The sequence below is a fragment of the Schistocerca serialis genome, chromosome 2, assembly GCF_023864345.2.
Source record: "Schistocerca serialis cubense isolate TAMUIC-IGC-003099 chromosome 2, iqSchSeri2.2, whole genome shotgun sequence".
NCBI lineage: Eukaryota > Metazoa > Arthropoda > Insecta > Orthoptera > Acrididae > Schistocerca > Schistocerca serialis.
In genome coordinates this window covers 489671916-489813055 of record NC_064639.1, presented here as the reverse complement: position 1 = coordinate 489813055, position 141140 = coordinate 489671916, and the positions used below count along the sequence as shown (strand labels likewise).

The following is a 141140-nucleotide window of genomic DNA, read 5'->3' as shown; positions in this document are numbered from 1 at the left end:
ATCCTTCATGATCAAAACTGGAATGCACCAAAGTGATGTATTATTCCCACTATTATTCAACCTAGTCCTGGACAAAGTAATGAGAGAATGGGAAAAAGAACTGGAAACTCAAGGACACTGGAAACTAACATGACGAGGAAGATGCTGGGACAACCTGGCCATACTATCAGGCAACGAAGCAACGGCAACGAAACAGAGGAGCTAAAGGAATATGTGGGAAAAGTTCGTCTGCAAATCTCTTTCGATAAGTCCAAATGTTTCTGTTCAAAATTAAACGTAAGAAAATTAGACAAAAAATATGGCAAAATAAACAGAGTTTCACACTTCAAGTATCTAGGTGAAATCCTTGAACCAACGAGCGCAAAAAAGATCACACAGAAGACTCAACTACAAAAAATGTAGAGAGCATTTGGCAAGGATCAGCGCATATGTAATAAAAAATGGATGTCCATTCACACAAAAGTAAGACACTACAACACATTAATCAAGCCTGAAACACAGTATGCAAGTGAGATGCTAACACTCCATAGAAAAAGTGAAATGGAAGGCATACTTAAGGAAGACAGGAAAATCATGGAAAAATTATTGGCCCAAAGCTGACAGAAGAGGGATACAGATTACAATCTAGGTAAACTACAGAGAAGATGTCAAACATAGCAACAGATGTCAGAAAAAAGGCTGAAGTTATATGAGCACATCATCAGACTATCACCATAATGACTCAAGAAGGGAATTCTAAGATACACACAAGGGGTCATAACAACAATATCATGCATCACACAAGTCAAACTGGACCTAGAAGCAGCAAAAATTGATCCAATAGAAATTGAACACAGAAACGTACACAGGGACAAGATTCACAAATGGAATGTAAGGTCAGAGAATGAAGTCCCAAAGAAATCTGGGACAAAGTGGACTGAAGACAGAAAGAGACTCCATGGAGAAAAGATAGGGTTTCAGATTCTCTGAAATAACTCCTGTATTTTTAGAGGAAACTGAATTTTAATGATTAAGACAACGATAGCAAACAACTTAATCAGTAACTTTAAGTTTAAACTAATAATATCGGCTAAGAAACAGGCAAAATATGTTTGAAAACATCATATTAATCTTCACTATGCTGGCAATGGATAATAAACAGAATTTCAAAAATTTCCTGTCTGCCACCGCTGTGTGAGCAAAAGAGCTACTGTGCCAGAAAGATGGCATTTGATAACGAGAGGTGGCTGCTTGTGGCCATATATCTTACACTCACTTCCTATAACAACCTTTCGAGTTAATGGTCTTGAGGAGGCACAAACTATGTTTGACTTGTGCTGCTGGGTGCTCTTCACATTACAATTTAAACAGAATCATCACTGTCAGAGAAATATTAATTAATCTTAAAAATTCAAAATGTTAACATAATCTGCATGAAAATGGCTATTCAGAAAAAATAATGAATAAAACTGGATATCATTAATTACTCAATTTTTTAGTTTAAAAATTCTGAGTTAATTTTCTGTGTTGTGCATCAAATGTGAGATCGTTTTTTCCATAAATAATTATGGAGGAGATTGTGTCCTTTAGTGTATTATTGTTGAAGTAGTCGTCCTCTGAGTGGTAATAATATTCTTTCTGCTAGTCATGTTAACAACATAGATAGGATAACTTGTTACGAAATTAAATAGAATTATATCTACATCAGCCTTCAACTGTGTAATTCCGTTAAAAACAAGAAATGCATCATATGCCTTCAAGTAATTATTTGGTGAATCCAAATTCCACATTTCTTGAGGAAATATTTCTATCCTTACATTTTTATTGTAAATATTCTGAAGTTTAATGTGGTCATACAATGAAGAGTCAAGCAACTGATTGACAGTACAGATAACATACAAAAGATTTCCTTATTAAATGAATTCTATAAAACATGATACTGCTTATCTATTAGACCTTGATGATTGTATTTTACATGAACATATAAATGAATTTAAAAAATATCTTGATTATTTTTAAAAAATATGAAATAGTTCAATCTAAGTATGGTCAACATTATAAAAATTATTCATCGTCTAGTAATGAAGTCACCTGTGGACCAGATACTTGTGGTTGCTATTTTTTGATAAGCATAAAAGCACAATGCATTATCTTATTAATATTATAAATCCACATATTAAAAAAAATTTCATTAATGATAAAAATAAATTTCATTAATGATTCTTTAACCTTAGTAAATGTTTTCGAAATATGATAGTCCTCAATGTGATTATACGCTATGTAAACAAAAAATACAAGATTTATTAACAAAATATTATGAAGAGGTTAAAGATACAGAAAAGATAGGAGTGCTGTTAAATAAATAAACGAGGGTGATTTAGAAAAATAAATATATGTGAAAGAATGTTAAACTATATCAACCATAATGAAGAGACAGCTTTTGGATTACGATTTGTTGGAACATTTAAAGATATTGGTTCTTAAAAACCACACTACTATACATTATATTGGTCAAACATTTGATGGTGTTGATTTATCAAATTATGCAGATATTTTGTACCATTCAGGAGCATTATATCCTGAAGAGAGTCCAAATACAATGAAATCAAGTAAAAGTATTAAATACAATGAACAAACAAAACAAGTTGTTGATGACCACTTCCAAAAATTAAGACGATTATAAACAAATACGCATTTTTCAGAAGACAGTGAGGAAGTAGATGAAGGTTGATTAAAAAGTATACAGAAAAACCAACTGAATACATTAGTCTGAGTTATGTTAGAGATTTAATCAATAGATTAGCATTTACTCATAGAGAAGAGTTAAATGGAAATAAAAATTATCATAATGAAAAAGTTGAAATGACACAAATGTTAACAATTAGATTTAGTGTTTTTAGTGTCAACAATCCAAAAGGAATTCCATATTTCACTAGATTTTTGAATAACTTGATACACATATTTTGGGAAAATCGAAAATACAGGACAGTCTTAGTTAATATTTTAATTAATGAATTACCATTTAAAATACATCTCACTGGGTATAATTATTGTGGACCAGGAACAAAATTAGAAGGAAGATCTCTAGAGGCGATCAAGGAATAAATCCATTGAACAAAGCTTGTAAACAACATGATATAGGCTACAAGGGTCATAAAGATTTAGAATCTAGACATCAGGCCAACAAACAAGTACAGTTCGCTCAAAAGAGAGAATGTATGCTTCTGTTGCATTAATTGCAGAAAAATTAGCAGCAACTGCAGTTAGAGAAATAATGCATAAAAAGAGAAAATTAGGTATGGGTTTGTTGATGATAATGGTTGGGGTTTATTAAAAAAATTAATCCTTATAAAAAATTTTGTTTATATAAATGAATAACTTCAGCATTGATTATACTCTGCTACCTAGTAGCAAAACTAAACCAAAATCAATTACAATTAAACACAATATGGTCAGTTACATAGTACTGATAATTTTTTAACTGATGCATGGCAAAGGGAGATAGAAACGAAGTTCCAAGAGCACATCAGGGTGATATGAAATCTGATGGTAATTTACTCATAACATTGGAAATATCTGTTGTGAGAAAAGGTATTAGAGTACCTTACAAAACACAAAGAAGGTTCTAGTTTATCTAAACACGAAGGAGTATTTCTTCCATTCCTTTTGGCGACATTACCATATTTAGTGCTGCCAGCGAAATAGACAGAAAACCAGAAATTTTTGAAACTGAAGATCTTATTCATTCTGATCGAATCATATATAAACTAAAGACACTAGACGATGAAAAAAAGAAATTTTTATGAGTATGAACTACAAAAGATTCATTAACCAGATGTATATGTAGCTGAGAAAGTTTTCAGAAATGAAGGTAGTCAAATATATATCAAATGTTGAGTAAGGACAATGTTATTTCATAAATGGTTTATATATATCGTACAATACACGTGATAAAATTAACATTTTCATATTTTCTATCTGTATGTTATCCTGATGATGTATCTGCATTCATAGATCAATTAACCAATAGGAATGTGAATTATTTGAGAAATCAAAATGGAGAAAAAATATGTAGTGTTTATGAATCGTTGAAGAAACATAATTAAAACTTGTATTCACTCTATTCCCAAACAATCTTCTACTAATATTAGACGTCTGTTGATCACTAGTAATCAATTAATTTTTCCCAAAAATAAGTACATAGTTTTACATTTTTTCTAATAAAAATATTTCTTGTAAATCAGCAGCATAAATGTAGCGAATTAAAAGCTAAAGCAAAACAATTAGGAATAAGAGGTTCTTTCTAATCTTAGAAAACAATCTTATTAGCAATGACACTGCTTGTAGTGTGAAGACTGCTTCTAATATGGAGGAACTAAAAGCTAAAGTGAAAGAAGTAGGCATTAAACGATATTCTAAACTAGAAAAGCAAAAACTCATTCCAGTGACGAATTACAGTTTGCATAATTTCTGTTTTGAGGATCTGCATAAATTATATTTTTCAACTGAAGCATACAGAAAAATCTGCTGATAACATTCTAAGGAATAATCTATATAATAATGCAGAATGGAAGAATATATATATATATATATATATATATATGATATTTTGTACTAAATGAAGATTTTATAAGAGAATTTCGCAAATTATATAAGGGATGTTAAAGATATAATTAATAGGCATATTATATCATGGACACAGAATTGATCTCAACATTTTATGAGCGAATTCCAGAACAAATTAGAGTGAAATGCAATATCATATTGAAACTTCACTAAAGCTTTCACAAGACAGTTTCCAGATAAATTAGATTGGAGTATTATATTAAATAAAAGAAAATTATCTTGATATTGTAAGAGAATTTCAAGATAAAATTAAACTGGATATTATATCAAATGCAGGAAAATTATCTGTAGATTTTATTAGAGAACTTCAAGATAGAATAAACTCGAATAAAATGTCAGAATGCAAGCAGACTAAAAATTTTATAAGATAGTTTCAAGATACATTAGAATGGTTTTATGTATAGAAGAAACAAATATTATCTGAAAAATTTGCAAGAGAATATCAGAATCCAGTAGACTGGAATAATATATCAACACATCAAGAATTTCAAGATAAATTAAATTGGAAACAGTTGATCAAGAAATAGCTTAAGACTTAATTGAAAATTTCAAGATAAATTAAATTGGAATAATATAGCGTACCATCAAAAAAATATGTGAAGACTTTATGAGAGAATTTCAGCAAAATTGAGCCGGAATGATATGTCACATATATAAAAATTATCTGATGATTTTATAATAGAATTTAAAGGTAAATTTAACTGGAAAAATATTTTAAGCTGTCAAAAATTATCTGAATCATTCATTAAAAATACGTTATGAAATAGTATCTACTACAGAAGAAGATATGTTTAACTGATCATGATCATCAGTTTGTAAAAACTAAATGTAATCATATTTCTCATAAAGAATTTATTAATAAATGGTTAGCTGGTCCAGGTCATTCTACTTGTCTAATCTGTACATTTGATCTTAAAAATTATACCTGATATAGACTAATTATGTCAGTGAGCAGTAGTTCTTGTGTATAGTTATCCAAAGTATTGAAATAATTGTGCCAACAAACATTTCTTAAGTTTCCTTTCATTCTTTGGTGTAAATTTACTGAATTCGAATTATAATTTAGTCTTAAAATTTCTTCACAATTTGAGTGTCTGTCTTAGATTCTATACAATTGCCTCTGTAAATTTCTTCATTGAGCTCTAATTACTTTATAATTATATTCAAGGTATTCATCAAATCGTTTTAAAACAACAAAAGTTGGTCTCAAATTATGATTGAAATTCTGAGGAACAACACAAGATAACACATTTATTTCTCTGTTTCATTCTTGTAGCATTTTTAAACATTATCAATGATTCATTTGAATTTCTATATGTTCATCTTAATTTTGTTTATATTTTCTAAGTGAGTTATTTGAGCTCAATACATCTCTTTAATTTTATATCCTACATATTGAAGAATTGATGGTGAAGGTTCTTTGTAACCCAATCTTGAAATTTTCTGGAAAAAGTACCTTTGATCTCGCAACCAAAGAATACAGATTAGGCTCATTAACAAATTTAGTTGATTTTTGTATTTATTTAGATAGCATCGTTTCATTGCTGCTGAAATTTTCATATCTTTTACAATACTTTTCCTTAACATGAAATTTTACTGCTTCTCAAGAATGAGCATATCCTAAAATATCAGCAAATCGATTTGCATAAAATCTTGGTTTATTCTTTTTATCAATAATCATTAACGCTTGCTTGTCATTATAACTTGTTGTTGACAAGGCCAATGACTGATTCCATTTAATAAAAATATTTTATTAGACTTTTTCTCTGTAAAGGAAAGCCAGCCAATCTAAACTGTGTAAATATTGTAAAACTGAGAACTCAACTTATAATTTTACTTCACAGAAACAAACAAAATGTGATCATAGGACAATATGAAGACAATGTAAAAATGAATATCATATAAGAGTATACAATAGTAAACGAATACCTTGTGGGTGTGTGTAACAGATGTTTGTATACATTATTATAAAAATCACAACGAATTCCAAGTGAAGAACATTCAAAGATATTGTTTACAATGAAAAATCATGAACAACAGACTGAGACATATAACACAAAAAATGTGTTAATTGTCCAAGTGATTACATAAATGGAAGGTTTTTACTCAAATCCATATTAAAAATTGAAGGAGATGTAAGACACATGTTGGAGAATGAGAAACCTGGATGAGTTTTTTTAAATATCCTGATAGAATTCTTAATATTAAATAAGAGGTTAAAATAGAGCAATTCACAATTGCCCAACTTCGTGAATACTGTAGAAGATATAATGTTACTTATTGCAACAGATTAAGAAAAGATGAATTAATTAATTTAATTACATCCACCGATTTTCCTATTCCTATGAGGACTCTGAGATGCTGAACTCAAAACTAGAGCTAAAAATTAGGTATTAGAGGCTACAGTAAATTAAGGAAATTGTAATTAATGAAATTAATTACAACATTTTCCATTTCATCAAGAATTATTTCAAAAGACTAGAACAAGATAAAAACATGTACCTAATATAAATTATTTTTACACATTTGCCAATCATGCTTTTGAAATTTGATGAAATAAATTAATGAATACTGTAATTCTGATGATGATATACTGAGAAGAGGTTAACTGGAACTAAGGAAACAGTTCCTAGAAAGACCTAATGTAGCTCCATTCTGTTATTTAACAATTGCTGGAGTTTGTATGGCTACATACAGATATAAACATGTGCCGGAAGGAAGAACTGCTGTATTGAATAAAGAACAAAAGGAAAATTATAGTAAAGAATCTATGGCTTGGTTAAATAGTTTAAACAATAATAATATTCAACATGCTCTTAATGGTGGTGAATTACTTATAGCTCGAGCTAAAGTAGATTGCTTTGATAATGAAATCAATATTGGTTTTCAACCATACAGCTCTTTTTGGTATAGTTTTAAAAATGTTTTAAAACTAAAATGATTAACAGCAAAAATCTAGAATCAATGGATGATTTATATCAAAAGACATTAACAACAAGTACAGAAATATGAAATTCTGGATATAATTTAACAGAGATGTGGGAATGTAATTAGATTAACTCTGCAGTGTATAAAAAATTTAAGAAATTAAAACAGTTACCTGAAGTTGTCAAACCACTGAATCCAAGAGAAACTTTTTATGGAGGCTGTACAAATCAAATAAAATAAATAGCTGAAGTAGATAGTGTTAACACACACAAAATCGAGATATATTGATGTGTGGTCTCTATCCAACTGTACAATATTATTATTCTTATTATGTGGATCATCCAACAAAAATATATAAACCAAGATGTTATTCTAAAAAATTGTATAGGCTTACAAAATTTAAAGTAGTGGCACATAGAGGACTGTGTGATACACCCTGTTTTATGCGCACAAATGAAGATTGATATAACTGAAAAACTGTTGTTTCCTTTATGTGTTTAATGTGCAGAAGAAAGGATATGATGGCGAAAGAAATTCTATTGGAACTTGGATAACTGATGAATTAAATAATGCTATAGGATAGGGTATAAAAGTTATCTATGATGTGTGAGATTTTAGAAATAAAAGTAATGCACTGTTTAAAAATTATGTGAAAGATTTAATGAAAATAACATTAGGAATCAAACCATATTAATTTGAAACTAATCAGATGTACATAAAGTATATCAGAGAAAAAAGGTATTGACTGAGATCCTGTTAAGATAAAAGAAAATCCAGGAAAACTAGATGTTGCCAGGATATGTCTAAATTCATGATAGGGAAAATTTGGACAATGACAAAATGGCGAAGTTTTACTAAACTAAGTATGTTACAGATTTACAACAACTTTATGAGATACTATAGGACAGGCTCATCCACGAATTGCGCCCGGCGGGCGCGCCCGCACCCCGCGGGCACAAGACAGTGTACTTCAGCGCCCTGTCTGCGACCGTGTGTCGCTAGTGTCGCCAAAGGAGAGAGAGAGAGAGAGAGAGAGAGAGAGAGAGAGAGAGAGCTGCAGAGTGAGTGAGACTGCACAGCACTGCTCTGCACTGGACTGTCCCGTGGTCAGAACAAATGTAAACAAAATATTTTATTTTAGAATTAATTTTATGTAAGGAATATAGTCTCATTCTTACTGTTAGTAGTTACAAGTAAGTATTTTTTGTTGTACTTCATGCTACAATTTTTTGTAACCCTTTTCAGAGTTTAGAAATCGGTCCTTAGTTTGCTGTTTTGTACATAATATTTTTAACTGACCAAGTTTGAAAACTTATTAAAATAGAATTAAGGTTACAAAGCTCCTTGGTTCTTACAGTCAACATTGTTAAAGTAGACAATTAACATTTTACACATTTTTCTTTTTCGAGGAAACGATTTTGTCTAGGTTTGGCACAATATTCAGTGAGACTGCTAACCTCAAAGAATTGGTCAAATTTTTATTGCCAAGCAATGAATGGTTCTTAGTTTTAGCAAGCTTTAAAAGAGAGAAAAAACGCTCACAAATATATGTGGAACCAAACATTGAGAGAACTTTGGCCACGTGCTTGTGCAAAAGAGGATATTTCTCTCGTGGGAAACGGCTGTAAAAGTCATCCAAAGTTTTACACATAAGAAAAAGGTCCTTCAGGCGGATATGGCACTGTAGGTCAATCAGCTCTAGTTGAAGCACTTGTGAGACATCCTCTGCCCGAAGGGAAAACGGGCGAACAAATATATCTATCGGCTGGCGTTTGGGCGGTCCGCATGGTCGGCTAAGCCGCATGGCTTGGCCGGTCCGCATGGTCGGCTAAGCCGCATGGCTTGGCCACTGCAGCAACATACGAATTCGCCCGGGGCGCTGGCCGCGGGCGATCGCGAGCGCTAGCACCCCAGAGGCACAGTTTGGACGAGCCTGCTATAGGATGACTGATTAGATAATATAGATATAAATTTTATTAATGATAATATGGTTGAGATGAAGTACAGTTTCAAGGATTATTAAATCAAAAATAATACAACTAAAAATATTTTTATAGGAGCATTCACTACATCACATGCAAGACTCACATTATGTGATATGTTAGATGAGCTACGAAACACTTATATGTTTTGATACAGACAGTATGTTTTATACTTATAATGATGAAAATACTCTGGGAACACAGTATGTGCTACGTGATTCAACTGATGAGTCAGAAAGGAATTGGATTACAAATTGGGCTTCAACTGGACCTGAAAGTTAATATTTAGAGAAAATGATAAAAATACAGGGATGAAAATAAAGGGAGTCACTTTAAACTACAAGAATACTCAAAAGCTGGAGGTTACATCTATGGTAAGACAAACTTCAGATGAAGTGAAAAAAATGATACAAGTGAGTACAACCAAATAACTAGACACGTAAATACTAAAACTTCAGTAAGCAAAACAGTTAAGAAAAAATTCTCATTTCAGCACAGTAAAAGAATAGTTCTAGATAATTATAATAGAGTACCATATGGATTTTAAATGTTATTGATTAATTTCAGTCAGCTAGAAGCAATTTTTTTGTATAACATTACCAGTTGTGAATATCTGAGTACTAGACAGGGAGATGAAATATGCTTGGAACTGAATGATAAATTTAAAATTATTTTGCCATACCAATATTTGAAACCAATTAGTAGTTGGACTTATCAATTTTTTGAAGGACAGGATATTAACCTAAGATATAAAGCAATTAAGAGCCTTAAAAATAATAGTAATAAATTTCATGATCTGGAATTTTTGCTCTGATTTCCTCATGGTAATCTGATGTTGGATGGCTATCCAACACTGAATAAAATGTAAAATATTAAATACATTTAATTTTATAACCTCTTGGGGGATGGCCATCCTTACTGAAATTGGTGCAGCAAAAGGAATTCTTTTAAATTAATTCTAGTGTACTCAAAATTCCCATTATTTTCAAGTAAAATTTTATTTAATTCTAGTGTGCTCAAAATTGGCTTGAATTTTTATATGTAGTAGTAAGTGGGTACATTGAGCACACATGGTATGTTTTTTCAACTTTATATAATATTAATTGTATTACACTACATAATATTTATAAGGACAAAAAGTCGAAGACTTTCGGCAAAACGTTTTTCATAAGATAAAAATCTCTTATAATCTCATGAGTTAAAAATCTTCGATTTTTTATAAGATAAAAAATCTTCAGACCAAAAATCTTTATAAAAATAATATAACTTAATATAATTAAATTAATTTATATAAAGGTTGTGCATTAAAAACATGCCAAGCGCCCTCAATATACCCATTTACTACTTTTTCTCTAAGAAGAGTTGTCATCTATCCACGGTTCATGTTTATTATAAAAGGCTCAGAACGTACCTAAGTGAAAACACTCAAACCCCGAGAGTGGGAGATGTAACTGTCTTGAACTTGTGTCGGTTGCTTTTTCTCACATTGATTGGAATCACTGGAACTGGGAGAATGAGTGAAAAACATTCATACAGCTGACACAACTTAGTTCCACCCGGCTGTTTCAGTTGTCTGAAGAAACAGACTGAACGAAAAAACGATCAACTTGCTAATCACTTGTTAGTACAAGTTTGTATGCCTAATAACTCCGCAGATGATGAAGAGAGTGAAGGACTTCATGATGAGAAAGAGAAATTATTCATATAGTTAAGGGAGATGAAAATTTATTTTGATTGGGAATTTGATATTTTGCATGTCGCTCGTTGCTTGCGACACCATTGTAAATTCAAGGCTAAGTATAGTCTATCGTCTTTATTGTAATAAAAGCTATTAATGTGATTTGCTTGAAATGTTGTACAGCATTCCAAGAACGCAGCATCCTTTAGGCACCCTAAACGAGACGAGTGGGTAGGACCCCACATTTGGCGACGAGGTCTTACAACCGAACTCCTCGCCTGACGGGCAGAGAATTTTCTGTTTTTTGCTGCCGCCTTAATTCTCTGTTGTCTTTTCTTTGCAGGGGCGATTCATTGATTTAACCATTTCTTGTCTTTTTGCTAATCAGTGTTTTCAGGTGTTTGTTGCAGAAATTTTCTTCGCTATTTTGCTTGCTTGCTTTGTCTGTTTGTTGCATTTCTTTCTTCCAAAATGGCTACCCCGACTCTCCCGCCCTCTGTTCTGACCCCACAGCCGTAAGCGTTAGATGCCACACAGCTAATGCAGATGTTTCAGTCCCAGAAGCAACAGATCTGCACGTTACTCAACATGGTGTAGAAGCTACTCGCCAACGCTGTGCGCCCGGTGGAACAAGCACCGCCTACTACAGCTGCTATACCCCCTTTTCGACAGTTTAGTGAACAAGAAGAAGAATGACTCGGCCGGTTACACTAATTTGAGGCACACCTACTAGCTCACAATGTACTGTGAAACTTTCCTGTCTAATGAAATGGCTCTGAGCATCAGTCCCCTAGAACTTAGAACTACTTAAACCTAACTAACCTAAGGACATCACACACATCCATGCCCGAGGCAGGATTCGAACCTGCGACCGTAGCGGTCGCACGGTTCCAGACTGAAGCGCCTAGAACCGCTCGGCCACACCGGCTGGCTTCTCTGTCTATTATAAATGGTAGGAAGTGCAGCTTTCCGACTTATCCAGAAGTTATATCTTAACGCCACTCCGAGTGAACTGTCTGATGAAACAGTTATCTCCCCGCTGACTAACTACTACAACTAACAAATAAATGAGGTAGCAGCTAGGTATCAATTCTTCAATTGCAAAAAACAGTCAGAACAAATTTATCGCGAGTGGGTAACAGGAAATGCAAATTCAAATGTGCTTGTGGTCCTTTACATGCAGATGTTATGTTGCGTGGTGCGATCGTGTACAATTTCCCCGATGTCAAACTCAGAGAACAGATATTGAAACAGTCCAATCCATCATTTCAGCAGGTAGTGCATATACTATATCAGTATGATTCCAGTGCCTAGTCGGCTCATACATTTGAGCAGCCAGCTATTTGTCGGGTTGAGTCCTTTGTTTCCGATCAGCCCATTTGGCGGCAGCAGCAGCTCACCACGCCCAGTAAACTACCTTAGGCACTGCATAAGCAGTTCGCTAAACAGGCGGCTACACGGGCAAACAAAATTAAGTCTTGCCCTCGGTATTATTCACGGCACAAACGCCAAGACTGCCCCTCCCGACAAGCTGAGTGTTACGCTTGTGGTAGGAAAGGACACATACAATCCGTATGTTTGCAACGGAACTAACATAAGAATTCGGGCCACACACAAAACTACTCACAAGGCCCATGTCATTAATGCAGTATATTCCAAGTCAGCATCACGTAAGCGTGCAGTTTCTTCAATGATACACCAGTCAAACAAACTTTTAGTTCATTTACTTATTTGTGGGAAATTTCAATTGGACACGGGTGCCTCTGTCACATTGCTCAGTCGTCACACATATGAACTGTTAGGCTCCCCATGCCTATCTAAAACTAGCACGAACCTGATGGCTTATAATGGTTCAAATGGCTCTAAGCACTATGGGACTTAACATCTGAGGTCATCAGTCCCCTAGACTTAGAACTACTTACTAAGGACATCACACACATCCATGCCCGAGGCAGGATTCGAACCTGCGACCGTAGCAGCAGCACGGTTCCGGACTCAAGCGCCTAGAACCGCTCGGCCACAGAGGCCGGCGGCTTATAATGGACAGGACATTACCGTTCTCGTAACATGTACTTTGCCTGCTACGTATCGCTCGCATACGTGAACAGTGACTTATACAGTGCTACAGTGCTACAGTGAGAACATATTTGGTCTTGATTCTTTTGATTCGTTTGGCTTTAACATTCAGGACCACGTGTTGTCAGTGCCTGCATTCAGTACAAAAGACATTGTAGCTAGTTTGCTAAAAGTATTCCCGAAACTCTTTTCTGAAGGTTTAGGCAAAGCTAACAATTTTATTGTACATATTACTATGAAAGACAATGCTCAGCCGAAATTTTGCAGGGCCAGAACTATTCCCATTGCATCACGGAACAATGTCGCTGCTCAACTTAAAGAATTGTAAGATAACGGAGTTATTGCGCCCATATCAACTAGTCAATGGTCAAGTCCACTGCTTTTGCTCCCCAGACCTTCCGGTCACATTCGCCTCTGTGTTGACTTTAAGTCTATAGTCAACCCACAAACTGTGATTGATACTTATACATTGCCACGCCCAGAGGATCTCATGGACAAATTAGGTGGTGGACGCTACTTTTCAAAAATTGATTTGCGCGACGCATATCTTCAAATACCGGTCGATGAAAAATCTCGAAAAGTGTGTGTAGTAAATATTCATTTGGGCTTGTTTAAATATTTGCGTTTGCCCCTTGGCAGTGCTTCCGCACCCGCCATTTTCCAATGGTATTTGGAACAGCTGACTGCACAAGTGCCAAACTGTTCAAACTATTTGGATGCTTTAGTAGTAGCAGGTCATACACCTGAGGAACATATTGAAAATTTACATGTTTTTTTTGTGTGCTATCTGAAGCAGAACTAAAGTGTAGGCTGGACAAGGGTGATTTTTTAAACTCTATGTTGCAGCGTCTTGGTCATGACATAAACAGTCAAGGTTTACATCCTCTTCAGTCGCATTTGATAGCCATACGCAATTTGCCAGTTCCTCGCAGTATCACAGAAATGCAGTCAGTTATAGGGAGAACTAACTATTATATTTGGTCCATACCAAATGCTCCACAAATCGCATCTCCGTTGCATTGCTTGCATCGCAAGAATGTCTCCTTCATTTGTACAGATGAGTGCCAAGTAGCTTTTTAAACACTTAAAGATGCATTGCTCAGTGATCGATGCATAGTTCACTCTGATCCTGACAAACCAGTTGTATTGCAAGTTCACGCTTCCTCTTACGGAATCGGTGCAGTGCTTTCGCACAGAACTGGTGGTAAAGACAGGCCTATTGCTTTCGCATCAAAAGTGTTGTCCAAAGCTCTGGCTGGCTCTGAGCACTATGGGACTTAACATCTATGGTCATCAGTCCCCTAGAACTTAGAACTACTTAAAACCTAACTAACCTAAGGACATCACACAACACCCAGTCATCACGAGGCAGAGAAAATCCCTGACCCCAGTGGGAATCAAACCCGGGCGCGGGAAGCGAGAACGCTACCGCACGACCACGAGTTGCGGACTCCTGTACGAACTTGCCAAAAATTGCAACGAAGGGCTTTGTTGCTGTCTCAATACCAGTACGATATTGTGTATCGTCCAACAGCTCAACATGGTAATACGGACGCACTTTCACGTCTTTCGATTGGCCCTGATACAGACTTTGACGTTTCCGCTGCATCTTGTTGTCACATCGATGCTCAAGATTCTGAATAGCTTCAGTCTTTTCCGCTGAGCTATAGGCCATGGAAGCTGATCCAGATCTGAACGTTTTGCACATCTTGGCCACATTCATTGAATAGCATAAAGAACTCTGTAGTGCGCCGATACTTTGCTCGGCGGCGTAGCCTTACTGTACAGAGAGGTGCGATTCTTGTTCAAAATGAGAGTGGACAGTCACGTGTGTTGATCCCTAAAGCTTTGGAAAAGGAAGTGTTACAGTTACTTCACCAAGGAAACTGGGGGATTGTTCGTACGAAGTTAGCGCTTCGACACTGTACTTAGCAGGGTTGTTGCTGTGGTCTTCAGTCCTGAGACTGGTTTGATGCAGCTCTCCATGCTACTCTATCCTGTGCAAGCCTCTTTATCTCCCAGTACCTACTGCAGCCTACATCTTTTTCAATCTGCTTAGTGTATTTATCTCTTGGTGTCCCTCTACGATTTTTATCCTCCAAGCTGCCCTCCAATACTAAACTGGCGATCCCTTGATGCCTCAGAACATGTCCTACCAACCAGTCCCTTCTTCGAGTCAAGTTGTGCTACAAACTTCTCTTCTCCCCAATCCTATTCAATACCTCCTCATTAGTTATGTGATCTACCCATCTAGTCTTCAGCATTCTTTTGTAGCACCACATTTCGAAAGCTTCTAACCTCTTCTTGTCTGAACTATTTATCGTCCATGTTTCACTTCCATACATGGCTACGCTCCATACAAATACTTTCAGAAATGACTTCCTGACACTTAAATCTATATTCGATGTTAACAAATTTCTCTTCTTCAGAAACGCTTTCCTTGCCATTGCCAGTCTACATTTTATATCCTCTCTACTTCGACCATCATCAGTTATTTTGCTCCCCAAATAGCAAAACTCCTTTACTACTTTAAGTGTCTCATTTCCTAATCTAATTCCCTCAGCATCACCCGACTTAATTCGACTGCATTCCATTATCCTCGTTTTGCTTCTGTTGATGTTCATCTTATATCCTCCTTTCAAGACACTATCCATTCCGTTCAACTGCTCTACCAAGTCCTTTGCTGTCCCTGACAAGAGTTACAATGTCATCGGCAAACCTCAAAGTTTTTATTACTTCTCCATGGATTTTAATACCTACTCCGAATTTTTCTTTTGTTTCCTTCGCTGCTTGCTCAATATAAAGATTGAATAACATCGGGGAAAGGCTACAACCCTGTCTCACTCCCTTCCCAACCACTGCTTCCCTTTCATGTCCCTCAACTCTTATAACTGCCATCTGGTTTCTATACAAATTGTAAATAGCCTTTCGCTCCCTGTATTTTACCCCTACCACCTTCAGAATTTGAAAGAGAGTAGTCCATCAACACTGTCAAACACTTTCTCTAAGTCTACAGATGCTAGAAACGTAGGTGTCCTTTCCATGATCTAGCTTCTAAGGTATGTCGTAAGGTCTGTATTGCCTCCCGTGTTCCAATATTTCTACGGAATCCAAACTGATCTTCCCCGAGATCGGCTTCTACTAGTTTTTCCATTCGTGTGTAAAGAATTCGCGTTAGTATTTTGCAGCTGTGGCTTATTAAAATGGTTGTTCGGTAATTTTCACATCTGTCAACACCTGCTTTCTTTGGGATTGGAATTATTATATTCTTCATGGAGTCTGAAGGTATTTCACCTGTCTCATACATCTTGCTCACCAGATGATAGAGTTTTGTCAGGAGTGGCTCTCCCAAGGCCATCAGTAGTTCTAATAGAATGTTGTCTATTCCCAGGGCCTTGTTTCAACTCAGATCTATCAGTGCACTGTCAAACTCTTCACGCAGTATCATATCTCCCATTTCATCTTCATCTACATCCTCTTCCATTTCCATAATATTGTCCTCAAGTACCTCACCCTTGTACGGACTCTCTATATACTCCTTCCACCTTTCTGCTTTCCCTTCTTTGCTTAGAACTGGTTTTCCATCTGAGATCTTGATATTCATGCAAGGGGTTCTCTTTTCTTCAAAGGTCTCTTTAATTTTCATGTAGGCAGTATCTATATTACCTCTAGTGAGATAAGCCTCTACATCCTTACATTTGTCCTCTAGCCATCCCTGCTTAGCCAACTTGGCAGGGTATGGACGCCACAGTGTCACACATGTGCGGAAAATCATTCCGCTCCGCCACAAAAATTCTCTGCTTGCCAAGTTTCCTTTTGTTGTGCCAATGAACTCGAGAACTTCACGTAGCACAATTCAGGTGTTGACATCGATTTTTTGCTCGAAGGTTTACCTGAAGTAATAGTGTCAGACGATGGTCTTCAGTTCATGTCAAATGAATTTCAAACATTCTGTGAATGCAGTGGCATACAGAATCTAGCTAGTGCACTATTCCATCCACAGCAGAATGTTTTGTCAGAATCTTCGCGCAGCAGATTGCCAAACTTCGCTCCGTACACACCAGGGATCGAGCCTGCACTTGTTTCTCGCCTCATATTGTTCGTACCCATGAGATGGCCCCATCCGGCGCCCAAGGCCGCAAGTATCGCTTCGTGCCGCATTATATTGTCTTTTACAGGGCGCCGCCATCGAAATCAACTTCACCTTTGTCATGTACACGATGATCTTTCAGTCTCTGTTCCCCAGATTCACAGAGCGGCCACAGTAGCTGCCAGAGGGTGTCCTCACGGCACCGCGGGACGACCCCATGGAGACAGAGCCTTCGCCTCCTCTCCCACCTCTCATCCTGGAGCTGGACCCGCCCACACCGCAGCAGTTGAGGCATTTTTCACCTGTTTCCTGCCATCAGGAGGTGAATGCGTACCCTTCTGGTCGTTTTCTGGTGGACGGTTCCACTAGAGCGCAGTCTGAGTGGCGGGGTACGGCCCGAAGCTTGACGTACCCTGCAGCCACAGCTTTCGGCCCGGCATTGCGCCCACACTCCTGCCTCCCCCGCCGCGGTCGCACTCCCTACACGATGACGATCCATTGCTTTGGGCGGGGGGAAATGTTCCGGCATATCAACAAGCGTACGAAGACGAAGAATGCAAGAGCAGAGAAGGCAGTGAGATGGCACCCGCCAATAGCTTGCTGACCAGGATGTCACCACGATAGGAGCGGCATCTAGACGAAGTGAATGAGTGCCGCTCCAGCCAGCCTCGGCCGGAAAGTATTCGGACTGTACCAGACCAGCACAGTACTAGGACAGCATTATGATAGCAGTGACATGTGATCCATACCAGTTGCTTACATGGACCTTGTATACAGCAAAGGATTTTGATTGTTTGCATGTTGCCCATCTCTTGCGAGATCATTGTTAATTCAAAGCCAAGTATTGTCTATCTTCTTTATTATAATAAAAACTACTAATGTGATTTGCTTGAATTGTTGTATAGCATTCCGAGAATGCAGCCTCCTTTAGGCACCCTATAGAAGACGAGTGGGCAGGATCCCACAATGAAAAGCATGAAAGAGTTGGTATATGTGGAAGATGCCTGGAATATGGACTAAAGAAATTTATAGTACAACTTGACCAAAAGAAGGGATCTGTTGTGGGACACATTCTGTGGAATCACAGAATCGTCAGTTGTTAATAAAAGGATGTGTAGGGGTAAAATACGGTAAGCAGGTTGAAGTGGATATAGGTTGCGGGAGATAATACAGAGAGAAAGACGCTTGCACACTGTAAACTAGCGTGGATAGTTGCATGAAAGCAGACTTCGGACTGAAGACCACAACAACGTAATGAAGCACAATGAAAAAATGAAATGGTCGTACGGCATTATTGAGGGGGAGACATTGTCTGGGATTGTTTGACTGCCAGGTGCTAGTCTTTCGATTGAACCCCACTTGCATGACTAATGACAATGAGATGATTAGGACAATCCAAACACCCAGCCCCTTGGGAAGTAAATGTCAGAACGGCCAGGAATCGAACCCAGTGCTCCACAATCTAGACACAACGACGCTAACACTTTGATATGAGCGGCTGATTGAAGTATATGATGCGAAGTATATGTAATTCCTGTCATCCCCTCAGTCCACTAACCTGCCTCGAGATGACTGGGTGTTTGTGCTGTCCTCATAATTTCATCATCATTCGTGAAAGTGTCGAGTTTGGACTGAGCAAAGGTTGGGAATTTATATGGGCACTGATAACCGCGCTGTTTAGTGCCCCACAAGCCAAACATCATCTTCATCATCATCATCAGTCCACTGGCCTGTTTGTACATGAACCCTAGTGGGGTATTCTGGAAGACAATCTGCGCAATTGACTTCCTCCTCCAAGGACATTTTCTGTATGAGCGATCTTCTTGGAGCACTCACTTTTGCGTATGTTCTGCAATTCTCTATATGACATCGAATACAAGGTGGACCAGTCTCTTTATGCGGATGTTCATTTTATGTCGTCCAAGATCTGGACGATTAACACAAACATGAGAACAATGTCTTAGGCACAGGGCAACATGCGTTACAGCAGAGTTGGTTCGAGAATAATTTTCCACATGAGCGACTTATCGTTTGGCGCTTCTCCCCCCCCCCCCCCTCCACCTCCCATTTTCCCTCGTACACTTTCATCTGTCTCAGTTTTTGCTACGAAGTGTGATAAGCAATAAGCACTGTCTGCAAATCTCGCACTTGGACGTGCCCTAACCAGCTGCTACGAATTGTGGTATGAACTGTACAGAAACCTTACATTTGTTGTGCCTCTGGGGCCCCCCTCAACTTGGCACTGTAAGTGGCGGCTTGTGCAGCTTGGGCCTTAAAATGGTCCTGATTACACGTGTCAAATCCGCAAAAGTGAATAGTCTTCTCTTGTATGATTAAGCTGCCTTTCTGAAATTTCATTCTGTCGTCAGGAGAAAACAGAACTAGTGTATTTGCTTTCATTAATCATTTCCCGTACGAGAACTACAGTGGCGTTTTCTGGGCTTATGACTATTAATCCTTTGATTTGTGGCGAAAAATCATTGAGGTTCTCATACAGAACAGACTCTAGCTCAGATAGAAACACTAGTTTATTTGTGACACATGCGGTCGGCAATATTAACCCTTCATTGAACATGTTTGGAGAAAGACAAGGCGGCTATGGTTACATGGATAGCAAAGAAATAAAAAGTACAGTGGATATTTTTTATCTTATTTAATTGGCGTGGAATGACCATTTTACAACAGGGTCATATGAACATCTGATATATTCCAATAGATGGTTTGGAACAGTGTATGGCTTGGAAAGATTCAAACACCAGTATGTCTATGCTCAAATTACATTTACATAAAACGGAATGTTGAAAAAAACTGAGAAATTGTTTCTGCATTGTCTGCAAGATTCGTGAGATGAAACCAAATCGGGCTCACTGTCCGATGAAGCGATGTGGCCCACAAACTAATCTGTCACCCTCCTTACAACAGTCAGCGTACCACCAGGCGCCCCTTATGGTGGGGTTGTAGTAAGAGGAATGGTCTAGTCGGAAATTTAATAGAGTGAACAACTGCCTCGAAAAAAGTGTCACTGAAGGTTTCAAATCGCCGAATCATTCAAAAGGAGGGCTACACGTGTTATGCTTAGCAATACTGCAGTAAGGGAAGACCGAGGTCCCGGTCCTCAAAGGGCCCCCCAATTGGTCTTTGAGGCTCCATTTCATGTATGTGCAATACATGACCTGGAACCTCAAAGACCCATGGGGATATACATGGGCCCTTTGACTTGGCGACATGATGATGGTCCTGTACTGGTAGGATGCCTGTATCTTGGTCACATGTAGAGGTGGAAGTTTCAGTGTTCAAGTATCCTGCCGTTACAGTGCAGATGAGAAGTAGTTTTGTTGTCTTGCTTTTATTTGGGGTGATGATGGATCTGAGTGACAAGGTCTTTTAGGTTGCGGGCCCGCTCACCGACCGTCCCGGTTCGCAATCATCCAAGGAGTCTTTCCAGAGCTTTCTTGCATTGAGTGCGTCTTCGGCATGGAGGAAGGCTTATATGGTCTGGTGGAGCTCCAAGAGCCAAACTTTTCTTCATCTCATAGCAGAGTTGGCTTGATGAAACTGTATCTTGTAAGAGTCTTGAAGTTGCTGCTTGGAATTGGTTTTTGACAGTTTCTTGAAGAATGAGAAGCAGTCTCGTTCTCATCTGGCTGCTGTAATGGAGAAAAAAGTGTGAAGTAGATACTTTCTACATATATTTCGATACTATGAGTTGAAAAAAGCTATTTGTATTGTCACACTGTTCACAGTATCTTATAACACACATTTCTAGAGGAAAACATAAAAACTTGCTATTATCTTTGATTAATGATTAAGGACACGGCATTCACACTAAAAATGATACGCGCTTAAAATCTTCAATGTAATTTCTCAATTCAAAGATACCAAGTAAGCAACAATCTGTAAGGTATATTATCCAGTACAGTGGCTGATAGTTTTATTTGCCAAAGAGTCGGATTAATTTGGCAGTTAAAGCTTAATAACATCAGGGGGGCAAAGGAATTTATGTGTTGCTCAAATGTTTCAGTGACTAATACTTCTCATATCCACAAAATTTTCCCTTGGTGTAAATGGTGTATGCTTTTCTGCCTTAAGTTTGGATATCTCTCAATGAGTAGTCTCCTTTGGCAACTAAATGTATGTGTTTCTTCCACCTGAACATATTTCACCTGGAATATCAGGCATCACTAGTATGTTTCACAATGAAGGTGAAAGCTTTCGTTCAAGCTGGGTCTATAAATGTTAAGAATTTTTTGAGTGGTTTCATGCCAGCTGCAAATGTCATTTAGTGTTCATTCTGCTGCATTGTACATTTTCAGTCCTGAGTATTCTTAAAGAATATGTTTCTTAAAGAATATGTTACAAGTTTTTTTTTTAAAAATAACAATATTATTTCTTTGGAGTATCACTTACTGTTTGAAGTTAAAAGCAATGACTAAAAAGAACGCAAATTACCCCAGATCCGATAACTTCGTTCGTAGCTATTAAATCACAAAAAAATCTGCAATGCTTTGCCATCGGAAGTATTCAGACATCCAACAACTAACAAATGTATCAAGTACATATCGCACCTATCATCATTTACTTTTGTTGTTACCTTTAACTTGAATTAATAAGTGATGTATTGCAGAACTAATATTGTCTAGCTTCTTTTTAGTCTTTAACAGGTAAGTTACCTGAAAATATCACATGGCCGAAATTGCTCAATAACACAGAAAATTACATAAATCGTGAAAACTGTATGAAGCATGGAATTTTTAAAAATAGATGAGGAAAGTGTACTCCACATTTTGAACAGTTATCGTTATCTTAATAAGCATCATAATCATCGCAGTCCATCTGACATCTTCTATAAACTTTTCAGTACTTTGCAGTCTTCAGCATTACAGTAACATATTGCTCTCTGAGATCCCATCTAACTTACTTTCATACATATCCCGCTAATTTAATTTCCATCACAGTCACAATTACCTCTTCGATGCCATTATGTGTGTGTGTGTTTTTGTTATTACACTTCGCAACACAAAATACATTATTAAAATTAACTAAGATAAAATTTGTTAATTTGGTGTCACTGAATTAGAAGCTTCTGTTAAAATTCACACATTAGCTCTAATTATCGAACTGCCGCCAGTACCTGCAATTATGCCTTCTTCATTAAATATCTAGCCCCTTCCGATGCAATTTGCTGCATTGTCTAAACAGCCTGAGATCCTCATAGCATGATATCTTTAAGTAATCAAGTACGTGTTACACCCAGAGTCATCACATGATCAGTAGCTATCTGCTCCAGTATGTTTTTTTTTTCAGTTTTTAAACATTATATGTGTTTATGTATAATGTTTTGAGCAAATATTTAAGTGAATCTTCTGATCAAAATTGTCTGTAAAAAAGTATTGTCCTTCCAGCGATTTTTATTTATGCCGTCTGTAGTTTCTTTAATTTTCAAGTATCGAATACACAGAAATGACGAGTTTTATTGGTAAACGATTGTAATATATATTTGAACAGAAACATTCTGCTATTTTAAAATTGTATTTGTTCAGTTTCAGGCGATCAAGCTTAAGTGTTTCACTTGTTAGTAAATCATACAACTAAGATGGACGTGTAACTCCTGAATTCTTGAAAATTAACTCCTAAGCGTTTGTCGTGGAATGCTACGCATTCCCGTAAGTAATTACTGAACAGGAAGACAGCATCCAGTTCTGTGTAATGAAACTGAGCACAAACACTCTGAATGTTGAAGACAGTGCCTAGGCAGAAACGTGGAAGTGGTGAAATTTATCCGAATGTCCTTATAACCAAGCCTGAGACGCAATGACAGGGTGGATTTTTGTGCAGGACATTGGCGCCCTCAAAGGTAAAGTTCTTGTCAGTTGAGTGAACGACAACCCTACCACAGGTGGCATTTATAAAGACTAAGTTTTCACGTCATTATGATTACACTCAACAGTCATCATGTATGAAGGAGGCCAGCGACAGCCCCAAAGCAAACGGGTAGGAGAAAATGATATAGACGCACTGGTGTAAGCAACTCACTCGCAAAGCTCTTTCCCTGACTCATCTGTAACGGAGAAATGTGCTATAAAACTTGTGGATGCCTTCTGGCCATTGTTGCGCCCCTGAAGCACCACCGTCGTTATATAATGGCTCATACACCAGCAGCTGGGACAGCAGCCCAGCTACAAAACGAGGCTGCAGTCCATCGGCCAATGCCCTGCCAGCTCAGCAACGTCAGCAGAGACATGGCTTCTGCAGTCGGCACTTCCGTGTGTTAACAAGAGGGACATTACACAGGCTCCCGCCACGTGACTGACTGACCTGCAGGTTACGGCATGCCAAGCCTGCTCCAGACGTTTTGACACGGACTTGGTACAGAGCCTTCTGCGATAGTCAGCTTATGGAAGCAGAATTTAAAGCACCACGACCAGCCCTGCACAGAATCCTCTCAGCTGGGCTGTACAATGACACACAGCCTGTGCCAGTCGTTGCTGCATCTACGACACTGTCTCCGCCAGCCCGAGAACCGACGACCACTGCCTGAGTGTTCAATGCAGGAATGTGGGTGTCGCCTTGCTGCCGCACCGCGACCCAGCAGTCATCGGCTGTCATCCGCCACCATTCTGTAGTAGCCAGGCTGCCACTACCATCCACAAGGAACCACTGCATCGGAATGTCTGCACTGGCGTCCTGGGATCTGAGCACTGCCGCCAATCATCTGCAGTCTTTCTGTTTCGGACGTGTTGAACCGTGACTGCGTACATCAATAAAGTGTTCTATCATCTGTTAGTCTGGCGCGTTCACTCAATACATTGCCAATATCCAGCACAGAACCACTCACCCAATCTTATTCCGCAGAATGCCCATTATAATATTGATGTCAGAATACTGCTGGAACCTTGAAGAGGAGGTGCAGCAGCATTGGCGTTCAGCGCTAGTTTTCAAGTTACTGCCGGCAGCAAGTGTCTTATTTTGGGCCTGTCTCGTTGTGCTTGTCCTTTCCCTGCTATATGGGTATCCTATATGCTTGTGGTGGTGGTTCTGAGCGAAACGGCTGTCTCTGAGAAAGCAATAAACCAGGAAACAATTCAACATCCCCTAAATGAAACTATATGGTTCCAAAGGCATTTCCAAGTCTACAATGTATGTATACAGACATACTGCATGAACTACCCTAGAACGCCTCCCTCCTAATCCAAATTCCCATCTCTGTTGAGCACATTAATTGTCCTGTTGATGCTGCAATTATGCAGTTTGCCAGGAAGAATTGAACTGGTGCATAAATTTCATCATTCAAGGAAGAGAAACACAATTGTAACTTTTTTTATTATAACCGGGCATTGTCTTGTATATGTGTATAATCAGTTTAAATAAAACTTTCTTAAACTTTGCATGTGACTTGATTATTTTTTATACGGTAAAAGTAAAGGTAGCTCAAGATATCTTTAGCGCCCCCTCCTTGAGGTTTTTCTGTATCTTCCAGTGGCTCATGCTTTCATTAATCATTGACTATTGAAATTCGGCACACCAGAGACAATAACAACAAACCAAGACACGAATTTTTGTTTGAATTGTTTAAGTAACTATGTTGACTACTCGCGTTAGGAAGTTATGCCTTCATCCACAAGCGAATTGTAGTACAGAGAGAGTTCATATGACACTGACGAGAAGCACACAGCAGGTGCAGTGACCCAGTTTCCCAGAAACTTGCCTCACTGGAAGACGAGATCCACAGATACTCGACTGTTTTTGAACATTTACTATATATGTGTGTTTCGTATTTTGAGGGGTTACAATCTTTTTAAATTCTCATGTTCTTATATTTCATTCTTATATCAATTCTTTATTTTATTCTTATATTTATTCTTTATGAAGATTTGGTTGATGCTTTCCTGTGAATGATACCGAACGTAGAAACATTCCGCACACAGAAATTCCGAACATGTTGAGCATTGCATGAAGGCAAGTTCGCAACAGTGACATTTCTTCGTAAGAACCTCACTTTGGGAAAGATACGTCGCTAACTTTACTGAAAATTTCATGCGTTGCGATAATTTCCATTTACTGAAAACTGGCGCTTGCAGTTGATTAAGAATCAAGATACACTACAGGAACTGCACCGAAAACAACTTCAAATAATTTTCACATTCATTTACTTTAATTTTTTTTATGTATTCATTCACTAGACATACGGTTAGAAGACAATAAAGATAACGTTATTTCAGTGTATAACGGAAAACAGTCATGTAGGAATCTTCTGCAGACATTGGAAGATAAATGAAAAACAAAAATTATAATGATAATCAGGTTTCGAGAATGGGGTGTGAAAATGTGAAACCGCAACGCTAACCACTGCGCCGCCGTATCGGTTGGACTGTTTGCTCGCTAAAAGACACACAAATTACCTCAAAAACTTTGACTATCGTTTTCTCAGAAACAGTCTACAGACAACAGAGACATACGTTCGCTTATTTTGACTACTCTTCCACTGAGCGAAGTTTCTGGGAAATCGGGCTATGGCACTTGCCGTGTTCTCCTCCTGAGTGAAATGCTAAGCTGTTATCTGAACAGTAGCCATGATAATTGGGACACATTATTATAGTACAGCGTAAAATCGTACAATTCAAACATCCACGAAAACACGGGTTTTCGTGCTACAAGGTAAGTTTTTGGTCAGAAAATGCCCTCAGCTTTCGACTTAGGTCATCCTACTCCAGGATTGGAATCGTCCTCTGTTCAAGACTTTACTAAAAGATTAAAAGGTATCTGGCATCGGGTGAAAAACATGAACACAAAGACTTTAGAAATACGTGAAAACACATTAAAAAAGCAAAATTACTTAAGTATCACGTCGGCCAGTGGATAAAAGTATCTAACCCTCACATTCCAAAGAGGGAACAAAAGTTCATCCCCCGTACCAAGGACTCTATCAAATAGACGGAAAAACATCCCAGCTTAATGTTAAAACACAAATTCTGACCCGAACCACAATTATTCGTATAAGTAGAATGCGCCCATTTTTAGGTGAAGCAGAAGCTTGGCTCAATTGCCAGTATCTCCTTGCGAAGGGGGAAGGGAACCAGTTAGGGAAAACAGAAATAAGCCACTGACGCAGAGTGAACATAAGATTGTCCCAACACACCCATTCACATTAAGACCACGAGGTGAGCATCTGAGCTGAATGTCTGTATTTACTTATTAGTTATTAGGTGTTATGGTTATGTTTATGTTTGTGTTATTTCTATGAGAAAGGTTCTTGAGGAACATTTGCGCAACAGAAAGTGAGTTGGTAGTAAGTGAGAATGAGTGACTATGTGTGTGATGCACCCTAAAGTTCGTCTTAACGTTTTTAGATAATTTATAACGGATGTTTCATACGGCAATTTAGTCCTTAAAAAAAAGGTGAACTTGAGGACGCTTTTCGAATGTGAGAGGGACATTAAACTGACAGGGAATTTCCCTAAAGTTCCTCTTAACGTTTTTAGGTAATTTATAACGGATGTTTCATACGGCAATTTAGTCCATAAAAAAGTGAATTTGAGGACGCTTTTCGAATGTGAGAGGGACATTAAACTGACAGGGAATTTCCTTTTCCTATAGGATGCGGAAGAGGCATAACTCGGTACCAACATCGATAATAGTTACTGTCATCCGCTACGACCAAGGGCATTTTGGCAGTGCCCAGCACATAGAGCTACAAGGTCAGGGACTGCTAATGAATGGTACCGCACTCCATGTGACATTTCAGGTCCCATAGTCCGTTTCCTGCAATACCGGAACCAAAACTCTAAATGCCAAATACTCGTTAATTTACCCACTGGGCCCCACTTTTAGAAATCCTGCCCAAGGAAAACCTGACTCCTAAACGCCACACTAGACCCAACTCTTCTGGCTACCCTGTGCCAGTTGTTAGCAGCACAAAATGGACGCGTGACGATGGAACATCTACGACCATATTAAGTAAACATCGGATCGAACAACACCTCCAACTCATAACCATACGAACTAGCGCATCAGCCGTTTATGCACTTTTTATCATAATAAGTGTTGTGTAGTGTCATCTCAGACCTAGAGTTGCCTAAATCACGCTCTTACCTCCCTTCAACCTGTGGCCCCACAATTGTCATGATGGCAGCAGTGAAGAAATGAGTGAACCACAGTGAGCAACAATAAGTTGTGTAAAAGACAGCGAAAAAGCAAACAGAGGCACAGAAACTCAGTGCTTCTGCACTGCAGGAGTGAGATACTGTAGGCCTATCTACAGTAAAAAAAAAGATTCCAAGATTGATTCAGTGATATTATAGTTATAGGATACTACGTTTTTCTGTTTTGTGAAACGCAAAATTTTATATTTCTGAACACTGAAAGCAAGTTGTCGATCTCTGTACCGCTCTGAAATATTATCAGTATCTGACTGCATATTTATGCAGCTTCTTCCAGGTAGTACTCCATTATAGATAACTGCATCATCTGCAAAAAGCCTGATTTTACTACGAATATTGTCTGCAAGGTCATTAATATAGGCCTATAACATGAACAGCAAGGGTACTAACACACTTCCCTGGGTCACATCTGAAGTTACTTCTACATCTCCATGCAAGATAACATGCTGCATCCTCCCTACCAAAATGTCCTGAATTCAGTCACAAATTTCATTTCATACCCCACATGATCATACTTTTGACAATGAGCACAGATGTGGTACTGAGTGAAATGCTTTTCAGAAATCAAGAAATGCAGCATCTACCTGATTGTCTAGAGCTGATAGATGTGTGTCTCTGGTACAGTCAAACCAACAAAACTGGAATCCAGATGACCGAATTAATCTAAGGAGGGTGAAAACATAATGCTCCGGACACCAGCAGCCGTGACAGCAGCCCAGCAACGAAATCAGTCCAAAGTCCTTTGATCAGTGCCCTGCCATTTCAGCAGCATCAACAGCAACACTGCTTCCACTGTCGGCAGTTCCATGGGTCGATAAGAGGAACATTACAGCACTCCTGCCGCATGACTGGCGAACCTACCAGTTACATCATGACAGGCTATCAAGGCTATCAATCCCACACCAAATGTTTCGACACAGCCTCAATACAGAGGCCTCCCACAACTGTCAGCACATGGAAACGTAATTTAGACCACTAGGAGCAGCCCGTCACAGTATCATAAACCTGGGCCATCTGATTACACACCCTAGTCATCACCACATCTACGACACAGCCTCCGAGTGTCCCACCTGGGCACATGGACATTGCCTTGTTGGTACGCCACCACCCAGCAACCACTGACCACCATCTGCCAGCATGCAGTGGCATAACTTGGAGTTTCTCGTAAGAGTTTAAGATAATTTACAAAAATAGCCACTACCTTCCACAGGGAATGCCTGCATTGACACATCAGCACTGGCATGCTGGAGTCCACAGATTGCCTCCCTTGGTCTGCAGTGTCTCTGTTTTGGATCTGCTCAGCCATACCTGTTTGTGGCTGTCAAGAAAGTGTTCAATCAATCAATTCACTGCCTTCTTTACCAGCTCCATCACCAAACTGCAGCAGAGACCCACTTCCCCACACCAACCCTACAGCACACTCTCACTGTTCTATGCCATCATGCCAAACTCTCACCCTTCGAATGAGTGCCATTTTCCAATGGCCGTTGAATTGGTGTGTCTGTGAAATCAGTCACAAACTTGTTCACAGTTGAAACTCATTTGAAGGATGCCTTTTAAATTTTTACAGGGACAATGAAAGAAAACATTTTTTTGGAAAAATCATTTAATTTTTTTCCAAAATATTCACCATACAATTCATACACACTTTCACATGCGTTCAAATCTATTTGGTAACAGATTTTCCACTCTGTCTTAGCTCCTCAAAAATCATCTTCTTAAGGAGATAAAAATCAAGGTCCAAGTGTGTTTTGATTGACGTGAGGGAACAAAAGGCAGTTGTCATTTGACAAGACTGGTCAGTATGGACAGTGAAAGATTAATTCAGTGTTTTCCCCCTCAGATAACCACCTCAGTCCCTGTGCATTATATAAACTTGTTGCGACTGATTGTAGCATATACGGGGTTGTCAAAAAGTCTCTCCGCAGTGCTGAACGATTGCTAGCCGCGCGTGCCGTATGGCTGTTCGCCCGCCTGGGTTACTTCCCTTCAAGTGGACTCTCCCAACATTCCACTGTTTCGTTTAGCTCAGTAAAAATGAATATTCAATAAGTTAGTAACTTGTATTTCACTGAGTTTCATTTCGGTATATTCAATGTGGCATACGGCACGCACGGCTAACAATCATATGGCACTGTGGAGAGATTTTTTGAACACCCCCTTGTCTATATCATGTGATTTCAGTGAATTTAAAAGTGCTTCAGTCTTGTGTCTAACTGAACACTGGCTGCAGGAAGACATAATGAAAGTGGTATATCTTCCAAACTTCATACTAAGCAGTCACTTCTGCAGGAAAGAACAAAGTCGTGGTGGCTGCTGTATCTACATTGACAGTGATGTCACTTACACCCATTCAGTTCCCAGAAAATATTCCCAAATAAAGAGATCTGGAAATATCAAGATTTTAAGAATTAAATCAGTATAGAAAGGAGAAAATACAAAAATGCAGTAAGTGAAGCAGGCAAAAAGAAATACAAACGTATCAAAAATGAGATCGACAGGAAGTGCAAAATAGCTAAGCAGGGATGGCTAGAGGACAAATGTAAGGATGTAGAGACGTATATTACTTGGGGTAGGATGGATATTGCTTACAGGAAAATTAAAGAGACCTTTGGAGAAAAGAGAACCACTTGCATGAATATCAAGAGCTCAGATGGAAACCCAGTTCTAAGCAAAGAAGGGAAAGCAGAAAGGTGGAAGGAGTATATAGAGGGTCTATACAGGGGCGATGTTCTTGAGGACAATATTATGGAAATGGAAGAGGTGGTAGATGAAGATGAAATGGGAGATATGATACTACGTGAGGAGTTTGACAGAGCACTGAAAGACCGAAGTCAAAACCAGGCCATGGGAGTAGACAACATTCCATTAGAACTACTGACACCCTTGGGAGAGCCAGTCCTGACAAAACTCTACCATCTGGTGAGCCAGATGTATGAGATAGGCGAAATTCCCTCAGACTTCAAGAAGAATATAATAATTCCAATCCCACAGAAAGCAAGTGTTGACAGATGTGAAAATTACCGAACTATCAGTTTAATAAGTCACAGCTGCAAAATACTAACACGAATTCTTTACAGATGAATGGAAAGACTGGTAGAAGCCGACCTCGGGGAGGATCAGTTTGGATTCCGTAGAAATGTTGGAACACGTGAAGCAATACTGACCCTATGACTTATCTTAGAAGAAAGATTAAGGAAAGGCAAACCTACATTTCTAGCATTTGTAGACTTAGAGAAAGCTTTTGACAATGTTGACTGGAATACTCTCTTTCAAATTCTGAAGGTGGCAGGGGTAAAATACAGGGAGCGAAAGGCTATTTACAATTTGTACAGAAACTAGATGGCAGTTATAAGAGTCGAGGGACATGAAAGGGAAGCAGTGGTTGGGAAGGGAGTGAGACAGGGTTGTAGCCTCTCCCCAATGCTATTCAATCTGTATATTGACCAAGCAGTAAAGGGAACAAAAAAAAGTTCGGAATAGGTATTAAAATCCATGGAGAAGAAATAAAAACTTTTAGGTCCGCCGATGACATTGTAATTCTGTCAGAGACAGCAAAGGACTTCGAAGAGCAGTTGAATGGAATGGACAGTGTCTTGAAAGGAGGATATAAGATGAACATCAACAAAAGCAAAACGAGGATAATGGAATGTAGTCGAATTAAGTCGGGTGATGCTGAGGGAATTAGATTAGGAAATGAGACACTTAAAGTAGTAAAGGAGTTTTGCTATTTGGGGAGCAAAATAACTGATGATGGTCGAAGTAGAGAGGATGTAACATGTAGACTGGTAATGGCAAGGAAAGCGTTTCTGAAGAAGAGAAATTTGTTAACATCGAGTATAGATTTAAGTGTCAGGAACTCGTTTCTGAAAGTATTTGTATGGAGTGTAGCCATGTATGGAAGTGAAACATGGATGATAAATAGTTCAGACAAGAAGAGAATAGAAGCTTTTGAAACGTGGTGCTACAGAAGAATGCTGAAGATTAGATGGGTAGATCACATAACTAATGAGGAGGTATTGAATAGAATTGGGGAGAAGAGGAGTCTCTGGCACAACTTGACTAGAAGAAGGGATCGGTTGGTAGGACATGTTCTGAGGCATCAAGGGATCACCAATATAGTACTGGAGGGCAGCGTGGAGGGTAAAAATCGTAGAGGGAGACCAAGAGATGAATACACTAAGCAGATTGAAAAGGATGTAGGCTGCAGTAGGTACTGGGAGATGAAGAGGCTTGCACAGGATATCGTAGCATGGAGAGCTGCATCAAACCACTCAGGACTGAAGACCACAACAACAACAGAGCTATAATTTGTTTCTATCGGACCCCTGATAGTGACATGAACACTTTACTAAAAAATTTAGATTATCTCTTTTATAAGTTATTTAAACAGATGTATGATTATTTGTAGTGACTTCAATAGTGACTTTTCTGTGTACTCTGAACAAAAAAAAGAAGACTACTGAGGGTCCTCAACACACTTAACCTGACAGCTACAACAGAAACAGCAAAACATAAAACAAACATTTCAGCCACTACAACATGGCAAATATTTACTAGTAACACTTCAGCCACAGCAATAGACCAAATATTTACTTGGGTACCTACAAAATATAACCCAAAAGGTTTTACCACAGGTTTTGAAGATCACATTGCACAAATAATATTAGATAATATAAGTAAAAATAGGACACCCTATACATTCTAATAAATCATTAATAACTGCTAGCAACCTCAGAGTACAAAAAGTAAATACACTTCAATAAAATTCTCCAATGTTTCAGTCACTGCTGCAAATGACCTTCATGAGGATGCCATTACTAACTTAAGCAAATTAGCATCAACACTCTGAGGACGGCCACTTCCAACAGTGGCCACAATTTTGAAGAAGTTTTACATGTTGAAAATACAGTCACATACCCAGGAGAGTTTTATTGATGTCACAATGGCTATGAAAGCCTCCACTTACATTTAAATTCATTTATTTACTTCTTAACCCAAGAAACATGGGAGGAAGTATACAATTGTAGGAACAGAAATGAAAAGTTTGATAAATTTTTAAGACTTTTCAGTATTATTTTGAGCTGTTCTTCCCACTCAGAAAAAGGAAAATCGTGACAAATAACACAAAAAGTAATTGAATCACTCCAGATGTACAAGCTTCACTGAAGGAAAAGAGATTTCTCTATCGGGTAGCCAAGCAAATCACAACAACTCGAGTATTTGATGTTCATTTAAAAAAATAAAAACCGATCATAAATGAAATCATCAGAAGGTCAAAGAAAAATAACAAATGACAACCACACGGAGAAAGCCACAAATGAAATGAAAGCAATGTGGGGCATTGTCAGAAGAGAAACTGGCGAAACACATAAAAATCAACATAATATTTAATCTGCTTGAAAATAGAGACAAAATTACTGATCCATGCATCATAGCTGATGTATTTAAGGTAAATTTCACAGAAACAGCAATCAATCTGATAGAAAAAAACAGCAGAAAACAGCTTCTGAAAGCACAGACCAAAAATCTATTTAAATCAAAAAACAATCTTTTTATATGCAGCAGGCGAAAAGGAAATACTGAGTATTATAAGGGATTAAAATATAAATTTTCTTTAGCCATGGGCAATGTTCATAATTACATATTTAAAAATTGTGCAATAGCATTGACTCAACCTCTAACTCATCTTTGCAATTCCTCATTATGTTGTGATGTTTTCCGAGAAAAACTAAAAATGGTGATAGTAAGGCTTTTTTCAACATGAATAAGACAATTAAAAAGAACTACAGACCAATATCTCTGCTGTCTGATTTCCAAAAATACTAGAAAGTAGGTTTTACAGAAGATTTATTACATTCACAGAGAAAAATAATTTTGTACCAAGTAACAAATGTGGATTAGGAAAAAACTAGTTGGCAAGATCTGCCATTTTTGATTTTGTTAATGAAGACTTCATTACAATAGAGCAGAATGACCATGTATTGGAAATATTTCTGAACCCCCATAAAATTCTTTGATGAGGTAGACCATAAACTACTGCTTGAAAAAGTGGAATATTTACGAATCATGGGGCTGGCACAAGAATGGATGACGCTGGAAAAGCAGAGAGCAGATAGTAGTAACCACGCAACAGGAAGAAAAAATTATGCATACCGACCAATAATAAATAAGTAAGGTGTGCCTCACTGTTCTATTTTGGGCCCAATGTTTTTCCTGATATTTATCAATGGCCTAGAGCCATTCAACAACTCACAGAAATATAAAAAAATTGCAGCTTACACAAATATACCGAGGGCAAAACTGCTGCAGAACTACATTATGAAATATAAAATTGCAGCTCAACATTGCTTAATGGTTCACCACAAACAGTCTTGTTGTTAACACAGAGAAGAAAACTGTCACAATGCACCTTTACAATACACAAAACAAACATCCATTAACCCTCACTATGAATTTATTTAATAAACAATTAGAAATTGTAAACTGAACAAAGTCTCAAGGAATATGGGCTCAGGGGGAAAAAAAAGAATTGGGACAAGCACACAAATTGAACAATACATTCTGGCATAAAAATATTTGCTAAATGTACAATAAACGAAAAATTTAAAAAATGTGTATTCTTCCCAAACAGATTCACTTCTGTGATATGGGATAATTTCACATGGCAGGGCAACTGAAAATATAGCACCCACATTCTCTTGCAAATCCCTTTTTAAAACATTCCAGAAACTACCTGTTATAACCTTTAATCAACAATTATCGCGTGGATATTCAAACACACTCACTTAGAAACAACAGCTGGTTACATGATAACAACTCAGTATCTCTTATTCGACTGCCGTGCCGTGACGTGCAGACGGCGCCGTTCATAGCTAGGTGGCGCTCCCGCGCTCAGCCGAGTTGCGGAGCGCCTCTATCGCCGTTTGCGCGTACTGTCGTGGCAGCACTGTAAATGTCGTGGCACTGTCACAACACTTTTCCCCCCTTGAAAAAAAACACTCACTTCCTTGGAGACATGGACAGTGCGGAGACATCCATGGCCTCTTGTGAGGCCCCGAGAACATCCCGCGGAGAGACACGAGAGTATGGTCGAAAATGTCCAGGACGGAAGCTCATGCGTGTAACATGCCGCCCAAGCCTGGTAAGATTGATGGGGCTGTTTACGACACTGGTAGAACGCCACGTGTGCGGCAACGATGTGGGTGTTTTTTTGGTAATAGTTAGACAATAAGTCACACATTTCTTGGAAAGGGAGAGAGGCAGGTTCCCACAGAGGGGCTAACTGAGATAGTAGCTGATAGATCTGTGGGGAAATCCATGATAGAAATAACGACTTACACATAGGAGTGTCGACAACGCCGAAAGCCAAGAAGTGTTGCCGCAAACGCTTCTCATAATCCTCCCAGTCTTCAGCGACCTCGTCGTAAGGAGGGAATGGAGGCGGAGAAGAGGAAGACAGACGATGAGTAAGCGTCGTTGAGAACGCCTGAATAGCAGCTGTCAGCTGTGTTTGTTGTTCAATGAGAGCTTGCATAAGCTGTTCCATGTCTGCCCCGTCATGAACACACAAATCCACAACGCAGTGAAAATATCCGACCTCATCGCCAAAAAGTGTTATAATCTTTAATCACCAATAATCGCATGGATATTCAAACACACTCACTTAGAAACAATAGCTGGTTACATGATAACAACTCAGTATCTCTCATTCGACTGCCGTGCCGTGACATGCGGCCGGCGTCGTTCGTAGCTAGGTGGCGCTCCCGCGCTCAGCCGAGTTGCGGGGCGCCTCTATTGCCGTTTGCGCGTACTGTCGTGGTGGCACTGTAAATGTTGTGGCACTGTCACAACACTACCATTGGCATGTGTGTACATTCTTGAGGTAGTTAATTACATAAAGAAAATTTCCAAGGCTAAAAATAACTTCAGATGAACAAATCAAACAGTCCACACATATTGGACCGTAAATGTAACTCTCAAACAAAACGGACCAGTGTTAACTGGGAAGAAACTTTACAATAAATTTCCTCGCCACATGAAGACAATGAAGAGACACAAAATTTCCAAGTGGCTCTAAAAACACATTTGCAGTAAAGATGCTATTACACTATAAGAGAGTATCTATTAACATAAATTTAAATTATTTCCCTCTTTCTGTTATGTATGTAACATTGCTTTTCCTATCTATCACACTGTATATTAGCCTGCACTATTATTTTAATGTATTATACTGCAATGACTTAATGTAAAGTATTATGTACTTGGAATTATTTAAAGTATTTAGTCATTTTACTGTAAATTATCATGTAGTAGAAACTGTATATTAATGTACAAAATAGGGGTGTACGCCATATCATATATCAATGATTTATTAAACGGATATTTCATAATAATAATAATAATAATCACTCATTTTCAATTCTGTGTGTTACCAGTAGGTGGCAGCATCTTCTTAAAGAAAAATATTTACTGCAGTGTCAGTACATCTTCGAGAAATAAAGGTACTTGGTCTGTTAATGCTAATTTGTGACTAGTGAGTGTTTATAAATGCTATAATACGCCTATTACACCCTATACTATTAAATAAGCTATTGTTTACTTCTACACAGCAGTACAGTTACTTTTTTTCTGATGTAGCGCTGGAACTACATTCAGCAATGACCTGTCATTTCACATTCCATTGGAATTGTTTTCGTAATTTTTAGGTGTTTAATATTGACTTTTCTAAGCACTGCTCATATTTCACTTATTTTTTAATATAAATAGTATTCACTTTGAATATGTTCTAAATGTTTGGTAAATCACAGTAATTTCTTAAGTTTGGTATCCTAATCATATTTTATACTAGAACAATGCATTGAACACCACTATAAACTTTTCATTCACCAAATCTAAGCTCAGAACTGAGAAGGGTAATCATTTATAAGATGTGCTCTGTTACAGCTAGCATCATCATGATGAGACTTCATGAGAGTTCCAATAGTGTCACCCAATTTCATCGATGACTTAAGGCAAACAAATTGTTGTATAAGCAAAAAAAAAACTGTGCATAAAAATATTTGAGGATAAAACAAATGTAGTTTTTGACTGAAATAAAAGTTTCCCAAATATCCCATGGAAAATTATGTGTGCAACTCATCATACACCAAGAACAGTGCCAACTGACAACAAACACATCCCAGAGAATGCTATTGTAGTAAGGTATTACCTGCCTATCCCAAGAAAGAGAAACATTCCTAGCCCATCTCTACCTCCTAGTAGAACTCACTAGGTATTCTTGTAAAGGGGAAAAATTATTCTTATGCGAACAGTAAAGATTAAGTATTAGAAGTTCAATTTTTTTTTAAAAGTGACTGTTTTCTGAATACTGTGATTAAAGGTATAACAGAGTTGGCATTATGGTCACTCGGGTAATAATAGAGCTGATAGGGTGCCTCACCCTCTTAAGCCTTGTGTTCATTACATGCATAACAGAAACACAACCCCATCAGATTATTCATCAAGAGCTGGCAAACAGAATGATTCCTAGTTAATGCCCAAGCCAATAACACACACGTTCAATTAGAGAAGAAATACAAGAGTAAACAAGCCACCAAAAAGCTTTAAAATCTTGCAGTGGTCCATAGATAACTTTTCTCTCTCTGGACAGATGGTGTCCAGTTGGATGACTACATCAATGTCGTAACTGGTAAGTGAAGGACAAGTGGATACAGAAAGTCGCCATCTATTTTCTGTTCTGGTGTATCCTCTAGGGTGATTACCAATAGTGCAACACAGCCCTTGGAGAGGAAGAGTATGGGTTTGCATCTCAACAGCATTGAAAAATTCTGCCTATCCCTCAGCAGAGCTATTCATCTGTGTATCTGATAGTTGTTCACACTTATATATTATTCATTTCAGTACCTGTTATCAAAATATTTGATATGTTCTTTAACTCAACAAAAGATTTTGATACAATTCCTCAATGTTGCTTAGTGAACAAAATACACAAGGTTATGGAAGACTGCAATGTTTGTGGATGATGCTATTGAGCAACTGAAATCACTCAACAGAGGAAAGTCCACAGGACCTGATGGGATACCAATTCGATTCTACACAGAGTACGCGAAAGAACTTGCCCCCCTTCGAACAGCCATGTACCTCAAGTCTCTAGTGGAACGGAAGGTTCCAAATGATTGGAAAAGAACACAGGTAGTCCCAGTCTTCAGGAAGGGTCATTGAGCAGATGCGCAAAACTATAGACCTATATCTCTGACATCGATCTGTTAAAGAATTTTAGAACATGTTTTTTGCTTGCGTATCATGTTATTTCTGGAAACCCAGAATCTACTCTGTAGGAATCAACATGGATCCCGGAAACAGCGATCGTGTGAGACCCAACTCGCTTTATTTGTTCATGAGACCCAGAAAATATTAGATACAGGCTCCCAGGTAGATGCCATTTTCCTTGACTTCCGGAAGGCGTTCGGTACAGTTCCGCACTGTCGCCTGATAAACTAAGTAAGAGCCTACGGAATATCAGACCAGCTGTGTGGCTGGATTGAAGAGTTTTTAGCAATCAGAACACAGCATGTTGTTCTCAATGGAGAGACGTCTACAGGACGTTAAAGTAACCTCTGGCATGCCACAGGGGAGTGTTATGGGTCCATTGCTTTTCACAATATATATAAATGACATAGTAGATAGTGTCGAAAGTTCCATGCGGCTTTTTGCGGATGATGCTGTAGTATATAGAGAAGTTGCAGAATTAGAAAATTGCAGCGAAATGCAGGAAGATCTGCAGCGGATAGGCACTTGGTGCAGGGAGTGGCAACTAACCCTTAACATAGACAAATGTAATGTATTGCGAATACACAGAAAGAAGGGTCCTTTAGTGTATGATTATATGATAGCGGAACAAACACTGGTAGCAGTTACTTCTGTAAAATATCTGGGAGTATGCTTACGGAATGATTTGAAGTGGAATCATCATATAAAATTAATTGTTGGTAAGGCGGGTGCCAGGTTCAGATTCATTGGGAGAGTGCTTAGAAAATGTAGTCCATCAACAAAGGAGGTGGCTTACAAAACACTTGCCCGACCTATACTTGAGTATTGCTCATCAGTGTGGGATCCGTACCAGGTTGGGTTGACAGAGGAGATAGAGAAGATCCAAAGAAGAACAGCGCATTTTGTCACAGGGTTATTTGGTAAATGTGATAGCGTTATGGAGAAGTTTAGTAAACTCAAGTGGCAGACTCTGCAAGAGAGGTGCTCTGCATCACAGTGTAGCTTGCTGTCCAGGTTTTGAGAGGGTTTGTTTCTGGATGAGGTATCGAATATATTGCTTTTCCCTACTTATACCTCCCGAGGAGATCACGAATGTAAAATTAGAGAGATTTGAGCACGCATGGAAGCTTTCTGGCAGTCGTTCTTCCCGCGAACCATACGCGACTGGAACCGAAAAGGGAGGTAATGACAGTGGCCCATAAAGTGCTTTCCGCCACACACCATTGGGTGACTTGCGGAGTATAAATGTAGATGTAGATGTAATGTATATTGAAATATGGCAATGAAAGGAAACTGGTGAAATGCAAGAAGACTTCCAGAGGATCTACATTTACCATAGAGGCTGTAGTTGATCCTCAGTGTAAATTAATGTTCCAGTAATGCATTAAGCAAACACTGTTGGAATTACCCACTACTCTTCGATTACTCTATTGGCGATAAGCCACTGAAAACAGTACCAACCGTAAAATAAACAGGAGCTTTCATCCAGAGTGACCTAATATGGGACAACAATGGAACTTTTTACAGAAAAAGCAGAAGACAGGCTGAGATTCATTGACAGAATCCCAAGAAAATGCAATCCAATCATGAAAGAAATGGTTTACTGTTTTGTATTTTGATTAGTTCTTAAGGATTGTTTGTCAGTCTGTGACCACAATGGTTAAGAGTAATAGGGACTGGAAAGATACAAAGAGATGCATATTTGGTTACATATTTATTTAGTGAGAGCATCAGGGAATTTTCCAACAACCTCCAAGCTCCAGTAATACATGCAATAAGGAAGCCTCTCTCGTCACAGAGAGGTTTACTGTTAAAATTTCCACAGTGTATACTCAAAAAAGAGTCAGATAACATTTACTGCCTCCCATACAGGAGTCACATGGAAGGGAAAGTGAAGAAATTAGAGCCTATAAAGACATTTACAGACAGTCGTCATTCCCACCCACAACTCATAAATGAAACTAGAAATAGTAGAAATGATAGTGGCAGCAAAACTACTGTATGCAACACGCCATAAGGTGGGTTGACATAGATGTAGACGGTAGATTTAAATGTAGATTTTATGTATATAAAATACTGCTCCAAATCTTAGACCAAGCATTATTACTTGTCCACAAACAAATGTGTCATCATTGCTCCTATCTGTAAAGAGTATGGTGAATGTAATAGCAGACAGCATACAGCTTGTGCAGATATCAGCAGGCTTATCATGTCTACCACACAGTTTAACAACAATTCCTTGGATGAAATGGTCCTTCATAATCCATGTATGATCCCTCATACATCCAGCGATACAAGCTGAAGTGTAACATATTGCTTCGGCGATATGTTAGTTTTTATTAGCAGTTCTGAATGTGCATATTGTGTGGGGAATTTGTGTTCTTTGTGCATGCTGTTGAGTGCAATGGAAACAGCATTTCTGCGAGAAGTGGGCAGCTCTACAGTTTGGTCAAGCTTTCCAGCACCTGCCAATTTGGCAGTTATTCCATGCAGCTGTGCCCGTACCTCTGAAAACGCCCCGTACCATAGAATAGTGTTATAACGTCAAGTTTAACAAATATATTTCAGAATGACACAACACATATAAGTCACAGAGTAAGTTGACAAGCAAGACATGTGTACACGTTAGCATTCGGATGAGCACTGAGTTCCAGTCTAGCAGCTGCTGCTCGGCTGGCCGCTTAGGTGGCACAGCTGCTGCATGGCTGGCAGACAGCGCCGCACGTAGAGGACGCGCGTAATTGCGCGGTGTCGCTTTGAATGATCGGCGAGTCACAACACTTTTCCCCCCTTTGAAATTGTTGCTCTGGTCTTGATGGAGGTGTCCTGGAGATGGCTAACGTCCATAGGCGTTGTTTGACTCACTGTAAAGTCTCGAGGAGGAGGCTTCCCGTACGGACGTAAGTGTCCCCGATGATAACGGGTCGAGATGACAGGAGACGTAGGGGTCGAATCTGCTGGGGCACTCTGCACCAATATGCCCGTTGCGGCAAGTCCAGTTGATATGACAGGAGACATGGGCGATGTGTCAGCGTCCGTTGGAGGAGGAGGCGAGTAGATTTGCTCTGACAGAGGATGGTCATTCGGTTCCTACATGGGCACATCTCCTGGTGGCGTCCGTTCTTGTGCTGGCATCGCGATGACGGTGAGAGGGCTGCGTTGTGAGTATTGAGAGATTCCAAGATCCCGAGCATCAGGTAGGGCCAAAAGTGGTGTAGCGGCATTCGGAACAGGTGTTGCTGGCACACGAGGCCGAAGCTGGTCCGAATGATGCACTGCAACACCCGTGTCTGTCTGTATTTCATACAGGCATCTGCCACGGTGTCTTAAGATGCGGCCCGGGCTCCATTTTGGCTGCCTGCCATCTCCCCGTACCCAGACGAGATCGTCGGCGGTGAACCGGCCAAGGGAAGGCACCCGCAGCCGTGAGGTGGGAGGCCACAGAAGATGAAGTAGCGTGCGGGGCTGTCAGACATGTAAGAGCTCAGCCGGGCTGTGGTCGCCCATGGGGGTGAAACGGTAAGAAGCGAGAAACTGAGAAGCGCATCATCAGCAGCAGAAGAAGTCAGAAGTTTCCGCATCTGAGCCTTAAATGTGCGGACCAGTCGTTCAGCCTCACCGTTGGATTGTGGATGGAATGGCGGGGCCGTGACATGCATAACGCCATGATGAGCACAAAAATCTGCAAATTCGGAAGAGGCAAATTGCGGACCATTATCAGTAACAAGAGTTGAGGGGAGGCCTTCCAAAGAAAAAATGCAAGCGAGAGCACTGGTGGTTGCTGCGGTGGTAGGCGAAGTGCAACGGACAATGAAAGGAAAGTTAGAGTAGGCGTCAATTACGAGGAGCCAATAAGTACCTAAAAAGGGTCCCGAAAAGTCAGCATGAATGCGCTCCCAGGGCTTCTCAGGCGAAGGCCACGGTGACAAAGATGACTTCGGGGCAGCGGCCTGTGACGCACAAGGGCCGCAGGCAGCGACCATGTGTGTTATTTCAGAGTCGATGCCAGGCCAGTACACATGATGGCGCGCCAGAGATTTTGTGGGAGACACACCCCAGTGCCCTTGGTTAAGGAGGCGCAAGACTGAAGCACGCAAAGACGCAGGTACCACGACACGCGGCGAAGCATTGTCAGTGGAGAGGAGGATAACACCTTCCCTAGCCGTGAGGCGGTAGCGCAAAGCATAGTAGTTCCGCAACGGATCAGAAGTCTTAGCGGACAGGCGATCTGGCCAACCCTTCTGAATACAGCGTAAAACCCAGGAGAGGGTAGGGTCAGAACTCATAGCAACCGCCAGCCTGTCCCCAGTGATGGGGAACCCGTCCACAACCCGCTGCTCAGCAACATCCAGGTGGAAACACAAAAGTTTGTCCCTATCGAATGCGTGATCAGGACCCATGGGAAGGCGAGACAGAGCATCAGCATTTGCATGTTGAACCGTTGGCCGGAAATGAATCTCATAATTGAAACGAGACAAGTAAAGAGCCCAACGCTGGAGGCGGTGTGCAGCCTTGCCGGGAAGTGACGTTGATGGATGAAACAAAGAGACAAGTGGTTTGTGATCCGTAACAAGATGAAATTTTGAGCCATAGAGAAAAACACCAAACTTATTAAGAGCGTAAATAATGGTCAAAGCTTCTTTTTCAATTTGAGAATACTTTTGTTGGGCATCCGTGAGCGTGTTGGAGGCATAAGCAATGGGTTGTTCCGAACCGTCAGAAAAACGGTGCGCAAGGACTGCCCCGACCCCATATTGAGAGGGGTCTGTGGCAAGAACAAGATGTTGGCCAGGTCGATAAGTAGCCAGGCATGGGGCCTGTTTCAGCATAGTCTTCAATTTCTGGAAAGCTGCATCGCATGACGTGGACCTGTGAAAAGGCACGTTTTTATGCACCAGCCGATGCAACGGCTGAGCCACCGAAGCCGCAGACGGTAAAAACTTGTGATAGTATGCTATATTCCCCAAGAAGGCCTGCAGTTCCTTAACAGATGTAGGGTGAGGAAGGGCATCGATCGCAGCGACAGTTTGCTGAAGCGGACGAATACCATCCCGAGAGAGTTGAAACGCCAAGTATGTGATAGATGCCTGAAACAATTGTGATTTCTGAAGATTACACTTAAGACCGGCAGTCTGTAAGACATGAAAAAGAGTGCAGAGATTTTGAAGATGTTCTTCAGTGGCGGAGCCAGTGACAACAATGTCGTCCATGTAATTGATACACCCAAGGACAGGGAGCAATAATTGTTCCAAGAAACGCTGAAAGAGAGCAGGGGCACTAGCAACCCTGAATGACAAGCGTTGGTATTGATAGAGGCCGAAAGGCGTGTTAAGGACCAGAAACTGCCAGGAAGCAGTGTCGAGAGGAAGTTGATGATAAGCTTCTGACAGGTCAATTTTAGAAAAATACTGGCCTCCAGCAAGTTTAGTGAACAGTTCTTCAGGACGGGGCATAGGGTAAGTGTCGATGAGGCATTGAGCATTTACAGTGGCTTTGAAATCGCCATTTGGCTTAGCAACGACAATGACAGGAGAAGACCACTCACTGGAAGTGACAGGAAGCAAGACCCCTGAAGTAGTGAGACGATCCAACTCCCGTTTTACCTGATCACGAAGGGCCACAGGAATGGGCCGAGCCCGAAAAAACTTAGGCCGAGCAGTGGGTTTGAGTGTGATATGAGCTTCAAAGTCGTTTGCACGGCCTAAGCCAGGAGAAAAAAGGGACGAAAATGTCGTCGACAAGGAATCCAGCTGAGCATAAGGAATAGCATCAGAGACAATATTGAGAGAGTCATCTATGGAGAACCCAAAAACGCGAAAGGCATCGAAACCAAAAAGATTTTCTGCGTTGCTCTGGTTGACCACAAATATGGGGACAGTGCAAACAACGGATTTGTAAGATACCTCAGCATTAAACTGACCCAAGAGAGAAATCTTTTGTTTATTGTACGTCCGTAATTGCCGAGTGGCAGGTGACAGGAGTGGAGAACCCAACTGAAGATACGTCTGAGAATTAATTATAGTGGCAGCAGATCCGGTATCCACTTGCATGCGAACATCTCGACCAAGGATTTGGACAGTGAGGAATAACTTCCCTGAAAGGGAAGAAGTGCAATTGACAGACAACACAGAATCAGAATCAGCGTCATGTTCATGAACATCATGTATGTGGTTGGATTTGCAAACGGAAGACACAAGACCTTTCTTTTAGCAATTGTGACACACAGCCCAACGTTGGGGACAATCCTCGCCTGAATGTTTAGTAAAACACTGCGGACATGATGGAAGTTGCCGGGGGTTTTGCTGCAGTTTCTTAGTGGGTTGTTTACGGCTAGGCCGAGACTGCGCGTGGGAGCGCACTGCGGTCACGTCGGCCAGCGGGCACGCGCCGCATGCGTCATCAACAGTGCACAGAGGTTGTGTTTCCCCGACATCACCCCACGCCTCTATTTGCGCCCCAGCAGCGCGAGAAATTTCAAAAGACTGCCCAATGGAGAGAACTTCATCTAGAGTCAGATTCGCCAACTGAAGGGCACATTGCCGAACTTCTTTGTCGGGCACCGACCGGATAATAGCATCCCGTACCATGGAATCAGCATAGGATTCTTTGTGAACGTCAGTAACAAATTGACACTTTCAACTGAGGCCATGAAGTTCAGCAGCCCAAGAACGATAGGATTGATGTGGCTGTTTTTGACAACGATAAAAGGTAACACGAGAGGCTACCACATGCGTTTGCTTTTGAAAATAGACAGACAGAAGTGAGCACATTTCAGCAAAGGACAAAGATGCAGGATCCTTCAAAGGAGCCAATTGCGACAACAACCGATCCAGGAAAGCAACAGAGACTTACATGGTTGTTCGTCCGTGACATGAAATGCCAAGAGGTGCTATCGAAGACGTTTTTCATAATCAGACCAGTCTTCCGCCATCTCATCATAAGGAGGAAAAGGAGGTACAGCCAATGACGAGAAACGCCCCGCATTTGATGCCACGACGAAATCACGAATTGCCGCTGTTAGAAGCGTTTGCTGTTCAAGGAGATTTTGCAATAGTTGCTCGACAGTAGCCATGGAACCCTGTGGGTCAACGGGAAAAGGAAAAATCCACTATCTCATCGCCAATTGTTATAACGTCAAGTTTAACAAATATATTTCAGATCGACACAACACATATAAGTCACAGAGTAAGTTGACAAGCAAGACATGTGTACACGTTAGCATTCGAATGAGCACTGAGTCCCAGTCTAGCGGCCGCTGCTCGGCTGGCCGCTTAGGTGGCGCAGCTGCTGCATGGCTGGCAGACAGCGCCGCACATAGAGGACGCGCGTAATTGTGCAGCAGCACTTTGAATGATCGGCGAGTCACAACAAATAGCATGTACCTTGACAATGGTCTATGTCAAGAAAAAAAGGAGACAGTTCCACTGGAGCTTCTGCACTAAACCCTGTCAGAGAGCAGATGCTGACCTGTTGATAACTTTGTTGACACTTGATGTAATTATCAAAGCAAAATTGCCGACTTAACACTTGATGTAATTGCGAAAGCTTAATTTCAGACATTTGGGTTTTCAGAGCTGTGTAAGTTTAATGAATATACGCAGTTATCTGGTATGTTGTTGAACCTAGATAAGCATGAATTTTATCTCCAGCGAAGGTCAGGCTGCACAGGAGACTCAGTTCAAGGGAAGAAAAAGAAGATTCATAGAGGGGAGAATTGTGGTCCAGATTAACAAATCAGTAACTCAAATCTGTACACCACTGCTTCATAATTATTACATAAAGATCCTCCCTTCTCTGAAAATTCACCAGATACAGAGGGAAAATCCCAAAGCACATGGTCACAGAGGCATCAGAAGGTTCAACATGACAAGCAATTGTGGAATAGTACCATGTGTTCATATCGTATGGAAAATTCTTGGAATAATTTCACTTACATTACGTCAGATGCTTTTAATGCTTTACAGTGCACCTTACAAAGTACTCTCCGTCTATGAAAATCTTCATGCATACAAATCCCCTAACAGTTTTAAAATTTACCAAATTACAGCCATATGAACTCAGTGAATGAGTCAGTCTATGCAGTACACGGTATTACATTTCTACCCATCAAATTAAAGGAATGCAGAAGTTGAGACGGGCGTGGGAAAGGGTTGTAGCCTGTCAAAAATGTTATTCATGCTGTACATTAACCAAGTTCTAAAGGAAAGAAAAGAGAAATTTGGAAATGGAATAAAAGTTAAATGATGAAAAATGAAAAGTTCAATGTTTGTCATGACAATGTAATTATGCCAGAGACATCTATGGACCTGCAAGAGCAGTTGAGCAGAATAATTTATATCTTTAAAAAAGATTAAAGATCAATTTGAACAAAAGTAAAATACAGATAATGGAGTGTAATAAAATTAAGCCAGATGGTACTGAGGGAATAAGATCAGTATATGAGTCACTAAAAGTAGTAGTTTTGGCAGTAAGATAACTGATGTTGACTCAAGTACAGAGAAGATAAGATGCTGACTAGCAACAGCAAGTGAAGTGTTTCTGAAGAAGAGAAATGTTTTAACATTTAACATAAATTAATGAGTTAGGAAATCTTTCCTGAAACTATTTGTCTGGACTGGAAGTGAAGCATGGATGATGAGTGGTACAGATAAGAAGAGGATAGAAGCTTTTGAAATGTGGTGCTACAGAAGAATGCTGAAGATAAGATTTGGAGTAACTGCGGAGGAGGTTATGAATTGGATTAGGGAGAAAATAGCATTGTGACGTAATGTGACTAAAATAAGAGATCAACTGATAGAACATACCCTGAGGCATCAAAGAATAGTCAGTTTGGGCATTGAGAGAAGTGTAAGGCAAAAAATTACAATGGGAGCTCAAGGTTTGATCACAAATATGAGGCTGAAGTGAATATATGCTGCGGTACTTCTGCAGAAATGAAAAGCCTAGCAGAAGATAATAATTGAGAGCTGCATGAAGCTGGTGCCACAACAACAACAACAATGTGCATTGTCTCTCTCTCTCTCTCTCACACACACACACATTTTATTCCTTTATTCCTCCTTCCAGTCCAAAATTAACTGTCCTTGGACACCTTAGATCAGTCCAAAGGTAACTGTTCTTGGACTCCTTAAGAGATTTGTCCCTTTTTGTGAAAGTTTTTATCTTCATTTATACATAGTAGTAACTGCTCATGCTTTATTTCCACTGCCTACAGACTTTGACACATTACAAATGCTTTCAGTTTCTTCTTCTCTGGGGGCCCCAAAGATCTGTTTTCATTTTATAAAATACTGAGTTTCAGGCAACTTCACAAATACCTTACTCAGTTTCTTCTCAGTATTTGATAAAAGCATTTTGATGTGGACTGCAATCTTGTGATACATCGCTCACTTTGCATTCTTCAGTTCACTTAATAATGCCTTCTACATAGGTGAAGTCTATCACTTCACCTGCTGTATTTTCCCCAGCTACATTTACTTCTCGGTTCATCACAACAAATCTTCAAATGTACTTCTGTTGACACTGTCATGTAACCCTTGTGGTATGACCTCCAGTGGCACATTAATGCAGAAGCCTCAGGAAGAGGCAAGCATAGGTTAGAAATGGACAGTCATGACCCACCCTATCCCCCTCCCACCCAAAATATGTTTTTAGCAATAGAATTTATATTTTTACATAAATAAATTTCCAAATTTTTCAGCTGCATGAAGCTGGTGCCACAACAACAACAACAATGTGCATTGTCTCTCTCTCTCTCTCACACACACACACACACACACATTTTATTCCTTTATTCCTCCTTCCAGTCCAAAATTAACTGTCCTTGGACACCTTAGATCAGTCCAAAGGTAACTGTTCTTGGACTCCTTAAGAGATTTGTCCCTTTTTGTGAAAGTTTTTATCTTCATTTATACATAGTAGTAACTGCTCATGCTTTATTTCCACTGCCTACAGACTTTGACACATTACAAATGCTTTCAGTTTCTTCTTCTCTGGGGGCCCCAAAGTTCTGTTTTCATTTTATAAAATACTGAGTTTCAGGCAACTTCACAAATACCTTACTCAGTTTCTTCTCAGTATTTGATAAAAGCATTTTGATGTGGACTGCAATCTTGTGATACATCCCTCACTTTGCATTCTTCAGTTCACTTAATAATGCCTTCTACATAGGTGAAGTCTATCACTTCACCTGCTGTATTTTCCCCAGCTACATTTACTTCTCGGTTCATCACAACAAATCTTCAAATGTACTTCTGTTGACACTGTCATGTAACCCATGTGGTATGACCTCCAGTGGCACATTAATGCAGAAGCCTCAGGAAGAGGCAAGCATAGGTTAGAAATGGACAGTCATGACCCACCCTATCCCCCTCCCACCCAAAATATGTTTTTAGCAATAGAATTTATATTTTTACATAAATAAATTTCCAAATTTTTCAGTTAACTTTTGAAGAATAATGTAGCATAAAAATTAAGTGTCCGGAAAATGTCAAGGAATTCTAGAAAATGACAAGTTACTTCTCAGTTTCTTTCCTCCATGTGTGTTCTTGTGTGCTGACCACCTGTACATAACATTCCAACTAGCTAAAAGCATCCATTCACAGACTAATTGTACCAAATGACGACGACAAATCCAACATGGTTCAAGGGTCTGCTGGTAGAATGTATAAACTGCAGAAAGCTGAGTAAGCCCAGACAAAAAGGCAAAGAAACCCCATCCCACTAAGAAAAAAAATTACAGAAACTCTGTATCCCACAATGTGGAAATGATTTATGATTGTATAGTCATATTCTACAGGTCTGTGTTCATAAATGCAATCCTAAGTGAAGCATTAATCATGGTGAATGAACACAGTGATTTTATAGTGTGTAATGTTTGATGTTGTCAGAATTGTGAAAGTCCATACATCATTTGTGTGACAAATGTGCTTCTCAAATGTTTGGACAAATGTTTTCATATACTGTACTTCTCTGAAATGAAATTTCTTGCATGCCATGCTAAAGTTATAAACTCACGGATGTAAACACAATACTTTGTTTTTTAGCTTTTCCTCATTTCAGAGGCTTATCTCCAACATAATAATTTACTCGGAAATTACAATACAAAGAATAAACGTTCTTAAACTATATTTTCAAAATATTCCTCCAAGTGTTTCTGTCTTGTGTGTCCTCTTCCTCTGTGCCCATCCTCCTCATTGTGTGCTGTAGATTTTGAAGTCAGGTGGTCAAAGATCATCCTCTTCTTCTTCTTCTTCTCCCCTCTGGTTCCCACTCCAGTATCAGTTTTGGTATTCTGGCTTTCTCCATTCGTCGTACATGCCTGTACCCCTGTAATTTGTAATTTCTTCCTATCCATTACATCACATATTCTTTCTTTTATTTACATTCTCCTTATTATTTTGGTGTTCCTTATCTTTTCTTTCCTGGAGATTCTTGCCGATCTCCTCCACAAGTTGATCTCTAGAGCTTGTAATTTTTTAATGTTAATTGTCCAGATCCCCGTTCCATACAGAACCACACTCTCTAATATGGGTCTGTATATTAATTTTTTAGTTATGCTCATTACATTCCTGCTCCATAAGACTGAGTTAAGCTTCCCAATGACCTTCCATCCGCTATTAATTCTTTTATTGATTTCTGACTCTGATTTTTCCCTCAGTTTCTAAAATGGATCCCAAATAACAGAAAGTGTTTATCTTTTTGACTTTCTTTCCTAGAATGTATAGCTCATCTGAGTCATTAGTCAAGTATTCTGGTTTTTTGTAATTAATCTTCAAACCCCAAGTTTTGTATGCTACTGCTAGTTGATTGCACATATTATATTAAAATATTTATAGGTATTATTTTTATTATAGGCATATGTGGCATGTCAAAAGTTGTTGGAGGGGGGGCGTGAGAGACTGTATCAAACTGTGACCCCACCCACCAGACCCACATTCTAGATCCATGCCTAAAAAGAGAATTCCTGGAGCTGACAGAGAACAGGGCCGCCACTTGAGATATCTATCCAGGGCCACTAATGAATGATGACAAATTGCATTGCTTATCCTGGTAAGTTGTGTGAAGTAAACCATTGCTTGCACCCATCACCATGTCCCACTGAATCAGCCAAACACTAAAAACAACAACATATTAATGATTATTAACTAGAGTTTTCTTGTCCTCACATTGCTAATTGTCCTGAGTAGGTTCCTGTGGACTCAGTCTGTTCATAAACTTCATAAATATTCCATTTTAATGATTCAATATTGTATATCATTTATGATGAGGTGTATACCTCTGGTGTCAACAGTTTACATAACTACTGCAACCTGCATCCATTTGAACCTTCTCACAAGCATTTATCTGCAACTGCAATTTTACCCCCTCTCCCCTGCCCTCTCCCTCAACACAAACATATACTTCTCCCCTTAACCAAATAAAATATTCCTTGATGCCAATGGATGTGTACTGTTATCTTACCCCTTAAAGTAGCCTAGTTGTGCTATAAAACTGTTTTTCCCTGCTCTGTTCAGAACTTCTTCAATTATTCAATCTGCCTACAATAAAACTGTAATTTTTCATAAATAAATTATGAAATATGTTACCATAATTTTTGGTTGTAGTTAATTTGTTCTACTAGTATTTTCAATTTCCTTTTTTTTCAGTTAAACTGGTTTTGGCAGACAAACAAGCAAGAAATACAGCTTCAGGTTCTTGCATCCTGTAACATTATACTCAGTTTCCGCGTAAATTGCTTAATGTTTTCCTGAACTAATGACCTTCCAGTGTGAAAGACCCTGAAGAAACCTGCACAGTGGATTAACAACCATGGAAAGGTACACCAGCCAACCTGAGTGTGGATTGCGGTTTCTCATGCTCAGTTAGATGAACATTGTGCTTTTTCCCAAATTTCCCTGAGAGGGAATGATTTACAACAGTTAAAATACGTTAACACACAAGAAAGATGATTCACAGACAGGCTACCCTGATGACTGTGGCATCAGAAAGGAAATCCACTGGCATGGTTAAATAAAACAAAACTTGCCAAACCTGAGTAAATGGCCTAGACTGAATAAATACCATGGAAAAGAAATTTGATAAAACACTGAAAAATATGCACAGTATTTTTGGTTCCCTTCTTTATTAAGCGTAGCAAGAGAAATGCACACAGAGTCACACACATATTAGCTGATAACAGTGGAAAAACAAAAATGTAAGTTAATTTGTTGAATTCTGCACTAGACAATGGCAGTTGCACCTGCTATTTGTAAGAAGAAGAAGAAGAAAAACTGTAGATGATTCATCAGATGAAGACAGAGCGGGCACAAAGTCAGGTGGTGCATAAGAGCTCGCAAACCGGGAGATTTCTCACCCACCGGAGCACAGTCGGCGTTACACAGGGAGCCCCTTCATTGTAGTTCAAGGATAGAAAGAAATATGAAAAACTATGGCGCTGAAAGGCAAATATTTTCATTGGAATTGTGAAGAAGTGGGGAAGGGGGGGCCATATATATCGCACCAAACTGTACTCAGGGAAGATCGGGGACTATTCGGTCCCCTGGCCTCAAAGGGTCCAGTGTGCCTTTGAGGCTCCACTGCATAACTGTGTTTGCACTGTAGTCTCAAAGGCCCACAGGAGGAAAAAAAATGGACCCTTAAAAAGGCTTGACGACATGATGATGGATCTGTAGATACAGAGAAATATGTGGTCTGGATTTTCTTGTTTGTTTTTTTGTGATGATGTGCTGGGGAGGTCTTCCAGTTTGGTGGCTCTGCCCACCAGGTGTCCCGCCTCGTAATCATCTAAGGAGCTCTCCAAGGAAGACCCTATACAGTGGACATGTTTATGAACTGAAGTGAAACAAGGTACTTTAATATCTATTGGCAGTGGCCTTGTCTATGCAGAACAAATATTGTGGTGGACTTCTTTGCTGTGTGTGTTTTACAGATGGTATGATTTCAATAACTTTTCAAGTGTATCTTCTTATGTGGATAACTGTCCATTCTGCATCCACGCCTGTAGCTGACAGTTCTATCTCCACACTGGTCTGCCTCTGCTAGCAACTGTAACAGAGGAGAAAACAATGGGCATTGCATTTTATTCACAAGCCAGAACTTTTATGACAATGTCATTCCTCAGACCAACTAAGTGCCACACATTGCTGTTAATAAGCAGCAGTTTTATATGCTTACAACTCAAGCAGTGTGTCTGAGGGGGAAAAACATTTGCATCAAAATGTATTTACCCATCAGTATTGTGAGAAAGTTGATATGTAGCAAAAGATTTAAACATTTCCCAGGTAATCTCTGTAGTAGTCCTTGTATTATAAATTCCAATAAGATAAAAAGCATAACTAACTACCATAGGCACCTGCAAGATGGCAGGGGGGGAGGGGCTACATGGGGCACCAACTTTTAATTCATTTCAGAATGCTCATATGTTTCTAGAAATAATTCTCTTCTGTTCTACTGAACTGCAGATTTACCACTGGTGAGCATGAAATGAAATAACTGTGGCTTCAGCAGTCACTGCATAACTTCGGTTTGCTTATCTGTCAGATAGTTCACAACAAACTGAGCCATTTCTTTGGCATGAAGGCTCTTTTGGCACTGTCCTACAATCAAGACTGATACAAACCCTTACAAAAACAGTGCCAAGATAGTATCCCTGATCTTTTCCTTCCTGATACAGATAGGTGCAGATTCAAGACTCGGTTCTCGGTCGTCACGATTTTTCACTCCCTTCCCCCCTCTCAACCCCAGAAAATACAATTTGCAATCACCTACTTTAACAATAAAACAATAAAATTATTAAAATGTCTTAATATAACCATCATAATTTGTTTGCATTAGTGGTTAATACAGTGGCTTCCCCTGCAGGAGGGAGGGACGTGTCAGGACCATAGTGTCACCCTCCCTGTCCCCTTGGATCTCTGCCTGCATACCATCTTACCGAGATGCAGAAAAGTTCCAGTTCAATGTCCTGGCATGCAGTGCCTGTCACAGAATGCCAGAACCCTTCTCTTGTCCCTCATCAATTGAACAGAAACATGGTTCCAGTATACCTGGCTGACATCTGTCCCCATTTCCTACATGAACAACCTCTCTCCATGCCACTCAACTTAATAACAATGGTAGTTATTCTTTTCTCCAAGTACAAACAAGACATGTTGTGGCTCAGTGAGACTACATACAGTTTTAAATGGCAGAGTGATTTCTGTAGACCTTAAAGAAAACTGCGGGAGTGCTCATTTGTGGACTCAAATAACACCAGTCAGGAAGTGAAAAGTAATTTTCTACTTTAGAAAAGAGAAAAAGACTGTGAAATTTCAAAGTTAAAAAAAGATGTGCACCACAGAGTTACCATCCTCTCGAATTCTATGGAATGGAACATGATGAAACCTGAAGTTACAGATTTTGCAACCCAACTGACACAGCTGCACATCACCATGTCTAATTTGGGAAACAAAGAATGCCTTGGTTCAGTTCAATAAGTCTGCTCTTGTAGAAACAACCCAGAAATGTAGTTTGCATAACATATTTTGTTCAGTTTACATCATGATAGTCAACATTAAAAAAATAGTAAGTAGGAACTATGAAAGTGACCCATTAAATCCTATAACATGATCCTATGAAAAATTGTGTAAGTAAACAAAGTATTCTACATGACATCAAAGTTATAGGGGTGATTTTTTAAAGTTTATTTACTGTTTCTGCACTTTTAAGAGAACATTTCTTGTTAGTTATTTTTACTGACATCTACCAAAATTTTCTGACATTCTGAATCATTTTATAATTCCATCTAACATTTTTGTTGCTAATAAATGAACAGAAATTTATTTTAGTGAATACTTTCTAACTTCATTTCCTAAGTTAATAAACACACTTGATTTAATTATATAAGAATATAATTTTACATCATAGACTCAAGAAATGTGGTATCCACAAAAATATGAAAAATATGGAAAATGCATTTCACATGTAGTAATATTATATGGTTAGCTTTTATGTTTCAAAGCATTTACCTTAAAAATATTCTGAGGGGACAACTATCAGTCATTAAAAATGCAATACTTTTAATGTACTTATTGTCTAATTTAGTATTTGGTGCACAATATGTCTTCAAATTAATTGGTTACGATGTACGAAAATTAACAGTTAGAGCATTCTGCCCCTCTCGTCGAAATTTGCACTCAACCCCTTGTTCACTTACTAGCTCATACGCAATTAAATGGTGACATTATGGAATATCATGTTCATTAACAGACAGTTTTTTATGTTGTATTAACGGTGTTTGCTTAGTAGCTTAATTGGTGGCATTATTCTTTTCTGTAAAAGGAGAAATTTACTGTCAGAAAGAGCCCTTGAGTGCTTCAGTCATAAAAATAAAGACCTCAGTGTCAATAGTACCTTTGTAGTGACAGCTTAGTTACCAACATAGACACAGTGCAGTGTAAGATACTTGCAGAACATTACTGACACCAGATAATTTCACCAGACGCAACAACTACCTCCAGTCAGAACTGTCAGGGTACTTGCACATTTTATCCATGACGGAAGGATGAAACACCATGACTGCCAAATAGAGAAAAACAAATTAGACAGAATCAATAACTTGTTCCCTATTCTTCTCCATGTTTGTTTTCACCTATCTGTTTTGGTTCAGTGGTATAATTGGTGTATTTAATACAGAAACATTTTGATGTTTATGGTACTATTTTATGTTTACATAGTTGTGTGTCCCCTCACCTATTCCACTTGTGACAAGGAGTATATGGATGACTGGTTTTAAGGACATCAATGTGAGACACTTGACACCACGCAGAGAGGTGCGGGAGACATGAGTTCTTCTCCAGCAAGATATGCAGTGAGAGGTACCCCCAGAAGTAAATCTGTGAAGGCAAGTGCTGACTCATGCCTCAATAGACCAGTTGCAAGTGCATTGCCCATCAAAGGAAAAGTTTTGAGTTCTATTCCCAGTCCAGCAGACAGTTTTAGCCTGCCAGGAAGTTCCGAAACAGTGCACACTCTGCTACAGAGTGAAAGATTCATTTTGGATACAAGTAAATATGTTTTACCAATAGAAATTGTTGGACTTAATACACAGGAGTCACCAATATTATGTACTGGGTCTGACAGTCCACAACTGACTGATTCCTATCTTGCAAACAGAGTGATCAACTTTTCCGTGTTGCCTGGGATCTCCTCTATAATGACAATTTCTTTTAATTCTCCCAGTTCCCTTATTGACTACCTGTTTGACCTGTAAATTTCATCAGTACTCACTGTCATAAATATTATTCCGTTGAAGTACTGTCAATAGCTCAAATTCCCAGACTGACTGATCTCAAAAAGTTTTTGAATAATAATCAATACTGTTGTTGGCATACAGTCTTTCCTCTGCTCATGCTTCAGTGGAAGGAAGATTATATAACCTGAGAGAATGTGATGACTGAAGACAGTAGGACATAGTCTACACATACAAAGGGGTTGTGAGAGGGGAAACATTTACTGGTTTCTTGGTCAGTACTGCCAACTGGCAACTGGCAACTGGATGCTCACCTCGTACTGATCAGCTGCTATGGTATATAAAATTCATGGACGTAACAAGGACTCAAGAACATGGATTGTAGAGGCAATCGTGTTTAAAAACACTCTTTACATTGTTTATTTCTCAAATGCGTCACACAACACATTTGATAGATCATTTTAGGAATAAATACATGGAGAAGCAGTAGTTATATCCAATTCGTTGAATAGGTTTCATCATGTTGTTCTTGAATTTACACCACAAGTGAGTCTTATTATGGGCTTTTGCCCTCTTAAAAACATTATTTTGTTTCATGGTGTTACTCTAAATATAATAGCATATGACATAATAGAGTAAAAATAAGCAAAGTTTCCGAGTATTTTTTATATTTGTATCTCCTCTGTCACCCATTCCAAGAAAATGTAATGTATAAGAGGCAATCAAAAAGTTTCCATTGGAAGGCCACACAAAACAGCTCATATACCTCGATCAGAGTTGGGTACACTGATGAGCCAATACATTAAGACCAACTGCTTAATAGCTTGTTTGTCAATCTTTGGAATGGAATACATCACTGACTCTGTGTGTAAGGGATCTAACAGCTTGTTGATAGGTTTGTAGAGGTATGTGGCATTAGACATCCACACACAGGTCATGTAATTCGCTTAAATAACATCTACATCTACATCTTCATGGATACTCTCCAAACCATATTTAAGTGCCTGGCAGAGGGTTCATTGAACCAACTTCACAATAATTCTCTATTATTCCAAACTCATACAACACATGGAAAAAACTAACACCCGTACCTTTCAATGCAAGTCCTGAGTTCCCTTATTTTATTATGATAATTGTCTCTCCCCATGTAGGTCAGAAACAACAAAATATTTTTACATTCAGAGGGGAAATTTCGTGAGATTATGCCGCAATGAAAAATGCCTTTGTTTTAATGATTTTCCACCCCAAATCCAAACAGGCCACTGATTTGCATGTGCAGTGATGGTGCTCGATAGCGACCCAAATCGGTTCCATAGCATTTACACCAGGTGAATTTGGTTGCTGAGACATTAAAGTGATTTCCTTATAATGCTCCTCAAATCACAGTAACATGGTTCTGGTTCTGAGTCATGGTCAATTATACAGCTGAAAGATGTCGAGGAAGACTTCAAATATGAAGGGATGCAGGTGGTTTGCAGCTGTCAGCAGGCCTTCAATTACTATATCACATGCAAGAGCAGGAGAATACATCCCATAGCACAGTGCAAACTGCAATTGTAATTGACAGTATCATTGTGTCAACATGTGAACATGTAGGGGCAGTCTCCTATGGAGCTACATGTTCAACAATGTATGATGAACAGTGAGCTCCAAAACACTTGTGCATGCACCAGCATTGTGCTCTTTTAGCATAGATGCCACAAATCACCATTTACCCTACTTTAGAGGGCAGACAAGCTTCTGAACCTTGAATTCCATGAAGAGTCATGGATGTCCAACCATTTAGCACCTAGTGGTAGTTTCGCTGTCCTCCTGCCACTTTTCATAGAGGCTCACAACAGCAGCACTTGAACATTCGACCAGCTTCACCATTTTTGAGATACTCGTTCATGGGCTCTGCATAATAATACTCTGTCCTTTGTCAAAGTTGCTTTCCTCAATGGATTTCCCCATTTGCAGCCCATTTCTTCACTAGGGTGATCCCCCATCTGTGTCTACTTCACTTACATGCTTTTGTTACCGCATCATGTGCCTGCAAAGCCACCAGGTGTCATCCAACATCGCAGTGTGCAGTGGTCATAATTGTTTGGCTTATCAATGTATATACTGCTGCAGTGCTCTCAAATGGAACCTTTTGATCGCCCCTTTTAGTTGTGCAGTTGACATTTATTGCAACTAAACTGCCATTAAAATTGTGGTCATCTCCCTTTCAACCATGATAAATGTTGGTTGCCCTACTCACAGAATACTTCTTATGTTTATACTGGAAAACTATTGAAACATAGATATCAAAGTGATAAGAAGAAGAGTAGTGTGGATTGTCATAGGCTTGCTTTGTTCATTGGAAGAAGTGATAGAAATGCTGCAAAAGCTGAACAGTGAACACTGGTTTTGAACAAACTGCTAAAAATTATCTGGAAAACACTAGTAAGTGGTTTTCTGGATAGAGCTGAAAAATAATTTTCAGCTACACAAATTTCAATTCCATGGTTATCATGAAGATAAAATAAACTAATACCAACTCTCTAAGAAACATTTAAGTATAAGCAGTCACTCTTCCAACCTACCATTATGAATGGAATGTGAAAAAATTGTAATATACCGTATTTACTCGAATCTAAGCCGCACTCGAATCTAAGCCGCACCTGAAAAATGAGACTCAAAATAAAGACAAAAAAAAATTTCCCGAATCTAAGCTGCGCCTGAAACTTGAGACTCGAAATTCAAGGGGAGAGAAAAGTTTTAGGCAGCACTTCCAAATCGAAACAAAGTTGGTCCATTGTAATATGAGACACAATTTAGCTCAAATGAATGACGATACAGCTACAGTAGTTTGGTTCGAGTCATAAGCTTAGCAGTTAAGCTTTACCAGGTAGCCATTGCTATGCGTCAGGCGCTCCGTCCATATTTATACAGGTACCCTTCCTTTTTTACATGCTTTGTCTGGTTTGAATCGATTGCTTATTTTGGTTTGATCAGATAAGTGCCGTTTTCTTAGTTATAGGTGTTTATGTCGCTCTAAGCTGAAAATGCAATACTGTACTGTGTCATGCGTTGTTTGTTGCATTCTGATAGTGCGTGTTTACAGCCTGTCGCCGCTCGCAGAATGGCTTGCTTTTGTGCACACTATCGCCGCTTACAATTAAAAAAAAAAAAAAAGAGAGGAATCGTCTCATTAGCGAAACAATGGCAAGAGATTGCTATTTGTTGTTACTTACACTGCTGCTTTCTGTGATAATGATCAACAAGAACCAAATAATAGACTGCGTATGATAGAACATGTTCTGATTGAGAGTTAGGCGAAAATTTTTCTCCGTTTGAAAATCTTTGCGGCCACTTCTTTAGTACATCAAATTCTGCACAGAAATTAGAGTCATCTTAGATTTAAAAATCTAGTCAGTTGCTGTGCTTCGTTTCTGACTGTATCTCTATTAGGCATAAGAATAATATGAATATAAACATGACACGATACGTATATTCTTCCGTGTTTGCTGTTGTCTCACTCTATTTTCATAGTTTATTAGGCAGACAGGATTTAAATGAGATAGCAGCAAACACGAAAGAATACATGACAAAATGTTTATATTCGTATTATTCTTATGGTGAAGAGAATACTGCATGTGATTCATATTTCATCAGGTTCCTATTAGCAACCATCTCTTCTCACCAGGTAGGAAAAAATTCAGAACATAGAGTTGGCCATATTGACAAACATCCCAAACAGTCTTGCCAGTCGGATTTTCGTAGTACACTGAAATTCTGCTACATTCGAAGATGAACAATACGGAATTTTTATTTACTTCGTTAGATAATGTATGAAAATGCAGTGGTCGAAACTCGGGGCGGAGAAAAAAAGCTCGTCTTCCACCCTTTTTTTTTTTATTTATTTACTGACGCAGAGGTTTTGGCGCCAGTATTTGTGCCTACAAAGCATGCCTGTGTAGCGCTACATATATTCGAAGGCAGAAGTTAGTTGTGGCGGCACCTACCAACATTTTTCAGAACTTCCGCTTCCTTTGCACTCGATTCTAAGCCGCAGGCGGTTTTTTGGATTACAAAAACCGGAAAAAAAAGTGCGGCTTAGATTCGAGTAAATACGATACCTCACAATAAGTAGTGCGCTGCTTCACTGCTTACAGCTACGATGGCCCACTCAAACCAAGCTTATGAAACACTGCCCCCCCCCCCCCAAAAAAAAAGAGAGACAAAAGTGCACTATTAACGTAGCAAAGTAGCACCAACAGTTCAGTACAGTACTTCTTGAGGATGCAAACATACTGGTAAGTTAGTTGCATCCAGTATCACTCACTATTTTGTCTACAAATGATGTGGGGGACTTTACACTATCTATCTTTCCTCAGTTATTACTATCATTATTCAAAATCTTAAACATGACTGTGATTCAGCAACTGTATAAATTTGAAGAGGTTGAAAAATTCTTCAAGGTAACTTGAAGAAGCATAACACATGGTTACCAATCTCCACTAACATCAGCAAATATGCTATTTACCTCAAAATACTTCCTCTCTACTGCTGAGCTACTTACATTTCACACTAAATTCACAAGCAATATCACTCTGCTACATAAATGTTTTACAAATAATTTCATATTTAATGTATTCTTCTAAAACTATTGCATTTAGTACTAGCCTTGTATATGAGATTGTCATTTTGCTTTAATGTAAAATTACATAACTGAACACCAGCAAGAGACACTGCTTATGAGCTTGTATATAGCACCCACTGCATTCCAATGTTTCCTAATCACTTAAGCTACCGTAGTGTTAAGTGAAAGTTTCCCTTTTTAGTGACAATGTTTTAGCTCATTTTTATCTTCTTTCCCCATGTATTTGCAACAATGGTCCTTTGTAAATAGAACTTTAGCTTCTGCATGCTGAATTTACATACAGTATTACTCTGTCAGCAAACATATTAAAAATCTTATATGTAATATATACCTGTAAAATTTATTGCATTAGTAGCAGCCTTGTAGATGAATTGTTCATTCTACTGTAATGTAAACTGCTGTTACTTAAGGCAATCAAGACGCAATTCTTACGTGCTTGTATTTCGTGCCCTCTGTATCCTAATTTTCCTTATCACTTGAGCCTGTATCTTTCAACAGTTGGCCTTTGCCTCTGGCATACTTACATTAAAGCCATGGCATGTGATGTTTCTGGTTTTCATATCATATGTATCATACATATGTTTCTGGTTTTTATATACGACAACAGCTGCTCAGCTTCAGCTGATGTAATTTAGCACCTTGTGATGTAACAAGTGAGTATGATTACCTCACAAATATTTTTCTATTATTAATATTTGTTATTTATGTAAAAATAGTTTGTAACTGTTTATATACATTTTTAGGGCTCACTCCTTCTGAAGAAGATAGTTTTATAAATATCGAAAGCCAGATCATGGGCTACATAAACCTTTGGTTTGCAACTTGTTGGTTGTTTTTTTTTTTTAACCTCTTCATTATTATTATTATTATTATTATTATTATTATTATTATTATTACATTTGTCCAACTCTGCTGACCACGTTGTGTGGGACCCAGATTTGATTCCTGGTATTTCCACAGAGTTTTTTTTTGGTGGAAGGACTGGTACAGTGTGGACTCAACCACGTGATGTCAACTGAGGAGCTACTCGACTTATTAGTTGCAGTCTCGAGGGCCAGAAGAGGGCTGTGATGACCATATGCCTCTCCATAAAGCATCTGAATAAGTCATTGGCAGAGTATGACACAGCACTTGATCAAGCCCAATTAGCCCATCTGGGGCCAGAATGTGGAACTTTCCCTCTATTTTATTCAATTTCCAGTGACTCTGTCTAACTCAACATGAACTTGTACTAAATGTTGAACCTTGCCCTAGGTATCTGGAGTAACGTATCTGCGATCTACTGCTGCAAAAGAGAAGAATAACTGAAATGGTGCTCAAATGATTATGTTCTCATACTAGCAGAGGTTATGACATCTTTGCTTCTGTACTAATGAACAATATGGATGCTACTGCAACCTTGGGTATCGAAGCAAACTGACATGAAGCCTAAGGTGTTTTATTAGAACACTGGGCATATAAAAACAGTGCATACATTGCCTCTAAAGTAGAAGTTTTGATGAAAAAAATGCAGCAGTGTCCATATACAGAGCTGGCCTCAAGAATTAGACAATTTCAGCACATTCACTGTCACTGGCAAACTTCTTATTAGTCAACTGGTATGGTGGTCTGCTCCTACTCCTCTCACTTGGCAACTGACTAAGGTGCTTCATAAAGTACAGTACAAATATTTCTTTGAGCATCTGAGAGAAAACAAGACGTGATCCCACAAGTGTGTAACATTCTCAAGTATTCCCACTACTTTGCTCACATCCTTGTAGCTCTAGCTGTCCACTAATCTGGTTTGCTTATGGCCCCTCCCAAGTACAGCTTACCTGCCAGTATCAGCAAAACATTTGTGAACCTGCACTGTACCTGTGTGTGTGTGTGTGTGTGTGTGTGTGTGTGTCACCAAAATTAGGATTTCACTTTAGTACATGATTTTAGTGAGTCATATGGTGGTTTTTACCAGGTTTTATGAGCAGTGTTTTGGAGTGTGTGTGTGTGTGTGTGTGTGTGTGTGTGTGTGTGTATGCGTGTGTGTGTGTGTGTGTGTGTGTGTGTGTGTGTGTGTTGGCACACGAACTCCAACCAAGCCGATCAATTGGTTAGATACTGGAAAACATACAGACTAACAAACATCGCATAAAAAATCTCATATATCCCTGTTTCAGGCTACCTTCAACAGAATGACTACTGATGACCAGATGCTCTTCAGCAGTGGCTCTCATTACTACTCTCTGGGCTGGTAAGATGGTCAACAGCTCCAATGGGAACATAGTGCAGAGTCTCAGCTGATGCGGTGACCTGCAACAAATATAACATTATTACAAGCCAATATCAACTAAAACTGTGGAAGGTGACAATAAAATCCTCAGTATAAGTGCAGCATCAATAAATAATGAATGATAAACAGTGCAATTACAATAGTGTCCTCTCTTCCCCCAAAAAAGGATAATTGCTTAATAAACAAAATCAAATAACATTCTCAACATTCTATAATGAGTCAATAAGATCTTGGGGTCATTACGGCAAGGTAACTTTGGTGCCACATTCAGACATCTACGAAGCTGTGGGCACACCAGGACCATCAGAGACATTCTACATCCTGCAGTCATGCCCTCACTGCTGGCAGTGTAGCAGTCACCTGTGATTGCCAGTTCTCTGATCCTGTTTTACATTTGAGGCAGCAAGGAACAGACCCAATCCCTTAGCTAGCTATGCTGCCTTAAACTGCTGCTAGTGCGGCTGGTGAAATATTTCTTGGACTAGCAACACCTCTGCAATATCCACTGACTTTTCTCTTGGTCTTCTTAGGAAGTAGTGATTAGGGTCTTATTTTGCTCTTATGCACAAGAATCAAAACATGAGAGGCTTTCTGAAATATTTATCTACAGAAGATTTAGTCCTCATTGGGAACAATAATGCGTGATGTGACACTGTCGTTGAGATACTGGCTGCAATTTTGGGTACACTGTCTATCAGAGCCCTGTCCAGATATTCAGATTTGTCAGTCTGGTTTTGTATCAATATCAAATCTTTACAATGGGCAACAATTTCAGATGGAAAATAACTGACTGCAAAGCTATTATTCTGCATTGTAGATCCAACAGGAGTCTGATATATTAGAGAGACTGGACAAAATAACGCATGGACACCTGCTTCATGCAAATTGTTTTTCTGCCTTATCTCCAAATCAGTAGCATTTTGCTAGCCATAAAAATTTTGTGAGCCCCCAGTACCTTTATCATTGTTCTTGTGCTTCAAAGTGTGTGTATCACAATGCCAGATTTTATAGTCTTCAAAAGAGGAACAATTGTCATTGTCACTAAATGCTTAAGTCCCTGATACCAGTAGCAAACCTGCTAGGGATAACTACAGCTGCTGTATCTATTGTTGCATCAGCACACTCACACAGTGGGAAAAATTTGTTTGCTAAACACAGTAGTGGAAGAAAAACTCAACTTATCAACAGGCACAGGATGACATCAAAGAGAACTCCTGCTTTGAATTAAAACATTGCTGTCACCAAACCAATTGCTCAGTTTGAAATGGACCTAGAAAACAGGGTCAACCAAAATATTATGATAGCAATTGTGTGAACAAAACATCTGTGGCAGAAATACAGTGAGTAAATGTGTTGTTAAGCCAGAGGAATTAGAATTCAGTGGTGTAAGAATCATAAAACTTTAACAACAGATCGCTGTAAACATGTTGCATGGTCGAACAAAGAGATTGTGCTCTACTGTACAAAATGTTTCTGTTCACAATTCAGAATATCTTCTTTTAACTTTGAAATATCATGGAAATTGAGCAATGCTTTGGGTAGTCCTTTAGTACGGTAAGGCTACTGGTAAAATTAAGTCAGCATCCATTTTATTTAATAGTGCAGTTATTGTTTCCAGTAGGTAAGTGCGCATACAGGATGGTAATACTTCCTTCGAAGACTCTGCACACAGTTAAGCATGCTTGACATTTCTATAGTCCTCTCTGTATAGTCCTAACACAGGTTTTAGCAACACTTTCTTAAAATCACATCTCACACAAAATACAATACAGACCATTTTTTTATTTGTTTAAATATAGCACATGTATTACTTAATGCTTGTTATCTACACCTTCCATATTTCTACATTCATGCTGGCATGTCACTTACCTTCGTTTATGTTTTTGTGTTTATATATGGAATGAACAAAAAAGTAACGAGTTTGAGATCTGCTACCCCAGGTACCCAATGTTTGCCACTCCTGTCCACTACCTGATACCATCAGTATCTGTGTATTCAACCATGTAAGTTCTCCAGAAAGCTTCATTCCACACGTTGGCAAGCACTACATCATTGCACTCCTTCAAATCTTATCGAATGCCACTGAAATGGTGCAGTACTCCATTAAAAAGAAGAAAACAGCAGTTGTTTCCATTTGTCAGCAAATAAAAAAGTTACTAAGGTTTTACTATCGGTTGCGAAATGAAAACCAAAGTGAAAATCTGACAAAACTTTGCACAGATGTGTTCGACAGTGTCTCTAGTGTGTCCGTAGATAGCATCATGTCACTCTTCTCAGTTCTGAGTACACAGTGAGTGCATAACAAAGCCTACAAAATAGTATCTCCTGCCACATATGGATGCCTGCTGTGAGATTTCGCCTGATTTCATGCAACCCCAGGTAACTTAACTGCCATCCATTTCCCTCTTCATTACAGTTCTCAGCTACACACTCCAAGGGCAATGAGGATGTTGCTGCAGCATTTTCAATAGGAAGTGGTGTTTATCATCCACTATACAGCCTGGACTTGGCTCCCTCTGATTTTCATCTCTGCTAAAATAAACTGCTGGCTATGAAAACAACATTTTGGCACAGACAATGAGATGCAGTTCTGCATAGAAAATTGTCAGGAAGCACAGGAGGCTGCTTTAATCACAAGTGTATTGGAAAATTGGTACAAAGCTACAAAAGATGTCAAAGACAGAGTGGCGACTATTTAGAGGAGTAGCTAGAAGGTGTAGCTAACTGTTGCAAACAAAACCGTTTCAATTTTCTCTGTGATATCCATTTTACAACTGATTGTTCTTTACTTTTTGAACAACCGTCATACTTTGCATTTTTGATTGCATTTGTCGAATATTTTATTTTGATACATTCGTCATGCTTTGAAAGGTGGCTTGCTGAGTGTATTTGTAGACACGTAAATCTCTACCCACTTGAGAAGTAAGGGACTGTCCTCTTTATGCATAATACTTCCTGCAAGGGTTTCATTCCAAAGAAATCTGCAACAAAGAATCCATCTGCTCTTGAATTAGAGGCATTTAACTCTCTACCACATGCAAAACATGCAATGTTCAACAGTGGTTAGCAATAGCAGATATACTACTAAAAATATATGAAATATTTATTCTTTCACATTTATCTGCTTGTGGCAATGAGTTAGTTGATTCATTGTAAGAAATACACGAAAATAAAAACATAAACACACTGCACAGCCATATTAAGCAGGAATACTGTCACAAATGCAAGAACCAAGCATACTGTGTGGAATGTACTAACCCATGACAACGGTGTTGGTGTCGGAGAGCTGCTGAAGGTGGTTGTTGCAGCCTCCCCATCATGTCCCTGAAAAAAGAAAAGTTTAATAATTATTTACCCAAATGAAACTGAAGTACAAATGTAAGCAAGACTTTGTTCTTCTATTTATATCACTATAGGCTTTGTCCATACTCACTGTTCTGAGAAGCAGTTCTCTTTAAATTTGAGTTACAGAAGGGATCAATGATGACAGGTCACAGGGTTGAAGATAAACTTCTTGAGATCTTTGAAGAAAATGCTGGCATTATGAAGTGATTGTGAAATACAATTAACTGAAATCATTAACAGTGAAGGTGAATAGAAGATTCATATTAGTTGATAGAATTTTGGTAAAGTGCTGCTTTCAAATATTTGCTGTAACAGGTCCATGTGGCCCCTTAGAACAATGTGACACATACGCTCAGGAAGTTCAGATGGGAAGCGCTGGAGGAATGGTGGCATAGTAGTCGTGAAGCCCTGCAGGTATAAATCTAAAAGAAGCTGAATCTGAGGTGACCTGGGAAATGAAGCAATTGTATGGCACTGATGGCCGGGAGTCCCCACCTGGGGAAGTTCAGTTGCCAAATTGCAAGTCTAACTGATACCATATAGGATGACCTGCAATGATGAGAACAACACACAGTCTCCATTCGGAAGAAATCTCTGTCCCTGTTAGGAATCAAACCCGGGCCCATTGCATGAGAGTCTGACATGCTGATCTCTCAGCTAAGGAGGCAGGCCAGTGAGCTGTGCAACAACATTACTGAGAATACTGTGTATCTCACCTAGGAGTTATGAGAAAAACAGACCAAAAATTGTGAGAATAGACACATGCACCTAGTCACTTCTCCCTTTCCCTGTATGGTAATGGAAATGTACCGGGCATGGCTACCACTGATACAGAGCACCTATCATGGACTCTACAGTGCCTTGCAGTGTATGTCTACTTATGTGAAGGAGAAACAGACTGACAGTCTTATCACCGCAGTCTCAGTCATCACAAACATGGCAGTTGGAGGGAACATTACTTGTTTGATGTAGGCTCTCAATAAGATTTTTTTTTCTTAAGATTCAACCCCTAATGGAGTGAAAGAGCAGGTTCAAAATTATTTGCCCAACCAGTGCCTAGCCTAAACCATCAGTCTCAGAAACATAAAATTTATTTTCGTAGGCTCTCAGTTAAAAAGAATTTTGTAAAATTTAACCGCTAAGAGGTGGAGACACTGGCCATTATTCCTCCAGCAGCCAATTCACACAAAAATATGACAGTGCATACTGTCCCTTCTTTAACTTCAATCCCAAAACCCGAGTGTACAGCAGCTGTGTAGATATAGATGAAAACAATTATGGCATTACACTAAACGAGACATCCACAGAATCTTTGGTTTCCAGCTACTAAGCCATCTAAGAATTGTTCTATGTTGGTAGTAAACAACTGGTAATGTGAGCATTCCTATGACATCCAAGTGTCAAATATCCTTATGTGAGACACTATTCATATCATCTATATTTTTCTATCACTATTCCACCTCATTTGATGCAGTATGTGAAGTAATTATCTAGATTCTATACTCTGTATACTTGACAGGATCTTAACTAAATGCCTGTAACTCATTTCTGACATCGAAATTTTAGCTGTAACATACACCATCTTAATGTTTTTGGTCAAGTATCATACTCTGTATTCCTAGAAACGCTGTGGGTAGTGATGACACGCTGTCAGAACTACACAGCAGGTTACCATTGCGGCAGAAGCTGTCACGTTATACTTGTAACGCACACAAGTGTTATTTCCGTCATGCCTTAATGAGTTGAGAGCAAAATGTGTCTAGCAGAATTTGGTAATCATCATAGAAGAATTAGATTAGCTTCTTCATCAGGAAACCATACTAGGAATAGAAAATATTTTGGTCTGACATGAGAAATATAACACACAATGTTAGGTCTGTGTTAATAATATTTGTAATGAAGACTATGTAAGATGATAACCATTTTTATTTTACTTTGGTTGATGTTAAATATGCCTCACTGCCTGGCACAAGATCTTTATATATCTAAAATATTTGCCTACAAAAAATATAATGAAAATAATACTGACAAAGACAATAATAGTAGCAAAAAAAATGTAAATGTCGTGTGATTAGGGCCTCCTGTTGGGTAGACGTTCGCCAGGTGAAAGTGTTTCGATTTGATACCACTTCAGCGAATTGTGCGTCATTGGGGATGAAATGATGATGATTAGCACAACACAACACCCAGTCCCTGAGCGAAGAAAATCTCTGACCCAGCTGGGCATCAAACCCAGGCCCTTAGGATTGACATTCTATCGCACTGACCACTCAGCTACCGGGGGTGGACATAATAGTAGAAGAAACAATAATATACATTAATCGATGAAATTTACTTCAGTTTAGAATAATAATGGGCAAGGAATAGGAAGGTATCAGTCATGGCATATCGGTAGAAATAATCCCAGCATTTGCCTGGAATGATTTCAGAAATCTAGGAACAGCCCAACTCATTATGTCTAACTGAGGTAAACCACTCTGATTCCTGAGAACTGTCGGCAGAATAATGTCTCTGGAAGATTCCAAATAGGACACACTCAGCTGCATAGAGGAAGATTTTCTCTGTTAGTCTGATTCCCATTTATATGACCAGTGTGTTTTGATTCATTATACTGATTTGAAACTAACCATATGGAAACCTGGGGTTAAACCTTTTGTCAATTACCAGCCCATAGAGACTGAGGCCAAAGTCAGCTGTTCTTGTGATGAATAGCACCGGTTTGCAAATCCACGGTTTGTCGCTAACAGCCTTCATCTCTAGTGGATTCCTACTGAAAACCTGTGCTACAGAATGCTACATATTTATTTGAGGACTGTTTTAGGATGCACTCACAACACAAAGAATACTCTCTGGGTGAAATGAGTTGTCTTAATTCAGGACAGAATCTGACACAAGATTTGCATTCAGTAGTTCATTGTTTACCATGAGGCTGACAGTGCATGCGAGTGATGATCATGGTCGTTCTATTTCATATTCCTTTCTTGCACAACGTGTTTGCACATGTCTGCTTTGCCACCTACTTTCTCAAACCTATATATGCAATGTGCCAGCCATACCACCCTATAGTGCAAATGACAGTAATGGATGATTGATATAACTTACACAGCAACCAGACAGCCATTAAATGACTCAAAAGATATGGAAGGGACCCAGTAGTTGAGGAAAGAGTTGAGGGTGTTGCAGCCTATCCCACAATCTGTTCAATCTGCACCTTGAACAGCTTTTTCAATCTGTAGCTTGAGCAACATGTCAGAAACAGCAAAAGACTTGGAAGACCAGTTGAATGGAATGGAAAGTTCATTGAAAAGAGATTACAATATGAACAACAACATAAAAAAGTTAACTGAATGCAGCCAAATTAAATCATACAATCTGGGATAATTTTATTAGGAAATGAGACACTGAAAATAGCAGGTGAGTTTCAGTTTCACTATTTGCGGAGATAAATAACTAAACATGGTAGAGGTAAGGAGGATATAAAATGTAGAGTTGGAATAGCAAGAAAGGCTTTACTGAAAAGCGAATTTTTTAAACATCTAATGTAAATTTAAGTATTAACCTGGATTAGTATTAGATTTTAAAGTATTAATTTTTTTCAAAAATCTGTTCATGCTATTGTAAGTCTGCATTTTACATTTTTAAAATTTCGTTTTTAAAACTTCAGTCATTTTTAAAACTGCAAATAGTTCACTTTTCAAAACACTTTTGTTGCCGCTCTGCAATCATCAGTTATTTGGCTACTCAAACAGCAAAACTCTCCTATTATTTTCAGCAGCTCATTTTCAGAAAATATTTGGTGGGCATGTAATCTCATATTAAGTGAAACAATGGCACAGAACAGTACAGACAAGAAGGCGATAGAGGCCTTTGAAATGTGGTAGACACTACCGCAGAAGAATGCTGAAGATTAAATGGGGAACTGACATAGATGTATTGAATACAACTGGATAGAAAAGATTTTTATGATGAAACTTAACTAGAAGAAGGGATAAGGTAGGATATATCTTGAAGCATCAACATATAGTTTATTTTGTAATGTAGGGAATTGTGTGTGGAGGTGGTGAAAAACAATGAAGAGTGTGACCAAAGCTTTGTTACAATAAGCAGTCTCAAGTGATGTAGGTTACAGTAGTTATGCTGAGATAAAGAGGCTTGCACAGGATAAACCTGCGTGAAGAGTCTTCGAACTGAGGATCACAATAACATTGGATAGAAGGAGGAGGAATTCATCATCCCATCATAATCAGCTGCTCTTACAAAACCCGTAGAATGATGCTGTTTTTTACGATGCCTGCCCAGTGATGATGAAGAAGACACAAATAATCCCCTAAATATCTCTCCCATACAGATTGTGAGGGCAAGGGTAGATGAAACCTAAATTCCTTGACCCTGCCAAAAACTGGTGAAGGAGATCAGACATATGATGACCACGCTGTCGGACGATGTTATCGGGCAACAGTATCTGACTACCACTGTCAGTGCCACTGTGAACACAGCCTTAGTCAGCTTGGTGAAGAAAGTTTATCAGTAGCTTCAAAATTTATGTATTTACGAAAATCATTGAATGTATGTATGTTCTACATCTCCTACTAAACCTCTTAACTGATTTCAATCAAACTTGGTAATCATCTAGATCGACATGAACACTCTGCAAACCACTGTGAAGTGCATGGCAGGGGATACGTCCAATTGTGCAAAAGTACACTATACAAGGTGTAGTTATTAGGGTCTTTTACCGCTCCATTCACATATGGACTGCAGAAAGAACGGCTATTTCAATGCCCCTGCGCATGCTGCCCTCACAATCTGTATGGGAGAGATATTTAAGGGATTACTTGTGTCTTCTTCATCATCATCATTCATCGTCATTACAGTCGGAGGAAGGCAATGGTAATCCATCTCCTAGGACCTTGCCTAGTAGGCAATGCGGGTCCCCCACATCGTCCCCTACACTCCTCGGAGTATCATCAGTATATTCTTAGTCCTCACTTAAAGCCAGTTCTTGAAACTTTGTAAGCAAGTTGTTTTGAGATAGTCTACCTTTATCTTCAAGAGTGGCAGTTCAGTTCTTTCAGTATCTTTGTCACACTCTCTGGCAACTCAAACAAAGCCATAATATTTCTCTGTACGTGTTCAGTATCCCCTGTTAGTCATTACCCTTGCTACTCAAATGCAAAAGTTACAGAATACTAATATTTGGTGATATCAATAGAGACATTAGGTTTAAGAATATAAAGGTTGATCACTTGGTAAATACATTAAGCTCCCTTAAGTTCAGTTGCATAAATGACAAACCCACACAACAGGAAGCATGTCTAGATAACGTAATTTGTAATTTTCATCTAACCAAAACAGAATTCAACACAATCAAACTAGGCATTTCAGATCATGAGAGACTATGGCTCAGACAAACTATTTAACAGTAAAGCAACTGAAACTTCCACAGACTGTAGAAAAGTCATAAGACCAATTAAAGAACAAAAGCTAAACAAGTTGATAAGTAAACTGAATTTAATAAAATGGGATAAAATAATAACCATTCGCAGGAACAAATGAATCTACAAACAAAAATCTCTACAACTATGGAGTGAGATAGAATGCCCTACGCCTAATGCAGTCATACTTGGACAATAGAAAACAGTAAGTTAAGGTAAATAATCAAATATCAGAATGTCTACCAGTTGTAAAGGGTGTACCTCAAGGATCTGTTCTTGGACCTTTCATTTTCATTATTTATATAAATGATTTACTTGCAGTTGTATCATGTGATGCAGTGCTATATGCTGATGACACATCACTCATCACATGTAATACCAATCGTGAAAATGTGCAACACAGCATGGCAGTGGCAATGGAGAGGTGCACTACTTGGTTTGAGGCAAATGTACTACAGAAGAATGCTAGTAAAACTGAAGCTATTGTATTCAATCTGAATGCTCCCAGTGATAACAACAAAACAGTATAATTATTAGGATTTCATATAGATCAAGAGCTCAGCTAGGATACCCACAAGGGAAGATATGTGGCAAACTGGCATGTGCCATGTATCTGCTGTACAAGCTGAGGAGCAGTGTTCATAAGGAACTTCTGTTATATGCATATGTTGCATTATTCCATTCACACCTGAGTTATGGAATACTATTATGGGGCAGTTCCATAGGCTCAAAATTAGTGTTTAAATGGCAAAAGAAAGCCATAAGGTGCATAGCAGAACTTAGCCCGTATGAATCATTTCGAGATTATTTTAAGAAACTAAATATAATGACAGTGGCTGGCCTGTATATTTACAACTGCCTTGTCTTCATTAAAGAGAATCTGAGTAAATTTAACTTAAGAGGAACAGTTCATGACCGTAACATAAGGAGTGGACATACAATTAATATGCCATATGCTAAGCTTGCAACAACACATCTTGGTCCTGTCTACTTCAGCAAATTACCTGAAAATGCCTACACAGTTGCCGTTAATCAAATTTAAAACCAGTGTTTTGAAGTGGATCAAAAGTAAAATAAATTACTCTGCTCAATAGTTCCTTGAGTATGTGACAAATGACCCATTTTCCTTATGAGAATGAACTATAGATTAACTGCAAACTATGTATACGCCCACTGTGCAACTATTCTATTACTGTTTCATGTATTTATTGTTAAACATCTATTTGATTATTTATTTGTCATTCACTTAACTATGCAGTTCATTTATCTTCTAAGTGATCTATTAGGAAACTTCTTGTTGTTATTGACATTTGCACAAATATGGATTATATCCATCTTGGATTGTTATAATACAGTTAATCACATTTGTCATGTCGAAATTTATATTATTATTATTGTTATTATTATTATTTTAACACTGACAACACCAACTGCATGTAAATATGCTCAACAGTGGAATAAAACATTTGTATTTTTTTTAAATTTGTATTTGGTAGGAGTGACATGAAGGCATGTCTTAGGAACATCTGGAGCAATTTCAACAAAATTTTATATATATATAGGACTCATTATCAGCATAAAAAATATTGTGGGAGATAAGATACCGCTACTACCCATACTCGAGATGCATGGGGGAGGGGGGGGGGGGGCGGCTGAAGGGGGAGATATGTCAAAATGTTCGAAAATTCGCTACAGTTATGGATGAAATGTGGGTGCGCGGGTGGGTGGGTGGGTGTGTCTATGGCTGAGTATGTGTGCGTGAGTATGAAAATACAAATGACATAAGCGCGCGCCGGCGAATTCGCGTGCAAAGTTCTAGGTTTCAATAAAGAAGGAGTACGATTTCCTTATGGATGAAAGTGAACTTTTAAGGAGGAAGAGGAGGAGATCAAATTACTACGAGCAAAAATGTTTCACTGTATTCCACTACATAACGGATTCCTATGCTTAGAAACAACGATCGTTTTAAAACCGTCTCTTGACTGTGTTCAAGAAGCAAGACTGAATAACTTGGAGAGTTACATCAAATCAGTCTTCTGACTGAAGATCACGACAACAACATACTGACAACAAATTTTGTCATAGAATAAATGTACTGTGAAGCTGTGGTTTAAATTCCCAACTGCTTAAGCAAATATCTGGAAGGTATACGTGTGTGAACGCCACCAATACTGAGGAATTGTTCCATCCGTGTTGCCTGATTGCCAGTAGGCGTTCAAACAATTTCGGAGCGTGGTCTAATGAACAAACGGCACGGAATAACGGGCCAGTTTTGTGATTAGATTGAAGAGTTCCTAGCAAATAGTTCTTAACACAGAGATATCTTCACATGTAAAAGCCACTTTGAGCGTACGCCATAGAAGTGTTTAGGACTATTCACTGCTCAATTTGTAAAAAATTAGGTTCTGGTACTGTGACCTTCCACGTGTATTTTTGAAATTTAGATTTTTTAAAATGTTATTTTAACGCCTTTCCGAGGATTTTAAAATGTGGATATGACATTTATTTTACATTGCTTCAACCGCAGCAAAATTTCTATTTCACCAAATACCAAAATCTGTGGTTCTGATTTTTGTTCCCGTCAGAGGTACCGTCACAAATCACGCAACTCGACTATTACTAGTCACCCCTACCGCCCCCACCCGCTTTTACAAGGCTCTCCAAATCCTTGAACGCCATGCGCTCCGCCTTGCCTTCCGTATCCGCCTTCCTTCCCCCACACGGCTCCTGTATGAACTGATCCCCTTCCCCCACCTCCTCTTGTTCCTCCAACATCTCCGCATCCTTTACATTGTTCGCAGGCTTGATCCCCCCCACCCTCTGGTTTCCTCCTTCCTCTCCACCCCCCGCCCGTTGCCGCGCCTCTATCGCTATATCCCTCCCTCTCTCCACCTCCACACCCTCCATCTCCTTCATCAGGGCAATTTCCAACGCCTCCCCCTCCCGGATGACGAACTTCGCCGTGACATATACCCTTCCTTCCAACTATAACCCGGCCTTGTTCCCCCCCCCCCCCTCCCCAGGGCCCCCTTCTCCTCTTTCTTCCTTCTCCCAGAGCGGATTTTCCTCCATCCCCCCCTCCCCTGAGACCCTGCACCCCATACTTGCCTCTCTCCTCCCCACATCCCTCCCTACCTGGCCCTCTTCCGAGCGCCCCCCATTCCCCTCCCCCATCTCTTCCCCTCCCTCCCTTCTTCAGGTCTCCCTCATCTCCTTGAACCTGGCAGATCCTCTGTATTGCTCATCATCAATGTGCCACGTCAGTGTTGTGTTTCGTGCTGTTTCTCGTGTGCATCAAGAGGTGTGATTTTAATTGTGTACTGCCTTGAGGTTCGCCGTCAGTGTTACGCTGTGTGCTATGCCATCCGTCAACACCTTTATGCTCCAGTCTTACTGTGCCTTGTGTTCTTTTAATCGTCGCAGTGTGTGGCTTTTTGTGTGTGCTACTTTTAAACAGTTTTTTATCTCCATTTTACAGTCACCCCGTTTTTTGTATATTGCCTTCCATGATGTTCTCCCTTTTTATATCTATGTTCGCCTTCTTCTCTCCTTTGCTGTTTTTAAATGTCTTCTATTGTTTTGTTCTATGTCTTTCGGCTGAAGAGCAGCGCATATGCTGCTGCCAGCCCGCCCCGATGGGGAATTGAAATACAATAAAGAAAAAAAAAAAAAAAAAAAAAAAAAATCACCCCTACCGAAGAACATCGGGAGCCCTCTGTGGCAGTACGTAGATAATTATGTTGTTTACAGAGCTACGAACTCGTAGCGATATGCAGGCAGACCTGCAGACTCGACACCTGGTGCAGGGACTGGCAGTTGATCGTCAACACAAACAAATGTAACGTATTGGTACAGTACGACTACACAACTACCGAGCAAGCTCCGGAAGCAGTCACACCACTAAATGTCTTAGGAGTAAGTGTGAGGACCGCTTTAAGTGGAACAGCCACAGGTTGGCTTGAAAGCGCGAGTGAGTTATGGAGATGTTCATCCAAATCGAACTCCATACCCGTTAACTTACGAGGTGAGTTTCCTTTAACATACACTACGAGAAGCAGTCTCTGCGACACTTACGTTGTTTCAACTGGGATTTTATTTCACAATTTTAACTTAAATTATGCAAAATTTATTTTTACTATTATTTAAATGTTGTTTAACTGATCACTGTTGTGCCGGTCGTGGTGGCCGTGCGGTTCTGGCGCTGCAGTCTGGAACCGCGGGACTGTTACGGTCGCAGGTTCGAATCCTGCCTCGGACATGGATGTGTGTGATGTCCTTAGGTTAGTTAGGTTTAATTAGTTCTAAGTTCTAGGGGACTGATGACCTAAGATGTTAAGTCCCATAGTGCTCAGAGCCATTTGAACCATTTTTTTGATCACTGTTGATTTTATTGCACTGAATAAGGCCTGGGTTATTTGACTTTTTATGACAAAAAATATTTTTGAGAATGTTGAAACATCACACACAAATGAACTGTTATATAAATGAATCGACATTCTGAAAAATTATGTTATCTCTGTAGCAAGTAAATTTTCGCACAGAATGAAATTCTAGGGTTTAAACTTGTACATAAAAACTGCACTCAACAGTTACAAAAAGAAACTCTGCTAAACTGACAGTCTGTTCTAGAATTTACATTTCGTTTTACTACCACTTACCACACACTATTTTTTGGAGATACAGTATGGTGCCTATCGCCATGGTTCTGAAGTTCTTCCTCTGAACGATACTCTTGTTTGGCAGCAGAATTATGATAACTGGTTATCGCAAAATCGTCGTATCTTTCGTCTATTTCTTGTTCTTTATCCCTGACATCTTTCCCCGTCCACCGACCAACAAATTCATATGTTGAAGAAAACATACATAGTTTACGACGCAAGGTATAGGAAACCCCAACGCGTGTCGACACGAATCAACAACAAACACACTAAGAAGGTGATAATACAACCGACAGTAAAACATTGTACGGTTGGCGGTTTAAGGAGGGTAGAGTGATATAGAAATATTCCGCCAGAACTGACCATGGTGAGCGAAAATTCTAGCGCGGTCTGAGAGAACACACCCTGCGAGTTAAAAGGATTTGCAAGAGAGGCATTGCATCAAGGCTTAACTCCGAGAGAGCACATTCCTAGAGGAGAACAAATATATATCTTCTTCCTATACAAATCTTGCGAAAAGACAGAGAAGGTAAAAATTTGAGAGATTCAAGCTCACAAGGAAGCTTGACCAGGAATTTTTGTTTCCTCTTACTATTCACGACTGGAACACGAAAGGGAAAAAGTGAAAATGATACAACACATACAAGGTGTCTTGCGGAGTACAGATACAGAAGTTGCACATCAGCGAACGGAAATATGCTAAACATGTTAATTTAAGGATTTCTATATCCCACAAAAATGGCAATTACGTTCACGACAAAAACTGCTAAAGCTAAACGCGATAGCTACTCTTCTCACTTTTTTTTCCCCAGTTCACGTATTCATGAATAAGCGCACCTAAGAACTTAGTACTTATTTCTTGTCTGTTACTTTTTATTGGTACACTACATTAACAGGACATTGGGTAACTATGACAGTACAAAACTGAATGAGCTGTGTCCCTACTTTTTTCAAAGTTTAAATGTAGTTCACTTCTACAAATGGTTAATAACTTTAACAGAAACACCGTTAACTATTTTCCATGAGAATACTTCTTCGTTTAGGTTTGGCAATAACGATTTTATCATAGAAAAAAAGGATTACTTCTGCGTGCGATTCAAATAAAATGCCGCATCACAAACATAGGGGATAAATAGTAATGGGACCAAGTTAGAACCAGAACCCTGAGGAACACACAAGTTGATTCCCTCCCATGAACATGACGTGTCCCTATTCATATTTCTCGAACACACTGCTGCTACTTTCACAGTCAAGGCCTATGGGAAACAAAGTGAATGTGCTGCAAGGAAATTCCTTTATCGCGTTTCTAAGGTCACGTGCATAGTTATCATGAGCAGATTAAAATTCTTAGTACGTCATCCAAAGATGTTCTATTTAAAAACAAATACTAGTAAATGATATCACAAATCAAATTAACACCCAAAGCCGGCCGCTGTGACCGTGCGGTTCTAGGCGCTTCAGTCCGGAACCGCGCTGCTGCTACGGTCGCAGGTTCGAATCCTGCCTCGGTCATGGATGTATGTGACGTCCTTAGGTTAGTTAGGTTTAAGTAAAAATGGTTCAAATGGCTCTGAGCACTATTGGACTTAACATCTGTGGTCATCAGTCCCCTAGAACTTAGAACTACTTAAACCTAACTAACCTAAGGACAACACACCATCCATGCCCGAGGCAGGATTCGAACCTGCGACCGTAGCAGTCGCGCGGTTTCGGACTGAGCGCCTAGAACCGCTAGACCACCGCGGCCGGCTAGGTTTAAGTAGTTCTAAGTCTAGGGGACTGCTGAGCTCTGATGATAAGTCCCATGGTGCTTAGAGCCATTTGAACTAAAATCCAAACACATTTACACACACCTGAACCTGTTTCGCAGTAACTCGTCACCTTGATTATTTCCCTTTTTCTTTCTTTGTAAGCACAACACTTTATGATAACTTACTATGGAGTCGAAACTGGTTATGACAGTATTTGTGTGACGTGAGGATGCTGAATACAGCACGCGAATTCAATGCTAAAGTAAATTTCTGCATCCCATTTTCTTAAATATGAACTAAAACTGTCATGAGTTGAACTTAATTTCTGTAATACGCACACGAAAAAAACTTTTGCATCACCCCGGTTCCCAGAACTCCTGAAGACAGACGTTAACTGTGGATTTGTATCACAGACACAGTCCCTTTGGCTACTCAGAGATGTCACTAAACCCGCCCAAAGATGTAAACAACCATGCATGAGCAGCGCCTATTAGACGGAGGGGTTCCGACAGCCGATCAGTTCCTGTCATTCCACCAGGAAGGAGGTAGACGGCTTGTGTTGTCTGTAGTTCAACCATGCCTCGACGGTCAATGCCGCAGTTCGATTGCGTCCGCATTGTTACTTTGTGCCAGGAAGGGCTCTCACAAAGGGAAGTGTCCAGGCGTCTAGGGGTGAACCAAAGCTATGTTGATCGGGCATGTAGAAGATACAGAGAGACAGGAACTGTCGATGACATGCCTCGCTCAGGCCACCCAAAGGCTACTACTGCAGTGGATGACCGCTTCCTACGGATTATGGCTCAGAGGAACCATGACAGCAATGCCACCATGTTGAATAATGCTTTTTGTGCAGCCACAGGACGACGTGTTACGACTCAAACTGTGCGCAGAAGGCTGCATGATGCGCAACTTCACTCCAGACGCCCATGGCGAGATCCATCTTTGCAACCACGGTACCATGCAGTGCGGGACAGATGGGTCCAACAATATGTCGTATGAACCACTCAGGATTGGCATCACGTTCTCTTCACCGATGAGTTTCGCATATGCCTTCAACCAGACAATCGTCGGAGACGTGTTTGGAGACAAACTGTCCAGCGAGTGCAGCAAGGTGGAGGTTCCTTGCTGTTTTGGGGTGGCATTATGGGGGGCCGACGTACGCCACTGGTGGTCATGGAAGGCGCTGTAACGTCTGTACGATACTTAAACAGATAGTGCAACCATATCGGCAGCATATCGGCGAGGCATTCGTCTTCATGTACGACAATGCGCGCTCCCATCGCGCAAATCTTGTGAATGACTTCCTTCAGGATAACGACATCACTCGACGAGAGTGGCCAGCATGTTCTCCAGGTATGAATCCTATCGCACATGCCTGGGATGGATACAAAAGGCCTGTTTATGGACGACGTGACCCACCAACCTCTCTGAGGGATATACGCCGAATCGCAGTTGAGGAATGGGACAATCTGAACCAACAGTGCCTTGTACATTCTCTAACTAATTTTTTTCAGCTCAGTCTCGCATGAATGCATGCCGAACTGTTTATTTTGCGCGATACGTTGTGTTCTGTAAAGTGCATTGTGCAAATGGCTTTGAAGTCTATAGAACGCACATTGATTTGCGAATTATTGGACGTTTATATGGCTTTGCCAGCCTCATAGTGTGTAAAACCAAACAAGTGTAGTAGCCGTCATAACAAAACTAAGCACTACTATTAGCCGTTGTTGAAATATGGGAAAAATAATCTGCCAACAAAATGACAGTTCACGTTGGTGTATAGAATTTATGACACTGCCGATATACCATCATACTTTCCGAAAAATCTCCCACATAATTCTGAAAATTGCAAGAGCCAACAAGTGCGAGAATTATCGAACAACAGCTCCTGCAGCCAAGTTGCTGACAAGAACAATATACAGAGGAGTGGGAAAGAAAATTGAGGATCTGTTATATGACGATCAGTTTGGCTTTAGAAAAGGTAAAGGCACCAGAGTGACAGTTCTGATGTTGCTTTTGGTAACAGAAGCAAGACTGAAGATGCTAGATGTTCGAAATTCTGAGAAAATAGGGGTAACCTATAGGGAAAGATGGATAATATACAATCTGTACAAGAACAAAGAGGGAACAATGAAAGTGGAAGACCAAAACGAAGTGCTCGGATTAAAAAGAGTGTAAGACAGGGATGTAGTCTTACGCCACCAGTATTCAGTCTACAGATCGAAGAAGCAATGATGGAAATAAAAAAAAGATTCAACAGTGGGATTAAAATTCAAGGTTAAAGGATATCAATTATAAGTTTTACTGTTGATATTCCTGTGTTCAGCGAAAGTGAAGAAGAATTACAGAACCTGTTGAATGGAATGAAGAGTCTGATGAATACTTAAGTATGGATTGAGAGTAAACCGAAGAAAGACGAAAGTAATGAGAAGTAGTAGAAATTAGAATGGCAAGAAACATCTGGAATGGTGATCACAAAATGCATGAAGTTAAGGAGTTCTGCTACCTAGGCAGAAAAATAATCAACGACGTACGACGCAAGGAGGACATAAAAAGCAGACTAGCAGTGGCAAAAAGGGCATTCCTGGCCAAAAGAGGTCTATACTAGAATCAAAGATAGATTTTAGTTTGAGGACGAAATTTTTTAGAATTTACTTACGGTACTGAAAGACAGATTGTGGGAAAACCTGAACAAAAGATAATAGAAGCATTTGAGATCTGGTGCTACAGAAGAATGTTGAAATTTAGGTGGACTGATAAGTTAAGGAATGAGGTGGTCCCCCGCAGGATAGGCGAGGAAACGAATATATGGAAAACATTGACAAGAAAAAGGGGCAGAATGATAGGACACCTGTTAAGACATCGGAGAATAACTTCCACATTACTAGCGGGAGCTGTAGTTGGTAAAACTCCGAGCAGCGTCGAACTAGTCAGAAGACTGATGACTCAAAAAAAAATCTGGAAACAGAAAAGCTACAAATAGTAAAGAAGATAAATTCGTTGGGAACTAATTATGGGAAGCGGAACGAAAAGCAGAAATGGAACCAACGAACTAGTGCAGCCAACACGTCGGTATTTTTGATGTCATGAACTTTTTGCGCGGGTAAGAAGTCCTATCTAAAGCTTCAAGCTTTCTATTCCTTACGTAAGACAATGCCCTTCCACTTACCATTGAACAACGAGACGATACTAGTAGTAAAATAAGTCCCATAAGAGAGAAAGCCACAGAAGAGAACGTCAGTGATACTTTTCAAAAAATTATTACGTGGTTCTCTGAGAATGGACTCTCCCTGAATTCTGAGAAAGCACACTACATTTATTTCCACACACGCATACAGTAATACCAACGATTAGTAGCATATAAACGGGAGTCAGTAAACATGGTAGAATGTTCCAAATTTTTTGCTGTACACATTGACGAAAACTTGTACTGAGAGAAGCGTATTACTGACATTCTCAAACAATATATTCCAGCTACATTTGCTCTTCGCATAATTGCTAGTCTTGAAATAAACGAATCTACCTCAAGACATATTTTTTGCATATTTCCACTTCATAATGTCTTATAGAAAGATATTCTGAGGTAACTCTCTACTTAGAAAGGAAGTACTGATATCACAAAAATGAGATGTAAGAATAATATGTGGCATTCACTGGCGGTCGTCACGCTGATACCTCTTCAAGAAGCTAGGCATTCTAACTGCACCGTCACATATTCACTAATGAAATTCATCACAAAGAAATCCAACTCAGTTTGAGAAGAACAATAACGCTCAGATCCACAACGCCACAGGAAAAAAATACCCGTTATTATCCACTATTAAAGTTCTCAGTGGCTGAGACGGAAGTTCAGTACGCAGCAACGAAAAACTCTGATCATTTTCTCAGTTTGGCAGGTGGATGGCAGGTTTTAAATGTAAGCTAAGACCATCTCTCCTGGACAACTCCTACTCAATGAATGGATTTGTACTTAAAAACTGCGCCCGCATCTCGTGGTCGTGCGGTAGCGTTCTCGCTTCCCACGCACGGGTTCCCGGGTTCGATTCCCGGCGGGGTCAGGGATTTTCTCTGCCTCGTGATGGCTGGGTGTTGTGTGCTGTCCTTAGGTTAGTTAGGTTTAAGTAGTTCTAAGTTCTAGGGGACTTATGACCACAGCAGTTGAGTCCCATAGTGCTCAGAGCCATTTTGAACTTAAAAACTGCTGTACGTATCCTGTAAACTGACTCGTTCCACATAATTTCGCTAAAAGAATCGTTCAAATTACCTGTGTAGCATGTAACTAACTACCTAATATGGTAGCTGTGCCCTTTACGTAACAGGCTTGACTGGTGGTGAAACTGCACTTCCGAAGTTTAGGTCTTTGAAAGAATTTCCTGCTGCCACATAAGTAAGGTAACTTCAAGACCCTGAGTTACAGGAACAACCCCTCGCAAATGAGTGTCTTTGTTCTTAATTACAGATTAAACTAATTGCAGAAGTACGTCAAATGAGCGAGCGTCATCCTCTGATAGCTCCGATGGTTATTTAGTACGCTTATGCCCAAGGCCCCTTAGTACAATTTCACGTGTCAGTCTTCCTTTCCTCTGATACCTCTCTTTCAGCCATCTTCGCTTCCAATCTTTTATTTTCATTTTTTATTTACTTATTTATTTATTTCGCAAGCGCAAAGTCGGCTCAAGGGCCAAACAACAGCTGGTATCCATATCCGCCACTTCTACATCCCCGAGACTTAACAAGCATTTTGTGCAATATTACTCTGTTGTCTAGAGCCAACCGTCAATATGTTGTACAACACAATATTACAGCCCAATATTACTGACAGTCTAGGGGCACTTGAGAGCTAGAATGAATTTTCACTCTGCAGCGGAGTGTTCGCTGGTATGAAACTTGGAGCAGATTAAAACTGTGTGCCGGACCTGGACTCGAACCCACAAGCTATGCATTTCGAGAGTGAAGTTGTGCGAAGTTGGAATTTAGGAGAGAGGTACTGGTTAAGTAAAAGTGTGAGGGAAGGTCTGAGTGGTGGCTGGATAGCACAGTCGGTGGAGCATCTGCCCGTGAAGGGTAAATGTTTCGTAATCGAATCCGATTCCGGACACAGTTCTAATCTGCTAGAAAATTACGAAGAGCTGACAACAATCGACAGAAGTTCGAAAATATTTGTAATGCAGGAATATTCCGTGCCAACTGATTGGAAATAGCAAATTAAGATCTGCAGCGAGTAAAGCGCGCTCGCAGATGTGAGGAAACGGCTGGAAACTACCGCGGCCTGCAGCACAGTGATCAATGGTTGCTCACCTGCCACGCTTCCACAGCCCGTCGCGCCGGGGCGCCGGCAGCCTGCCGGCGTCACAGCCCGGCGCCCAACTGCGCACTTGCCTTTCGGCGAACCTGTTTTAAGGCCTCGGCGCTGATGCAACTCCCTCCCCCCGCTACCCCTCCATCGCCGCATTCTCTACGCCAATCACGTGCTTACACGTCAATGCCGTTGGTCTTGCTGTACGCTGGGAGATCGCTGGGGCCCAGCGAGAGCGAAGGTCTCCCGTAGCTGCTGTATACTGTCCTTTTCCCCCCCACAGTGCTGGTATTCTCGGGGCTTTCCCTATATACTAACTTGCTCCGGTGGATCACCGCTTTTCCTGTTGAAGCCCTAGGTGCTGTTAAGCCCTGCCTATGACTAATACCTTTACGACATAGCTGCACTTCACATACCGAGGAAGTCGTCCATTTCACTCTGTATACACTAAGCAAATACACATTCACATTACCGGGCCTTCACAGTTTTTTGGTCTCGCACATATCGGCCCAGAATTAAATTCAAAACCATACTGTTTTTTAGGGGGGAAATTGTGCTCATGTGGGAGCGATCTAGATGGTTGTAAAACAATAAACTGGTAGCCACGATCGCAGGAATTCTTTTTATTCCATGATTACCGGTATCGGCGAAACTAAAGCCGCCATCATCGGATCTTAGAACACATCTGTCCTACCTGCGATCTTGGCTACCAGTTTATTGTTTTATAAATTCAAAACAGTTCCTATCTCCCGGTTTTGACCAACACTTCCAGGAGGGTTCCTTTGGTTGTTGATCAAATGGTGGAACTGGAAATCCCTTCGCAAATATTCACAATTGGGACTCCCTCCGCTCCACTGTTACCCTGCCTGGCGTTTGGTTGAAAAGTCCCTGACGCTACCAGGGCTCCTTACTCGAACATTCTGATCTTCCTAGAGAACGAAAAATACGAAAAAAACTCTTTCTACGCAAATTTCTGTCAACGACATGCTATTTTTAACCACAATATATCACAATGACTTATCCGAAATACTTACTGATGTTAACACCTGTTATTCGAAGAATCTGCCTTAGTCAGACACGAAAGATAGTTTTCAAAATTCTGAAATGGCATTTTCAAGTCAGCCAAAAATGCTTCTATATCATGACTAATGACTCCTTGTATTTGGTAAATAAACAGTACTTTGATTTATGAGATTAATATCAAGTGCTTTTACATGAGAGAATTTTTGACATTTCTTAGAAATATCAGCCTCCTCTGACTACTTAATAAGATCCATGGATCTGGACAACATGGACAACCAAAAATTTCCCATATGATAAGCTTTTTACACCGTTTTTTTTTTCTTTTTTTTTTTACCAAGAATAAATGCAGTGAGAGCAGGCATTGCCTACAGAGATAACAGTGACGTTGAGATTAAGTTTTTCAGGGCAACGACCCGAAGTCCTACTCAGTACATTTTATTGATGGATTGCCCCTACAATACACTCTAATTGTAAGAGAGGGAGAGAGAGAGAAAGGACGCACCACGGAGGACTTATGCAAACTGGCCACAAACTGATATTCACACAAGTATCGACGGAAAATGCAAAATTTTTAACTTTGAATGTGTGACACTGCAGCGCTATTTCAGCACCTAACTGACGAGGATAGTAAACAGGGGCATGCCGACACCACGGCATAAAATCTTTGTGAATTTCATTCCGTGAACTCAGCTGGACAGTACCTATGCCTCGCAGGCACGTGAGTGGCAATATACACAGATGTCAGCTTATAAGAAGGGACGTATTGTTGGTCTCAAAGAAGCCGATTGGAGTACTCGGCGAATAGCTCGTCATTTGAATAGGAGCAATGCCACTATCGACAATGTTGGAAGCAATGGCTGCTTCATGATCTAACACAGTGACAAGAAGGAAGCGTTCGACCTAGAGAGGCGACAGAACGACAGGAGCGAGCAATCGTCAGAGTCCCGCTTCAAACTGACAAGGGAATGGTCCAATAAGACATATCGAAACCTACCCAGAAATTATTTTACACAGGAAGAAGACTACGAAAGAAATGCACTGTCAAAATTTTAGTTGCTAAGAGACACTGCAAGTATTTTTAAAAAAATAGCTGAAAATTGCCAAATTCGTAGCGCGCCAGGCGGCAGTAGAAATCTACTGGCGCTGTATCAACTGCACGTAGGCTACCAGCCACACGCACAGCCGAGGCCGGTGGTACATTTGTAAACAGGAAACACGACACAACCCGATCGTAATTTGTAACGGATGTTTCACGTAACCGTCCGTTGGTAGTTTCTCTGACACTACAGTGCACAGTTACTATTCTCTCGGATTAGCCATTCAAGTAACAACTATTACAAATTATCAGTTGCTTTTTGCACTATTGGTAAGTATTGACAGTCGTGGCCGAGCGGTTCTAGGCGCTTCAGTCCGGAACCGCGCTGCTGCTACGGTCGCAGGTTCGAATCCTGCCTCGGGCATGGGTGTATGTGCTGTCCTTAGGTTAGTTATGTTTAAGTAGTTCTAAGTCTAGGGGGACTGATGACCTCAGATGTTAAGCCCCATGCCGGTCAGAGTGGCCGAGCGGTTCTAGGCGCTGCAGTCTGGAACCGCGCGACCGCTACGGTCGCAGGTTCGAATCCTGCCTCGGACATGGTTGTGTGTGATGTCATTAGATTAGTTAGGTTTAAGTAGTTCTAAGTTCTAGGGGACTGATGACCTCCGATGTTAAGTCCTATAGTGCTCAGAGCCATTTGAACCATTTGTTAAGCCCCATAGTGCTCAGAGCCATTTGAACCATTTATTGTGCATTAGTGAGGCATTCCTGCTAATAGTGACCTTTTTCCTTCCAGTTTCACAGTAATGTGGAATCCAGTTAACGTTCTCAACTTTGCAATGGTAAATATGAAGAACGTGGTTTCCAGCCGAAATCACCCACTTCTCCTGAGGACGTACATGTGTGTCATTTGTTAGTTGATTTTCTTGACATTCAATCGAATGATATCGACATATCGTTTGAAATTGTGAATACGTTAGAAGAAATAGGAAGTAACTGTAATTTGCCATGAAGTGCGGTTCGAACGGCTTGAGTTGTGCCAGTAACAGTTCTAAATGAGAACACCTTCCAAGCCTAAAAAAACACGTGCTCTAACAGCTTTCAGCGACAAAGAAAAGGCAGTGAAATACTGGTTAAACGAAGGAGGGAAAAAACGCTTGAAGTTACACAGCGTTGAGGCGTTTTCGTTTCGTAAAATCGGAGTGTGAACTGTACATATGGAAGAATGAATTACAGGAAGTAAGAAATATGCGCCAAACGGAAACCCAAAACCATACGAGTGAAAACCTGTTCGAAAGATTTAGAACTGCTCGTGAGAGGCTATGCATCGTTACCGATGGAGATCTACGAGACTGGGCCCTCCGAAATACATCTGACATGAACGTTGCTAATTTCCAGGCTCCGTCGACCTGGCTACGCAGGTTCAAGAAATCGTACAGAATAGGAAATCGCAAAATTACCGAGTTTACGTCACGTAAACATGTAGAGCAGCTGCCAGTGATGGACAATACTATAGAGAAATTCATAGCTGACGTAAAGACGAAACTTGCTGTTATCCCCGCAACTGCTGTTTATAACGTTGATCAGTCAGGTTTCGTGAAAGAACTGCGTGCAAACCGCACTTTATCATTTCCGGGAGAAAAAAAGAAGAGTCGGTTGCCCGACCAATGAATGCAATGACACATTCATACACGATAATGCCGGTGATATGTATGAGTGGTTTACTGTTTCCGCATCTGTATATATGTCTTCCCGAGCGGTCTAAGGCGCTGCAGTCATGGACTGTGAGGCTGGTCCCGGCGGAGGTTCGAGTCCTCCCTCGGGCATGGGTGTGTGTGTTTGTCCTTAGGATAATTTAGGTTAAGTAGTGTGTAAGCTTAGGGACTGATGACCTTAGCAGTTAAGTCCCGTGAGATTTCACACACATTTGAACATTTTTAAATCTGTCTTCAAAAACAGCAAGGCAAATTAGGACCAAAAATAAAAAAATGGACTGTTTAGTTGCAAAAATCTAGTAATCGACGTATCAAAATCTGGAAAAAAGGGAACGAATAATTTTCAACATTTCGTTCGAAACGTATTCCTACCAGCTGCAGAAACTAGTTCATTGCTTTTGTTGGATTCATGGTCTGGACATAACGATGCCTCTGTTTGGAGAACTTCTGGTCCAGTATAGTGTGGTTTGTAAAGTCAATTTTAATGACTTTATTGACACATTTTTTCAGTACAAAGCTGGACGATGTTTTATATATCTTTCTTTTTTGTGTAATTTTATTGATATTATTGGCAAAATTTTAATATAAGGACGAAGGATGTTTCACACATCTTCCTCTTTTTTTTTAAATTATTTCCGTTTTCATTGTATACTTGTGACGGATATTGACCTATTCTGGACTTAACATGGTCGTATGTCTGTATTCAGGTGAAACTTCTGTCACAATACTCCCACTTATCCTAAGACATGAACAAAACATCCAGGATGACATCTCTTAGTCGTGCTATATGTGTTGTAGTTGCAGTGTAGTATAATGGATATTATTTTCTGAGTTACTCTGGTTACCTTTTTCAGTTACTCATTTAAATTCTGGCCAGAAACATTTCATATCTTTGTCGAGCTTGCTTTCAATATTGCAGCTGTTGTCATCAATCGCAGTTGTTGTGGTATTATTACATGTGCTGCTTTAGTCTCCTGAAAGTGAGTACTTTTACAAATATATGTGAACCTTTTTGTTTCAATACACTTACCTAATACCAAGCTGAACTGCGTTTCTGAACAATGCATTTCCTTGATATACATGGGGAGATGTATATTACTGTAGCAGGTGACATGTTGGCACATCAGCCTAAATTAAAGAATATCGCTTATTCTGAACAGCTGCAAAACCTCATTAGGTAGCTATAGCACTATAGTAACATAAGTTTTAGCTTTAGGGGAGTTTAATTAGATAAGTTTGTCGACAAAATATGAGTCATCCCCTTCACAGAGCACACTAGTCGCTTTGGAGCGCTATGGGTGGTTTCGAACTGGTACCAGGCAGTCATGTGACCTTCCATTGCTGACGTAAGCCATGGCAGTGAAGAAGCGTATACGTACCAGAAAGTTGTACGAAACCGTAAGGTGAGTCGAGGTGTAGACGTGACGAAATGGCAGAAAGGAGCTATAATACCCACATTAAAAAAACTTTTGCATCACCTCGGTTCCGGAACCTATACAGAAAATTAGAATGAGATCAACATAAACATCATTTCCGCTCACGTCATTGCTCATGAAAACTACACATTGTGTGTTGTACTACCATACAGCGAGACCTTCAGAGGTGGTGGTCTAGATTGCTGTACACACCGGTAGCACATCCTCTTGCATTGATGCATTTCCGTATTTGTCTTAGCATACTGTCCACAAGTTCATCAAGGCACTGTTGGTCCAGATTGTCCCACTCCTCAGCGGCGATTCGGGGTAGATCCCTCGGAGTGGTTGGTGGGTCACGTCGTCGATAAACGGCACTTTTCGATCTATCCTACCCAAGTTCGATAGGGTTCATGTCTCTAGTCGAGTGATGTCGTTATCCTGAAGGAAGCCATTCACAAGATATGCACGATGAGGGCGCGAATTGCCGTCCATGAAGACGAATGACTCGCCAATACGCCAATATGGTTGCACTATCTGTCGGGGGATGGCATTCACGTATCGTACAGCCGTTACGGCGCCTTCCATGACCACCGGCGGCGTACGTCGGCCCCACATGATGCCACCCCAAAACAGCAGGGAACCTCCACCTTTCTGCACTCTCTGGACAGTGTGTCTAAGGCGTTCAGCCTAACCGGGTTTCCTCCAAACACATCTCCGACGATTGTCTGGTTGAAAGTATATGCGAAACTCATCGGTGAAGAGAACGTGGTGCTCATCCTGACCGGTCCATTCGGCATTTTGTTGGGCCCTTCTGTACCGCGCTGCATGCTGTCGTGGTTGCAAAGATGGACCTCAAAATAGCAAATGGTTCAAATGGCTCTGAGCACTATGTGACTTAACATCTGAGGTCATCAGTCCCCTAGAACTTAGAACTACTTAAACCTAACTAACCTAAGGACATCACACACATCCATGTCCGAGGCAGGATTCGAACCTGCGACCATAGCGGTCACGCGACAACGGCCGGCAAGATGGACCTCGCCATGGACGTCGGGAGCGAAGTTGCGCATCATGCAGCCCATTGCGCACAGTTTGAGTCGTAACACGACTTCCTGTGGCTGTACGAAAAGCATTGTTCAACATTGAGGCGTTGCTGTCATCCGAGTCATAATCCGTACGTAGCGGTCATCCATTCTAGTAGTAGCCCTAGGGCGGCCTGAGCGAGGAATGTCGTCGACAGTTCCTGTCTCTGTGTCTTCTCCATGTCCGGACAACATCGCTTTTGTTCAATCCGAGACGCCTGGACACTTCCCTTGGCGAGAGCACTACCTGGCACAAAGTAACAATGCGGACGCGATAGAACCACGGTATTGACCGTCTAGGCATGATTGAACTATAGACAACACGAGCCGTGTACATCCTTTCTGGTGCAACGACTGGAACCGATTGGCTGTCGGATCCCCTCCGTCTAATAGGCGCTGCTCATGCATGGTTGTTTACATCTTTAGGCGTGGTTCAAATGGCTCTGAGCACTATGGGACTCAACTGCTGAGGTCATTAGTCCCCTAGAACTTAGAACTAGTTAAACCTAACTAACCTAAGGACATCACAAACATCCATACCCGAGGCAGGATTCGAACCTGCGACCGTAGCGGTCTTGCGGTTCCAGACTGCAGCGCCTTTAACCGCACGGCCACTTCGGCCGGCCTTTAGGCGTGTTTAGTGACATTTCTGAATAGTCAAAGGGACTGTGTCTGTTATACATATCCACAGTCAACGTCTATCTTCAGGAGTTCTGGGAACTGAAGTGATGCAAAACTTTTTGATGTGTGTATTTGGACGCGCCCATGACCACACTGTGAATGAAGCTACGTGACTTGTTGGAGCATCAACGCGGACAATCCGGTGTGTCTATAACGAATGGAGTACCACTCGCTCATGGCGTAAAAACAGTGGACGTAAAAAGATCCTGACTGACACATTACCAGAGGCGTGAGTCACGTCTTGTCAATGACAGCCTGTAACAAAACCGACGGGAATTACAGCTTTCAGTGAATGCAGGCTCTTCTTAACCATTTCCAGACCGAACATTGTGGAAGTAACGACATGCAATGGACATTTGGAGCCGAGTGTAAACAAAAGGCTGTTGGTCACAGTGATCACTGTACCTCTTTAATGGGCCCGATACTGCAGAAACTGGACTGTAGGTAATGCAAGTAAGAGATGGTTCAGTAATGTTTTGGGGTTGTCTTTTGTATCTTGACATGTGACAGCCCATCCAGGTTACCGTGAATGCGCACCAAAATGACTTTTTCAGCTTTCTGGATGACCAATGACCATGGAGAGTATGCTGCACACATGCATCTCTGGTTTGACGAACCCTCAGACACCTTACTGCATTGCCACTAGCCCCCTAAATCAGCTGATCGTAATTCAGTGGAAAATATCTGAGAGTGGTTGGAACAGCAGGAGAAATGTAGCAATCAACATCCCCGAAATTTGGCAGCTCTACGTGATCTACTCATTAGTGACAGCTTGGGCTGAATATGGCATACCTGAAGAAACTTCTGGACACTCTTCCTCCCTAAATGGAGGCCATTATCAAGGATAGAGTCACCCTAGCCCATCACTCCTGATTGTCGGGCCATATGGCGGGCGACAGTCAGGTTGGTATCCCAGCGCTGTCTGGGGAGTCTCTAGACACGTCTTCGCTGGTCATTGGAGCTCATCACTGAAGACAATGATACTCCAATAAATGAGATTCTAGGCCGAAGATTTGTCTGGAGACGCACTGGACAGCAGTGGGATACCAACCTGTCGCCGTCGTGCGGTAGGCCAACCAGGAGTGATGGTCTGGGGTGCCTTTTCTTTTCATAGCTGGACCCCTTTGGGCAGAAGGGTACGTTGACGATATTCTACGACCCGTTTTGTTGCCGTTCACGGCAAGCCATATTGGGATTACATTTCAGAAACATGATGCCCGCCCACAAACGGCGACAGTTTCTACTGCTTGTGTTCTTGCTTGCCAAACCCTACCTTGGGGCCAGCAAGGTTGCTGGATCTCTCGCCAATTGAGAACGTCTGGAGCATTATGGGCAGTGCCTTCCAACCATCTAGGGGTTTTGACAATCCAACGCGCCAATGGGACAGAATTTGGTACGATATCTCTCAGGAGGACATCCAACAACTGGACCAATCAATACCGAACCAAATAACTGCTTGCATAAGGGCCAGAGGTTGACCAATGCGTTATTGTCTAGCTCAATTTGTGAAGCTCTTTCTCTTGAATAAATCATCCAATTTTTCTGAAATTATAATCTTTTATTTTTCTGTACATGTACATCACATCTACCTATTTCCGTCCAATGTGGGTAATTTCTTCGTGGTGCGTCTTTGTTTCCTTTTTTGTCTTCATCTTCTCTTCAGGTACTAGGCGGGAATTACCTGTTACGGTACTCATCTCTGTCGCGGTCTTCCTCTGTCTCTTCTCCCATGGCACTTATAATTTCTTGCCTTTAAAGGGAAGTCTTTCACTCTCCATTCTTTGTAGATGTTCGTTCCATCTTCTTCTGTAATCTCGAATTTTATCATTGAGGCTAAAGATTTGCAGTTGTTCTAATATCTTGGTTTCTTAGCCTGTCTTCTCTTGTGCAACCTTCAACACCTCCAAGGAATTTCATTTCTTGTGCCTGAATCCGGCTTTCTTGCTTCTTAGTAATCACCTACATCTCACTTCCATAGAGCAGTGTAGGAACCGCAACAGTTTTGTAAAATTTAAATTGAGTGTCTTTCCTCGTTTTGTTGGCCATGAAGGCCATTGTCTTAGTTTTTTCTTGTGAAATTTCCATGTTGAATTTTGCACTTATTTCTTTTAGCAAGTAAATTCCTTTATGAAGGTCATCTTCCTTATCTGCTAGGATCACTGCATCACCAGCATATTCGATGCTACCTTTTTTGTCTTAGAGTGTATTTTTATTAATCGGCCCCACAACAGTCTGACTGGCAGCAAGTGAAGAAGCTACGCACACAGTTTTGAAATCTGTGCACCGAAATTTATGCAAAACTGACTCGTAGTGTTGCTGAGACACAAGACAATGTTCGCACTCAACTGACATTGTGAGATACTCTTAAACAGTATTTCCACCGAACAATTCCCTGCCGCTACATGAATTACTGAACGTTTGCCTTCAAAGATGGCGAAGAGCGCTCAGTGTGGGGAACGCCCTACTTCGCAGCAAGACTCCCTAAAACCAGTTTCTCACTAGCGCTTGATACTGAGTCCAGCTTCAGCCGCTTTAACCTATTGGTGCTACAGTACTTCCGCGACTGCAATATTTATTATGAAATTCTAGGGGACTGATGACCTCAGATGTTAAGTCCCATAGTGCTCAGAGCCATTTGAACCAATTTATTAATACATATCACATAACATTGGATGGGTAAATTAATAGAGGAACACAAAACTGTATTGTAACAACATACATTAGGTAAGGAATGTTGCGGGATAATAGAACTGCGCAGTGCTTGCCAGCTTCTTGCGTCATACCAATTATTTGCGCAAGTAGGTATGCCGCGGAAGTAACAATGCTTCGTAAAAGCGCATTATAAACACGATCATGTTCAAATGTAGTGATTGTCATGGTGTGAACGAACTTAATGATATAATGGCCCCTTTTTATGTAGCACTACCCACTGTCGTTGCACATACGTTGGCTTTGCCTCAACGGCGACGGTTACCGACAGTTACCGAACGGCGACAGGAGTCAAGTTCTCCGAACCTGGACACCGACAATACAATCTATATTTCATTGATGTGGATTAATGTTTGTTCGACATCCGTTGTACTTGTATTTAAGTATGGTGGTGCTTTAAGTGTTAATGTTTACGTGCTTTTCAGTGTATTGAAGTTGGCTGAAAGTGAACCACAATCGCAATGAAGAGGCAAGCTCCTATTCAAAACTTTTTCGTCAAAAAATCAAGTGTCAATAAGCCTGTTGGAGACACTCCTGAAATTGATAGTGTTACGAAAGGACAAAGTGCAAATGGGCTTGAGGGTGTCAATTCTGAAGTCAGCTGCGTTGGTAGAACTGCTTCTACTGGCGTCGCTTCTTCGACCTCAGTTACTGTTGTTCCAGTTACGGAGGATAGAGAGCCTGATTAAGTAAGGAAAAGTATGAATGATATTGGAATCTATTGTCAAAACAATTCTGTTCAGTCTTTCACAAACGAAAAAAAAGAGTTTTTTTGCTAGAAAATATTTGGAAACCTGAGCCTGTGTACAAATTTCCCCCCATTACTCGTACAGACCGTACTAGGTGTTTTCAAACGAAGTGGCTAGAAGAGTTTACGTGGTGATATTAGTTAGCGGAAAAGTCTGGATGTTTCTGCAAGTACTGCGTGTTGTTTTCCCGTACCGAAAATTTAGGGAAAGAAGATCACAATTAGCAGGGGCGTTGGTTACTCAGGCTTTTACCATCTAACATTCTGCGTGGTGTCTGTTTGTTCTATGTCGTGTCTCCCTACCACTTTCGCGCAACGACGCTCTGAGCGTGTTTTTTAGGGAATTGACTAGTTCGAACCTGGGACCTGTTGCTGGTAAGGAGACGCCAGACCACACATGACATGTAGAGTTCAGAAGAGTTCAGTGAGACTAGCGACGATATAACCAAATACTTAATGATTTCAGCTCCACTGCACTCCCTGTAAAAGAATCTTAATACTAACTAAATTTAGTGGAAGGGGTTCAAGGCTTTCCTATTTTTAGTTAGCTGGTAAAATAACGTCGAAAAAGCAGTTAAGTTTACCATTGGAAATTTTATTCTACTCACAAAACATTGTTTATAAATTGCACTATTGATAAAAGGAAATGTTTTAATACAGGATGACAAAAACCAACTGCGTTCAACAAAAATGTGAACGAATATTCCCTGAATGAGTTTCCAAGTTCTACAATGGATCGAAGGATGACCTATGCCACATCACATCTATAATCTAGGTTTAAATTAAGTTTCACAAAAGAGAAAACTATCAAAATGGTCTACAGTGACCGTCAATTATCTTTAATTACTTATCTAACTTGTCGTAAATTACAGTGGCTGATGTAGCTTCTCAATAATTATATAACAGAAAAATCATCGCGTTTCAGATTTTAACTTACGTAGCAAATGTGAATACCATGAGCTTTAATTGACGAACGACACTAGTATTACGCAAAACGGGGGTGTAACAGATGAGACTTCTGCAGTTCTGAGTGAAGCTTTATGCGCTGTTGTGCGGCATCGTGTGCGTTCATTACCTTGTCGTTGGTTAGGCAGTGTCAGGGGGCGTCGGGCGACGCAGCTACGTTATACTTTTCGTGATGGGGCAATGTTTTTAAAGTTTGCAACGTAACAGAGACGCGAAAAAGTCTCACGCTAAAACTTGCAGCTGGTGTGGCCCTTTTAGTGTTATCGTAAGATCTATACTGTTCTTCTGGAGGGCTCTAGCTTTTAACATGGGCTGGGGGGTGGTCCTAGCAGTTAGCTGGCGACGTGGGTGTCCGTCCCTTATCGTAGGGCCTTCTAGCTTAACACGGTTCTGCTCTCGGCTTCTGTTCTCGTTTCTCCCCTCGGAACTGCGTCTGTCTCACGGTGGTAAGGTATGACATGCATTTAGGCATTCTTGTGTTAGTCTGTGGTATTCCATTTGCTCACTCGTTACTCGTATTACTTTGGTTAATTTAATGTCACGATTTATTCGGAGCTATGTGACACACTACTGGATTTGCTTATCATGTCAGGGTTTTCATGGAAGGTGTTGGATTTGCCTGACACCTTACAACCAATTTAAAAAAATCCAGGGAAATGTTCAGCAAACATGAGAACTTATCATAAGAAATACGTTTTGGTTGCTGAAAACACAAAAGCTATAGTTAAGAAAAAAGCTGAAAGTGTTATCAATCAAGCAAATGCCCAAAGAAGACTGGATATTGAGAATAATAGAAAACTGCTAATCCCCATAATACAAACAATTCTATTTTGCGGGAGGGGTCATCGTGACTCTGGGCGAGTAAACCTTGAAGAACAGGACGAAAATGGTGGGAACTTTCGATCGTTGTTAAGATACAAAGCCAAGAGTGGAGATAATATTCTTAAAGGCCAATTAACGACAAGTGGTGGGAAGATAATGTACGCAAGTTCTTTAATTCAAAACGAACTTATTAACACATTTGGTCACTTCATCAATTAAAAATTTTAGAAAACGCCAGACACTCATTTAAAGCCTTGTATAACAAAATGAAGACATTCGCCGCCAAACTTGACATTAAGGAAGAAATTCCAAGGATTTGCCGCCTTCAATCAGCATGCAGCAACGTCCCTTACACCACACAAGAAGAATACTATCGCCGAGCCATACCTGTAAGATTTTTGTAACACTTAAAGAACGCTTTGAACCTAGAAACAGTTGCATCCTTACAAAACATCCTTCCACAGTTATGTATCACAACAGATTTGCTTTGTGACTCTTCAAGCTTTCCCAGCGGATTTGCAGAATCTTTCCGTTCCTTTAATTTCTGCACTAATCCAAAACAATACAATTACAACATTCCTCTACATGAGCTCTCAACATAAATATTGTCATGCTTCTACATTAAGCTGAGATCGGAATAGCGACCCATTTCTTTGTTTCATTATTCCCCACGAACATCCTGTTTGTGACGACGTCCACGTGAGAAGAAATGACTACACCCCTTGTATAAATAGAACATCTCACTCTGTGTCCACGGTGCAGAAACCGTGATATGTTATCAGTAGGAAAAACAGTCTAGGTTGCACAAGCAGCATAAGCTTTACTGATCCGTTTCGCCCTTTTGAGGCATCTTCAGAATTCGTGTAGAAACTGCGGGTAACGCATTAGTCATAAGTAGTCGAAATTTTGTTGTGCACCTATGGCGAAGTCATGCAAGCATGTGATAGCTGCAAACTTAGCCGTAGGTTGACACCGAGATTTCGAATACTCGTGACTAATGCGCTGCCCACAGTTTCTACACGAATTCTGAAGATGCCTGAAATAGGTGAAACGTGTCAATGTAGTTTATGCTGTTTTTGAAACCTAAACCGTTTTTTTCTATTGCAGTCCCATTTTTGGGCAGTTTGTAGCCGAGTCCCATGTTAGTGCAGTTAATAGCCGAGGATAAAATGTTTCATTGCACTGTTTGCTATGAATAATGGAAGGGGGGCATTCACACCCCTCACAGTTTCATGTGTTTAGTCTCGGCAGATCTTCATACAAACCAAGGCATAGATTGTTAAATACCATTCTGTTCCACTCAGGAGAAGTTGCCAGAAACCAAGGTATCTTATCTCAGAATTCTCGGCCATAGTTCGTGGATAGCAGGTATCGGAAAATCCGTGCATAGAATTCTCGTTCAAAGTCGTAGATGAGACAATGTGGATTACGTTTTAAACTGCTGGGAACAGGTTTGTTTGGCGAATATTAAAACATCACTGCCCTCTCCTTGTGGTGGTTCTTTTTATGTATTGGTATTTATGTTATGAAAGGTTGGAGTTAGTGTTATTCTGGCTGCTTCACAACTGAAGATTATTTACGTTAGTGATTCAGTTGTGGTATTTCTCGCAGTTAGTTTGCCCGACACGATGCTTTTATATTAAAAGACGCTACCAGCACACAAAATTTATTGGAATTGACCATAGTTAAATGCAATCGTATGGAGATTCTCGCAATTTCGTTAAGTGGGGATAAAAAGAATTACTGAAGTCACTTTACTCAAATATGATTCAATGTTGGAAAAAATAATTACTTTCATTGCTTCCAACGAAGAGCCGCTACTCAAGACAAATCTCCTACATTTACATTTATTTTTATTTGTCAAAATTAGCAAATATTAAAATATTTATTCCGACTCTGGGCCGTTATCATTTAGAACAATACGCTGACCTCTACACCAATGTTCCTCTATAAAATTTGCATAAAAACACTGATTTTGCCGCTTCATGACCTGGTACATATAAAATTTTACAGAACTTTAAAGTAATATTTGATTATCTTTAGGCTAAATATTACGTGAAACTTACACGTTTTCGTGCCTCGTCACAAAATGGCATCTTACAGCACGAAGAAACAAAAGGGAAGAGAGAGCGATCCTTTTGCAAAAGGAGCAGAGATTGCAATTACGTTTGCAGTTCATATTAATTGATTACAGTCTTTGTTAATTTACTGTGATAATATTTATTTCGTTCCGACGTCAGTTTTGATATGTTTGCGAAGTTATTCAATATCATTTTTATCACGCTACTACACACATCCTACGACACAACGCCGCCTTTTTATAAACAAAAAGTAGTTTCGAGGAGTTGACTATAAAAAGATTTTCCGTTACGTACTGGTCGATCCCCACGGTAATCTGACATTCGATAACTGAAGGAAAAAAAAGTACGCTGAAAGAGGCGCGCTGCGTACTCGCAGGGATGAGTAACAGAAAGAGGACCAACTCCAGCTCAAGACGATATCTGAGCCCCGGACGTCCTTTTTTGGCCAAGCGACGGCCTTACGAGCTTATCTCGTCTGGCCAGAGTGCCAATTTTTTGCTGTGCTCTTTGCGGTTGTGGTTCCACCCATGACGCGAGCACGAGACGTGGCAACGCTGCGACCTCCTGCTGCAGGAAGTCCCAGCAACGCCAACTGCCTGCAGAGCAAGTTGTGCAATGTGAAGTAGCTTGCTGTTCACACGCACGGGTTTAGTACAACACACCTCCGGCGCGTGTATGTTCTGAGTATACTGAAATGCATTTGAATACAGGATGTTTCAAAAAGAGCCATACGATTTCACAAGACTATAATTACAATGACAGAAAAATCGCAACAACAAAATATAGTTAATGTAGAGTATTGAAATTTCTTGAACACATTTTTCTGGGCAATATTTCTGAGTGATTAACATTGCAGTACAACAGGTTAACCTAAGTATGAGATTACAGAAAACAGACTAACGCTAAACTGCAACAAAACACAATGCTTTGTTTCTAACATGGAGCTCTTGTAAACGCGAAATGTGATTCTCCCAAAGTGGTCAATCAGGCAGTGACGTTAATCATTTTAAATTCTTGGGACTAAGAGTAGATGGAAAGCTTTCTTTGTAGTAGCACATTCAAGAACTTGTGCAGAAACTGAATGCTGCTGTCTTCACTATAAGAATGACCTGCACAGTTTCTGACACTGAAACGTTAACACTTGTTTGTTTGTTGTTGTTGTCCTCAGTCCCGAGACTGGTTTGATGCAGCTCTCCATGCTACTCTATCCTGTGCAAGCTTCTTCATCTCCCAGTACTTGCTGCAACCTACATCCTTCTGAATCTGCTTAGTGTATTCATTAGAGGTGGCAAAAAATAACGTAACTGATAGAAATAACCGGTTACTGAGAAGTAACGGTTACTGCGATAACCGTTCCTCTGATTCTGGCAGTTATTTCAATAACTGTTTAGTGTCAACAGTGCCTCGCGCCATCTGTTGACCGAAGATCGTACTGCGCATTTGGAAGGCGTTCTATAGACCATGGTAATAACTGTGAGACTGCGCGCCATCTGTTGATAAGAACTGTGTACTATTTCGTGGGCCTTCGTTACCTTTAGCATAAACAATTAAATAAAGTTAATGTCCAAGCCGTGGCTGATAGGAGCTGCAGTACAGGCATTAACAAGTACGGTCGTTCCCTTAAGCCACCGCCTTACGTGTTAATTTAGCTTGGACGGGTAGTACAAGGAAAGTTACTTAGGAATTCGAGCGACTATGGAAATAACTGTCAGAGACCTGTATTCTCCTCTGGCAGTTATCTTTATTGGTTCGTAGTTCTAGTTCTCTGGTAGTTATCGGGCTACCACCACAGATAACCTGGAAGCTGGTAACGGAATAACTGTGTGTGTAGACGTTCCTGACTCGGTGACTCCAGTTAAAGGTCGTAGTTCCAGGTGATATTTCCAGAGAGGATAGTAACTGGAGCGAACAAATATTTTCGTACTGCTACGGAAATAGCCGCTGGCCATCGCGAATGACAAATAACATGTCAGAAAGTATAACATAATACAGTGGAATATAATAATTATTATCCTCATCATTTGTCAGGAGATTGTCAAAATATGTAAATATATCACAGTAACTGCTAATATTTACAGAATTGGTACACTGACAGAATAAAACACAGTTACGTACTTTTAATAAATTTATCGTACACAGAATACCCGATCGTGACTGTTGCAACCAAGTGCTGTCAAAACTGAAATATAGCAGAATTTTTACCTAAGCTGGTCTATCAGTCTCTGTTACGATATTCATCTACAGAGTAGAAGGAGGGGTCAATGGAAGCGTCTGATTCCACCCGTCTGCTTCGACGTAAAGGTGTTGTGGTGTGTGAATGTCATTACGGCACGGTGTTTATGAGTTGGTTTTTGTGTGTCTGTGTGTGTGTGTGGGGGGGGGGGGGGGGCTGTCGATCTAGGTTGCAGTGCCGGAATTTGCTGGTGGTAATTAATTTTTTTTTTTCTAGCTGTGATGTTTTGTGTATTTATGAAGTATTGAATGTGATTTAATTTATGTAGGGATGATTGATTTGTGGACTTTTGGGATTGTGGTTTTATTTTTCGCAGTTGTAGGTGTTGGTTTTTTGGCATCAGTAGCTGTGGTGGACCTATATAGGTCACCGGAAATGACAGATTCCCATTTTCATAGTTGTGTGTGTTGATGTTTTAGTATCGTCATCTGAGGTTGACCTATGTAGGTCAAGGGAAATGTCTGATTCCAATTTTCGTACTTTTAGTTGTGGGTATTGGTGTTTTGGTATGGTCACCTATAGTTGACCTATATTGTTCAAGGGAAGTGTCCGATTCCTGCAGATTTTTGTTGGTGTAGCAGAATGCTGTATTTTTTTTCTTTTTGTTCTTCATTTTGTGTTTTGGGATCATGGTGTGTTTTTTTTACTAGCTTGTCCTCACCCTAAAACCCCCAACTTCCCGCAGTTGTCCCATTGGTTTGATTGTATTTTTGGTGGGAAATGTTATTGTATTATTTATATGTATCTTCGTGTTTGTTGCCATGTGTATGTAGTGACGTCATAGACACACTTAAAATAGCCATTTCCGGCATATTGATGACGGGTGGAATCAGACACTTCTGTATCAAATAGTCTTTCAAACACACTGTAAACCGTGCCTTATCTGAAACCAAGTTTTTAATGGTTGCTGACTTGCTGGCAGTTTATTGAAAATGCATGTTCCTGAATATTGGACCCCTTTTGGACCAAGGTAAGTAATTTTAGGTCTTTATGTAGATTGCTGTTCCCATTTCTAGTACTGATATTATGTATTAAGCTATTGGTTGGAAATACTTGAAACAAATTTCATAAAGGAATAAATATACTAGGAAGCAGTGGTTAGAATACAAAGTTCCTTGAACAGGTTCCTACATGATGTTCTTGAATTGATACCACAAACGATTTTTATTACACGCTTTTACATGCGAAAAACTTTTGCTACGTTTGAAAGGTTACCACAGAATATGCTCCCTTATGAAATAATAGAATGAAAAAATGTGTTATGCCCTTCCCAACTGAATTTATTATCGAGTTGTAGTCCCAGAAATGTAACACTGTCAACCTTTTCGATCTGCATGTCTTCATATGTTATAAACATGCTGTCGCTGGAGAAATCGAGCAGTTTGCAAATCTGACATAAAACTTGGATTAGCGTACTCACACTTTCCCCAATAGGACTAGCTTTTACAGCACAGGAGTAAACGAATCTGTCACATTACGTATATTTTTTGTTGTATTATAAGTCTGTACACTTTATTCTATTATGTGAGCAGCACAAGAAATTAAGCTTCGAATTTAACCTACTGTACTCAGTTTACATATTACTTCATACTTAAAAACGCACGTTGTTAACATTTTACTTAAACAGTGCTTTGGCGAAGTTCCGCGTACTTTCTGTCGCAGCTGCGAAGACAATATTTCTAATAGCGACCGATAACCTACAAACATATAATATGAAACACTAATAATCGTTCTAACATCAACTAAAATGTACCCTGAGTTAATAAGCTAAGGTTATGACACGATTCATACGACATTCCTGCTATTTCACACTACTCGCAGTTATACTGATAACTGAACTGATGGATTCCAACTATGTCGTTATTTAACTGTCGAAGTTATCGGTATTCGCTAGCGAAAAATAACTTGGCAGTTATTAATAACCGTTAACGATAACGATTATCAAAGAATAACTGGAACTGTGATAACGGTTACTCCAGAATAACCGATTGGCCCACCTCTAGTATTCATCTCTCGGTCTCCCTCTACGATTTTTACCCTCCACGCTGCCCCCCCAATGCAAAATTTGTGATCCCTTGATGCCTCAGAACATGTCCTACCAACCGGTCCCTTCTTTTTGTCAGGTTGTGCCACAAACTCCTCTTCTCCCCAATTCTATTCAATACCTCCTCATTAGTTTTGTGATCTACCCATCTAATCTTCAGCATTCTTCTGTAGCACCACATTTCAAAAGCTTCTATTCTCTTCTTATCCAAAATATTTATCGTCCATGTTTCACTTCCATACATGGCTACACTCCATACAAATACTTTCAGAAACGACTTCCTGACACTTAAGTCTATACGCAATGTTAACAAATTTCTCTTCTTCAGAAACGCTTTCCTTGCCATTGCCAGTCTACATTTTATATCCTCTCTACTTCGACCATCATAAGTTATTTTGCTCCCCAAATAGCAAAACTCCTTTACTACTTTAAGTGTCTCATTTCCTAATCTAATTCCCTTAGCATCACCCGACTTAATTCGACTACATCCCATTATCCTTGTTTTGCTTTTGTTGATGTTCATCTTATATCCTCCTTTCAAGACACTGTCCACTCTGTTCAACTGCTCTTCCAAGTCCTTTGCTGTCTCTGACAGAATTACAATGTCATCGGCGAACCTCAACGTTTTTATTTCTTCTCCAAGGACTTTAATACCTACTCCCAATTTTTCTTTTGTTTCCTTTACTGCTTGCTCAATATACCGATTGAATAACATCGGGGAGAGGCTACAACCCTGTCTCACTCCCTTCCCAACCGCTGCTTCCCTTTCATGCCCCTCGACTCTTATAACTGCCATCTGGTTTCTGTACAAATTGTAAATAGCCTTTCGCTCCCTGTATTTTACCCCTGCCACCTTCGGAATTTGAAAGAGAGTATTCCAGACAACACTGTCAAAAGCTTCCTCTAACTCCACAAATGCTAGAAATGTAGGTTTGCCTTTCCTTAAGAAGCGCCGTGGTCTCAAAAAAAAAAAAAAAAAAAAAAAAAAAGGACCTTGGTTCATTTAATTTTTTATTTTTAGTTTATGTGACAAAGTCTTATGTTTTCATCACTTTTTTGGGAGTGATTATCACATCCACAAGAAAACCTAAATCTGCCAAGGTAGAAGAATCTTTTTACCCATTCGCCAAGTGTACAAGTTAGGTGGGTCGACAACATATTCCTGTCATGTGACGCACATGCCGTCACCAGTGTCGTATAGAATATATCAGACGTGTTTTCCTGTGGAGGAATCGGTTGACCTATGACCTTGCGATCAAATGTTTTCGGTTCCCATTGGAGAGGCACGTCCTTTCGTCTACTAATCACACGGTTTTGCGGTGCGGTCGCAAACCACAGACACTAAACTTATTACAGTGAACAGAGACGTCAATGAACGAACGGACAGATCATAACATTGCGAAAATAAAATTTTATTCAAGGGAAGACTTGAACCAAGGACCCCACGTTCCGCAGCTGCTTACGCTAACCACGAGACCACGGCGCTCGTGTACTCACACTATCCTTGATCTTGCCTATCTTGCGCATGGACTACTCAGTTTGTATATTTTGATTATTTTTTTCATATTACCACACAACTTCTTCCTGTTTTCTCGATTGATCTGTGTTCAGTTTTTCAAGGCCTATCCACTGTGCCAACTTACAACTAAATCTGAGGGGGGTGCGATGGGGAGGTTCCCTTGTCAGATCTTTCAGTGCTCTGTCAAACTCTTCACGCAGTATCATATCTCCCATTTCATCTTCATCTACATCCTCTTCCATTTCCATAATATTGTCCTCAAGTACCTCGCCCTTGTATAGACCCTCTATATACTCCTTCCATCTTCCTGCTTTCCCTAGTTTGCTTAGAACTGGGTTTCCATCTGAGCTCTTGATATTCATACAAGTGGCTCTCTTTTCTCCAAAGGTCTCTTTAATTTTCCTATAGGCAGTATCTATCTTACCCCTAGTGAGATAAGCATCTGCATCCTTACATTTGTCCTCTAGCCATCCCTGCTTAGCCATTTTGCACTTCCTGTCGATCTCTTTTTTGAGACGTTTGTATTCCCTTTTGCCTGCTTCATTTACTGCGTTTTTATATTTTCTCCTTTCATCAATTAAATTCAATATTTCTTCTGTTACCCAAGGATTTCTACTAGCCCTCGTCTTTTTACCTACTTGATCCTCTGCTGCCTTCACTACTTCATCCCTCAGAGCTACCCATTGTTCTTCTACTGTATTTCTTTCCCCCATTCCTGTCAATTGTTCCCTTATGCTCTCCCTGAAACTCTGTACAAACTCTGGTTTAGTCAGTTTATCCAGGTCCCATCTCCTTAAATTCCCACCTTTTTGCAGTTTCTTTAGTTTTAATCTACAGTTCATAACCAATAGATTGTGGTCAGAGTGCACATCTGCCCCTGGAAATGTCTGACAATTTAAAACCTGGTTCCTAAATCTCTGTCTTACCATTATATAATCTATCTGATACCTTCTAGTATCTCCAGGATTCTTCCATGTATACAGCCTTCTTTTATGATTCTTGAACCAAGTGTTAGCTATGATTAAGTTATGCTCTGTGCAAAATTCTACCAGACGGCTTCCTCTTTCATTTCTCTCCCCCAATCCATATTCACCCACTATGTTTCTTTCTCTCCCTTTTCCTACTCTCGAATTCCAGTCACCCATGACCATTAAATTTTCGTCTCCCTTCACTACCAGAATAATTTCTTTTATCTCATCAAACATTTCATCAATTTCTTCATCATCTGCAGATCTGGTTGGCATATAAACTTGTAGCATATAAACTGGTACTACTGTAGTAGGCATGGGCTTCGTGTCTATCTTGGCCACAATAATGCGTTCGCTATGCTGTTGGTAGTAGCTTACCCGCACTCCTATTTTTTTTATTCATTATTAAACCTACTCCTGCACTACCCCTATTCACCCTGTATTCACCTGACCGAAAGTCTTGTTCCTCCTGCCACCGAACTTCACTAATTCCCAATATATCTAACTTCAACCTATCCATTACCCTTTTTAAATTTTCTAACCTACCTGCCCGATTAAGGGATCTGACATTCCACGCTCCACGCTCCGATCCGTAGAACGCCAGTTTCCTTTCTCCTGATAACGACGTCCTCTTGAGTAGTCCCCGCCCGGAGATCCGAATGGGGGACTATTTTACCTCCGGAATATTTTACCCAAGAGGACGCCATCATCATTTAACCATACAGTAAAGCTGCATGCCCTCGGGAAAAATTATGGCTGTAGTTTCCCCTTGCTTTCAGCCGTTCGCAGTACCAGCACAGCAAGGCCGTTTTGGTTAGTGTTGCAAGGCCAGATCAGTCAAACATCCAGACTGTTGCTCCTGCAAATACTGAAAAGGCTGCTGCCCCTCTTCAGGAACTACACGTTTGTCTGGCCTCTCAACAGATACCCCTCCGTTGTGGTTGCACCTACGGTACGGCCATCTGTATCGCTGAAGCACGTAAGCCTCTCGACCAACGGGGGGTTTACTTTGATTAATTTCAATGGATTGTATTGTATGGGGTAATGTTCTAGGGTTACTCTGAACACTCACCAAGAACCAGTGGCGGATTTAAAAATTTTGCGCCCCTAGCCACACCATATTATATACGACCCACCCAGCCCCCCCCCCCCCCACCCCCCCCCCCAAAAAAAATGTTTTAAGTAATAACTATTACCCGATCACTTCACAACTGCCGTTTTGTGTGGGTACGCTGTGAGCTGTTTCCATACTCTGCTGTTCGTTGTTCTGAAGGACGCGTCAGCGGTCTAGTCGCGCTCAATCGAAACGTAATATGGTGCCTCAACTGTACTTGGTGTACGGCAGCGGATGAAAAACTTAAAACTGCATTGTGTTAACACATTCTTCTGTCGAAACACAACGGAAACGAACACAAGAAAAATAACTTTTCTTCTATGGCCTAAAAATTCAGCAGAGCGTTTAGGAGACAACGGATTTTTGGTATACATTCATTTTTAAAATGTTCTTTTACACGAAATCGTTGAAAATGAAAATAAAAAAGTTGTGTTACGATCTAAAAATTGAAGCGAACGTGTCATACATCAGGAATTAATACGTACTTTTACAGAGATGCGTTGAAAATTAAAATTAAACTGTGGTTTTACGGTCTAATAACTTGAATGTGTTGCAGATAAAAAAAAAAACACGTTCGGTATTAATACGTGAACCTATAGGAAAGCGTAGGAAATGAAAATGAAATAGATATTTCGGTGCACGAACTAATAACTAAATATAGACGAACAAACACGGAACTGGATTTGCTGTTGTATAATTTTACAGACTAGTGTGGAAAAATCAAATTGTTTTATAATCTAATAGTTACCGTGTAAAGCATTAGGGTCTGTGTAGCTAGATGGTGCATAATAAGTGTACACAATATCATTAATCCATGTAAGGGCTGAACAGTTTCTGTACTGCAGCTACTGCTCTCACCATAGCTCTTTCTAACAATAGTAGCAAAGCTTTTACGTATTTATCGACAGAACTGAACCATGTTATTTATTAACAATTTTTCATCTGAGTGTACCCTCCGATAATGTATATTCCCACGATAATTATACATTTCAGCAGACGCCAAGAATACGCATCAGCTGTAATATACTACAGTGTCAGTATGACTTGACTGTACAGCGCCGAACGGCCTGGGTCATTCGGGTATGGCCGGCCGCGGTGGTCTAGCGGTTCTAGGCGCTCAGTCCGGAACTGCGCGACTGCTACGGTCGCAGGTTCGAATCCTGCCTCGGGCATGGATGTGTGTGATGTCCTTAGGTTAGTTAGGTTTAAGTAGTTCTAAGTTCTAGGGGACTGATGACCACAGATGTTAAGTCCCATAGTGCTCAGAGCCATTTGAACCATCATTCGGGTATTGTCGGGCGCCTTCGGTCACGTCTGCACGTAAACGAGGTTTAGTTCCGCGTTCTGCCATTGGCAATTGTAAAATAAACAGGTAATACGTAGTTTGTAAATCCCATGAATGTGCTCGAAGTTATAATAAAAATTACACAATACAATCTTAAATTTTTAAAACTAATATGAATAAAAGAACAAACTCGCCACTCAGCAAAGTTTGCATCTGGCTTTGGCGGCAGAAAACTCGTTGATCATATCTTCATAGTTCAGACGATTATCAATTAGGAGGTCGGCTTCGATGTGAAGAATGGACAAGGTGTTCAATCTCTCCTCAGACAACGTAGAACGTAGGTACGATTTCATTCTTTTAACGAGCGTTCTGCAGAACTATATATAAGTGCCTTACACATAAATACTCTAAGAGCAATGTCAGCATTCGGAAACCTTGCCACGGTTCGTGCGGCTCCCTTCGTCGGAAGTTCGAGTCCTCCCTCGGGCATGGGTGTGTGTGTTGTCGTTAGCGTCAGTTTAAGTTAGAGTAAGTGGTGTGTAAGTGTAAGCCTAGGGACCGATGACCTAAGCATTATGGTCCCATAGAACTTACCACAAATTTCCAATTTCATTTCGGAAACACGGACTGTAACCTCTCTCTTCGTGACAATTTACTCATTTCGAGTGGTATATCACTAATCTCAGAAGATTTCAAAAGTTCCGCGAAGTGTACACATTCACTAGGGAAGGAAGGCTAAATCTGCGTCACATGACGCTTGGAGTTTTGCTGCACGTTCAGCAATATCGTCATGTGAAGTGTTCTTAAAGTTACTGAAGCAGTCCAACAGTGTCCTATAGCTTACCTTCCTCCTCACTAATTCGGCGTACAAGTTGTCGAGTACTGGGAGAAATGTTTAGACTCTATTATTTTTCCCTTCCAATCAGAAAAACTTCTTCGGAGTCCGCTTCTTCGTATCATGAAGTTTGCGTTTTTGTGATCTTTTATAGATGCGTTCATAGTCTATATTAGTCACAATCTCCATGGATTTATTTTCATAATAGTGGAACATGCCACGAATAGATGCAATAAATCCTACAAGTGATTCATATAATTCATGCACTATTTTAGTATCAATATTTACGCTTTGCAATTTCAGATTTACACTATTAAATCTCTGGAGTGTGTCCTTCCAAACTCTCATCATGAATACTGTTTCTAGTCTGCTGAGTTGATTCAGTAAAGCTGAAGCCTCATTTCGCACAAGTGGTTTTTCAACGTATTATTGGCAATATGTGTGTGGGCATTGATAACGCCCTCCCAGTTTTCATATAGACTTATACGAGCTTCCTCTCTTGCTGACCAACATGTTTTTGATAAACTTTTTACCGTTTTGCTTCCTGGTTTCATGAAAGAAGGAAGTTTAACCCAGCGCTGTGTAGAAAAATTATAAAGGTTTTGCACTGCATTGAAAAATGAACATGCTTCCCGACAACAGCTTGCATCTCTAGTGCCGACTAAATTCAAAGAATGTGCTGCACAAGGACATAATCCGCTTTCGGATTTCTTTCTTTGATGTGTGCCTGCAAACCAGTGTAGGTTCCTGACATATTGCTTGCGTTGTCATATGACTGGCCTCTGCAGTCAGTAAAATCAATGGAATTTGTCGACAGGTCTTTAAGTGTGTCCTCAACTAAGTTTTTGGACTTGTGTCCCGGGTTTGGTAAAAACATAAGGAGGAAATGTTCAACAGGTTCACCATTCTCGTTCACATATCTTAATATGAAAGATAATTATCAATATGTGACATTGCCGCAGTAGAACCTACTATCATTGAGAAATATTTAACCTGTTTTATTTCACTTGCGATAATTCTTTTTATTAATTCAGAAGGAAGCTCTATTAGTTCATCACAGAATGTTGAACAAATATAACTTGTATGTCCGTGCCCTGAATTTCCATATAGTTCAGTGTGCTCTGCGAGAAAAGGATCAAACTCGGCCATAAGTTCAAGAGACATCTTAAATTGACCATTATGAAATGAATGGAATCTTTCAGCGTGTCCACGTAGGGGAAGTTCACGACTTGTTAGCTTCTTCACTACTGCGAACACCCTTTTCAACACACTACACCAGCATATTTTTTCTGTCTCAACATATGACTCGAAATGGTTATCTATTGTTCCAAGTACTATTTTCTTGTTAAGAGTGGTAACTCAGAATTATTGTGTTCAAGTGACTTCTCATGATGAGATAAAATATTAGAAATATTTTTCCAGTCTGCAATACCGTTAGTAGCAATCGTGGCCTTACCTCCGAACAATTTCCATGGTGCACAAAAAACAGCACCGGTGCTACAGGAGTATACTATATAGAAAATCACGCAAAGTTGATTCACCATTTACAAGTTTACAGTAAAATACATTTTTGTTCAAATATCTGGTTTTATCGCCTACTGATCTTCTTGAATTATAAAAATCAGCGTTACAATTTTGGTTAAAGCCACGTTGTAAGACAATGTCGATTGTTGATTCCTTGACACACCATCTGCAGGATCATCACAAAGGAGGTTACTTCTTGAAACTTCGTGAAAACTTAGTGAGACTTCTTGTAACTTCGTGAAACTCGATATCAGGAACAATTTGCTTTTCTTCATTTTTAACTATTGTTTCGTCTGTAGTTACTTCTTTTACAACAGCTGCAGTGACAGAAATATCATCCGTACTACTTGAACTCGAAGTCGTACCAGCAACATTTTTGCGAAAAATTTATCCACTCTGCCAAGCGTTTTTAGAACACTGGCTTCTCGTTCTCGCCTTTCCTTCGATAATTTCCGAAATGCCGCCCACTTAATTTTGCACGTTTGCTTTTTTTTCACTGTTATTCATGTTAAGGCACTTATAAAATTGTCAACCAACAATCAAAACAAAAGAAAAAAATTATGAAAGGAAAGAAAGAAAGACTGTATCCAGTTCCAATCGTACTACACAGCACATGAGCACAAAGCTTTTTACTTTAAACACGGCACACGAGCACAAAGATTCTTCCTTTAAAGACGGAGCGATGAACTGACCAACTCGGATTACTTGACGTAACTGTTCTATGAAAGAAAGACAATGCAGAATAATTTAATTTCAGTGTCGCTTGTTCGTCTGTTGTCAGTGAACAGTAGAAGCAGACCTGTCGAATGGAATTCGTCTCGTAAAGCAAATGGGACAGTCCCTTTTTTTGGCTTCTGCTTCCCGCGTCGCCGGAATTTTAGCTGGGACACAAACATGTTGTGAATATTCTTGACACTGTCTTTCTAATTTAAAAAGCAAATAAGTTTTGCAATTTCTTGTAGTGAGATGTGCTGGATCGACTCTTATCCCACTTATTCCTATAAAATTTTAGCGGTTTCTGTGGGCAGAGAAGACAGACTGCAAAGTTTAAGTAGTCTTGTTGGCAGTTGATGTGGTGTGTTGTCAGTTTTGTCAGTTGTGTGGGCACTGCTGTTATAAGAGGGATGCTTACCTATCCCTTGCTCAAGATCCGTTCTGCGCAGAAAAGAAAGCACATTTTCAAGAACTCAAGCAGAAATGTCAAAGTGAAATACGAGTAATCAAGAACAAATTGTGGCAACAGAAAGCCACAGAACTCCAAAATCTTTCCGATGCAAGGAACCTGCGTGGCTTCTACGCTGGTATTAAAGAGCTGTATGGACCTATCCGCTCCTTATCAGGAACACTGAAAGCTGCTGACAACTCCACCATTCTTACTGAAAGTCAGGACATCTTAAATCGTTGGAAAGAGCACTTCAGCTCACTGTTAAACCGCCCTTCTACTGCCGCTGGAGATTTTCTCAAAAACGTCCCACAGCATCCTCCACAACCCTGGATGGCTGATCCTCCAACTTTTCAAGAATTTTGCAAGGCACTCAAGAGTGTGAAACCTGGGAAGGCTCCTGGACCTGACAGCATACCGATGGCGCTTATTGAGGGTGGCGGCTTGCCTCTAAAAACTAGACTCTTCTCACTCATTCTATTAATGTGGAAAACCCTCAAGGTACCAGCTGACTTGAAGAACTCCACAATTGTCACCATCTTCAAGAAGGGCGACAGAAGCGTCTGTGGTAACTACCGGTGAATATCTCTGCTCTCTGTCACTGGCAAAATTTTTGCAGGAATCCTTTTAAATCGCCTCCAGACACTTTCAGAGACTTTACTACCTGAGTGTCAATACGGGTTTCGACCTTCAAGAGGGACAATTGACATGATTTTCTGTGCACGACAACTACAGGAGAAGTGCAGAGAACAGCAAAAGCCTTTACTACTTGTTTTCTACGATCTAGAAAAGGCCTTTGATAGAGTTCCCAGAGAAGCCATGTGGATGGACTTAAAACGCTTCGGCTGCCCTGAACATTTTGTTGACTTGATTGAAGCTCTCCACGATGATATGACTGGACAGGTCCTCTGCCAGAATGAAACAACTGGTGAATTCCCAGTAACAAGTGGGCTTAAACAAGGATGCGTTCTTGCACCAACATTATTCGCATTGGATCTGGCAGTTATGCTTTACGAGACATCCGTAAACAATACAGGAATAGAACTAAAGCACAGGTTTGATTGAGGATTATTCAACCAGTCCAGACTCTATTCAAAAAGGTTCACCAGTACCACTCGTGTGACAGAGCTGCAGTATGCTGATGACAATTCTTCTCCAGCTCATTCACCTGCAGAGTTGCAGCTGTCAGTTGATTCCTTCAGCAGGGCGTACGAACGATTTGGTCTCTCCATCAATATTCGAAAGAGAAAGGTGATGGCGCAGCCAACTCCTGGCTCCTCCGTTCCTGACTTCAGCATATCCATTTATGATACACCCTTGGAACAAGTGGACCATTTCCTCTACCTAGGAAGCACACTGTCATCTAACTGCTCACCTGGAAAAGATGTGGAGAATAGATTACGTGCTGCCCATGTAGCATTTGGACGTCTTAAAAAGCGTGTCTTCCTGAATAAAGACCTAACACTGTACACCAAACTGATGGTGTACACAGCTGTAGTCATTTCCACCCTGCTATATAGTTGCGAAACCTGGACGTTATATCGCTGTGATCTGAAGAAACTAGAACGCTTCAACCAACAGAAGCAAAGATATATATTGAACCTGAAATGGGATGACTTCATATCCAACACGGCTGTTCTTGAGAAAGCAAAAATGTATAGCATGGAAGCTCTTATCATTGGGCATCAACTCAGATGGGTCGGACGTGTCCAGCGGATGAAAAATGACAGACTTCCACGCCAAATGCTGTACAGCGAAGTGAGCACAGGTAAAAGGCCACGAGGTGCCCCTCTCAAACGTTATAAGGATCAGTACAAGAAAAATCTGAAAAACTTGAACATCGATCCGAGTAACTGGACCACAATAGCAGAAGACCGAAGTCGCTGGCGCTGTTACCTCAAATGCCCTTCAAAACTTTGAGCTGGAACGTCGAAGAATGGAGAATGACAAACGCCGGGGACGTAAACTCCTCCAGGCTCAGCCACGTCCTCCACCTTCCATCAGCTGTAATGTCTGTGGCCGCCCGTTCCACGCTAGGATTGGATTGCTAAGCCATCAACGACACTCCACGCCTGAACCGTGACAAAGGAAATCTCAGGAGAGAAATGAAAACTCGGATACGAGTATCAGACGACGACGACGACGACGCTGTTATATCTACTCGCAAATGCACCTTTCGTCCCAACATAAAATTAAAATAACCTCTCCTAGAAGAAAAAAAGCTTAGTTAAGAAGTTTAATATAAAATTTGCAATGCCACGTACTATTCGATTGCACAGAGTGGGAACTTTGATATCGAGCAGGCTGCAGCACAATAAATGAGACAAACGAAAGTTGGTTTCTTCTTCTTTTTCCACCAAAAAAAAAGTAACTAAGAAAATAAATAAATAAAATTTTTAAATTGTAGTAAAGTGTATTTCACACATTATTACATATTCTGCTTATGATCTTTTCGTATAAACATGTGTTTAGAAATGTAAAACATTTCCAGTATCAAAATATTTTGTTAAACGGGTGTCATTAAATCAAAGCTCAGATACTGGAGACCACAGAGCTTTCACATTAATTACAGAAATGGAGGGTTGACTTGATACTTCCTCGTAATTTCTACAAGAAATTTAAGTAGAGTCGGGTTTTACACACTGAGGCCCACACATGATACATATTTTCACGGGGAAAATATGGTAGGGTTAAGTAGAAGCCGACAACATTCTCGGAATAATAACGTTTCAAACATTGTATTGTAGATTGTCGCCCTGACAGCTTACTTCAAAATATTTTGAACGGTCATGAAGATGATACCAGACGGAAACCCAACGTTACATTTCCATTCAGTCACCAAGTAAACTATGTATATTTCCAAGCTTGTATTGTCGAATTTCGTTCTTAAGGCTTATTTAAACTAGCAAGTTGTTTAACAATATTAAAAATTTTTGGCATTTGTAATCGCAAATATTATAAAACGTAAAAGGTTAAAATGAGTACAGAGCAAAAACTGCCGCCTTTCTTAAGCTGCCGCCCCTATGGTCGTGCCAAGTGGGCCTATATGTAAATCCGCCACTTCCAAGAACATTCTTATCTCAGAAATGAGCAGTCAAAATGGCCTGCGGCATCTGTTCGCGAACTTCGCGTAGTCCGTTGTTCAGATGTCTCGGAATTCTAACTCTGCAATCTCTGTACATATATTCCGACATGGGATTTGTTGTCGACAGTATTGACTCATTCAGAAGAAACAGCAACATTTATTCAGTGAACACGAGACGAAAAACAAACACCAAATATGCAAATCCAAGATAAAGATTTGCTTCTGGCACACTCCAGCTTTGTAGAGAAGTTCTTCGCAGTAATTAAGAACTTTTATCTGTAGTGTGATTTATTCGTTTAGTCTCTCACAGTATTTTGTATTTTAATAATTCTTTAATTCTTATGTTTATAAAGTTTCTAATTAGCATTCTCTAAAGTACGGGGGCACGCTGAGCAGTAATGCTTCCGAATTTTTTACGTGGAAACTCTTAAATGTTTTAAAATAAAACAAATGTTGTTAACATTCCACATCTTTATTCCTCACGTCTCTTTCAAATTCTTAAGGTGGCAGGGGTAAAATACAGGGAGCAAAAGGCTGTTTACAATTTGTACAGAAACCAGATGGCAGTTATAAGAGTCGAGGGGCATGAAAGGGAAGCAGTGGTTGGGAAGGGAGTGAGACAGGGTTGTGGCCTCTCCCCGATGTTATTCAATCTGTACATTGAGCAAGCAGTAAAGGAAACAAAAGAAAAATTCGGAGTAGGTATTAAAGTCCATGGAGAAGAAATAAAAACGTTGAGGTTCGCCGATGACATTGTAATTCTGTCAGAGACAGCAAAGGACTTGGAAGAGCAGTTGAAGGCAATGGACAGTGTCTTGAAAGGAGGATATAAGATGAACATCAACAAAAGCAAAACGAGGATAATTGAGTGTAGTCGAGTTGGGTCAGGTGATGCTGAGGGAATTAGATTAGGAAATGAGACACTTTAAGTAGTAAAGGAGTTTTGCTATTTGGGGAGCAAAATAACTGATGATGGTCAAAGTAGAGAGTATATAAAATGTAGACTGGCAATGGCAAGGAAAGCGTTTCTGAAGAAGAGAAATTTGTTAACATCGAGTATAGATTTAAGTGTCAGGAAGTCGTTTCTGAAAGTATTTGTATGGAGTGTAGCCACGTATGGAAGTGAAACATGGACGATAAATAGTATAGAGAAGAAGAGAATAGAAGCTTTCGAAATGTGGTGCTACAGAAGAATGCTGAAGATTAGATGGGTAGATCACATAACTAATGAGGAGGTATTGAATAGAATTGGGGAGAAGAGGAGTTTGTGGCACAACTTGACAAGAAGAAGGGACCAGTTGGTAGGACATGTTCTGAGGCATCAAGGGATCACAAATTTAGCATTGGAGGGCAGCGTGGAGGGTAAAAATCGTGGAGGGAGACCAAGAGATGAATACACTGAGCAGATTCAGAAGGATCTAGGTTGCAGTAAGTACTGGGAGATGAAGAAGCTTGCACAGGACAGAGTAGCATGGAGAGCAGCATCAAACAAGTCTCGGGACTGAAGACAACAACAACACAACAACATATTTATTTCTCATCCTGGTGAGAAACACATTTCTTCCAAGGAGAGACTAGTTTGTTGATATCGTCACTGCAGAATGTCTTGACTTTGTTCACAGAAGCGCTTTCATCACCATCAAAGTAAAGATCTCGTGTGTGTTCTTTTAGTTTCGGAAACGGAAGTCGAGACTGCATGGAGAATAATCGATGACGAGCGAACCCAAGGTGTCAGATTGTTGGCTGGCCGCAGTGGCCATGCGGTTCTAGGCGCTACAGTCTGGAACCGAGCGACCGCTCCAGTCGCAGGTTCGAATCCTGCCTCGGGCATGGATGTGTGTGATGTCCTTAGGTTAGTTAGGTTTAATTAGTTGTACGTTCTAGGCGACTGATGACCTCAGAAGTTAAGTCGCATAGTGCTCAGAGCCATTTGAGCCATTTCTCAGATTGTTGCCGATATCTCAGCGCTCTTGTGTGGTCTGCCATTGTCATGCTGAAGGAGAGGGTCTCCTTGTGTGGTCCAACTCTTCGATTTCGAACCTCGATTACAACACATTGTTTCCCACTCACCGACATTGTTACGGTACACACTGCCATGTTGCACGCTACAATTCGGAGCCCTCTAGAGGCAGAGGGCTGCAAATATGTAGACATGAAGATTAAAGGTGCAGAATGTGAATAACGTATGCTTTATTCAAAAACCTTTTAGAGTTTTCACATAATAAATTCGGAGGCATTACTTTTCAGCACTACCTCGTATGTATTGACTTATTCCATGTCCAAATAATTCTGGCTCGAATGACCCTACGGAACGAGTGATAAAAGTAAGCAAACATATCTTCTAGATGAATGAAGATATAAACTTGGTATTAATTTTTAACTTGCACATATAACTACAGCCTTTATTTTCGAAAGCTCCATTCGATTTTACAAGGATACATCTTTTGCGTGGATGAAGGTGCAGTGTTAGAGTACTTTTGCAGTTGCGTTTATTTATTTCGCCTTGGAAGATAGCCCTCTCTAATATCTAACCAGGCATTATACATATTTTAAATTCCTTACGATAATCATGTTGTTATTACCTCAAATACAGAATCCAGCAGTTTAGAAATAGTGTAGCGCAGAAAAGTACACAGTTTACATTAGTTCAAGCGAGCTACAACAATAAAGACAAGTTACATGCAATTAGATATGAACTATGAGCGCTAGCAGCAATGGACATAAGAGAAGGGGCGGAGAGAGAGAGAGAGAGAGAGAGAGAGAGAGAGAGAAAATGGTTCAAATGGCTCTGAGCACTATGAGACTTAACTGCTGAGGTCATCAGTCCCCTAGAACTTAGAACTACTTAAACCTAACTAACCTAAGGACACCACACACATCCATGCCCGAGGCAGGATTCGAACCTGCGACCGTAGCGGTCGGGCGGTTCCAGACTGTAGCGCCTAGAACCGCTCGGCCACACCGGCCGGCAGAGAGAGAGAGAGAGAGAGAGAGAGAGAGAGAGAGAGAGAGATATTAATGTGATAAAACACAATTAATTTAGATACGGGAGAAGACAGCATCGTGCCTGATTGAGCAATTAAAAGAGAAAGAAGCGTAACTGGAAGAAGTTTCGAGCATTTGCTGCGGTAAACTGGGCATACACCTTAATTTTTGGGGAAATGTTACGATGTTGTCAGAAGGAATTGCTTCAGCTTCTTCTTGAAAGCAACAAGGGACGGAACTGTGCTCATAGAACAGGGTAGACTGATCCACAATCGAACAGAAGCGGCAGAGAAGAAGATCAAAATTCATTTCCCTTTCACGAATGTTCAGAGTGCCAGCCGCCAGAGGCACGACAAAAATCTAGACGTTTATACTTGTCCCTTGCTGTTGCCACCATCTCTGAAGTTACCTGCATTCACTGCTGCTACTATGTGGTGTTACATTTCACTCGACCGTTCTTGGTAAAAAAAAAAAAAAAAAATGTGTGAAATCATATGGGACTTAACTGCTAAGGTCATCAGTCCCTAAGCGTACACACTACTTAACCTAAATTATCCTAAGGACAAACACACACACCCATGCCCAAGGGAGGACTCGAACCTCAGCAGGGACCAGCCGCACAGTCCATGACTGCAGCGCCTCGACCGCTCGGCTAATCCCGCGCGGCTGACAGTTGTTGAGTTGGGAGGCATAATGAAAAGTGACTATTGATCCTTTTCATATAGACTGACGAAATGGGTCATCTGCGTACCATGCCGATGGCTCCATACAGTATCTGCCAAGCTAAACTTTACCTTGGCGAGACTGCACTAAAGCACTAAAAAAGAGGGAAGTTGGATCAAATTAAATGTTTTTATTTCACTCATGTTCCCTTCGTTCCATATGCCATGTGCGACTCCAGTTGAATGATTCTGTGGCTGGTTGGAAATTAACGCATCATTGTCGTAGAAGAAGGAAAAGTATATTATGGGAGGTAACATGGGTTTGGTTTTTCAAATGGTAACAGAAACTTCTCCCACTTCAAAACAGAACATTACTGCAAGCGTGACAAAGACGTGGCTTTGTGAGGTGTCAAATGTGCCGTTTAGCATACCCCTGGATGCTACAGTCCGATCTCTGGTGACCTACAGGGAAGTGCCATGAAAATTAATTTAGAGGAAATTAATGCCTTATGGAAATGATAATAACTAGGGGTGACTCAAGTAAACATGAAAGTATGGGCACTACACCACGCACATAAATATATTAATGAGGGGAGGGATCGTCTGTCTATAACAGAAGCAAGTGGTTACTGCAACAATCTTGTGATTGTCATAACCATTACCATATGAGTCACCCACTGTTGTTGTCGTCTTCAGTCCTGAGACTGGTTTGATGCAGCTCCCCATGCTACTCTATCCTGTGCAATCTGCTTCATTCCCAGTACGTACTGCAACCTACATCCTTCTAAATCTGTTTCGTGTATTCATCTCTTGGTCTCGCTCCACGATTTTTACCTTCCACGCTGCCCTCCAGCACTGAATTGGTGATCCCTTGATGCCTCAGAACATGTCCTACCAACCGATCCCTTCTTCTAGTCAAGTTGTGCCACAAACTTCTCTTCTCCCCAATCCTATTCACAGCATTCTTCTGCAGCACCACATTTCGAAAGCTTCTATTCTCTTCTTGTCCAAACTATTTATCGTCCATGTTTCACTTCCGTACATGGCTACACTCCATACAAATACTTTCAGAAACGATTTCCTGACACTTAAATCTATACTCGATGTTAACAAATTTCTCTTCTTCAGAAACGCTTGCTTTCCTTGCCATTGCCAGTCTACATTTTATATCCTCTCTACTTCGACACTCATCAGTTATTTTGCTCACCAAATAGCAAAACTCATTTACTACCTTAAGTGTCTCATTTCCTAATCTAATTCCTTTGGCATCACCCGAGTTAACTCGACTACATTCCATTATCCTCGTTTTGCTTTTGTTGATGTTCATCTTATATCCTCCTTTCAAGACACTTTCCATTGCGTTCAACTGCTCTTCCAAGTCCTTTGCTGTTTCTGACAGAATTACAGTGTCATCGGCGAACCTTAAAGTTTTTATTTCTTCTCCATGGACTTTAATACCTACTCCGAATTTTACTTTTGTTTCCTTTACTGCTTGCTCAATATACAGATTGAATAACATCGGGGAGAGGCTACAACCCTGTCTCATTCCCTTCCCAACCGTTGCTTCCCTTTCATGCCCCTCGACTCTTATAACTGCCATCTGGTTTCTGTACAAATTGTAAATGCCTTTCGCTCCCTGTATTTTACCCCTGCCACCTTCAGAATTTGAAAGAGAGTATTCCAGTCAACATTGTCAAAAGCTTTCTCTAAGTCTACAAATGCTAGAAACGTAGGTTTGCCTTTTCTTAATCTAGCTTCTAAGATAAGTCGTAGGGTCAGTATTGACTCACGTATTCCAATATTTCTACGGAATCCAAACTGATCTTCCCTGAGGTCGGCTTCTACCAGTTTTTCCCGTTCCCCACTAATATAACTAAATTAACATTTAATAACTAGACGAGGGATTATATTCGTAATATCTAACCTCGGTAGAGGTGGGTGGGCGCAGTAAAAACATACTTATGACAATATTTCACGAATACGACCAGTGACCACAAGAGTGGTTAGTTGATTGCAGCAAAAACACCGAAAAATAGGCACCAACACCAGAAAGCTCACCAAAGTGCATAATGAAAGCAACTAGTGGGCTGTAAAACGGTACAACTGTACAAATGGCTCCTGAAGGGTGTGAACTAATTTCGTGTCTCTATCACATCGGTACTTACAACGCTAGTCCATTTCACCAAACTCGTAAGGCCCCTGTAAACGAGCAAACTTGTTTGTGAAACGCACCCTTGTCTACCAGCGTAATTGTCGAACAAGACCATATACGTTCAAACAATGTTTGTCAGGTTAACCTGACACTTAGGTATTTTTGAGTATTTTGACAGAAGTAAGAATGGCCACAAACGCAGACAAAGCAGTCATGGCACTGACTTTGGCATCAAGTTTACATAATATGGAGAGGAAAACAAGACGCTGGTTCAGGGAATGGCATAATATGATAGATTTACCCGTGAAAATGTGCTAATAGAAATATTACTCTCAGAACCTGATGATTTCATCAAGTTTCTTTGAATGGACAATGAAATCTATAAAAACTTGCTAAGGCCCTCGTAAAAGAACAAACTTGTACGTGAAATTCGCTACGTATGCGCGCAACAAGCCGTACACATACCAATAAATCTCGTCAACTTTACTTTTGAATCAGACGCTTATTGTGTATGACGGGAATGGCTACAAATGTAGATAAAGCATTTCTAACGTTGACTCTCACACCGTGTTTAAAGAAGAACAAGAGCGAGAAAACATGCTTGGACAGGGAATTTTTTTAAAATGAGAGAGAAATATACACATGAAAACATGTTAATGGAAATGTTATACTCGAACCTGATGATTACATCAACTTCCTGCGGATGGACAATTAAACGTTTAATAATTTGTTTAGACTCACTTACCCCTCACAATGACGAAAAAGACGCAAGTATGCGAAAATTTATTCTCTTCTTCTTGGTACTCTAATGACATTTCATTAAAATACCACAGCTTAGGAACATATAGTCCACATCGTCCATGGAAGAACCGGAGAACTTCGATTACCTTTACTTCATTGCACTCCCGCTTGTATGTCATGCGAAAATCTTGATTTTTGTTCATAACCATTTACCTGCGTAATATATGAGACCTGAGTTTCTCCTGGCGTATACAACTTTCAAATAACTTCCGGGAATTCAGCCAGGTAACACTTTCAGCGACCGCCGATATTTCGGCGGGAGAACACCCCGCCATTTTCAAGGCAAACTGCAACGGACAGACGGCGTACGTGCAAATTTAATACCTCGGTTCTCCGACAGAAGCAGGAAAGATAAAACACACACACACACACACACACACACACACACACACACACTGAACACTAGTGCCACCAAAGATGACCAAAGTCAGAGCTATCGATAGTGAGACTATGAATTCGCAGGTGAGGCAGCATTGACTCTGTTCCTCTGTTTTTTGACAAGGGAGAGAGCCGGATTCCAAACAGAGTTCATTTAAACAGAAACCTCCATCCCTGTTAACGAGGTTGCTTGCTAATTTAATCTCAACTGCCTCCCTAATGACACTGTCCCAATAGCTGGACGTGCATGCCAATATCTCGGTGTTATTATATAACATGGGGTGACCAGTATCCAAGCAATGTTCGGCAATAGCAGATCTATTTGGCTGCTGTAATCGTGTGTGCCGTTTATGCTCAGTACATCTGTCTCCACGGTCCTGATAGTTTGACCAATATATGCCATGCCGCAGCTACAATGAATACGGTATACACCCGCCTTACGCAGTCCAAGATTATCCTTAACGGAACTCAAAAGTGCTCTAATTTTAGATGGAGGTCGGAAAACACATTTCACATCGTATTTCCGTAAACTACGACCGATCTTATTGGACGTGTTTCCTACGTAAGGCAAAAAGGCAGTAGACTTAGGTGTTGACTCAGAATTATCATCAATCACCCGATGTACAGTTGGTCGATAGCGCAACGCACGTTCAATCTGTTTATCACTATAACCATTTTGACGAAATGTAACTTCAAGATGGGACAGCTCAGCTGGCAAAGTCTCAGCGTCAGAAACGACATGTGCCCTGTGTACCAAGGTACGAAGCACCCCTTCACGCTGAGCCGAATGGTGACAGCTATTAGCTTGTAAGTGCAAGTCGGTATGAGTACGTTTCCTGTAGACTGCATGTCCCAATGATCCATCATCCTTCCTCCTAACCAACACGTCAAGAAAGGGAAGGCAACCATCCTCTTCCACCTCCATCGTAAAACGAATGTTCTGGTGGATCGAGTTCAGATGTTCTAGAAAGACAATCAAATTCTCACTGCCGTGAGGCCAAACAACGAAGGTATCATCAACGTATCTAAAGAAACAGGCGGGTTTTAAAGGCGCCGACTCCAATGCACGTTCCTCGCAGTCTTCCATAAATAAATTTGCGGTCACAGGAGACAACGGACTACCCATAGCAACTCCATCTGTCTGCTCGTAATACTGGTCATTAAATAAAAAGTAAGTGGATGTCAACACATGCCTAAAGAGATTAGTTAAATCAGCAACAAACCTGGCTTCAATTAACCGCAACGAATCAGACAGAGGAACACGAGTGAAGAGAGAGACCACATCGAAACTCACTAAAATATCAGAGTCATTCAGCCTCAGTCCCTCAAAACGACGTAAAAAATCAGCTGAGTTCCTGATATGATGTTCACACCGTCCTACTTGTGGACTCAACAGAGAAGCAAGAGGCTTGGATACACGATATGTCGGAGCGCCGATGTTACTCACTATAGGACGGAAAGAAACCCCTTCCTTATGAACCTTTGGAAGACCATATAACCTAGGGGGAACGGCACTATAGGTGTTAAACCTCTTGATTGTGTCCTGCGACAAACCAATTTTCTTCAGGAGGCTGTTGGTCATTCTCTCAACACTTTTCGTGGGGTCAGCATCGATTCTGCGATACGCTGAATCAGATAGTAAACGTTGCATCTTCTGTACATAATCATGTTTATTTAAAACAACGGTGGCATTGCTCTTGTCAGCAGGTAAAATAACAATACTGGGATCAACTTTGAGAGAGAGTTAAGCAGCCCTCTCTGCTGCTGTTACATTACTCTTGGGTGGACGAGCCCTAGTCAAAACAAGGCATGCCTTCCTCCTAACTTCCTCTGCAGCGCCAGAAGGTAGTTTGCAAGCTGCCTGTTCAATTGAACTAATAAAATCAACTACCGGCAAATTCTTCGGAGTGGGTGCAAAATTTAAACCCTTCCCTAGCACGGATAAGGTTGCGTCGTCAAAAGATTTCTCTGTGAGATTTATCACAGAACGTCGAGATATAACATCCGACTCAGCGCGATGAAAACGTTCAAACTTTGCCAAATGCCGGGCAGTAACGGAGTTGTGCTCCCAGTCAGCTTGGGTCCATGAGGCACCGTCCAACCAATCCCAAGTGAAATCAGACACTTCAGATGCAACCATTAAATGAAAACGATACAATTCTTTGGAAACAGAATCCAAACGTCGACGAGTAAAACGAATCCTTTCGCGAACAAGAGCCAAGCCAGCACGTTGCTTGATACGATTGGCGGCAGGAGAATTAATATGGTGCACAACCTTAGCAAATGTTGGGACACGATTTTCATCACGACACCTCAATAAAAACGACAAAGCACATTGCTGCATGTGAAGTTTGGAAGGTAGGAGACGAGGAACTGGCAGAATTGAAGCTGTGAGGACGGGTCGTGAGTCGTGCGTGGGTAGCTCAGTTGCCGGCACGGTAACTCAGCGTGTTCGGTCAGTGGGTTAGTTGCCCTCTGTAATAAAAAAAACTGAGTTAATCGATCAACAATGAACTTAAACGGATGTATTACGACGTCCGCCTCGAGCAGATGAAGCGAACAAACTGAGAGTCCCGAGTTCGAGTCTCGGTCTGGCACACAGTTTTAATCTGCCAGGAAATTTCATATCAGCGCACACTCCGCTGCAGAGTGAAAATCTCATTCTGTAAATGTGTTCTATCTTAACACTCTGAGGCTTGGCTGCTTCTGTCAGAGCAGGAATCTCGCCAGCAAATTGAAGCAGGTTGAAAGTTCCGTTCAGCAAAATTTTAGTAATAAGGTTAAACAAACTCCAACGCTTCCAGATATCTTATTGTTAACCAGTAGTATTGTGACATGAGGAAAAGCCAGAAGACTTCTCCCACTCCATGGTACGATACTGAAAAGGGGACTATTGACGGACTTGCAACTGGGGGAGCACGAAAAAGCTCGCCCTCTCCACAAAATAACGTTACGAACCAATGGCAACGCTCGTTTCAGAAATTTGAACAGAATATTATTCCGCAGCGTGGCCGGTGAGACAAACGGTGGTTCTCGCGGTGGGTTCTGGAATGCGGCACCTGGCTAGGTTCTTTATCTTCCTAAAAGGCTTCAACGAAGAATATTGTTTTTTTTTTTTTCAGGAGATAGCTCTCTCGTCCACCTGCTGGACTGTGGGATTAGGGGAAGGGAATGCCATGTCGGTTTCCTGCGCTACACTTACAAAATTAAAATCATTTCTTATGATGCTGAAGTGTAACATAGAAACGTTAATAAAATCTGCCTCCAGTTTCACTTTATCTAGTGCAGATTACCGAGGAAAAAGATTTTTTTGTTTAGTGTGGGAAAAAATACGTACATAATCTTAATTTGCCTCGAATTTGTCGTAATATTTCAGTTACAAACAAATACGATGGTTGTAACTGAAATAGCGGCAACTACACCCCTGGAAATGGAAAAAAGAACACATTGACACCGGTGTGTCAGACCCACCATACTTGCTCCGGACACTGCGAGAGGGCTGTACAAGCAATGATCACACGCACGGCACAGCGGACACACCAGGAACCGCGGTGTTGGCCGTCGAATGGCGCTAGCTGCGCAGCATTTGTGCACCGCCGCCGTCAGTGTCAGCCAGTTTGCCGTGGCATACGGAGCTCCATCGCAGTCTTTAACACTGGTAGCATGCCGCGACAGCGTGGACGTGAACCGTATGTGCAGTTGACGGACTTTGAGCGAGGGCGTATAGTGGGCATGCGGGAGGACGGGTGGACGTACCGCCGAATTGCTCAACACGTGGGGCGTGAGGTCTCCACAGTACATCGATGTTGTCGCCAGTGGTCGGCGGAAGGTGCACGTGCCCGTCGACCTGGGACCGGACCGCAGCGACGCACGGATGCACGCCAAGACCGTAGGATCCTACGCAGTGCCGTAGGGGACCGCACCGCCACTTCCCAGCAAATTAGGGACACTGTTGCTCCTGGGGTATCGGCGAGGACCATTCGCAACCGTCTCCATGAAGCTGGGATACGGTCCCGCACACCGTTAGGCCGTCTTCCGCTCACGCCCCAACATCGTGCAGCCCGCCTCCAGTGGTGTCGCGACAGGCGTGAATGGATGGACGAATGGAGACGTGTCGCCTTCAGCGATGAGAGTCGCTTCTGCCTTGGTGCCAATGATGGTCGTATGCGTGTTTGGCGCCGTGCAGGTGAGCGCCACAATCAGGACTGCATACGACCGAGGCACACAGGGCCAACACCCGGCATCATGGTGTGGGGAGCGATCTCCTACACTGGCCGTACACCACTGGTGATCGTCGAGGGGACACTGAATAGTGCACGGTACATCCAAACCGTCATCGAACCCATCGTTCTACCATTCCTAGACCGGCAAGGGAACTTGCTGTTCCAACAGGACAATGCACGTCCGCATGTATCCCGTGCCACCCAACGTGCTCTAGATGGTGTACGTCAACTACCCTGGCCAGCAAGATCTTCGGATCTGTCCCCCATTGAGCATGTTTGGGACTGGATGAAGCGTCGTCTCACGCGGTCTGCACGTCCAGCACGAACGCTGGTCCAACTGAGGCGCCAGGTGGAAATGGCATGGCAAGCCGTTCCACAGGACTACATCCAGCATCTCTACGATCGTCTCCATGGGAGAATAGCAGCCTGCATTGCTGCGAAAGGTGGATATACACTGTACTAGTGCCGACATTGTGCATGCTCTGTTGCCTGTGTCTATGTGCCTGTGGTTCTGTCAGTGTGATCATGTGATGTATCTGACCCCAGGAATGTGTCAATAAAGTTTCCCCTTCCTGGGACAATGAATTCACGGTGTTCTTATTTCAATTTCCAGGAGTGTATTTATTCACAACCGATACAAAAGAGTTACATGTTTTCACCTGTTACTGTCCTTCAAAGTAGTTATCAACGTTGTGTAGAACCCGTTGCCAGCGATGTGGAGAGCGTCGTATACCGTCAGCAGAGCCTGTTCTGCTGATGGTGCGAACGGAGCGGTCTACTGCCTGTAGAATCTCTGGAACAGATTTTGATGCGAATGCCACGAAGTGGTTCCTTCAACTTCGGAGTCAAATGCACAGTATTACTGTTCGTTTTTGGAGCATCACCTGCCACCAGCTTTGCGCAAGAAGCGGCGACACTTTCTGCGGAACCCACCCATCATTTTGCACGTCAATGCGCGGGCGCATACAGCACAAGCTGTGGCTGCTCTACTCGGTCGATGGGACTGGGAAGTACTGTACCATCCACCATACTCCATGGACTTAATTCCTTGTGAATTTGCCGGCCGTGGTGGCCGAGCCGTTCTAGGCGCTCCAGTTTGGAACCGCGCGACCGCTACGCTCGAAGGTTCGAATCCTGCATCGGGCATGGATGTATGTGAAGACCTTAGATTAGTTAGGTTTAAGTAATTCTAACTTCTAGGGGACTGATGACCTCAGATGTTAAGTCCCATAGTACTCAGAGCTATTTGAGCCATTTTGAACCTTGTGACTTTGATTTGATTACGAAGATGAAGGAATAACTTCGTGGCATTCGCTTGAGAACTGTTCCAGAGATTCGACAGGCAGTAGACCGCTCTATTCGTACCATCAACAGAACAGGTTCTGCTAACGGTATACTACGTCTGGCAACGGGTTCTACACAACGGTGGTGACTACTTTGAATGACAGTAACAGGTGCAAACATGTAACTCTCTCGTATCGGTTGTGAATAAATAATTGCCACTTTTTAAGTTCCAAACCTCGTACATCCGCACTAGTTATTTTATGGTAGTATAGTACCTCAGTATTTACTAGACACTTTTTGTAAATAGATTCAAAAGTATGATGCATTCTTGCTTCTGTATCGTACTCGTATTTTTTACCACTTAGGCCATAACGTCGAGGGGAAAATCAGGAGTGAGCTTTCTGAAATAGAACGACTCCTCTTGGAAGGTGTGTTAGACGACATCGGCTCCAATTCTGAGCAAGGAGGCGATTCAGATGAAGAGGATGTTATAGTAGGAACATTCAGAGGCACCAGTGACCACCAAACGCAAATGTCTTTTGATGAAGTTCATCAGTGAAGAAGTATTGGAATATGTTTCTAGTTCAGAATGAGTTACTGAAATTTCTAATATGCCTATAGTTACTCCACATCAGCTGAAGTTTTCTAAACAGGGAATGAATCCATGTCAGTACAGAATACTCAACAATTTTTTCGTACCATTTGGTCCTTGTGTTCCTGTGAATATGAATTTCCCTCTAGAACTTTTCTTGCGCTTTCTCTCACAAGAATTTCTTTATATGATAGTCTTAGAACCAAGTAAGCATTACATCAGCTGAGCTGAAAGATTTATTAGGTATACTAATAGCATCATTTTTCGTAGCCTGCCTAGTGTTCGTCTTTATTGGTCATCAGACCCCAACTATCACACTTCTAGATTTTCGACAGACGTACCTTACATTACGTTTTCCCACCAGGATGAGATTGAAAACGGAACAGTAAGCTTTCCACACCGAAAACACCCACAAAAAATTACTCGATATTGGTTGAGGCATTCCTTGAAGCCAAGGGTGCAATACGGGATCAGAAACCCCTACGGCCGATTCATCGTTAGGGGCAGTTCGTTGTTAAGAAATGCTTGGGAATGCGGGTGCCAATGTGGTGCTGCTGTATCCTAGCGAGAAATGAAATTTTCGGCATTTGTTCTTGCAATTGGATAGTGAGCGATCGAACTGGACAACCTTCACCGCGTGAACTGGCAACTTACAACTGGGGCCAAGATAGAGGCCTGTCTAAAAAGTATCTGACCTTTGGCCAGAAAAATATTTCGGATACCTGACGGGGTTGGGACCCTAATCCTCTTCAAAGTAGGCCCCTTGTGCTTGCACACATTTAGCCCCCCTGATCCTTCCACTGCTGAGAACACCTCTGGAAGTCTTCTTTTGGAATGGTGTTCAGCTCCGTCGTCGTGTTTCGCATTATCTCTTCTCTACTCTCAAAACGGGATCATTTCAGTGGCGTCTCCAATTTTGGAAACAACCAGAAGTTGCAAGGAGCCGTTTCTGGAGAGTAGGTATGTTGGCGAACGGCGGTATCCCATGTTTGGCCAAGAAATTTTGGATCAAGTGGAATGAAAGTGCGGGGGCATTGTCGTGATGCAGTTGCCAGTTTTTCGCCGCCCACATGCCTGATCTTTTGCGCCGAACTGCGCCACGGAGTCGCCGGAGAACATCTTGATAGGACTCCTTTGTCACTGTTTGTCCTTCTGGTGCGTATTCATTATGCACAATTCCACGGACATCAAAGAAGACAGTCAGCATCGGTTTTGCTTCGCACCTGCCGCACTTTCTTCGGCCTTGGAGACTCAGGATGTTTCAATTGCGACGACTGTCTTTTTGTTTCTGGGTCTCATCTCCAGTTATCACTGTGTTCAGAAACCCAGGATCATTGTTGGTGGAGTCCAGAAGGCCCTGTGCAATGACAAAACGGAGGTCTTTTTGTTCCGGCGACAACAACTTGGGCACGAATTGCGCAGCCCCTCGGTGCTTGTTAAAATCATCACGCAAAATTGCGCGTGCAGAATCTTTACTCACTCCAACCTCTTAGGCAATCTCCCGCACAGACAAACGACGGTCTGCTATCACCAAATTTTGTACCCTCTCAACAACTGGTGCACTCCGAGCAGTTTGGGGCTTGCTAGAACGCTGGTCACTCTCCGCTGATGTGCGGCCATTTTTTGAATCGGTTGAACCACTCCTTATTTTGTGTTACACCCATCGCATCTACTCCAAACACCTGCTGAATCTTACGAATTGTTTCGCTTTGAGAGAATCACCAAGCTTTTGACAAAATTTGATGCAGTGTCTTTGCTCAACACGTTCAGTCATCTTGAGAGAATCGGTAATCCGACGAACAAGTTGTGTAGCACCTCACTCCGAGACCGACAGGCAGCGACTCACGCGCTGGAAGGCGGGAACGAAATACACCGCAGTCAGGTGGCGATAGCGGTGAGTCACACGTGTCCTGTACAGTGATCACTCATTAAAAGACACTATTAATTCCCTTTAAATACGGTGATTCCTTGATGGTATTACAAACTTTCAGAAGGGTAAACTATCAATTTGAGGCAAGTGGTCGGAAATTATATGCGGAAATCCTTTTGGTACCTCTAGTACTGCAAAGGAATACATATACGGGTACTGATGCTGCCAAGATTCAGGGTAGGCAACTTTCAAAGGTGGCAGTATGGATCAAATGATTTAAATGGCTCTAAGAACTATGGGACTTAATATCTGAGGTCATCAGTCCCCTAGACTTAGAACTACTTAAACCATACTAACCTAAGGACATCACACACATCCATTCCCGAGACAGGATTCGAACCTGCGACCGCAGCAACGGCGCGGTTCCAGACTGAAGCGCGTAGAACCGCTCGTTCACAGAGGCCGGCTTGTTTAGATCAAAACAAGAAAAAAATTGCTGGTAAACATGGGCTCTTAACATGTGTAACTTAAGAGCTATGTACACTTTCTTATCTTCGATACTGTGAAATACATATCACCTACTGCAAGTTCTTTGGTTTCCACATTTCTGGAGGAGATAGTACACACCACAACAAGAAAAAACTGTCCAGTAAATATGGGCTCTAACATGCATAATCCCCCTCTTAAGTGCTATGGACACTTGTATCAGAGGTAGCACAACGATTTTCGCTTATAACTTTCAGCTAGGTCATTTTTGGACCAGGGTCTGTTAACTCAAGTTGATACATTTAAACTTTTCCATCTTCACGGAAAGTGTGTAACATAGGGATAGGAAAAACCGACCAGTTAAAACCGATACCGGTGTTTTTATTGTGAATAACCGGTACATTTCGCAATTTCTTAGGTCTCAGTTATGGCAAGTCTTTCTAATTTTCACTAACAACCGAGTAAAAACCCGAAATATAATTTCGCCATAGCAGCAGTCCCAAATTCTTCCTTTTTAAATGTACCTTTTAATAAAAACTCAATTTTATTCGTAGAATTTGTATTGGATTGAAACATTGGGTTGTTATACTGTAGAAAACGAGAAAAACGATCAGTGCTATTTTAATAACAAGAATTGGTTCAGCATTGCTGAGACAATAACGTATCTGTTGGCGTGTCTTGGTTTATGGCGCGTGTGTATATGCATTGTCCAAAACTAGATCTTTAATCTAAATGGTAGTTTCTCGCTGTCTTTGGCGAACATTCGTTGTATTACAAAACGGCACCAACCCTAGCCTGGAAATATTTTTACGGTATAACGTAGCAATCAAGTACAATGTTTTATTTGACTTCAAAAATTAAAGATTTGTCTGACATTTCTAAGAAATAATAAAAGAGAAAGTAAATTATGGTAACAGTAATAAATTAAAAACCCTACAACAGTTCATTCGTAGCATACAATTAAAATACAAAGTAGCTCATCTTCTGCCTGTGTTTACATAATATGCCTTTATCTGCAAGTAGCCCTTGAAAACGGAAAAATTAACACGAAAAACGCACTTCTTCAAAAATGGCCCTGAGCACTATGCGACCTAACTTCTGAGGTCATCAGTCGCCTAGAACTCAGAACTAATTAAACCTAACTAACCTACGGACATCACGCACATCCATGCCCGAGGTAGGATTCGAACCTGCGACCGTAGCGGTCGCTCGGCTCCAGACTGCAGAGCCTAGAACCGCACGGCCACTCCGGCCGGCTCCGCACTTCTTCAACCTGTTTTCACCCTTTAGCACAGACTGTTCATAATGCCCAAATAGTGGCCCGATTTCCGATTACATCATTTCTGAGCAATTTGGAAAAATTAGAATCAACGGAGAATACTGGTATTTTTTACGGTATTCAGTCACTTATCGCATTTCGAGAAAATCAGCGAACGGTGGACAGAGTACGTTTTCTTTTTTTGGCTATTTAATTTAACATTTTGATTCTGTGTATCTTCAGAGTGGCAAAATCGATCGTTTGTTCGATTTTTTTTGAAAATAATGGAGATAATAACCCGATAATTGGTTATTTCCGAGACCAATAATCATTTACATACCCGTCCGTGTTGCATACGTGTACAATGTATGTTACTTTAATATCCGACTATGTTTCCTGGGTGCTTCACTTTCTTTTCTGTTAAGTTTTTCTACCTCTCAGAACGTTTTTCAGTATACAAAATTTTTAAACCTTTGAGATTTAGTTTATTCTGTACACACTAATGGCTGGAGCTTCTTTTATGAAACTGTTTGTTCTAAATAGATCCAATCGCTAGTGCAATTAGTTTTTATCCTTGGTGTCAGCTTATGCGCCAATATGTCATCTTTGCATTCACAATTTCTTCATATATTTCTTGCAAGAAATACAAATTGAAAAACAAAGTGAGTATTCAGCATTCGAAAAAGTCTCCTCAAACGAAAAAGATGTCTTTCGAAGACTGCAATGTCGAAAGCGCATTACAGAGTTCATGGTTATGTTGAAGATGTCGTATCGTTAGATAGGGTCTTTCGAACCGTAACTATACGGTTCACTCATTGGTTGCGTCAGACAGAAGTGCTATTGGCTGCAGCGTGCTGACCACGTCCGTATACAAGGAAAACACGTCCTCTGCCAACGTAAGCTAATACACCGACGGAAAAAAAATCGCGACACCAAGCAGGAGTTGTGCGACATAAAGGAAAGCTGCTAAATGAGTTTCTTGTTCTGAAAAAGGATATCTATTTAAATTTCGCGCCAGTCGCATAAGAGTGGTGGTTGTAGCGCCGCTGTGAGGCTGCAAATCAGATATACTTTATATACACGCTTTCTATACACGCTTGGTAAGAAATCGTCCAATATGGTCGTTGAATTGGGAATGTCGGATTTGCAGGCTGTTTTATTTGGTCATTTTCCAACTCCTCCATGCCATTGTGAGTACATACACTGACGGAAAGAAAATCACAGCACCCAAAAATAATTAATGTAGACCAATGAAATTTCTGGAATACATTTGTCTACGTAACACATTTAGGTGATTAACATTGCAAGATCACGGGTTAATGTAAGCGCGACGTAAGCCACTGCAAATGTGAATTGCTGGTACACTATTAACCTGTGTAACCGGTGTAATGTTCGTGAGCGTTGGTTACCTTTGAGACTGGACGTAGTGAGTTGGTGTTAGTCAAGAATACCTTTAAGGGGGGACAGTCGCGAGGGAACTCCCATAAGGAATCAATGCTAAAACGAGCAAACGTCAGGTACACTTCCTGAAGTAACTAATGGAGATAAAGACCTGAAACTTTTACAGTGTACAGCTGAAACATCATTCTCAAATCACATAAAAATGGGTAATGTATTTTTTATATTTCATGAGTAATCATTTTTTTGTTCTATAAGACAAAAAATTAAAACTTTTCTAAACACCTTGGAGCTTGTAAATCTGTTCTTTTTATCGCTACTGGTCTATTTTTCTATCTAATTAATCATCGTTGTATTAACAAGAGATACTGTAAGTCTGATGTCTGTAGCAGTCATAGTTTTTGAGAAAAGTGTACCAGAAGGTCAAAAATGTAGTTTTACATGCAAGAAAGTAATGTACAATGTCATACAGACATACTTTTAAAACATTCCAGGGCTATACTGTGGCTCAGCTTCTTGATCTTTATCTTCTTTTCTTAGATCTTCTGGCTATCCTGGCCTCCTTGGTAGCATTTCCTGCAGAAATATCAGCGTAACGGATACGGTCCATGCCAATCTTTTTTAGTCCCCTTTCAGTATTGATACCATCCTTTGTTCCCAAGAGTCTTAATACATCAGTCTTCTTTGACACACCAGCATTGAAGCACATCACTGCATCATGAACACCAAATTTTAGTGTTTCTTTTCTAACGAAAACAGTTTTTGGTAGCCTTGTTCACATGACAGAATTCAAACTTTCATTTGGGTTTTGAGTTTTTCCATGGAGACACTTTTTCAAGAGCTCTTGTTGGCTAAGGTCTCTGAAAATGGGTTTCACAGCTAGCAGGATTCTTTCTGGAATTGAATGTTTGTGCTTATAGCTGGAAGATGTAGCTGGGTTGTTTACTTTGCACCAGCTGTCAGGTCCCCGTGGGCAAAGGTTATGTTGTGGTTCCTCATCTGTTGAAATTTTATGAAAGAATATAGCCCAGATGGCTCTCCTCATTGCTTCTACATTGTTGCAGTTATTTCTAATGGCCATACCATAGTAAGTCTGGATCCTGTCTATTTCAGCCTTTGTCAGGCCCCCTTTACCACCTAACTTTTTTTCCTTGCATATCTTTAGAAGTCCTATACATTCCAGTTTATTAATTTTGACTCTAGGCCCATGAGGTTTATCTTCTACCACTTTCTGATAAGCCTTACTGTCCCCGTCCCCAAGATAGTCTGTATAGAGGATACCTCTTGACTGCACAGACCTTTTGAAAATGTTAGCAACACCAGCCATTCCATGCCTCCACTAGAACCATCATAGCCCTTTTTGCACACATGTCACAGAACTTAGTAATAATTTCAATATCCAGAACCTTCCTAGTATCAAAAGAAGTTGATGACACAATGTCATTTAGGGATGTATGGCCACGTTTCTGCCAACTGCCATCAAAACCAGCAGAAATTTGCCTTGGGTCAAATTTCGTTTCATTCAACTGAACTGCTTCTTTGGCTGCATTCAACATTGTAGATTCACTTACCTCAGCTACAACTGCACCAATAGTCTTGTTGTAAACATCAAACTTTCTTGGAGGTGGAGGAATGTTCATCACTGCACAAAGAACAGCACCTGCACTTCGCCCTTTTGCAATAGATCTAAGTGCATACACTAATCTTATATTGGTTTCATACAATCTGCTTCTTGTCACGTGGGATGACATTGTATTGGCAGTACAGCTACATTCCAAACATGTCAAAACTAAATTACAAACAGTTCCCTTGGTTATCACCACATCTTCGTGCAAAGTAACGTTTCCACCACAGTTTTTACAATTTGTGTGTTTTTCGATAAGTTCACGAAATAACCTCATGGAGATCAGTGGAGTTTGTGTCAGTAACAACAGAAACACTGTTCACACCACATATTGCATTGTCACGCATTTGAGAGGCACTTGGAAAACCGGCAGCACCTAGAAGCTTCATACTTGAAGCACTGACACTCGCACTGACTCCACTTTCAATAATATTTTCTGCCCTCTGTTCAAAACTAGCAGTTTCTCGGTTTATTTTTACATATTTATTTCCACAAAACTTAGGCTTATATCCAAACTTCCTTATTCTACCCATTGTGTTATAACGTTCTCGTAACATGCAAAGATCAGCACATTCCTCAAACTGGGGAACTATCAAGAATGGGGTTCCACAAGGGTCAGTCTTGGGTCCTTTGTTGTTCTTATTATATATTAATGACTTGCCATTCTATATTCATGAAGAGGCAAAGTTAGTTCTCTTTGCTGATGATACAAGTATAGTAATCACGCCTGACAAACAAGAATTAACAGATGAAATTGTCAATACTGTCTTTCAGAAAATTACTAAGTGGTTCCTTGTAAACGGACTCTCACTGAATTTTGATAAGACACAGTACATACAGTTCCACACAGTGAATGGTATGACGCCATTAATAAATATAGACCTTAATCAGAAGCATATAGCTAAGGTAGAATATTCCAAATTTTTAGGTGTGTCCATTGATGAGAGATTAAATTGGAAGAAACACATTGATGATCTGCTGAAACGTTTGAGTTCAGGTACTTATGCAATAAGGGTCATTGCAAATTTTGGTGATAAACATCTTAGTAAATTAGCTTACTACGCCTATTTTCACTCATTGCTTTCATATGGCATCATATTTTGGGGTAATTCATCACTGAGGAATAAAGTATTTATTGCACAAAAGCGTGTAATCAGAATAATAGCTGGAGTCCACCCAAGATCATCCTGCAGACATTTATTTAAGGATCTAGGGATATTCACAGTAGCTTCTCAGTATATATATTCTCTTATGAAATTTGTTATTAACAACCAAACCCAATTCAAAAGTAATAGCAGTGTGCATAACTACAATACTAGGAGAAAGGATGATCTTCACTATTCAAGATTAAATCTAACTTTGGCACAGAAAGGGGTGAATTATACTGGCACTAAAGTCTTTGGTCACTTACCAAATAATATCAAAAGTCTGACAGATAACCAACAAGTATTTAAGAAGAAATTAAAAGAATTTCTGAATGACAACTCCTTCTACTCCATAGAGGAATTTTTAGATATAAATTAAGGAAAAAAAAGAAAAAAAATATTAAAAAAAAAAATTAAAAAAAATAAAGTTGTTATATTAACTTAAGTATGTTGTTAAATTAACCTAATTATGTCATGTATTGGAAAATTTGACTCGTTCCACATCATTACGAAATATCGTATTCATGATCCATGGAACTAGTATTAATCTAATCTAATCTAATCTAATCTAATCTAAAGTCATTACATTTGTTATCACCAAAACGTAAACAACTAGGATAAAGAAACTGACAAACGATAGTTGACAATGCAGACAGGCTGGCAAACATCAGAGTAACAATTCTCTCTTGCAACCCAAATAAAGAGTATTTATATCCGTGGAACATAAATGCTGTCTACTGCGCAAGACACAGCAAAAATGGACGTGGCGCTAGTTACCATGCTTCAAGAACAAATTAATAACTCCGAATCTAATAATCAGATTTGTATGAAACAAACGGCATTTTGTAGCCAAATAATTGGAGCCTAGATTAAGACTAAAAAAAATGATTTTTTTGAGCCTGTTCGCGACTGTGTCCCCTTAAGGCGACAAATACGCCATTATCAACATCTCACTGAGTTTGAACGAGACAGTGTAATAGGGCTACGAGAAGCTGGATGTTTCTTCTGTGATACTGCAGAAAGACTTGGCAGGAATGTAGCCACTGTACATGATGGCTAGCAGTGATGGTCAAGAGAAGGTGCGGTCGCAAGAAGACCAGGCTCCGGACAGCAACGTGACACCACCGAGAGTGGAGACCATCGTGTTCGGCGTATGGCTTTGTCTCGTAGAACTGTATCTGCAGTAGCAATTTGAGCAGCAGTTGGCACCACGTTGACATGATGAACTGTCACAAGTCAGTTACTTCAATGACCGCTCGGAACCAGACGCCCTGTAGCATGTATTTCACTGACTTTCAGATGAAAGTCGGTTCTGCTTCGGTGCCAGCGATGACCGTGTGTTGATCAGAAGGAAACCAGCTGAGGGCCAGCAGCCAACCTGTCTGCGTGCTAGAGGGACTGGATCTGCACCTCGAGTTATCGTCCTCGGTGGGTTTCCTCTGGCAGCAAGACCACTCTCGTGGTTATCCCACCCACCCTGACTGCAAAACTATATGTCAGCCTGGTGAGCCGACCTATTGTGTTGCCTTTCATGAGCACATTCCAGTTGGTGTTTTCCAGCAGGATAACGCTCGCCCACATGCCACTGTAGCAACTCAACATACTCTACAGGGTATCAAAATGGTTCAAATGGCTCTGAGGACTATGGGACTTAACATCTATGGTCATCAGTCCCCTAGAACTACTTAAACCTAACTAACCTAAGGACATCACACAACACCCAGTCATCACGAGGCAGAGAAAATCCCTGACCCCGCCGGGAATCGAACCCGGGCGCGGGAAGCGAGAACGCTACCGCACGACCACGAGTTGCGGACCACTGGGTATCGACATGTTGCCTTGGCCTGCTAGATCACCAGATTTGTCTCTAATCGAGTAAGCACATATGGTGTATTATTGGACGACAACTCCAGCGTCATCCAGAAATAGCATAACCGATCGAGCAAGTGCAACAGGCGTGGAACTCTTATCCCACAAACTGACATCCGGCATCTGTACAACACAATGCATGCACGTTTGCATGCTTGCATTCAACATTCTGGCAGTTACACCAGTTAATACTGTACCAGCATTTCACATTAGCAATGACTTACGTCGCGCTAACCCGAGATCTTGCGATGTTAATCACCTAAATGTGATACGTAGACAAATGTATTCCCGAAATTTCATTGCCCTACATTAATTATTTTTGGGTGCTGTGATTTTCTTTCCATCAGTGTATGTACTCACCATGGCACGGCGGAGTTGGAAAATGACCAAGTTAAACAGCCTGCGCCGCGCGGGATTAGCCGAGCGGTCGAGGCGCTGCAGTCATGGACTGTGCGGCTGATCCCGGCGGAGGTTCGAGTCCTCCCTCGGGCATGGGTGTGTGTGTTTGTCCTTAGGATAATTTAGGTTAAGTAGTGTGTAAGCTTAGGGACTGATGACCTTAGCAGTTAAGTCCATTAAGATTTCACACACATTTCTTAAACAGCATACAAATCCGACGTTCCCAATGCAATGCCCATATTGAACGATTTCTTCCAAAGTGCATAAAGATCATTAATCGTCAGGGACGCATTTAAGTGCAGGCTATGTAAGCTACAGACCCTCTCCCTCCTAGCGCCGTGATGAAGAAAATCTGTATTCCTCCTGCAGTCAGGCCAACATCCCGGCTATGGGCTCGCTCCACAGACTACAGACTATGGGTTCACACCAAAAAAATTAGTAATAAAAATATTTATCAATGCTGTGTTGCGAGCCCCCGTATAATAAAAAAACACGTACTTCGCGCTGCCTCGCGTCATATCCCAGTGATAGTTGCTCGAACGTGTGGCGCTTTAGTTGGCAAAACCACTGTAAGGTGTCAGGCAAACCCAACACCTTCCATGAAAATCCTGACATGATAGCAAATCCGGTAATATGTCACATAGCTCCGAATAAATCCTGACATTAAACTAACCAAAGTAATACGATCAACGAGTCAGCAAATGGAATACCACAGACTAACACAAGAACGCCTAAATGCATGTCATACCTTGCCACCGTGAAACAGACGCAGTTCTGAGGGGAGAAACGAGAACAGAAGCCGAGAGCAGAACCGTGTTAAGCTAGAAGGTCCTACGATAAGGGACGGACACCCACATCCTCGGCCGACCGCCAAGACCACCCCCCAGCCCATGTTAAAAGATAGAGCCCTCCAGAAGAACAGTATTGATCTTACGATAACACTAAAAGGGCCACACCAGCTGCAAGTTTAGCGTGAGGCTATACGCGTCTCTGTTACGTTGCAAACGTTAAAAACATTGCCCCACCACGAAAAGTATAACGTTTCTCATTGGATAGACAGAATTTTTGTAGGCAGATCTTAAGGTTAACATTGAGACCCTGATTGGTCAGTTGAAAACACAACCAGATACCTTTTTCTTAAACCCACTTCAGTAAATTGTAGTAAAGAGAAGTTAGAGAGAGTTGCTTCCGAGACGGCGAGGTGCGTGGAGCTGCACCGCCCGCCACCCCCTGACTAACCACCGACAAGGTAATGAAAGCACGCGATGCCGCATAACAGCGCATAAAGCTTCACTCAGAACTGCAGAAGTCTCATCTGTTCCATCCCCTTTTTGCGTAATACTAGTGTCGATGGTCAATTAACGCTCATGGTATTCACATTTGCTATCAGAAGTTAAAAATCAGAAACGCGATGATTTTTCTGCTATATAATTATTGAGAAGCCACATCAGCCACTGTAATTTACGACAAGTTAAATAAGTAATTGAAGATAATTGAGGGTCACTGTAGACCACTTTGATAGTTTTCTCTTTTATGAAACTTAATTTAAACCTAGATTATAGGTGTGATATGGCATAGGTCATCCTTCGATCCATTATAGAACTTGGAAACCCATTCAGGGAATATTCGTTCACATTTTTGTTGAACGCAGTTGGTTTTTATCATCCTATATTAAAAAATTTCCTTTTATCAATAGTGCAATTTACAAACAATGTTTTGTGAATAGAATAAAAATTCCAATGGTAAACTCAACTACTTTCTCGACATTATTTTACCAGCTAACTAAAAATAGGAAAGCCTTGAACCCCTTCCACTAAATTTAGTTAGTATTAAGATTATCTTACGGGGAGTGCAGTGGAGCTGACACTGAAATCATTAAGTATTTGATTATATCATCGCTAGTATCACTGAACTCATGTCATGTGTGGTCTGGCGTCTCCTTACCAGCAACAGGTCCCAGGTTCAAACTAGTCAATTCCCTAAAAACACGCTCAGAGCGTCGTTGCGCGAAAGTGGTAGGGAGACACGACTTAGAACAAACAGACACCACGCGGAATGTTAGACCACTAAAACATTGTTTAAACTTTGTTTAAGGAAATTTTCGCACTTTGAAATGAACTGGATTTCGCGAAAAGGTTTTTCTTGCGTACCTCGTATCATACGAACCAGAACCCACAAACGTCAAAAGTGTTTCCTTAATATCGAGGTCGTTCTAAGGACGTACCTGTCACTAATCACAAAAATTAGTAGAGAAATATAATTATCAAAATTTAAGTTCCTTGTTAGAGGACAGGCTCAGTATTTTGGCTTCACTCACCACTGAAAGTGGTATTTTAAGACAACTAAGTTATCAAGATGTAAGTAGTGTCATTAATATGCTGTGTAGGCGCAAACAATGTGTAGGTGAAAACTTCCTGGCCGGACCGGGACTCGAACACTGGACCTTTTCCTTTCGCTGGAAAGCCTTCAACGCAGAAGTCGGAACGTCCGGGTTCGAGTCATGGTCCAGCACACATTAAGGTTATTTAAAATATTTATTTTAAGACCGCATATTTGTCTAAGTATTGTACTTAAATTAAATATAAATAAATTTTCTTTTTTTAATCTTATTGGCCTAACACACACTGAAACATTCCTCTCGTCCCTCGACGAGTTTCCACGACGTCACGCGAAATCACACTCGCGTCCGCAGCTAGAATCCACACCCTCCTGTCGGTTTACTGCTTCACAGATTTACTGCTCCACAGATTGAATAGGAAAAGTTAACTGGCTGACTCGGTTCAATTTCCTAAGCTGCTACATATGTAAAATCAGTCTAACATAAGGGTCACCAGTCTCGCTTTGTCCCGCAAGGCAGGGTTAAACTTCGCGGTTTCAAAGTCAGTAATTAAAAGCCCTGTTGCTACCTAACTTCTTTCAGGTAAGATTTCCAGATTGATCACGCTATTGAAAGAAGTATACGCCAACAATTCCTTCAATTGGCTGCTTGCAAATGCGGGTGTTAATTACTTCAACAACCAACAGGAACACAGTTCAGTCAATAAGAAAAAGGCCACTAAAAACATTCCCAGATCTGCACGGAAACAAACGAAATTTATAGGTCAAATAACCTTACCTAAGTTCGTTGGGTTTTATCTAACCACCGCTTCCACCTAGCTAATATCTCCACGCTTCCTTTGAGCTCTACTGTTACCGGACCAGCCGACGCTCATTACTCCGGAATACTCGCAAAGAACAGCAGGAAAAAGCCTAACCAGAAAACGACGCCCATGCACAGGAACTCGCTTTCGAATACTTTGTAGGCGTTTCGTAACGGAAACGCAACTCCGTTGATTCCGAAGGATCACTAATTACATATTACTGAAATTATAAAATTAAAAAACACGAAACTTGGCTCTAGAGGGTTCACTTCTCGCCACCTCAACTCCACGAGTGTTATCGGCCGTTTCTCTCGATTTCGCGAGCTACAAAACACTCCAAGAAGTGAACATATAGTCCTTCTAAGCAATCAGAATCTGGAGCAGAATGAAGGCCTTCTCATGGACCGTTACTTGCTCCTACTTACCGCACTCCTCTAAGGCGCTGCCTTTAAGCACTTTTTATACAAAAGCCATCATGCCAAAATTTCTCTCCAGCCCCGTTGGCTCCAAGCGGTAATTAGTGGAAAATCCGTTCCACCCGCCCCAGGTTGAAGCGAGCATCCTTCCCCATAAATCACCATGCTGTCGTGGCCGAGGGGCGAGCACACGGGCACCATCAGAAAATGAGTCGTTACAACATGTTTGCTTAAGTTACAATATTTCCTTTTTAAACTGATGACTTATTTTTACTTGGGCATGTTCTTTTCTTTTTAATACGGTTGTTCATTATCATATTAATAAATCTTGTTGAATACCTTCATAATTTTAATTCTTTTTTCTTAGTCTTACCAATTTCTTAAATCATAAATTGTACAGCAAAGTAGTGTCCAGTTCTTAAAGCGGTAAACCGTCGAGTTTTATAATATATTCATAGATCGCTGGTTCGAATCGAGCCTGACAGAATATTTTAACTTATTTGTAAAAAGACTCGACATTCCTCTCACACAAAAACGAAATCACAGTTACAAAACTTCGCCACACCGATCAAAAACAGAGTATTATTGACATCTTCAACTGTTGTAGTCTTGTCTTCCTCAGTTGCGTGTAATATTACGGTATATTGATAATTTTTACTTATGGACCGTCTGACAGCAACTCATTGGCACTAAAATTGTGTTTTATTCAGTTGCTGTCAGACGGCCCGTAAGTAAAAATTATCAATATACCGTAAGAGTATTATTGTTTCTTCCTTGGCATTTACATGCGCTTACATTTGCAGTTGCTGTTCACATATGTCACGTTCAAAAAGATATATCCCACTTAATGTGAACACGTTTTATACACTCCTGGAAATGGAAAAAAGAACACATTGACACCGGTGTGTCAGACCCACCATACTTGCTCCGGACACTGCGAGAGGGCTGTACAAGCAATGATCACACGCACGGCACAGCGGACACACCAGGAACCGCGGTGTTGGCCGTCGAATGGCGCTAGCTGCGCAGCATTTGTGCACCGCCGCCGTCAGTGTCAGCCAGTTTGCCGTGGCATACGGAGCTCCATCGCAGTCTTTAACACTGGTAGCATGCCGCGACAGCGTGGACGTGAACCGTATGTGCAGTTGACGGACTTTGAGCAAGGGCGTATAGTGGGCATGCGGGAGGCCGGGTGGACGTACCGCCGAATTGCTCAACACGTGGGGCGTGAGGTCTACACAGTACATCGATGTTGTCGCCAGTGGTCGGCGGAAGGTGCACGTGCCCGTCGACCTGGGACCAGACCGCAGCGACGCACGGATGCACGCCAAGACCGTAGGATCCTACGCAGTGCCGTAGGGGACCGCACCGCCACTTCCCAGCAAATTAGGGACACTGTTGCTCCTGGGGTATCGGCGAGGACCATTCGCAACCGTCTCCATGAAGCTGGGCTACGGTCCCGCACACCGTTAGGCCGTCTTCCGCTCACGCCCCAACATCGTGCAGCCCGCCTCCAGTGGTGTCGCGACAGGCGTGAGTGGAGGGACGAATGGAGACGTGTCGTCTTCAGCGATGAGAGTCGCTTCTGCCTTGGTGCCAATGATGGTCGTATGCGTGTTTGGCGCCGTGCAGGTGGGCGCCACAATCAGGACTGCATACGACCGAGGCACACAGGGCCAACACCCGGCATCATGGTGTGGGGAGCGATCTCCTACACTGGCCGTACACCACTGGTGATCGTCGAGGGGACACTGAATAGTGCACGGTACATCCAAACCGTCATCGAACCCATCGTTCTACCATTCCTAGACCGGGAAGGGAACTTGCTGTTCCAACAGGACAATGCACGTCCGCATGTATCCCGTGCCACCCAACGTGCTCTAGAAGGTGTAAGTCAACTACCCTGGCCAGCAAGATCTCCGGATCTGTCCCCCATTGAGCATGTTTGGGACTGGATGAAGCGTCGTCTCACGCGGTCTGCACGTCCAGCACGAACGCTGGTCCAACTGAGGCGC

At 40.7% G+C, this 141140-nt stretch overlaps 1 long non-coding RNA gene across 2 annotated transcripts; it reads right to left on the bottom strand.

Annotated features, from left to right (window-relative positions):
* Positions 1 to 19997: 19997 nt before the first annotated feature.
* LOC126457417 (uncharacterized) lies at positions 19998 to 82490 on the bottom strand. 2 transcript variants are annotated; one of them, XR_007585469.1, is made up of 4 exons: positions 82399 to 82490; positions 65170 to 65235; positions 61804 to 61931; positions 19998 to 21006 (listed from the first exon to the last, which is right to left on the bottom strand). It is a non-coding gene; the product is annotated as an uncharacterized LOC126457417 (long non-coding RNA). The 2 variants fall into 2 exon arrangements; XR_007585468.1 differs by lacking the exon at positions 19998 to 21006 and adding an exon at positions 50893 to 51834.
* Between the last annotated feature and the right edge of the window lie 58650 nt (positions 82491 to 141140).